The sequence below is a fragment of the Tyto alba genome, unplaced genomic scaffold, assembly GCF_018691265.1.
Source record: "Tyto alba isolate M040663 unplaced genomic scaffold, T.alba_DEE_v4.0 Super-Scaffold_2, whole genome shotgun sequence".
NCBI classification, from domain to species: Eukaryota; Metazoa; Chordata; class Aves; order Strigiformes; family Tytonidae; genus Tyto; species Tyto alba.
The window spans coordinates 19227289-19367986 of NW_024881282.1; the positions used below are offsets into that span (position 1 = coordinate 19227289).

General features: G+C 39.4%; 1 protein-coding gene across 12 annotated transcripts; it reads left to right on the forward strand.

Moving 5' to 3' along the window:
• Positions 1–607: 607 nt before the first annotated feature.
• On the forward strand, positions 608–99647 carry ZMYM2 (zinc finger MYM-type containing 2). 12 transcript variants are annotated; one of them, XM_042792108.1, is made up of 24 exons: positions 608–720; positions 1851–1908; positions 22336–22459; positions 24029–24530; positions 24795–24888; positions 32638–32923; positions 36467–36632; positions 37482–37694; positions 57160–57276; positions 57890–58040; positions 66776–66948; positions 72566–72731; positions 73638–73672; positions 75701–75830; positions 75999–76114; positions 77888–78059; positions 79719–79826; positions 81743–81837; positions 83052–83220; positions 84123–84274; positions 88200–88314; positions 89413–89664; positions 90048–90168; positions 92534–99647. In XM_042792108.1, exons 4-24 carry the CDS (start codon positions 24039–24041, stop codon positions 92724–92726), a joined length of 3516 nt encoding a protein of 1171 aa, XP_042648042.1. In that variant the 5' UTR covers positions 608–720; positions 1851–1908; positions 22336–22459; positions 24029–24038; the 3' UTR covers positions 92727–99647. The 12 variants fall into 12 exon arrangements, with proteins under 12 accessions (XP_042648042.1, XP_042648039.1, XP_042648034.1 ...); XM_042792105.1 differs by having other exon boundaries at positions 608–789; positions 24029–24888; XM_042792100.1 differs by having other exon boundaries at positions 24029–24888.
• The last annotated feature ends 41051 nt before the right edge of the window (positions 99648–140698 follow it).

Consider the following 140698-nt stretch of genomic DNA (forward strand, 5'->3'; position numbering starts at 1 on the left):
GGAGGCGCTGCTCGGCGGGGCAGGCTGCGGGGGCGCGGGCGAGGCGCCCTCCCGGGGATGCGTGCGCTCTCTCCCTTTCCCCTGGGGGAGCGCTTCCATTATCCACGCTCTATCCCTCATGGAAATGGCCCCAGGCTCAAAGCCCAGCCAAGGGGGAAGAGCGGGGTGGGACTTCTCGGAGGGCCACGGGAGAATCCCGCCAGCCCTGCCGCTCAGCGGCGGGGGAAGAGGTGAGCCCGCGACCGGGGCTGTGGGCGCCCACAGGGACGGAGCGCAAGGCTGGGATGGGCAGCGCAACCTCCCCGCCGGCGGAGCGCGGCCGGCCCGGCGGCGGCGGCGCAAACTTCTGCAAGTTGGTGCTGTCAAAGAGCTGCGCGGGCAAAGCGAGCGCAGCCCTCGGACCCGGGCAACGCGCCGGTGGGCAACGATCCGGGTTCCTCAAACCTGATGGATCAAAGTGGGAAGAACCCCGAGCGTGGCCAGGAGGAAGATTGGCAGTTTATAGGGTCAACCGGCTGCGGGCGGCTCTGACGGATGGGCGGCCCACCCACTCCACTAGTCCAGCGCCAGAGCCCGCCCTCTGGAGGAGCCAATGGCGGGGCAGGAAGGAGGATCTCCCCCGAGCTCGTTTGGCCCGGTTCCTCCTCCCCTTCGCTAGCAGCTGCGCTTCGCCCGGGACTGGACCGAGTTAGAGTTGAGACGCCGGAGGAGTAGCGCAGAGTGCGTGCGTTCCCTGCGGCGGGGGGGGGCGGGGGGGGGGGTCCGTGCCTGCGAGCGCTGGGGAGCCGGGTAAGGTGGGGGTGCGGGGTGCTGCGCCCCGGGGGCGGGCTGGCGGGCGGTTGGCGGCGCGGAACTGCCCCCAGGGCGGGGATGGGAGAGCAGCCGCCGTGCCTCCGAGCTACCCGGGGCTAAGTACCCCCCGGTGCCGCCGCCACCTCTCGTGGAGGCGGAGCGGGGCGCGGGCAGCGCTGGCGGCAGCCCCGCGGGTAACCATCGTGGCCCGGAGGTGGGCGGAGGGGGGGTGGTGGTGGTGGTAAACGAGGGGTGCTCGGGGGCAGCCCTAAGGGGGGGGGCAGGGGCATTTGGGGGAAGGGCCGGGTCTGCCTTAGCGCCTCCTATTTTAACTCCCTCCCACCCTTCCCCGCCGGGCCCTCGGCTGTTGTTCTGCCCCGATGCCTCCCCCACCCACCGCCCTCGCTGCCCGCCTCCCCCACCCCCCCCCCCCCACGCCCCCCTCGCGGGTGCCTCCCTCCCCTCTCCTGCCCGGCGCGGCGCTCCGCGGATCCTGCCGCCGTCGCTGCTCCCCTCCCGTATTGTTTGGCTGGGTCTCTCTAATGGCGGACAGGAGGCGGCAGTGCTGCTCGCCGACTGCAGGGGGGCAAACCCGAGGCTGGGGGCAACTGCCACGGGAGCGTGCGGGGGGCCGAGGCGCTTGCCTGACGCGGAGGCGCCGCCGCTGAGAGCCCGGCGACCCCCCGGGGCGCCGGTTCAGGGCTGCTTAGGCAAGTTAGCAGGTAATATTCTGTCCCCGCCGTGGGTGCCGCCGCTGCCTTTTCTCCCCCCGCACTCGCGCGGAGAAGCCCCCGGTGCAGCAGCGCCCGGGGCGGCTCCTTGTCCCCCCCCCTCCTTCAGCGAGGGCAGCCGGCGTGGGTGTGCTTGGGGAGTACCCCGCCGCCCCCGGGGAGGGCAATTTTTATTTATTCATTGATTTAAAGGGTTGGGAGGGCTGGGATCCAGGGGAAGTGGTGGGTGATGCAGGCTGTACCTGGCCTGGCCAGGCAGAGGAAACGCTGCTTGGGGGCGCTGCTTGCTCCTCGCTGCCCCGTGTTAACCCCGTGTCTTTCCCTTAGGCTCCAGCCCAGTTTGGTGCAGCCTTGGCAGAGACCAACAAGGAGAGGGAGCTCCATTGTGAGTGCTATTTATGTATCTATTTCTGCCTCTGCTAGACCTGCTTAGGGAGGGCTTGACACCCCCCCTCCCCCCCCCATTCTCCGGGGGCAGGGGTAGAAGGAGGGGCCTCCAGGGTTGGGTGGGGAAATTCCTGGGTCCAGCAGCTGCTGCCCTGGGGCGAAGCCCCAGTAATGGCTGTGAGGCGGCTCCTCCTCGGGGTGGGCGCTGCTGCTGCAGACATCGCTCCTGCAATACCAACTCCGGCAAGCAGACGACGGGCTGCTGCCGCTGCTCACGTTACCCGACTCAGGAGGGAGGGGGAGGGCATATTTCGGGTGCCCTCTAGAGTTTTAGAGCGTGTATTAAAATCCTTGACGAGACACCCTGAGCCATCTTTAAATTTCTCCCCTCCCTGTTTCTCCAATCCCGTGTTCTGCATATATTGAAGCTAAGAAGAGGAATGAGAGGTTTAAAATAACCCAGCAATTTGCGGCATTTACTCCAGCATCTCTCCTTTGTGCATTCAGACTGTTTCTTCACACCCGTGGATTTGTTTGGGTGATTTTGTTGGGCGCCATTGGCAGCTTGTGCATATTGGTGGGGCTTCCAAGCCATCTGCTTTGCCCCTTCCCCAAAAAGCTGGAGCTCACTGGGGAGACCTGCAGCTACTTAACAGTGATTATTTTTGGTGTTTCATCTGTGGGATTTTCAGAGCAGATTGTGATCTCTGTTGGGTGTTAGGTCAGGTAAGGAGAGGTTGATTACCAATCCCTGTCTGTAGGATTGGGATGTAATTTGATGCTGGTTTGTGCCCCTTTTAATATTTTTTTTTTTTTTTCTTGCACGGGGAGGGGGATTCTGAAATCACAAAGTAGCGCAGCGAAGGAGAAAGTCAGGCGATGTGTGCCTGGGGAGAGGTTCAGGAGCTCTGGAGTTGGGCTGCGGTGGCCACCCGCAGGCTGTCGCCGCTAGAGGCAGCCGGCCCCGGCAGGTCTGTGGGTAACGTGCAGCCGGAGAACAAAACAAAAAGGCAGCGCCTGTCTTGCGCTCTTGGTTCCTCACTTGTGCACAAGAGGGATTCAGGTGTTGTAGTCTTCCCCACCACCTGTATCTTGAAATATATATATATATATATATATATTTTTTTTTTTTTTCTTTCTTTTTCCTCCCTTGCCATTCTACATAGTAGATTTGCCTAGCTTGCAACTTACTTTGTCACTTTTTGGTGGTTTACATATACAAAGAATAAGTGGTTCTCTGCAAAACCTCGTTGCCTAGGAGGAAGGCATCAGATTTGGGTTTATTCTGAGCTTCTGAAATTACCAACTTCGTGAAAGATGCTAAGAGTTTGTATGCCCTGTTATCATTAATAAAGTGATCTGTACTAAACCTTGACTTACTACCGTGTAATTTTAAAATCTTAATTGTGATTTTTTTTTTTTAACTCTTTACTGTGTCATGAATCTAAGGTCACCATCTAATTTTACTTTGATTCATTATACATTCCAGTCTAACAGCTGTTCGCCTTTTTCTGATGCTTCTTCATGTTCAAAAAGTTACTTCTGAGAGTGATCAAGGCAAATAATGCTTCAGAAGGAGGGAGGCTGTTATGCTGGAAGGGAGTGAAAAAGGATGTGTATTGGAGCTGGTTTGAAAAAATTATTGCAGCTTTGTGTGTCTGCCTATGAAAAGATGAGAATACTGCCAAGAACAGCTGTATAGCTAAGATTCAGTAAACCTCAATAAGCAGTTGCCAGCTGGTTTGTGAATTACACTAACATCTTGCACAAAAGCATCCTAGTAGATGGCACATTGTCCTTCTCCAACTGTGGTGGTGGTGATACAGCCTTTTCTCTAGCACATGACTGAGGGTAAAAAGTGTATCCTATGGCATGTGATAGGCCGTGCTGTTGAGTGAGGGCATGTATTTTCGGTGCCTACTGCTGCAGGGTCAGCTCTAGGAACCAATCTCTGAAGCCACAGTTTGTGAAATAAGGGTAATGATGGGACATTATTAGGTAGTTAAACTAAATAACTTTTTTTTAATAAAACACTGTCTTAATTAGAGTATCTAATAAATTTGCCTTGTATTATTGTTGTTAATCCTCTTTGACCACAAATATATGATTGCATTCTACTGTTACTTACCCTGGAATAATATGTTAAGAGGGATTTGCATTAGCAAGAATGTACAAATGCCAGTGAAAAAGCGAAAGCAATTTTCTTTGTCTTCTACAGAGCTTGTTCAAGTATACAGAGGGACATGGGACCAAAACTGGTAGAACCTTTTCCAGATTTTTGCTGGCTTTCTTTCATTTTTTTTTTTTTTTGTCCAGCAATATCATGAATGGTCTTGCATTGTTACAGTACTTTTTCATTTTGCTTTTGAGGGCTAAATACAGAATTACTGAAGTTATGTCCTCTTGTGTCAGAGTTTACAACCAGTTGATATACTCTGCAGCAAAAGTAGAATGAATTCTGTGAAGATTTTATATCAAGTATTATTACCAATGGAAAATCCACTGTTTATGGAGAACTATTTCTTTTTTCCAGAGGACATGTACATCACAAGTAACAGTGAACACAACCTAGCTTTGGAAAGGGATTGAAATTTGAGTTCAGAGGAGTTCAAAAGATTATTAAGATGCCTCTTGTGAGATGTTTGAGGTAATACTTGCCTCATGAGGCTCTTAAAGCCCTGTATGCTACAGGATTTTTGTTGTCTGCTGAAATTGTTGAGTTTAACTCAACAGTTGAAAGCGCTTTTTTTATGACTTCTTTTTAACTTAGTTTCAGTGATTGAATCCTATTAGGTGAATGCTCTAGGATAACTGGGTTTCTGAAAGCCTTAGAGTTAGAGGAAACTTAGTTTTTGTTCCATATTTGTAGGCTACCCTGCGTGCTGCTGGCAAATATGGCTGGCAGTAGATGCTAACTTGGTGTATAAATGATCGTTTCCATTTACCTGCTAGTATTAAAATTCTTCATTTTGAACTAAGATTTGTAAGTTTGTCAGGTAGTGTTTTGTACTTCTAAGAGAAATTTTAGGTAGAAGGGAGCAGCGTGAGACTTTGGGAACACAGTTGTGTGGTATGTCCTCTTCAACTATATTGATTTTTATATCACAGTTTTCCAGCTGCACAGTGGCTTCCAGCCCCTCCTATTTGTTACCCATGCTGTGTGCATTGATGTAGGTACGCTTCAGTTGGGCTATTGATTCTGATGCTTTTTCTGGGGCAGAAGCCCCGATTCCTGTGTGACTCTTCCTAGGTGCATCTGTGGTTTCTAATGCATCAACAAACCTTGGGTCTTTGCTGCTGTATGGATCACCATCCTTTACCCCCACTGAGATGGCTAAGGAACATTTATTGCTGCTCTGGTTGGCTTGGCTGAATATGAGCCAGCGGTGTGCCCAGGTGGCCGAGAAGGCCAATAGCATCCTGGCTTGTATCAGAAATAGTGTGGCCAGCAGGACTAGAGAAGGGATTGTCCCCCTGTACTGGGCACTGATGAGGCCGCACCTCGAATCCTGTGTTTGGTTTTGAGCCCCTCACTACAAGAAAGACATGGAGGTGATGGAGCATGTCCAAAGAAGAGTAATGAAGCTCCTGGAGGGTCTAGAGCACAGGTCCTGTGAGGAGCAACTGAGAGAACTGGGGTTGTTTAGCCTGGAGAAAAGGAGGCTCAGGGGAGACCTTACCTCTCTCTACAGCTACCTGAAAGGAGGCTGTACTGAGGTGGGTGTTGGTCTCTCTTCCCTCGTAACAAGTGACAGGATGAGAGGAAACAGCCTCAAGTTTGTGCCAAGGGAGGTTTAGACTGGGTGTTGGGAAAAATTTTTTCACTGAAAGGGTTGTCAAGCATTGAAACAAGCTTCCCAGGGAAGTGGTTGAGGCACCTTCCCTGGAGGTATTTAAAAGATGTGTAGATGTGATGTTTAGGGACATGTTTTAGTGGTAGTCTTGGCAGTGTTAGGTTTATGGTTGGACTCCATGATCTTAAGGGTCCTTTCCAACCTAAATGATTTTGTGATTTCAACACCACTTATTTATATTTATTTTGGTTGGGCGATTGAAGGCTTTTGTTTTCTGTGGTCTTCCAGAAATTACTAATTTTAAGACAAAACCCATATTTATTCTGTGAAACTGTGTGACACTAGAGTTCAACAGGATTCACACACGAAAAAATGATTATATGTTAATATAGGTGAGAACATCAACAGTTGCAATAGATGAGATCAATGACTGTCCTTTATAGACAGGTTAGATTATAACTGTCCACAGAGGGGTTCTCATGTTTTCACCTGACCTATCTCATGGATTGGACATGTCAATGATGAAAGTTGGTTTTGGTCCAATTTGCTATCAGAACAAAATTATTTGAATTGATGATTATAATACAGGTGACATTCAGATTTTACTAGTCCAACACAGATAAAATTAACAGACATTATTAAAATTAACAGACATTATTCAGTGTTGTGGTCAACTGAGAGTCTCTAGTGACACGATTGCTCCCAGTGTATTTTTCAAATTGCTCTGTGTTCGGAGGGTGTTTATACTTTGTAAGTTTGTCCTAATGCTTAAGCACTCCATCTTTGTGTTGCCCAAGGTTTTTGGAGCTGCTTTCACTATAACTTAATTCTCTGCCCCTTCCACCATCAGCCACGGAGAATAATCTGATGGGAGTGGCAGGTATTCATCGCTGAGGCAGGGGTGCAGAAGCAGATGCTCAGTGCTCCAGAGTAGCTGCCATAATGGTTTGAAATGTACTTGGGCATTACCAGTGCCCTCCCCAACTATGTTGAGTGTCAGTAGCACAAGAGGATTGTGGTGTTTTGTTTGCTTTGTTTGTCTGTGATGAGAATACTTAATCATGCATTGCTGTTGTGCAAAAAGGATGGGTTTAGGTCTCTGAAATACTTAACACTTAATACGTTACTGGTTTACCTAAAATAAATGAAATAGGCACTTTGTACTTAACTGCATATAAAAATTCATAAACTTTTTCCTGAACTCTTCCAGGACTATTATAATCCTTCAGTTTGTATCACTGTAACTTCTAAACACCATAATACCTAAATTTGTGTATGTAGCGTTGTACAAAAGTCTATCAAGGCACAGTCCCTACTTGCTAGTTTTAGTACTTACTGCTACACGCAAGCAAGATGTCCACTTAACCTTTTTCCCTGTTTAATAGATTTTGCAAATTAGCGCTGCACGCTTGGTCACACACTGTTAACTGGTAGGGACAGCTGCTTAGGTACTTGCACCATAGCCCACCAGTCTAACTCTTGGGGTGCCAGCAAAGAAAGCGGATCATTAGGAGGGAGTGGCACTAGGGAAGAGTTCATACTGGTTTCTCCATTCTGTTTCCTCAATTGTTTTGTTGTGAAAGATGGCATTGGAAGAAGATGGTAAAATTGGGCATAACCCATAGTGCACTGTAACAGTAGTTGTTCTGTATGTGCACAGTTTCCTAATTTAGGCTTCCTATGGCTCATAGTCACTCTTAGAAACATGAACCTGTTTGCTTTCCTCCTGCGGACTTTTGTTGGAAGCGTATTGGCATCCTGTGTTTCTTCAGGGTCTTCTGTGTAATATAACTGTACTGAACTTCAAACAAAAATCCACTTGTGATGCAACTATGCTTTTTTCTTTCCTCCCCCATGAAAGTTTAACCTTGGTGAAAACCTTAACTTCTTACTGGAGTTCCTTTTCTTTAGATCCCTGTAAGACCTCTCCAGTTTGGCATTTACCCCTAGTACTACTCAAATTTCTCTAAAAGCTATTTTGTTAATCTCATTCATAAACTCAGCTACCATCTCTGTATGGATGACCTTCAAGTCTCTCGCTCTTCTGGACTTGCTGCCTTCTATAGTAGCTAAATCTCAGTGTGTTTCTGACTTCTCTTTGTGGATGTCTGACCTTTAGCTCAAGCTACTATCACAGAGGCAATCCTTCCTCCCCAAAAGGAAGACTCTGTGCTGTCACTTTTGGACAGCGTTGTCATCAGATCTTTAGTTTAAGCCCATAATCTAGCCCTTGTTTTAGACACAGCACATGCTATTCTAACAGATCACAGATTTCTTCCATATAGTAAGCTGTCTCTTAATAGTTAATTAAGTGTTGGTTATTTACTTGTGTTAGTAAATCACATGACTGAATCTCATACCTTGCCTTTGGTCTCGGTATCTTGTGGTAACAGTTTTTCTTATGGTTGTGGTAAAAATAATCTTGCTCTGTTGGTATGGATTCAGAATCCTGAACAAGAGTGCTTTCCTTCTCTTCTGCTTTGACTGTCTGGTCTTTTTGCATCTCATGTTTTATGGCTGTAAAAGTAACAGGTTACTTGCCTTTAATTTAAGGTTGGGGGTTAGCTGTGAAGGATATTATCCATCTTTGTTGTTAATGAGATTTTAAGTGCTGTTTAGGAAGTGACATCATGGGCAGTTAAACACTTCTGTTCATTCTCCTGTGATGCTCCTCTTGCTTGGAGAAGTTCCCTGTGTGCACTCTTTAAAGCATTTGCAACCTGCCAGTGCAAAATAAGCTAACTTTAGGAAACAGCCTAATAAAAACCAAGCCACCACCTTTCCTGTCACACTGGGACTCAAACACCATCCTTAGAACAAGATCTAATTCTAACCATTGTTTATGGTGGTGCTGTTTGCGTGTATTCTCTTTTTTGTCTCTCTCCATCTGTTGTCCCTTACGTTTAGGTTGTTTGCTCTTTGGATGGTCATTCTTTATGTGTAAAGTGGCTAGCATAATGTAGTCTTTAACTTTGGCTCATAGAAGCCTGTGATAAGAGTTGCAGTAGTGTAGTATCAGTGTCTTTTTTTCTTTTTTCTTTTTTTTTTTTTTTAATGTCTATCTGTGTGTGTGTAAAGAGGAAGAAGACCTAGTGTTCTGTTATACCTGAAATAATTCCATCATTTTGTCTGAGCAAGAATTGACGATTAATATATCAACCTATATGTGATTAAGAATTCTTACTAAGCTGGAAGAATTTACCAGACGTATTTTGAATTAAGAGCTAATATTTCTGTGTGCATGGGTTTTGAGGGGTTTTGTTTATTTTGTTTTGCTTATGGAGGCGGTTGTGTTTATTTTGAAAAATGTTCATTCAGAAGTTGAAGTTTTGTTCTGGTAGATGGTGCCTCATTAAAGAAGCCAGGTAGTATCTAGAAAGGGCAGGCAAGAATTTCTCTATACATATAATTAAAAAAAATTGCAATTTAGAAGTGATAGAAAATGGAGAGTATAACAGTGGTTGGTTGGTTGTTTATCACCAGACACAAATGTAGAATTTATCTGGGAATTGTTGCCACTGTCACTGTATTTGGCCATTATTATGTATACTTCTATCCAAATGATTAGCAAACAGAAATACTGAGATAATTGGACTAATGTTATGTGTAGTACAGCCATTATGATCTGATCTAAGTCCAGCTTTTTTTGATAATTAAAAAGAATTGGAGAGTTTGGAGAAGACCTACAAGAATGACTTAAGGAGTGGAAAACATGCTTTCTATTAACAGACTTTAGAAACTCAGTCTATTTCTCAATTAAAAGAGAATAGATTAGAGTGTGACTTAATCTTGGTCTAGGAGAGACAATGCGCCCAATAACATATTGGATAATAGGGTGCTTCCCTCCCCAATATTAAAGGCTTAATTTCTCTAGTGCTGATTATTGCCTAAGCAATAAAAATTCCGACAGGGAACAGTGTGTAGACTTTCATCAGGTAGGATAACTAAAAGTTGGAATAACTTCTTGACTTTAATCTTTTTAGGCAAAAGTTTAAAGAGGATTTTAAAAGCTCCCCACTAGCAAAATTAAATAGTGGTTTGGTCTTTTTTTGGCTTGGAATACACTTCGCATTCTGCAGGTCTTTATTCCAGCTGCAGATTTGGACTCAAAAGACAAAATACTGTCTTAGAACAATTGCTATATAGTGTATTTTTCATGGGTGTAAATTCTAATAAACATATGTTTGGCTGCATGAGCCTTTAAACCAGCCTAACTTAGCACTGTCATTGTCCTCTCTTCTTTGTACCAACACTGGCCTTTTCTGTTCCTTTTTTTGGGAATCAGTTTAGCTTCATGAATCATCACAATGAACTTTTTTTGGGGATAGCTGTGTAGGTGTTAGATGTTTGCTCTGTTTTTTGTATTTGAGCTTTCTACCACATTAGCTCCCATGGTGGACTGGCTCTTAGGACGTGTAAACAGCTAGGGAGAAAAGAAGAGAGAGGCTGGAGAAAGTGGGAGAGAAGAGTGGGAATTCAAAACCACTGCAGCCCTGTTCTAGACTGGATGTGGTTTATTGTTGTGGAACTGCAGCCTTAGCAGATACAATATGCGTCTTGTTTAAAAAGAAAGCTACCTTTTACTTCTTCTTAAAACTAGTTTGATAAACTGGAGTCTCAATTGCATAATGTAACTTGCAGCCAGCCAGCGAGCACAGCTGTGAAAACCTGTCATACTTGCCTTGCTGACTATATCCATTCTTGCTTTGGATCCCATTTCCTGTCAACCTCACCTCAGCATAGAACTTGAACTATTTTGTGGTTGTTTTTCCTTTTCTTTCCCTTCCTTATACAAGTTTGTTTATGATGTTAAGATTCTTTCCTTTGTTATACTGTAACTTCATTGGCTGTTTACTTGGTCATAGACTACATGAGTTTCCCTCCTATATGTACCATAGTATTCACGTACTCTTTCAAATTTGGTTTTCCTTGTTCTGAATTACTAGATACATTGAATGCTAATTACAGCAGGTAAATTATGTTGATGAAGCTTGTCCACACTGGGCCAAAAATTGGTTGTTAGCTGATACCTGGGTATTTTTCAGGGATGAAAAGTCTGGTTGAGACTACTAGCTGATATTAGTTATTGTTAAAGACAAGGAAGATGGTCTATCTACAAGCGTCTTGTTCATTTGGGAGCTATGGTATGACAGTTCTTTTTGTTTCTAAGCACATGCAAAAGTAGAAAGAAAGGAATTTAAAAGCATTAGTAAAAATTTGTGCAATCAGGCAGTGAGAAACTGGGTGTGCCATTAGACATGGTGGTTGCCAGTTACCCCTGCAGAGTTACTAGTTTCATGGGCTGTATGTATACAAATATAGGCTGTGTGCTAGTTTAAAATAAAAATAATAAAAAAAAAAACCTCAACCAAACAAGAGGAAGAACTAATGAAGAATAACATTAAAAGTCCTTGTTGACAGTTAGTAAAGTGTCTTTTTAATTTCCAAAATGTATGGGAATAGTACAGGCTGAGCACTGATACGGTAGAAAGCATCTTCGGGTAGTCCTGGTGGACAGCAAATTGAACATGAATAATGTACTCTTGCAGGGATGAATGCAAACAGCATAGTGGGCTAAATTAAGCAAGACTGTAGCCAGCAGTTTGAGGGAAGTGATCGTTCCCCACTGTTTGATACTTGGGAGACTACATCTGCATTGTTGAGTCCGGTTTTGGGTAGATCCTGTTACAATAAAGATACTGGGATAATTGAGAGGCCAGTGGAGGGCCACCAGCTTAGAGGGCTGGAGCACATAACAAAGAGGGAAAAACTGAGAGGGAACGGTGTGTTCAATCTAAAGAGAAGGCTGGAGGGACGTATTACTGCTGTTTTCAACCAGTTAATGGGCAAGTATAGAGAAGATGAAGCCAGCCTTTTCTCAGAGATGCTTGTTGCTAGGATGGCAGGTAGCAGGCAGAAGTTGCAGCAGGGGAAGATCTGAATAGCTAAGATAATAAAACACTGGAAGAGTGTGTCCAGAGAGGCTGGGAAATCTGTAGTGTTAGAGATATTCAAAGCTCTGTTGGATATGATGCTAACAACCTGACTTAACTTCAAAGATGGATCTCATTTCTAATTCGTCATTTCTTTGAGCTGGAGTGGGTTTGATAAGGTGATACCCAGAGGTCCCTTCCCATGTCAGCCATTCTATTATACTTGCAGTGTTTAAGTTAAGTCCGCTATCATTTAGTGACCTGGAAGATGCTCTCCATTGATACGCAGTGCTTTGCTGTAAGTTAATTTGAACACTTTCGGCCGCCCCGCCCAATAACACAAAAATAAGAATTTGTGCTGTTTGGGTAAAATTATTAATTCAACATATATGCATGAAGTATTGTTTAAAAATGGCTTCTTAAAATAACCTTAAATATACTGACTTCATTTAAGAATGAAAAAGTGCTTTACAGGTAAGGTTAACAGAATTAGCATTACTGTAGTTAATTGTTCTGTTTCTGAACATGTGGTTCTACAGGATGTGTTAAATCTCGTAGATCTTATCCTCTCACAGTTTATTTCTTTTACTCTTTCATGTCTCTGGTGTTTTTTTCAGATGAGATTGGTTTATATGTGATTGGCAGTACCCCCAATTTCTTGTAACTTTACCAGTTTGAAAGATTGCATGCTACTTGTGTATGTTAGGTGCTTACAGATTAGTATAGTCACTGTAATTACAATATAGTTGTATCAAAAGTATAGTCAGTGCAACTGTACCTCTTATGAAAGAGAAGTAGAATATCTGCTTAGTTATAGAGCCTTTTCTCATTAGTATCTATACATAATTTGTAGCATTTGCTGTAATATATTTGCTAATGGAGTACTTCCAATTATGCTTCCCATAACCTGTGAAAATTAAATGCTTTTTTAAAGGGATTATACATTGAGTGTTGTGTTATCTCAATTTCTTGAATGCTGGCAAAAGCTAGTGACTTCATATATTTGAATTCTCAATGATTCTTCATTGGTCCCTGTATTGAATCTGGCTGAGATGGAGTTTATTTTCCCCATAGCAGGCCTCATAGTTCTGTGCTTTGTATTGGTAGCTAGAAAGGTGTTGATAACACACCAGTGTTTTGGCCACTGCTGAGCCGTGCTGGCTGCCATCAAGGCGTTCTCTCCAGCATTCCCCCCTCACCAGCAGGCCAGGGGTGGGCAAGATCTTGGGAGGGGACACAGCCAGGACAGCTGACCTGAACTGGCCAAATATTCCATACCATGTGATGTATGCACAGCAATAAATGCTGAGAGAAAGGAGAGCATGTGTTTTCTCTGACTTCTGGAGCAAGTCCTACGGAAGCCCTGCTTCCCAGGAAGTGGCCAGACATTGCCTGCTGATGGGAAGTAGAGAACAAAATCTTCTGTTTTGCTTTGCTTTTGTGCGTGGCCTTTGCTTTTGCTTTATTAAACTGTCCTTACCTCAACCGACAACTCATTTGTTATGCTCTCTCTCCCCTGTCCAGTTGAGGAGGGGAGTGATAGAGTGGGGTATCCAGCCAAGGTCAACTCACCACAGTCCCTGTGGAGCAAGAGTGAGACATATTTTTGAAATGTGTGCTGTGACCCATTGACACTTATCAATGACCTGTATTCCATTGCTCAGTCCAGACATCTAAATAATTTTTTTATTCTCAGGTCTGTTTCTGATGTAGCTATTCAGTGTGTATTTTTCTCCTATTAAGGGTTATGTTTTTTAACATTAAGATATGTCAGATGAGAATTTGGCCTATTTCCATGCTGTATCAAGGCTGTTTTCTACTATTTCTTTTTATTTTTTCAGTATTTTACTTGTCCTGTTCCTATTTTCACATATTTAGCATAGTGTTTCTCTGCTGTTACTGTACTGCTCTCTTTTCATTTAGGTCATATTTTAAATCTGTTGCTGTGGTCTAGTGCTACCTACTTCCCTGGAAATAGATATGCATTTGGATATAACTTCTTCTGTGGGTCCTCTGATTCTTTGTCTTGCTTCACCTTTTTATTCCATTTATTATAAAGGATATCCTTAAGCAGCATGTTGCTGCTTGGCTAGTAGAGAGATAAAATTTACTGTCTACCACATTACACATAATGGCTTTTAAGGATAGAAGTAGTGCTGTGTTCTTGCTGATCAGCACCTTTTCATGATTAAACAGCCATGAAATACATTGAAAGTGTGTGTATAAGGGGAAGATACGTCAGTATTGCTGCCCTAAAACTTATACACAGGTAGTCAACATAATTATTTTGATTTGATATTAATTGCTATGGCAAGTGCTGCTTATTCCCCCATGAATAATTTTGAAAATTGTAGGTGCTTGGTGTGGATATGATTGCATTCAAGATTGACCCTGAATAGAACCAAGTTTGAGATTGACCCTGAATTTTGATGCTGTTCATGCATACAGGTGAGTAATTCTTAGCATGGGTTATGTAGGAAAACCCAAGGAAGAGGCTGTGTTAAGTAAAGGTATTCAGATGTTCCTGGAAACATCAGTTGGAAACCAGATGTCGGCATTCACATGTAACACTGGTAGCTGCAGTGCAGTTAAGATGCTTAGGAGATACTGAAGTTTGCATGTTTTCAGTAAGCTTTAATTTGTGTGTAAATAGTTTCTCTTTTGAATAAACCCAAAACTTAGTGACTCAACTGCTTCAAAGTATTTCTTTCACTATGTAGATATTGCCTTCTTACTGTTCTTAGTTACTGACTTTGTGTGTGTATTCTTTTCTCTTAAATTTCCTGAAATCTGAGTGAAACGCATTTTGGGTGTTACAGAATGACTTGTAGTAAGCTAATTTTTTCAATCCATACAAGTTCTTTGAAAATCTAGAGAAAGAATGAAATTTGAAGTGGATCCAAGCCTACTGGAAAATAAATTCTGGAGTAGTGTTTCTAGGCTGAAGTAATAAGATTTCAGGCTTTTGTAATGGTGGTACTTGGACAATGAACAGATTAGATTTGTGGACCTGAACTTAGTATCCAGTTCCTGAAAGCTCTTACCTGTGTTCTGAAAAAACAGCAATATAAATACATTTATGGGTTAGTGTTAAATGTTATTGAGACTCTTGGTTAATACTTAATTTTAACTTCTACAATATTTTAAGACAGACCATTGTTTTACTTTGGTGTTGTGAATACTTGCACTTGAGTTTAGCCTGAAATAGGCAAGTATTTATGTGGAATTTGCTAGCATGATTGCTAGTGTGATGATTACCAGTGTGAAGCTGGTAGACTGATGAAATAGTTGTGTCGTTGTGGCCTTAATTATGTTAAGTTTGCGTAAAGTTTTACGAGTTTCAGATACCTACTGATTGTGACCAGTGGATATAAATGTGGTTTAATATTCAGTCTGTTGCTGCTTGCTTCATTGTCAGTGAGTGGGTGAATTTTGGGGTGTTCTACACACTATTTGTCAGGCTGTGGCTATTGGCTTGTCACTACTGTCCTGTCTGGTAAAGTAATCTCTACGTTGAAGGTCAGAGCTGTGGTATGAACATTGTCATGTTCAGGCACAGCTGTTAGTGTTGTTGCACAGAGATTTTTGTTTAGGGGAACTAACCTGGGTGGAAGGGATTCCAGCAGCAACGTCTCTGTCAGCTGGATCAACTTCTGTCTGGTTATGTGTGTACTTGCCCAAACAGCTGGGCTACATGATAGCATAACAAAGTGAGTCTGTAGACCTGATAACTAAGTGGACCTTCAGAAGTGTTAAAACTTTTGTTAAAAGAGATTTAAAAGTTGACACTAAATCAGAGCCACCAAATATGAGGCATGTCTGAACATAAAATACTACGGTTGATGGCTAGATATCTCTCAGGAAGGATATAAGGAGAAAAAAAAAACCCAAAACAAAAAGAAATAACCCATCAAAAAATGTTCAAGGTTTATAGTAACAATGTTTAACGAATACAGTTTGATTCTGTGGTTGCCTGTGGTAAGTCTTCTATCTGATGACCCAGAAGGGCCCTACAACTCCTTTTTTTTCTAACATGGAGTTCTACTCCATGAAGTAGGTGTCCATACACAGTATATGTTATTCACTATCCAAATTCACAGGACTGCACTAGCAGCATTCAGATTTAGCTTAAAACTGGTTTAAATTGTAGCCCTTTAAAAACATTGGATTACTTGTGCTTGTCTAGCACTTTGTGTGGGTATAGTTGGCCGATTAGCCTCAGCTGCAGTGTGAAAGTGCTATTTAAAGGTTATTTTAATTGGAGTGGTTTGCTTTGCTTTTGGGGTGAACTGTGGCATACATTTAGTCAGCCACTGGGGTTCAGTTGATGTTTCATACCCCAAGAAAGCCATGGTATGTAGGTTGCATCTGTGTTAGCGAGTGAATGTTCCTGAATTTGTAGCAAGATACTGCAGCATACTATTAACCTAGAGAGCTTCTTGATAGCTGCATACAGTCTTTACAATAGACTGAGTATTTGATCATCAGACTTAAAAAAGTCAAGTGATAAAAAGTGACTTTCTGTAATAAGGAAGTATAAAAACTCTACTCTTGGAAGTAGCTGTGAATTAAGGATTTAAATGATGTTATGGCCAAAGAAATGTCAAGGTCAGGAATTGATCATTACAATCATGTAGTCTCACAGAACATCAAGATGCATTCAGATTAGTCTCTTAACTGATTATTTTGCCTAAATGTTGACACCCATCCCCCAGCTGATGTCAACCTGACAGCCATAGGCCAAAATTCAGGTTTTGGGTAAGTGGGTAAAGCTTCCATGAGGCTAGTGACGTTTATTCTGCATGTAAGAATATTATTATTACTCTAATAGATTAGATTAATTGCTGTACTAGGTTAGTAGACAATTCAGTAACCTGTTTGCAAAAGTGATGTCTAGGAATAGAAACTTGGCAGTTATAGCATGAGCTTTCTGCAGGTGTATTCTGGTTTTCAGCGGTTGGCTGGCTAAGAACTTCTCTAGAGTTGCCTTTGGACCACTGTATTTAACAGTCATCAGTGCATTTATTTTCACGTTTGTCCAATCCCTATTTAAACTGATTGCATTTCTGGCCTTTGTAGCCTTCTACAGCAGTGATTTTCACAATGAAAAAGAAAAAATGTTTTCCTGCACAGTAGATTATTAAAGATACTTAATTTGTTTCTGTGTTGTAAGACACTGGGCATGGCTCTGTGTATTTTTTTTTTTATTGTAGATCTATCATCTTCCTTGAGTTGTCTTTCATTTATAATGAGAAGACTTTTCCTTTAATATAAATTGTTTATGTAATTCATCTAGTTTTCCCTTTCTCTGAAAAGGGGGTGACCTGAACATTTTGTGATAAAAAACATAGTTCACCAGCATCTTGCTTATGTAGTGACAAATGTGTTCTGTATTCTTCTTTTATATTGTTTTTCCTCTTTGGTCATTGATGATTGAGTAGCTTTGATCTGAAAGAGTGAGAGAGTTGTAACTTGGATCTTAAACTTCTACTTTAGAGGAATTGCTGTTTATGTAATTACTCTTTTCTCCCTGTTCACTACCTTGCATTTATCACCCAGTGATTTTGCCTACCGTACTGTCTGAGCATTCATAGAATCATAGAATGGTTGGAAGGGACCTTAAAAATCATCTAGTTCCAACCCCCTGCCATGGGCAGGGACACCTTCCACTAGAGCAGGTTGCTCAAAGCCCCATCCAACCTGGCCTTGAACCCTTCCAGGGAGGGGGCAGCCACAGCTGCTCTGGGCAACCTGTGCCAGTGCCTTACCACCCTCACAGGAAAGAATTTCTTCCTTATGTCTAATCTAAATCTACCCTCTTTCAGTTTAAAACAGTTACCCCTCGTCCTATCACAACACTTCCTGATAAGAGTCCCTCCCCATCTTTCCTTTACTCCCCCTTTAAGTACTGAAAGGCCACTATAAGGTCTGTGCAGAGCTTTTTCTTCTCTAGGCTCCAGCTGGCTCAGTCTGTCTTTATAGGGGAGGTGCTCTAGCCCCCCTGATAATCTTTGTGGCTTCCTCTGAACCCACTTGGAACAGGTCCATGTTGTTCTTACATTGGGGGCCCCAGAGCTGGACACAGTACTCCAGCTGGAGTCTCACCAGAGCAGAGGGAGAGAATGACTTGCCTTGACTGGCTGGCCAGACTTCTCTTGATTCAGCACTGTAATATCTTTCTATAGTTCTTTACAACTAGTTTCTGTTTTCAGCTGCTGTGAATAATTTTGTATTATTAGGAGACTGTCACTTTGGTAGTCACTGTCTCTTATGGTTGATTTATGTACGTTGACCTATATAATTTTATTTTGGAACCCCTCTTATAAACTCCTCTTTACTGTGATAACAGCAAACACGTGCTACTTTTCAAGTAATTAGAAATCTCCCAGAGAATGCTTACTCAAATATTTTTTTTTTATAGATTATATCTGCTGCAGTCTTTAGTGAGGAATGTGTTTGAATGCCTTTTGGAAGTCTTAAGTGCTGTATACCAGTTTAATCAGTGTTGGTCAACAAATACGTGAACCCTTCAAAAGATCTCTCCAATAGTCCTGTGAGGCATTACCTTTTCTTTGCAAAATCCATGTTAATTTTTTCCCCATATATTATTTTTTCTTTTGTATATTTCTTCAGCTGTAGTTTCTATCAGTCTGTTTAGTGCTGGAGACAGGACTGTAGTCTGCAATTATTTGGGTAGTTGTTAGCACCTTCTGCATAAGTAATGGGTGACACATACTGAAATATAAAATTGCTGACTGTTTTAAGAGATCTTGAGTGAATGCAATGTGGCCCTAGTGATTTGTTCCAAAATCTTTTTCTGTTAACACTTTGATACAACATTTTTCCTCTGACTTGACCCCTAGAAAGAGAGCTTAGATGTAGTCTTCCCTGATCTTTTCCTTACTGAATATCAATGCAAAGAGTTTATTCAGTGTTTTCTGCTGTGGTTCAGGCTTCTTGGGTACTCCTTTTCTTTAGAAAAAAATTGCTGTTTTTAAAATTGTCAAGAATTGTCACTTTAGATAAACCTTTGCTCTGACATAGCTCAATAGCCTGTTTTGAACCTAGCAAAGGGTAAAGAGTAGAACAAATGTCTATGAAATATCCCCCTAATACAACTCCAGCGTCTTTGTAACTCAGACCTCCAGATAGTAGTTTTAGTGTCTTTTGGGGGTCTTTTTTGGTTGGTTGTATGCTGAATGATGAGTTTTTAAATTGCCTTCATGCTGTTAAGAAGCTTTTTCTCCTAGCTGCTCCATTTTGTTTCCTTTTAACTGGGTTCCTCACACTTATGTTGTTCTTCTTTTTGAAGTCAAATGTTGAAGTAATGAATTTTTATGTATTTATTTATTTTATTCCCCATGGAATCTAAATATGCGTTTCTGGAGTGCTGTCTGGATAATTACATCTTGGTTGCATGGCTGAGAATTAGATGAAGAGTTGGTTTTCCTTCTGTTAGTCTTCTATCTGGTTGCAGTTGTCTGTCTAAGACTGTCTCCATCATTCAGTGGTGGTTTGGGGTTTTTTTTTGTCTTCTTCCCTTAGTCTTCATAACAGTAGTTGAAGTCTTTAGTTATTACTTTGCAGTCTCTCTTGTTCCCCTTATCTCACACATGCTGTCACTGTTAAGTGGGATTAATTGATAGTATACCATTAATATACTGTTTCTGCTAGTTTGGGTATGGACTTCAAATGCAGCACAGTACATGTTGAGGTAAATAATTTAGTTAGGATACTGTACTTACCTAGCAGAAAGTAGTATTCCTTCACTGGGGCAAATCAATCTTATCACTTGTTCCCATGTTCGTACCTTAGTATAATACTGTCTCCTGAATTTTGTTCATCTTTTCACTTCTGAAGATGTCTCAGTTATATATTTTCTCCAAAGCAGTCTTTCAAGTTTTTCTCTTTTATTTTTAGTCTTCTAGCCTTTATATGGAAGCATTTGAACACACTGGTCCTACTCTGGATGTCTGTTTCAAGTGCCTCGTGTTGGTGGAACTGTAGTTTTGGCTGGGTTTCAATGACTCCTTTCTGAGTTTTGTGACATTCTTCCAAGTGTATATAACCACGACTGTGCTCTTCTGTGACCTCCATCCCAGATGTTATTAATGGCACTTAGTAAAGGCTTTTAAATTCCAGTTTCCCCTTTTGTTAAAAGGGAGTTGATTTTTTTTTTTTTTAAGGTAGATGCACACCCCACATCAATGTTTGAAATTCACGATAAATTTAAAACTCTGTTTTATCATTCCACAATGGAGTTCAGACTTTGCCTATGGAGTGTTACCTAGCTGGCTGTCTTAAACGCTGTAGTATTTGCCATCCTTCCAGAGAAGTGTCTGCATTTTGCTTTTTATTTCTTCCAGCTATTAAACCTTGAATGTAGCTATGGGATTGTAATTTATTTCAGGATGAAGACTTTTATAGATGAGTGATGGAACCTAATTTATAAGGAGGACACACAAAGTATGGTTCTGGAAGGGCTGTTGTGTATTGATAGTCCCTCCGTTTCCATTCAGCTGTGATGTTGGTGTGTGTGCGCTACCATAAAGCCTTGAGCTTATTCTGCAACAGTATTGAACATACATTTTCTGCAGACCAGGTATCACCAGTTGTTTTTTTGTTGGGTTTTTTCAAAGTCTCAAAAATTCATCTAGTGGTCAGTATAATCAATCTTGCAGATTTCTAGCAATTGTATTTGTATTATTAAGTGTCTTTTGCTATTACCAGTTATGAGGCACGAGGTTTTTCCTGGTTTCCCATTCTAAACCTATTCTTTTTAGTCTGTAGATCATTCCTGTTTTGGTAGTTTTTAATTTAGAAATACTGACTGTGACATTGCCGATGTAGTTTTTGTGTTTCTCTTGTTTTCTAAAAACGCTAGGAACAAAGCTACCTTATTTTGCAAATTTTAAAGAAAAAAAATTCTGATTTTTTGGGTAGTGTTGTTGCTGAGTCTTGCAGAGGTAGGAGCTAATATTTGTGAGCAAATATATGCAGATTTTACTTAAGTGTGTGCTGACAGTTAAGCACAAACTTTTCTTCCTTTTATGTCATACCTAATAATACAGGTCATTAAAACCTTTTTAAGATCTGTTGTGGGAAAAAAAATGTATTTTGTCAAAAAGATTTGTTATGGATTTTATCTTTGCTACATATTATGTGCATAATACAGCCCAAGTCTGTCTTTTTACTAAGGATCTGTGAAAACAGAAGTACGAAAGGTTTGAGTCAGACCTGAGGTATAGTCTTGGCATAGTCTCATTTCTTCTTTGCTCCCATCTGTTCAGGTATATTTAAAACTTTATTAAAAGCTTTGTGTGCTTGTGATGCTTTTGTCTGCGTAGAGAAAGAAAATATATGGAACAAACTGGGGAAACTTTAAAAATCAGTGAAATTAATTAATTCTTTTCAGCAGAAGCTGAGATGTAGGGAAGTCTAACTTTGAATTATTCCCCCTTTGCCCTGGAGGGAAAAATAAGATAGGTAAAGGAGAGAATATAGGATTAAATTAATCTTCAGTGTAACTGACTGATTTCGAAGGAAATGCAAACCAACTGCTTTGATAGTATGGGTTTGTTGTTTGGTTGTGGGGATTTTTTTGCTAGTTTTTTGTTTTGTTCTGTTTTTTAATGTAAGAAAGCCTCTTTCATTGCAATTCAATGTTACTGTTATTGCAGTTCAAATGCTATTACATAATGGCATTTGGTTATAAGGCTAACATGAAGGAATTAAAAGGTGGTTGCCTCTCTTCTAGGATTAATCTGGTTTACAGCTTTGCTGTTTGGTTGTCATACTGTACCCCCCACTCCCTGCAAGGTAACGGATGAGAGGGCTTGGATAATGTTGTATATGTGTAGAAGAATATTTGAGCTTTATTCCTCTATGCCACTTTACCGTCTGGGGATTTTAAGAGCTGTCCTCAAACAGTAGATAACTACACAAGTTGATACTCTATTTTAAAAATTCTGCCAAGTCTAAGAAACCTAATGACTGTTACAAAACGTGAGGAATAAATACAGGCTTGAACTTTGAACGTTTTCAGTCTCTTGTGAATGATCACATGTGTTACTATAAGCTATAGATGCCTGAACCTGTGCTAAGTATCACTGGAGTGCACACTTAAAATTATTAGCAATGTAAGGTTAATATTGCATTGTATGCCTGATTTATAATGTATGTTCTGTAACTTTCCTTTTGCTGTATCTTAATTTTATCTTGGTATATTCCGCTACAGGCGTCAAGGAGATTGACATGATAAAAAGCAAAGAAATGTAACTGCTAAGGTTTCTTCCCAATAGCTCAGTTAACTTGAACCATTTATTTCTCTAATATTCTATTACATATATACTTCTTAATTCTAGTGTTTGATTACTTAATTGCAGTTACGTCTGTCTGTCTCTTATCAAACATATTTTTTCCATCTACCTATAAAGCATCAAACAAAGGTTTCTGGAAATGTAATGTGACAGAGTGGAAAATCTCAAATGAACAGTATTGTTGCTTCTTTACACACAGCAGTGATTGTATAGACTGACATTCTCTCTCTAAAATTGTAGGATGATAGTGCTGAAAGCCAGATTTGAACTTAAACTGTAAATTTAGAAGGAAGTGAGTTTAATGAATATAGTTGTTAGAAGAGGTTTGAAGTGAAGGATCTGTTTTGGATATCTAATGTTTGTTCTAACCCTGTTTCAGAACACACTGCTTCTGTGGAGGGCAGCAAGTTGATACAAGAGCAGCAGGTTCCCTCCAGGAAAGAAAATAAAAGCTCTTGGATCAACTTATTAAGGTAAACAGATTGCAGTGGATTTCTGGATGGGTAAGTATTGATGAGCAGGATATTTCTGTTTCCTCTATTTACCTTCATTTATAAAGGATTTATAAAACAGCACAGAAGGCTACTTTCTAGACTTTCACCAAAGCTCAGTGATGTCACACATTAGTGTATACTCCAAGACATACCCAAATTATCATGTAATTACATCTGTATTTTCCTTACTGTGTAAATCAAAATCAATTTAACTTACTGATTTTTAGTACAGATGTTTTTTTAGAGAGATCTTAGGTCCTCTAGTGACAATTATATACCAGTTTGAAATTACAGGTACAAAAACTGTAGATCTAGGTTGCCTTCTGTAATTTTTAAAGTTCATGATAGACTTGACAAGTACAAACAACAGATTTCTCAAACTCAACAAATACTGAAAGCAAACAGAAACCCTCAGGCAAAGTAAGCAGTAAGTGTTGTTTTTGTTTTTGTTTTGTTTTGTTTTTTTTAACCAAAAAGAGGGTAGATTTAGATTAGATAATTTAGATTAGATATAAGGTAGAAATTCTTTACAGCGAGGGTGGTGAGACACTGGCCCAGGTTGCCCAGAGCAGCTGTGGCTGCCCCCTCCCTGGAAGGGTTCAAGGCCAGGTTGGACGGGGCTGGGAGCACCCTGGGCTGGGGGAAGGTGTCCCTGCCCATGGCAGGGGGTTGGAACTGGATGATCTTTAAGGTCCCTTCCAACCCAAACTATTCTATGATTCTATTCTATGAAAGTAGCTATTGGGAAGGAGCCTGAAGATTCCTGTTACAAAGAAAAGAGATGAAGTTGTTGAAAACTGCAGTGGAATATGAGGGAGTAAGTCAAGACCTCAAATGAGCTGCCTCTGGTAGTAGCTAGGAATGAGCGGTTGCTGTGTACCTTCCGCTGCTCAATAGTATATCTGTTCTCATTGTGCGCAGCGTCTCTGTATCTGTTTTGCTTACTTCTTTGTTCCAGTTATATTGGGGCTATATAAGCAGCTTTGAAAGTGTGAGATTGGGGGAAAACCAGTCAAGTTTAAAAGTTGTTAATATGCAAAATGATGATGCTTTTTTTTTTTTTTTGCTAGGCACTGGGATATGTACTTCAGTCTTATTGTATAAATGTATTGATACTGAAACATTTCTAATAGGAATTCAATTTAAAAGGAGTTCAGATTTTTATTTCTGCATGTCTAACATTTGATCTTGCTTTGCAGTGTAGCAAAAGCAATTTTACAGGATCATTGTGTGCCTATGTGGGTGGTAAAGGGACTCAGAAATCAGGATCATGTAATAAGTACCATCAAAAATTCCATTTCCTATGTATGTATTGCTAAACATGGTGATGTGTAGCTACTGTGTAGGGAATGTTGGTGATGGCAGTATAGGATTAGAAGGTAAATGAATGTTGAGACATTTAAAGAAGATCATAGAGAAACTTTGTTCTTTACATGATCTCAGGAGGAAAACAAAGTAAAAGCTGGAACTATTAATTCTGTAGTTATTTATTTTTAAGAACTGTTATTGGAAAGTTATATCTTACTCTGAAGTTGGGTGTGGTTTTTTTTTTCTTGCTTTATGTTTTTCTTCAAACAGCAGATCAGGAATGGACACGAGTCCTCTGGGAGGATTAGAACTGTCTGAACATACTCCTGGTCTACTAGGGAATACAACCATGGCAGCAGGTCTTGCAAATGTAGGAAATACATTTGGAGGTCCACCAAGTTCTTTAGTTTCTAGACCTAATAAATTCCAAAACTCACCTATAGAAGATGATGATGATGTAGTTTTTATTGAACCCATACAACCTCCGCAGAATTCTACATCACTGATAGGAGATCAAAGGAACACTGCATTTACATCATCAAAAAACGAAGAACTTCAAGGGAATGATTGCAAAGTCCTTCGTCCTCCAAAAGACTTAAATTCTCAAAAGGGGAGTGTAAGTGAAACTATTATTATTGATGATGAAGAAGACATTGAAACAAATCAAGGACAAGAGAAGAATGCTTCCAGTTTTAATGAACGAAGACTTCCAGAGTGTAAAAATAGAACCAACGATATGGAATTCTCAGCTTCCAGTTTTTCAAGAAGTAAGGTAAATTCAGGAATAGGTAATAGTGGTATAACCACAGAACCAGACTCTGAAATTCAGATTGCTAATGTTACTACATTAGAAACAGGTGCTATGAGCTCTGTGAGTGATGGTCATTTAGAAAATGCTGAAGGGCGTGACATGAACTTAATGATTACACATGTAACATCACTGCAGAATGCCAACTTGGGAGATGTATCTAACGGACTGCAGTCAAGTAATTTTGGTGTTAATATGCAAACATACACCCCATCTTTGACTTCACAGACCAAGACTGGTGTAGGACCTTTCAATCCTGGTAGAATGAACGTGGCTGGAGATGTATTTCAAAATGGAGAATCTGTGACTCACCATAATCCTGGTAAGCTGCAATTCTGAACATTTCCTTAAGAGCTAAAAATAAATAATGTTTGATTAAAATATTTTTGGTGGTGGCACTGCTTAGTTTTTAGCTTAATTCACATGGAAGGTAGTGGTTCCTTTCATCCCCAGCACAACCATATCTGTGACTCCGGGATAAAATATGCTTAACGACATAATGTGTTAGGTAGGTAAACTACCCCAGTTTAGCAGCTAGTGATAACTTCAGATGTTTTGAGACACAAGTATTTGCATGTAAAGCAAGGCTTTCTTTGACTTAAGTGTACACCTTTGATTGACACAAATAGAGGTTAGTGTATCTATGTAAGTTTTGTACCTTTTTGTGGAGTTCTGTGATTAGCATAATGCATCAAAGTTATTTAAGTATTATCTTACTGATATGTTGTCTTGCCATCTGAATATAATTTGACATGCAAAAAACCTGAATTTGAAAGTCTGATCATAAGTTGTAAGTAGCGAGCTGTCATAATTCATTGCATACTGAGCAATTCTTGGTATTGACAGTGTTTAAAACACTGTCCAAGTTACTTGTGGATTTGTATATTCCTGCAGTAAGCTACATACACTTTATAATTGCTATTTAGTCACCTGTGATAATATGTATTTATACCATACAACATTAATTAGTTTGAATTGGCTGGCTTTGTTCTGTGTCTCTCTAAATAGCAGTATATTGTCTCCTGATTGAGAAAATGAACAGGTATTGCTAAAAGCCAGGTGGAGCAGCTATGAATGGTCTTCTGGAATTGCTACTCTACAGAATTTAAGCTTTCAGATAAGCAATTCAAAACCTTCCAGGGTCTAACGTATGCCGGTGCTCTGCTGCTCTGTTAGGCTAGAAGTGGAGGGGGGAAAAACAAATCACAACTTTCGCTACAGGCTTAATTTAAGACTAGCTAGGGTCATTTTAAAAGCAAAATATAAACCAGTTACAATCTAGGTGCAGTAGACCCTTGTTAATGCGTGATTTCTTAATTTACTTATATGCTGATTAAAACACATGGATTTATTTTAATGTGTTTTTCAACGAGTATTTAAATAGCACAGTTCTTCAATTTGGTCCTGTATTACCAAATGTATTTTTGCACAAGTATCAATATCTTTCATATATTATGTATATGGCTGTATGAAGCTAAGCTTTAAGTTGGATGTTAGACTGTGGAGTTTTTGTGTTAATCTTGAAACTGATGTCAAAATTTGACTTTTGAAGTTGAAAGCTGGAAAGTTCTTTTAATAGTCTGAATGTCTCAATGAATAATTCAGGAATGCAGTTCCTAATCTTTTAAAACCAACATTCCCACTACTGCTAGTTGGTCCCTTCGACATGGGATATGATTATTGCATTGTCACAGATGGCCAAGTAGTTGTGGATGAGAAGTTAAGGCATTTGTGACTTTAAAGTAGTGCCTGTGGTTTTTCTTGGGGAAAGTGCATCTTAAGAAAATCAGCATGTGCTGTCACTTAAACTACTGAACTTTTATTTTTGGTGTGATTAATAGAGACACACCCGAATTTTGCTGGTATGAAGTCTGATAGGCTGGAACCATAGCAGTGTTGAAATAGATTGAGTTCAAAGAGGCAGGGCTAGTGGCTGGGAGTCCTGTTAGAGACTTTCAAGACTCACTAAGAAGGGAGTTAAAAATAAGTTTACAAGTAGATATGAGGGCTGTATTTCAAGGTGTACATATATAGCATTTTTTATATAACTGTGGTCTTTTTATATGCAAAATAGTGATAGGTTCAAAAGGAAGGAGGTAGGGCTTCCACAGGTAAAAGAGGAGAAAAATACTAAAGAAGAGAGGAATTAGAAAAATGATGAACATGAGAAGAAGAAACAAGAGGAGGAGAGATGGCTATAGTGAAAATGGCTTTTACACAACAAAAAAGCCTGAAACATGGTAGGTGCGCGTCACTTAGAGGTTACAAGTTTTTGTACTTTACAGAGATGTAAAGGAAACGTTTTCAAGGTACAAGTTTCAATTTTGCTCTTTTCCCCTGGAATTTGCTTCCTTTTATTCTATAATATCTTCCCAGTAGAAGTTAACCCTGCCTGTTAGAAACTTTGATAGTATGACAGGAAGCATTTGATCTTAAATGTTTAATATATTCTACACAATTCAAGTCTAAAATTGCTAAGGATAGATCAGTCTTTTCTCGAATAGTGGTGTTTCATCTGTTCTGATTTCCAGGTTTCTAAAATATTTCCAATGGACATGGAGACTACTGCTTAGTTAATTTAAGCCTGCTGATGATAAAAATGCATTAATTTATGTAGTTTAAAGATCTTGGATTGAAAAACAATGCTTATAGTTCAGAAATAGGATGTAAGAAGTTGCATAGCAAACTAAGATACCACATCTCTCTTTGGGGATTTACCAGTTAGCATTTGTTGAATGTCAAAACTTCGTGTAAGGACTTAATACAGCCATTTACTGAGCAGTTTTGCAAATCCCAGAACTAGTCCCATTACCTAAAGACCTTCTAGCTTGCATGTTGGACAAGACCTATGGACAAGACCTATTATTCATGTTTCCTTCTTATATAGAGGATTTGAAGCCTTGAAGATGCAAACATACATTGTTTCATGATACTTCTTTTTTTTTTCCCTCCCTGTTGACAAAGGAAGTAAGACATGTGACATGTACATGTTGTTAGAAAAATAATAAATCAAAGCTGTTGGTAGTGGGACTCTGGCAAATACATTATCTGTATTTTTATCAGAAATAGCATGGTGACCAGGACTAGGGAAGGGATCGTCCCCCTGTACTTGGCACTGGTGAGGCTGCACCTTGAATACTGTGTTCAGTTTTGGGCCCCTCCCTACAAGAAAGACATTGAGGTGATGGAGCGTGTCCAAAGAAGGGCAGCAAAGCTGGTGAAGGGTCCAGAGAACAAGTCTTATGTGGAGGGGCTGAGAGAACTGGGGTTGTTTAGCCTGGAGAGAAGGAGGCTCAGGGGAGACCTTACCTCTCTCTACAGCTACCTGAAAGGAGGCTGTACTGAGGTGGGTGTTGGTCTCTCTTCCCTCGTAACAAGTGACAGGATGAGAGGAAACAGCCTCAAGTTTGTGCCAAGGGAGGTTTAGACTGGGTGTTGGGAAAAATTTTTTCACTGAAAGGATTGTCAAGCATTGAAACAAGCTTCCCAGGGAAGTGGTTGAGGCACCTTCCCTGGAGGTATTTAAAAGATGTGTAGATGTGATGTTTAGGGACACGTTTTAGTGGTAGACTTGGCAGTGTTAGGTTTATGGTTGGACTCCATGATCTTAAGGGTCTTTTCCAACCTAAATGATTCTATGATTCTATATGTGGTTTAGAAGATCTTTTTCCTGGATCAGTGTTAGTCTATTCCCCTTGGCTAAGTGCCTCTACTGTATTGGAAGCAGTAGGTGCGTAACGGAGAAACTTCTGTCCAACATATTAATTCAGAACCTAATGTCCCCCATAACCATTGGAGTACACTTGATGGAATGGTTTGGGTTGGGAGGGACCTTTAAAGATCACCTGGTCTAACCACCCTGCCATGGGCAGGAACATCTTTCACTGGATCAGGTTGCTCAAAGTCCTGTCCAACATGACCTTGACCACTTCCAGTGATGGGACATCCACAGCTTCTCTAGGCAACCCGTTCCAGTGTCTTGCCACCTTCATTGTAAAAAATTCATTCCTCTTGTCCAATTTAAATCTACCCTCTTTGATTTAAAACCAGTGCCCCTTGTCCTGTCACTACAATTATTGGTAAAAAGTATATCTCCATCTTTCTTGTAAGCCCTCTATATATAGAAAGGGCACAATAAGGTCTATCCAGAGCCTTTTGTTATCCAGGCTGAGCAGCCCTAACTCTTAGCCTTTCTTCATAGGAGAGGTGTTCTAGCCTTCTGTCACTTTTTGTGGATCTCCTCTGGACCTGCTGTAACAGGCCCATGTCTTTCTTGTACTGAGGACCCCAGAGCTGGATACAGTACTCCAGGTGGGGTCTCACCAGAGTAGAGGGATGGAATCACCTCCCTCAACCTGCTGGCCATGCTTCTTTTAATGCAGCCCGGAATATGATTGGCTTTCTGGGCTGCAAGCACACATTGCTGCCTCATGTTCCATTTTTTCATCTACCAGTATCCTCAAGTCCTCTTTAGGGCTGTTCTCAATCCATTCATCCCCCAGTTTGTATTGATTTTGAGGGTTGCCCTGATGCAGGTGGAAGATCTTGCATTTGGCCTTGTTGAGCTTCATGAGGTTCATGTGGGCCCATTCCTCAAGTTTATCAAGGTCCCTCCCTCTGGATGGCATCTTCTCTCTAGCTTATCAGCTACACCACTCAGCTTGGCTTTACCTGCAAACTTGCCAAGGGTGCACTTAATCCTCCAATGTTGTTGAAGATATCAAATAGTATCAGTCCTACTGTGGGCTCTTGAGGGACATAGCTTGTTACTGGTTTCAACTTGAACCTTGAGCCATTAACTAATTCTTTGGATGCAACCATCCAGCCAGTTCCCTATTCATCAAGTCCATATGTCTCCAACTTAGCATCAAGAATATTGTGGGGGACCATATCAAAGGTCTTGGAGAAGTCCAGGTCGAGGAACTGAATTCTATGTAGACAAGTTTCAAGTGCTCTTGGACTGGAACGTAGGTTTTGTTTGTCTGAACGTAATCTAGTTTTTGTGCATCAAAACTGCAAATTGAGGATGTGGTTCAGAATTGCCCTGATCTGAACCATGTCATTAATGCAGATGTAGTTGAATATGTTTCAAGAGCTGCATATCTCTGTAAAACTTCATTACTGTCTTCCTCCCCACCTCTCCCCCAAATTGTGCTGATACAGTTTTTTCAGCTTTTTAAAAGAATGTCACTTCATTGAGCCATTTTTGTAAGATGGCTCCACAAATAAATGGATCGGTGCAAATAAGAGTAAGGAATAATTTTATAGCAGTTTAGAGCAGGAGTGAGTGAGGAAGAATAGGAACACTCTGCACACACATTATAGTAGGAAGAAATTGAACATGAAACTGTACAGTCTCATGAACTTGGCCAGTAAAGGATTGCAGATTGGAACCTGAAGGATGAACACATAAGGGCAGTGAGGTGTGGAAACTCATCAGGAATCAACTAAGGAAGTGTGATGCACCTTCTCAGTTCAAGGACATGAAAAATATTTTACAGATCCTTTGTAGAGAATATAAAGTGCAGGATGTAACGTGGTTAAAAAGTGATATGTGAAGAAAAGTCAGTGTAAAAATTAATGTCTATGAAGGTGTGATGTGGAAGAAGTGAAAGCAAAAATAAGAAAGGTGGGATGATCTTTAGATGTTCTTGTGGTACGTTTGTGGAAAGGGAGATGCAACAAAAGGTCAACTGAGGGAGGCTTAGTTGTTAAGATCCTAGGGAAATACTGAAATAGTCTTAATGGAGTACTGGGAAGTCATGGTAAAAGTTTTAAACCCAGACAAGCCTAGCAAACTCAAGTTTTCATGAGTGGCAGTTGAGTGCTACTGGAATTAAAAGCACATGTAACTTGTAAAGAGATACCCTGGGCTCCCACTTGAAACCTATAAGAAGAGAGGAGAATCTCAAAATATTTTTAGGTGTTAAGGTGCTACCAGAATATAAATATATCTGAGGCAGTAGATGTAGTAGTATAGAAAAGTTTGAAGAGGGCACTTAAGTGAGTTTTAACTTTAAGCACTGTGGTAACATATCTTAGTTTGTCAGTATGGATACTCACACCTTCAGAGGTAAACCTCTTTAATGGTTTAAAGAGGGGAATGTGTTTTGTTCTGCTTCTTTTCCCTCTTCCCTTCACCTCTTTGGTCCAGTTCTTATGTTTTCCCTCAAGCATTACAATGGGTAAATTTCCAGCTTGTCCTATATGCCTGAGAAGTAGGACATCCTTGACAGCTACAGTCACATCCGAAAATTACCTTCTACTTACTAAGGAATGTGTGTTGTCTATTGCTATAACAAAAGCTCTTGGAACTTTGTCCCTAAAATTAATTTTAAAACTATGCAGCAGAATATGTTGTTAGTAAAATTCCCTTGGAGAAAGAGAGGACTTCAAAACATAATGTGAGAAAAGGATGCCTTGTGTTTAATGAATGGTTATGGACCAAGATAATGTCCTGTAAGAATAAAGTATGTGCAATTGCTGAACTCTATGGGTTAAGGCTTTTGTTATCTGAAGTTACAGAATTTAAAATCAACTTTCCTATGTTTGTTAGTACTACTTGTAATAACACTTGAGGAATACACTGAGTTACTGCAGTAAGACATTCAAGGCTTTAGTATTTTTATTTAGTTACAGTAAATGCTGTGTTTACTCTTTACCTAAGTTAGTAGCACAAGTATTACCCAATACAGTGATATTTTGCAGGTATTTACTATTTAGTAAATAACAGTGAAGTACTCTTCTAGATGCTGGGAATAAAAAACTTGAAAGGTAAGTCCCAAGTCCTGTGACGGTATTCGGGATAGCTGACAAACACTCTTGAAAATGTGTATAAATGTTTCTTATAATGGAATTCCTATTCAAGCTTTAATTAATGCTTAAGTAATATATCATTCTTGGCATTCTTCAGAACCTCAACATTATTAATTATTTATGATGATTATTTAAAATGAAAGCTTAAATTCCAGCAAAAAGCCTAGAAATTACATTTTATTGAGCAATTTTTTTTTCCCCCCAAGACTGTGTATTCTGTTTTAAACCAAGATTCTGAGCGTGTAATTTTAACAGAAGTATGTCATCTTTCTAGGTGTATTTCTGTTGGAGAAATAATTTTACTTAAATTCTTGTTATGCAAATTACTCTGGAGCATGTTATGCTACAAAAGATTGGACAAAGTTTACTTAATTCCGTAGTAGTTTATTGTCCAGAAATACAGCTGGAAGACTAGTGGAGTCTGGAACACAGGGATGTGGATTTGTGTACTGCCAGAACTTAATGAAATACTGTTTTCTAGGTTCGTTGATTTCTACTGAGGAAGACTTGGAACTCTCATGACTTTGCCAGTTTGCACATTAAGTGGTATTCATTGCATTGGAAAGGTTACTGAGAAAAAGTGGAACTCTTATAGGCATCAGTGGTGTAGATGCAGATCCCAGATGCGGAGCCACTGTTCTTTGCTCTAACTGCAGTATAGTTCTCTGGCTGCAGGTTGGACTAAGAAACTAATATGGGGAACCTGGATTCTAAGGTTTATCACTGAGGCAGGACACATGATGCTTGTTAAAGCTTTAGAACAAAATAACTAACACAAATCCAAGATTTCATGTTCTCACAAATTTGCAGAGTTTATAGCTCAAACGTTAGTTTAGATTCTCCATGTTCTGTGTTGGTGTCCTTTTTTTTTTTTTTTTTAATTGCAGTTGGTAATTGCAAATTTTGTTTGTTTGAAGATATAATTGCCAGTTGCAAAACCAGTGAAAGTGAATTGAGGTCTGCAAAATGTATCACTAGATGTAGGATGGGACCATCCTGAAGTTTGTTCATGTTCTGAAACTTTGTAACAATGGAGACTGGTACTATCAAACAGCATTTTACTTTAAACCTGAATTTCTGAAATACCATCTTTCTTCTGTTAATTGTCAATTCCAACAGGCAAATGATTTAATGATCACATATCTGTGAATATTATTCTATATATATGTACATGTCTGTTCACTTTTATGTTTTTTTTTGTTTTTCTTCTTCTTTTTTTTTTTTTTTTTTTTTACTTTTTTTATTTGTCTTGAAGATTCTTGGATATCCCAGTCAGCTTCCTTCCCTAGGAATCAGAAGCAACCAGGTGTGGATTCCTTGTCACCTGTAGCATCACTTCCTAAACAGATTTTCCAGCCTTCTGCCCAGCAGCAGCCTTCTAAACAGGTTAAAGTCACATGTGCAAACTGCAAAAAGCCTTTACAAAAGGGACAGACTGCTTATCAGCGAAAAGGATCAGCTCACCTTTTTTGTTCTACTACCTGCCTCTCATCATTTTCACACAAACCCACTCCAAAGAAACTTTGTGTTATGTGCAGAAAGTAAGGGATTTTAAATTTTGTTTCATATTAGCAGCTAAATCCAGTAATACGTGAGATTCTCATGCATGTATGAGAATTGCTCTATTAATGATATAAAATTTGACTATACACGTACTTTATGTAAGGTCACTTTTAATGTTGTTTAGAAATGTTGGATTCACTGTGTCTGCTGTAACAAAATAAGAAGTCTACCAGCTTTAGAATTTGGCTGACAGATTGTTTCTGTGAAAGCCAATACACTAAAAATAACAGATTTTTTTTTTTTTTTTAAGACAAGGTATCCAAGTTATAACATGTCATGTGACAAGATATATTGTTTACATCTAAAGTCCTTTATGAAAAAGAGTGGATCTTATGTTGTATAGAAAGCACTCATTTTCATAAATGACGATATAAAATCAAGATTCTTTTAAAAGAAGGAGAAACTAATACTTGCAAGAAGCTGGAAGAAATTTGGGAGCTCTTACACTGTTGGCAGTGTGAAGAGAGGAGAAGCCTTGGACTTTGACCATAGTTAGGGGCAACTATCACAACTTCTGAAGCTGAAGATACCTTAAGTGTACAGTACAGAGGGAGTGACAAGCATACCTGGAAGTGGCTTATTCTAAATTATTGGTTAGGTTTGACTTGTAATTTTTCATTACTTCTCAAACTTGAAATTGCCAGAGAGAAGTCTTCCATATTGTGCTGTTGTAGTGTTAGGTGTACAAAATAGCTGTACTGTCTTTTTCAGTGTACTGATTACTGAAATATTTGCACTTATGTTTTTTTTTCAGTAAAGCCTCAATCCAGTACACCCTGTAGTGACACTGGTTAAATGATAAAGGCTTGGAAGTAAAGACTGCCTTCATTTAATGTATGTTTTGGAGAGGGTGGTCTTTGCTCAATTGCACATTTAAACTAGTGAAAAACTTCTACTTCAGTATGCAGTGTGGTGGATTAATGGCTTGTATTCAGACATAAGCTACTCATCTGAGTAGATCTGAGTATCTCTCTTACAGTTTTTTTTTTTTTTTTTTTTTTTCCCCTTAGGACTCACGAATAAACTGTAAAAAATATTGATATCCTGTACCTCGGTACACTGAAAACCTAGCAGAATTAACATATTTTAGACTTTTTAAAATACATGTAAAAACTCAAATTCTCTCAACCCTTGCTGGTACAGAGCTAGTTAAAAGCACTCTGTACTCTTTCTGTTGGCTTGTACATGTTTATACACTTTTTTTAGAAGTAATCTGGTGACTACCATATTCAGCTAGCTGTGTTTATATATAAAGATGACGATTAGTCTAATCTTTTTATTTCTGACGGAAGTCTTGAAAACTCATGGCTAAATCTGTGCTCTCTTGCAACTTTGGAGACTTATCTGTGTATCTTAGGAGGCTACATACAAAACTGCCTGAAATGAAAAGGTGCCTTTTTTTTTTTTTTAATGAGGACAATACCTTATTGCTAGGTGTGGGGTTACTTAAAATGGTATGTTTAGTGTATTTGATTTCTAGAGGACCTCTGTGAAGCTACCTTTGACAATTTTTGAGGTGGTGTTGGTCTTTGCTCTTCCACTAGTATGCAGTTCCTTACTCAAGTGGAGTTAATTAGAAGGCAGTATGTGCATTCAGTGGTTCCTCTGTAGCATGGCTTCATTGTGAAGCCTAATCTTAACCTTTGTTGCCAGATTTTTGCTACGTGGAGGCAGCAAACCATGTACTCTTTGCTTTGTACTTGCTTCTGTCTTCCTTTCCTGCTAAAGCAGACATAACATTGTCAGATTGCAGTTCAGTGAAAGTGTAAGGGAACTCTAGCAAAATCCGGGTCTTGAATGTAGGTTGGATAGATGATAATAGCTGATATGTCACAGATCAGACTTCCAGAGGTTATGCTCAGATTTAGCTTTAAATATGTACATTACTTTAAGTGGAAAAAGTGAAACCTACAATAACTTTCAAAAAAAAATTGTATAACCTTATCTGAGAAGTCAGAACCCTTATGTATTTTATTGTAAACCACTTTCCTAGACCTCTTTGGAACCTTTGTAACTACATAAATAGTGTAGGTATTATTATAGGAAGGAAAGTGTAGGAAATATCTGGTATTCTCCTTAGTGTTTGTAATTTTTATTGACTTGTATTATTCTTCTTGACTTTGCACTTGTCTCCTTTGATAAAAATTAATAGTATTTATAAGTCCTGGTGGAATTCAGCCAGAAATGATAAGTTCCTCAGGGCAGGAGCTCTGGCTTTTGCTGTACAGAAGTGATAACATGCCCCAACACAAATCTTAACTAGCTTGCCAAAGGGTAAGCCAAAATCTGCTGACTTTCCTTTGATGGAAGAAGGCAGGCTTGCAAGTGTTAATATCCAAGAGCAGTACAAATTTATTTTCAAGAGAGTCTGTCTGGAGAAGCATACAGCATTTTTCCAATGTTTTCCAGTCATGCCTGTTTTAGGCCTCCTAGGCATGAGTGTCTGGGGCATGTGTTTTCCAACTGGTGATCCATCGTGATGTCAGTAGAGATCCAGACAACTGTTTTATTTATTCTTCCCAATAGTATTTCCTGTATGTCAGTAATAGTTTTTTTCTGCTTAGAAAGCAAAGGGGGAAGCTTTTTTGCTTCTCCTTACTGCATCTAATTTATGCTGTGTGATAGCTTGGAGTTAAGAGTGAAACTACTTTAGAAATGCCCGTAGAAGTTTGGGAGACCTTATTACAAAGGTACACTGAGAAGCACGGTGTTAGCAACTTTGCTAAGTTTGCAGCATGTGCAGGATACAACTGAAGATCAAGGAGATATGGAACTAACTTCAGTAAAAAACAGTGTAAGTCAGTTTGGTTAGACGAAGGTTTGTTCTGTTTCAAATTAACTTTATTGGTGGTTGCTTGTCTGGTTTAATGCATTAAATTGTTGCAGTTTCATAGGCAAATGTTCAGGTGCTTTGGAACTTTAATGATGGAATTAACTTTTTACAAAAAACTTCTAGGCAAGTTTGTGGTAGAGTTTTAAGCTATTTGGGTTGTATTTATGAGAAAAGCACCTTTTCCTCTTATTCTATCCTGAGATGAATACTTTAAAACGTGGAGATACATACAAGTAAAGACCAATTTTTGCCTTTTACTGCAAATGTGAATTTTTCTTGTGAAACTTAAGTATAGTTTGCATGTAAAATTGCAAAAGTGTTAGTTCAAATTCTCTGTGTTATTTTTTTGTATAAGATTAGGTACCAGTTGTGGGAAACTCAATGGTTCATTAATGTTGCTGCTTAGTTCTATAATAATGTAATGGGAAAAAATAACCCTGGTCCAAACAAAAAAGCAGGTTTTTACGCAGGAAAGACATTGTACTTGCAGTACTTAACAGTAATTGTAAAAATATTATTATTAAACTCGGTATTTGATATGTGGCTAACCACTGTACACCCACAAAAATGGTTTGAAATGTAAGCATTAAAAGGAAGAATAAATCTTGTAAGATGTAAAGTGTTCTTGTTTAACTATATATATGTATTTATACACAGGCACACTAGAACTTTTTTTTTTGTCTTTCAGAGATATAACAACAATGAAAGGTACCATTGTTGCTCAAGTTGATTCAAGTGAATCTTTCCAGGAGTTTTGCAGTACATCATGTTTATCCTTCTATGAAGATAAACAGAATCCCTCGAAAGGAGTTTTGAATAAATCAAGATGCACTGTCTGTGGTAAACTAACTGAGGTCCGGTTAACTGTTTTTTCTCTTATCTTGCTCAATAATGACAATATTAATGACTTAGATTCTGAAATCAGAACTGAAGGAAATTTAAAATCTGATTCAGTATTTTCATATGCAGTGAGATATTAAGATAGCAAGCTTAATAATCATAAAGAACAACCTGAAGGGAGAAAATTCAGAGGTTAGTATTTGATTTTTGTTTCAGAAACTTGAAGTGTCTTTTGCTGATATCTTGTAGCTACTGTCAACAATTTTATTAAGCATAGAATCTTGTAATTATAGCTCAGATCTGCCATGTAGAAGATTTGTTGTTGAAAAAAGTCAAGATTTAGTGTATTTGCTTTTTTTACTGGATGCTTTGAAAGACAATGCAGATGTTTTTAGAAATAGGTAGAATATACGTAATTCAAAATTCTCATTAATGTATTAATTTACTCTTGATGCCTTTACTGGGCCCACTATAGTTCAGGTGGCTACTTTACACAGCGTGTGTGTCTGGCCAGTCTTTGTGCCATGTTGTTAGCCAGCAAATTGAATATTTCATAAAATCACATCAATTAACCTTCTATTCTAACAGGCAATTATTACATCATTCCCTGTGATCTTTGCCTGTAGGCTATAAGAGCAAATGAGTCCAAAATTTTTTTTTCTAGAACTTTGGAGACAACAGAAACACCAAATTCTGTTTCTCCATTTCATGCTCATTTCAAGCATCTCCATTCTTAAATAGTGAGCTAATATAATCTGGTTTCAGTTATGGTACTTGAGTGTAGGACTTTTGGCTTGTCTAGTAGTTTCAGGCAGCTCTGTGCTTGTGTGGTGATAGAACACTTTTTTATTTTTATTTTTTAGATTCGTCATGAAGTTAGCTTTAAAAATATGACTCATAAGCTGTGCAGTGACCATTGCTTCAATAGATACAGGATGGCAAATGGTTTAATAATGAATTGCTGTGAGCACTGTGGGGAATATTTGCCCAGTAAAGGAGCTGGAAACAATATTCTTACTATTGATGGGCAGCAGAAAAGATTCTGCTGTCAGAACTGCGTTGGTGAATACAAGCAGGTAATTACTTCTTTACCTATAAATTACAATTAAATAACCATTAATACTTCTTAAATTTATCCTGTTATTCTTAACATGGTTTTACTTCTCATTAGAAGTTTTAGATAACAAAGACTTCTAAAAACGAAATTATTGCCAGTGAGGGCAAACTAGCTGGAACGGACCTTTTACTACTGGCTTTTTTGGGTCTTGCTGCAATAGCAATACCTATTTGTTATTAATGAAAATATAATTGAAATTAAACTTTCTGTTAATTTCTGTCTTTCTAATGGGTGTATCATGAGTATATTAATAACAAGCCTGACACAGAGGCTTACTGATCCTTAAGGGATGTTCCTTTTTTAGATATAAAAGCTTGCTTGTATGCAATCGAAACATTCAAAAATGTGCAGAATTTACAGATTGGACATTGCTGTGAGAATGCTCTAGCTCATTATACATTGGCTGTGTATCTGTACAATGTCTAATCTCCTTCACTGTACAATATAGGATTTAAAAAATTATTGTCACTTTCATCCTTCCATGTGTTAAAGTTTGTGCTTTTATTTTCTTTTTTTTTTTTATTTATTTATTCTTAAGACTGTTAAGATAGTAATAATTGTTGTGGTTAAAAATAAATCCAAATAAAGCAATCTGATGCTGATGTCTTTTATATATTGCAGAGCCAACTTAGCTCTGAACAGTTGCTAATGCTGGCTGGATGGTTTAAATATTAATCACAGTGTTTATGGTATAATAGGATAGCTCTGAAATATTAAAACTTGGGGGGGAGGAGATGCAATTTGGGGATTTTTTGTTTTTCTTGGGTTTTTTTGCTTGATACATTCTTTTGAGTTTATAAGAATAGTGTTATGAAATATGAAAGTACTGTTTTACTAGCAAGACATTTCTCTATCTGATTTTGAAGCCAACACTTGAATATATGAGTGGCCCTAGTGCTGCACATTGCTTTGGGTTCTTTCTTCATCTCTTTCCATTTTTAAGAAACAAATGACCCAAGAGAAAACAGCGTGCAGTGCAGACTTTTTAAAAGTTCTTTCATGTTGCATCATGTATATTTATACTTTCTCTTTGGACATTCAGTTTTGATGCTTTTGGGGATGTCTGTTCTTGTATATATGCAATGTGGAAACACCAAATCTGGAAACGTGCATATGTAAACAGCATAACTGAAAAGGTAACATAAGCGTTATTCTTTTGTCACAGCTATACCAAAAGGGACAGGATAGGTTTCCAAGATACTAAAAACATAGGCATGCCCAGAAGCCATGGAAAGACTTGAAGAAACGTTGAATACTGTCTCTCGAAGAAACAAAAAGGCATGAGATTAACTTTGAACTTGAGACATTCTCACACAACCAGTATAACATGCACTGCACGTGGAATTATGAATGAACGTGGAATTTTGAGAGGTCGAATGATAAATCTGTACTTAACTCTCATTACAGACTGTACTCTTATGTGATCAGATACTGTTGTATTTTGTGTTTAGATTTATGTATTTGAGAATGAGAAGGGTATGGGTAGCAAGTTGTATGTTCTGGTTTGATTTGGGGAAGAGGAGCAGTTTGCAGTACCAGGAATCTTCACAAGTAGTGTCAGGCATTGTGCATTATTGTGAGGATCCTTAAGAGAACCTTTAAAATTGAGACACATTGTTTTGGTGCATTGAGTTCTGACAGCAGACTTTATTCAAGCAAGTTCTTCATTCTTTTGTCGACATATTTGGTACTGGGGAACTGTACTAGGCTGTGAGAAGCTTAATTTGAGTGCTCGTGCATCTGGTTTGGAGTGGTGGTGATTAAGTGTAATTCTTAACTGGTAGTTTTCAAATGTTCCTGGAGTCTGGGAGCTTGGGGGTATTTTGGATATTAAGAGAAACACAAACTATAAAATTAGTTTTTTAGTGTATGTTGTAGGTGTCAAAGTTGCTCAGGACACAATTGTTTGAGAAAATTTAGTTGTCTAGCAGGATGTATTTAGGTTTGAACTTCCATTTGCATTAAGGTTTTTTGAACTGAATGTTTTCAAAGCTGTTTTTAAAAAAGGAATTTAGACTTTAGAAAATGTCATTGGCAACTCAATGGGCCACAATTGGTAAATTCTAGGTTGCTTTGTTCAGTCATAACATTGTTTTTTTGGAAATTTTTTATTAGATCTTGCTTTTAAATTAGGCAAAGGAGAGAATATGGGAGAGTCACTATTACACACTGAAATAAACTCAATGGAATCAATAATATTAGGAAAAGTTGATGTATCATTTGATTACAGCATTGTGTTGTACAACTGATTATTGTGTGTCACAAGTTTTGACAAATGTTTTCTAACAAACAGTTGTAAAATACATAGGTCTTACTGGTATCAGCTTTGTATTAAGCAGTTTATATTGTAAATGTCATACGCCTATCAATATGCTATACATTTGTAGTAGTAATAAATGAAAACTGATTCTTATTACTTGTACCTATCTATATACTTCATCCCTATTTTTTGAATAAATATTACACTGATTTGAACAATTAATTTTCAGTAACTTATCATGGACATCTTTTCTTACTGGAATGAAAAAATTAATATTGTGGGTAATAAAAATTACTGTGGCTCTCAGAAAGGCCACTGGGTGCAACTAATCCATCAGCTACAAAAGGGTTTCTTTCTTCTGCTTTAGACTGTTGGTGGGAGTAAGAAACTGTTATTCCTGGGATGGGGAGTAGGCTTTTTGTGAAGTGTTTTAAGTCACCTGTCAAGGTGATGGATGCACTTAGCTTTCTACGTACCAGTTTCAGAACCCGCTTTAAAACTGACAGACAAATAATCTTGGGTATTGCATCCTGAGTTTTGCTTTTCTGAGAGGTGATGACTGTTCTTTCTTACCTAAAACTGAAGTAATTACAGATCTTAGGTTTATTTTTCAAAGCTTTTTTAATATGAAAGAAATAGATTCATAAATTGTGTGAGAATTAAAAAAAAAAAAAAATAAACAGACATAGCCGAAGTAATGCTCATTGTGGTTATAGGCAAGAGTATGTTAATTTCCTGATGGCACAACAGCCATTCATGAACACAGCTAAGTGCAAGTCAGGCTTTTTTTAAAAAAAGAGAAAACAATGATAAAATCCTTCCTTTAAAAATGAAACTACTGTGGCAATTTAGATAAAATGTCAAAACAAAACCCTTATTGGAAGCGGTTATTTTTTTAAAACCTGAAGATGATGACTACTACTAGATCATAAATTCTTTACCTGTTGCACTGAGGTTCAAACTTCTCACATGTAGAGAGGCAAGATGGACTTGGAGAATGACACTAAACCAAACAAATAAACAGTGCTAAAAGAAAATGAGATCATATCTGACAAGGATGTGGCTAAACTGTGTATGTAATTGTGCAAATGCTGAAATACTTCTTTGAGTAGGTATTTCATAAAATGAGAACTTAACCGTTTAAAAAATTACTTTCATGACTTGTTTAAATATTAATATCTATGCAACAAATAGAAACAGACCTCAAATGTGTCTGTCACAAAGACGTGTTAACCAAAAGCACATACATATGTTGTTTCAATTTCTGATACTATTGCATATTCTCTGTCTACCAAATTAGTTGACTTCTTTTTCAAGGCAATCGTGATATTTGTGTCCTCGTATGCTGGATTTGGGTACAGGCTTGACAGCTTTGTTCTAAGGGACATCTGAGTTCTGTGACTTGGCCTGTGCAACCAACTATACCTTTTCATTTTCAGGTGTTCAACTAAGATAAAGATGAGTCTATGTCTACTTTTAAAAATGCAGCCTTTAACTTGCTTTGCTTATTGGCTTGATCAGTCCATGGTGCTCTTGATTCCGCCAAGAAAGCATTCAATGCCTTGCTAGTTGAAAATGTTCTTTTACATTTTTTTTTTGCTTTGTTTTGGTAACTGAAATTCTTGTTAGAATATGACTTGAATATATGCTTGCTTTGGGTGCTTCTTAAAAGTGATGGTCTTCATGTGCTGTCAAAAAAGAGGGGAGGGAGCTCTAGCTATTTCTTCACAGGCTTCTTAATAGCTCTGGAATGAAGTGAATATCAGGTGAATGCAAGTCCCATGAGTATTTTCCTAGTTGGAGAGGATGTTTGCAGTGTCTTTTCATATAGTGAAAATTTTCCTTCAGTACTGAGTAAAAGTGCATTGGTTTGTCTTGCTTGATTAGATGAAGACTTACTACTGAACATGCTTTAAGACTAATCAGGCTCTGCCATCCCTTTAAGCTATTCACTTACAAGCAATAGAAAAAGCCTAACCTAGGCAGTTGTGCTTCCTTGTTTTGAATTCAGCTCATTGCTAAACAGCAGCTCTTGTGAAATTCTTATTAAAACTAATTTCATCTGCTTTATCTGTGTGCAGGGGTTTAGGAGCCTTCACTGTATACAATAATATGCATATCAGTTCTGCAACTTATGATTCATTGCTTACGTAGAGTTTGTGTTTAAGTCTCACAAAATGCATTGATATTGACTGGTTTAAATCTCACTGAATGCTCTGGTAGAATGTCTTGTCAAATAGTACTTCAGCGGAACTACCGAGGGTTTTCAACTTTGTCTTGTCCCATGCAGTGTCTGTTCTTTTTCTGTGCTTCTTTGCTAGTAAGATCTGTCCTATTTGTTTCGTTAGTACAATTGACTACAGAATCTGCTGCTTCCTGCTGCTGTTACTGCTTTGTAAATTCTCATTTCCAAGTATCTGTTTTGAGAGTAAATACTGTTGACAAAACCAGTAATTGTGAGAGTTCAACAGCCCCTTCGTGTTGAAATGTTAGAAATACTTGTAAATTTTATTTTTTTCAGTTTCTTGTCACTTTTAAAGAGAAGTTCTGTCGTTTCAGCCAGTTCAAACTGTGGTTTAATAGTGGAGTCTCTTCCCCATATGGTAAACCACTTCTGTCTCACTTCAGGTAATACTTAGTTTGGTATTAACCTCTGATAATATGGACATCTGATACTATGGAGATAGATGCTTTTTATCCCATCTACCATGGTTAAATGACAGAAATCTTTATTAACCAACAAATAATCAATTCCCCTTTCTTCCTACTGAGTGGTGTGGGGGTGTTTTTGAGGCCTCTTGGTATTTATGCCTCCAGTTTCTTGTGTCCCTGGTGCAAATCAAGTTCTAGAAACTATCCTGTTGCTCTACCTTTTCTTATACTTTTTCTGTTTTCTGGAACCATTTATTTTGCCATTTCTGCTTCAGATGTCTGTCATCAACTGTAGAATTTGCTGCTCTTCAATAAAAACTATATAATCATCTTCCTTAGGCACCTGAATATCATTCATAGTAAGTGTTCAGGATGTTACTTTGTCAGTTTTTTAGAAGATAAAGTGAGATAGGTGCATCAGACATATTGATACAGCTTTGTAGTTCTGAAGAAAATTACTCATGGCAGTCAAAACTGTGGGGTGTAATCTGTGTGGGAACCCTGGAAGTTCTTAGGAAGAGAAAGCAGCAAGGTGATGTGACTAAGTATCAGAGTTAGGATGGATATAGTAACAGCCATGCACTTTTGTACCTGGAATAATTGGACAGGGTTGAGGGGAAGAGGGAGAAAAGGCAAAACAGAAACAGCTGAAACATTCAGTTAATGTAAAAGTAACTTGCTTTCTGAGATGACGGGATTACAGCTCTGCTCTTTTTGAAAGCATAAAGGGAAGTGTCTTGAGAGCAGGAACAAAACTGGCAATAAGAGGGAACACTGGCAGTTGGAGATGCCAGAGAAATGTTACTTGACAAGTTACTGATTTGGCTGCTTGCATTTTAGCTGATGGAACATAAACACAAATCACTTGGTGTTCAAGGGCCACAAAAGCAATTACTTCAACTTTTTCTCTGAAGACTTGGGCAAATGCTTTTGAAGTGTTACTAATCTTAATCTCTTGTTGGAGCAGGGAAGAGTTTACAGTAGTTATTCTTGGGGGAGAGATAGTTTGGGTGTGGTATTTCCAAAGACTGAATAAATAATACAGTTTCTTCTTTCTTTGCTGTTACAGATTCTGCTGACATCTGGTTCTTTTCTTAGAAGTGCGTGTTGCTTCTGGATCCATCCGGACCATCCTTCTTTCAAATAAATCTGAACTAGTTTAGCTGCTGTTTTCTTGATTGCCTTACTAATTGGATCTATGTTATAGAATTCCATATAGTGAATATCTCTGCTTTTCCACTTATAGAAAATTTCTCTTCTTTCTCCTTTACCTTTCCATTTGAATACAGGTTGACTGTGTTTCTGTCCCAGAATATTCTTTTTCAGAAGCTTTTCCGGTATTTATCTTCTAATCCGAAACTGGTACTATGTAAAACTACCAGAGAGAAGTTTGTGTGGATTGAGAAGTATGTTCTGGTCTGTTTTTACCATGGACCTTGTGAGTGTAGCTGCCAAGCATTTCCTTCAACTGGAAACAAATGTTTGGGCTGCTACAGAGTGTTGTAGCAATCAGCTCCTATTCTGGTGTTGTTGATTGACTGGCCCTTGCATGGGAGAAGTTGTAGCAAGAATGTGCTCTTAGACAGCGGAGGTGTTCTTCATCTTGTGTTCTATCCTTTTGAAGGCAGGTGAAGCAAATCATACTACTTTTTTCAGTCAAGAATAAAAGTCTGTAGCACAGATGCTTAGATTCAAGCCACTGATAGCTTTATTGAAATACTCTTGCAGTCAGAAGGTTCAAGAACAGAGACTTCCATTAGTTTCAGTTGCAGATAGAGGTGAGGCTTGCTTTTAAAATACCATGACATTACAGTATTGGTCTGATACTTACTTTGACGCTTGGATCTTCTTCTTAGAAGGATATACATTCTACATCCTAGAGCAAGAAGAGCTCTAGACTTCAGCTTTCATGATCCCCTTTCAGTTAGATGTAAAGGAAGATCAAGATTCCTTCTAAAATAATTGTTGTTGATAATGTCAAAAATAAAAATTCTTCAGAAATCCTCCACGTGAATTTTCTCTTATTTCCAGGAATTTGGATTTCTGTTGCAACAACACTTGTATTTCTGGAATATATCCCATTCATCTGTTTTGTCTTGCATCTTGATAGCCACTTTTGTAGTTGCCAGTTTGAGTTCAACACTGTCCTAGTGGACAAAATGAAGATTTGAAATATATATAGAACTAATAACTTGTGAGAATTTTTGAATCATGTGAGGTGTTTTATATTGTATCTTTTCTGAGCTATCTATCATGAGACACCTATCATGAAATAGACCGGATTTCTAGAATTAAGTCTGTAATAGGTTATACAAACCCAATGAAACTCATGAATAAGGAGTGGGTTTAGAACCAAGTGTGATAAGAACAGAAGAACGTGCTGGCTTCTTCATTTACCTTAGACTTTATGCTTTGGAAGAGCATGCAGTGGGATCTAGCTCAAATTAGGTCATCTCAGTACAGAATCGAGGTGGAGGAGTGAGGAAGAGGTATAGTCAGACTACTTTGGATCGTTTCCCCTCAGAGGGCACTGGGCAATTATTCTCTAGAAATTTTGCTTCTGGATTAATTTATCTTTTTTTGTACTTATTAATCTAATTGATAACATTTTCTTCACTCATTTGATAACACTGGGTTTACTTAAAAATTTCCTTAAAATTGCAGCCCTTAAACTTGCATATATTTCATTGGACACTAGATTTGAATTTGCTAGAAGTGCCAGGAAGGGAAATGCTTGATATGTTCTCTTGTGGATTGGTTCTGAGTTAATTCCATCTTTGAAGAAAACTTGAAACTGAGACTAGTTTGAATGTGCAGATTTTTGTCTATAATCACTTTTGCCTACCATTGTAATATTATGGGGAGTGCAAAGTGAAGCCAGTAACCCATCTGAAATGGAAGATAACTGCCAAGAAGGCAGCTTTGGAGAAAAAGTCTTGGGTGCCTGGGTAGATGAAGTTGAAGAGTTAGCAGTGTGTCCATGCAGCAAAGATGGCCAACTACATCCTCGTCCTCAGTTAGATCACAGAATGCTTGAGGTTGGAAGGGACCTCTGGAGGTCATCTTTTTCATCCCCTTGCTCAGGCAGCATCACCTGGAGCAAGTTGTTCAGAACCATGTCCATTTGAGTTCTGAGTATCTCCAAGCATGGGGACTCCACAGCCTCTCTGAGCAACCTATTGCTGTTAGCAAGAGTGTAGCCAGCAGGTCAAGGGAAGTGATTTCTGTGCTCTGCCCCTTTTTCCCTCCCCTAATCCTTCTGTGCTTCTGAGACTGCATACGGAGCACTGTGTCCAGTCTTTGATTCCACAGGATGAAAGGTGTTGACATACTGATGCAAGCTCAGTGGAGAGCTACCAAGATGTTTAGAGGGCTGGAGCACGTGATGACAGGACAGGCTTGGGAGAACTTGGTTGGACCTTGAGGAGGCTGAAGGGGGATTAGTTATCTAATGGGAGGGTATAGAGAGGACAAAGTTGGACTCTCCTAAGAAGTGCACAGTGGAAGGATGAAAGAGACACAACTTGAAAACAAGGGGAAACTTGATTTAGATAGAAGGAAAAGCTTTTTTTCTGTGAGGGTGGTGAAATCTTTCAGAGAGATTTTGGAATGCTCATCCTCGGAGATGCTCAGATTTGACTGGACAAGATTCTGAGCAACCAACTCTGGACATGCTTTGAGCAGGAGGTTGCAGTTTACCTCTGGAGATACCCTCCAATCTACATGATTCTATACTTCTGAAACAAAGAATGAAGCAGTGATTTTTGAAATTGGAAGTTTGGGGGTTTGTCTCCTGCTATGGAATACCAACAACGTTGACACCTCTTTACATTTTCCTTCATTTCTTTTCTGAACACCCATTTTTCCTTGAGGGTGGTTAAAATACTCAATTAAAAAGAAAACATTCTGTAGTAAGAACATGAGAACAGATGTTCAGATCAGGGATTGAGACTCCTGCAGTACGTAAGTGGGCATTCAGGGAAAAGTAAGAATGTGGCAGGTACTTAGGATATTGTCCCCTGAACATTCTCTTACCTTCTGACTCTCTAGAGGTCAGAGGATCTCCTGAACCTTAGGCAATATTCTGTATGCAATATTTAGCAAGTCTCTTTAGTAATTGTCCAGTCTCCTTGTGGACACGCATAAGCAGTTTTTCCAACCATGACACTGTTCAGTAAGAAGTTCTGCTTAACTGCTGTTATGTGAAGAGCTGCATCTTGTTTTTTTCTTTTGAAACTTCTGTTGATGTTCATGTGATTTCCCATAGTTGTTAATATTGGGAAAGACAATGAACAGTTCACCTCTAGCGCCTCACGTTCTACCATTTTTGGTTCTGTCATTATCCTCTTAAGTTTTCTTGTTTCCAGGCCAAAAGTCCTTACCTCATAAGAATAATGTCTGACCTGATGTATTACTGTAGTTCTCCTTAGTTTTAGTGAATCTTCTGTTTGGTTATTCCAGCTGGAAGGGTGCTGCTAGGGAAAGGATTTTCAAATGTTACTTCTTCTACAGAATGAAATTAATACTGCACCTTCTTAGAGATGGAAGATAACATGTTGTGACGAATGTGAGAGTAGAAATGTAAGTTACCCAAGAACATTGAGGAGAGAGAGACTCATCTGGAATATTTGACACTTAAAAACAAGAGAAAACTCTGCATTATGGCCGTCTGAAAACATACAGGATAGTACAGTATGAGGTTCTCTGTTGATGTCAGTGGAGGAAGCTTTTGAGTTACACTATTAAAAAAAAGATAACTGTAAAGCTGATTGATGAATACTTTCAGGTATGCTTTAATCTTTTTTTATAATAGTGTTATAGTCTTTGGTTTTTGAATAGTTTGACTATTCAGAGAAGTTTTGGGAGTGCTGGCAAGAGTAATATAAATGCAGGGGAAAGAAGCTCAACTTCACGGAGGTAATGATTACAAGGTTTGGGAGCAATAAACTTAAAACTTCAGGCCTTTTGATTTCCTTTTTTTTCTTCACTTGCGTCCTCTCTTCGTTTGTGTAACAACATGTTTAAATTTCTAATAATGCAGAAATGCACAAACACTCCTTTTAGTTGTTGTGAAAAGAATGAAGTGAGATCTTTGCTCTTATGTTTTTGTTTCTACCCACAGAATCTTCTCCATCCTTGATATGTCTTTTGGAAATTCTTGTTCTTTGTAGTCTTGATAATTTAGATCTAGTTTTGCTAGACTATTACTAGGTATTAATAAAGATTATTGTTGCTTTTAAGTTTGAAATATCTAGGGTGAAATCAGTAAACAACTTCAGTATTATAAGGATGCTTGAAATTCTTAAGTGATGGACGTGCTGCTGCAGTGTACTTGGTGTGAATGATCCTTTCTTGATATCATTTAAATAATGAGATATTTGAGATGCTGATTAGCAGAAGCTGTTTCTACTTTGAGGGGATTTTTGTTGAAACATACACTCTGTTGACACAATGAATATTTTCCAATTATGCTCAGATCAGCTTACTGTAACTTCATTTATTATAACCTGTATTTTCATCTCACTGTCTCTTGAAGTCATCATGGCCTCAGTTTGATTTTTATTTTATTTTTTTTTTTTTTATTTCAAATGTAGAACTTGTGAAGGCTTTGCTTACCTGTGTGTTGTTTTCTGGTTATATTCCTGAATGCTCTTTAAGTTGTTTGTCAGCATATTTGCAATATTGCTTCTAGATTTACATTTTAGTTTATTCTAGAGGTACCAAGGCTATTTGCGCGCGCAGATTTTTTTGATGGTTGATATCCATTAAGCTTGTTCCAAGAACTCAAGTCCTTTGTAAATTGTGAGCTCCTGTATTCTCAGTGGTAATGTAACTTTAAGTATTCTTGGTGCCTTGCTTTTGTATGTTAGCCTGTCAGATGAGATGAATGTATATTGACAGAATAGCTCCAACTCATAGAACAGTATAATTGCTGCAGTTTGGTCTTGGTACTTAGTGTAAGTTTTGTCAATATTGTGGCTGATTAAGAGGACTGTTAGGTGCAGGGCGACATTTTTTAAAGGCAAGTAAGAAAAAAATGAAGATGGGAAGGAAGGGTTCTGGAGTTGTATAAAACGCCCTGCTCTAGGTAGGAATTTGATACTTCGACACCTACTCGTTTTTGGTGGAAATCCACAGTGGAAGTTTCATCAAAGCAGCACGTGGAAATTGTGAAGTTGTGTGGTATTTTGAAATTTTTCTGATCTCTGAAAGGTGATACACCCAGTTTGTGGCAGAGGCATGTGTATTTGTATGTTTTTACATGCATGTTTTTAATGTAGAGAAGATGATGCATGTTATAAAATCATAAGTTTCTTCTCTGGCTGTCTGTAAGACTGGATTTAGCTAGTTCTTGAATGTAGGTAGTTAAAGATATGAAGAGCAATGATATCCACTGAAGTTTCTGTGAAACATATGAAATATGTGCCTTTCCTTCCCCCTTCAGTCCTCAAGAAGAGGGAAAGAGGGAGAGGTAGTGTCAACAGAGTATTTTCTAATACTCAGTAAGGAGAGAGTCTGTCTGATAGGAGACTCGTCACTGTTTAGGTGAGGAATTCGCTATGATCACTGTCAAAACCATGATATTATTTCTGTGGGCAGGGAAGGTGTCTAGACATTTTTTTCTGAAACTTTCTTTATGATGCTTGAGATATGTGCCTAGCACTGAAGTATGTAATCCATGTAGCAGATCAGAATTACTGATTTTGTGTGTTAACTGTGTCATAGATACTTCTGCTTGGTGCGACTTCTCTGCGCTTTTTATACACTTGTTCCCTTCTGTGGAAACCTGTTGACTGACTGACTGCTGTGTTGAGAGATGTCAAAATTGGGTCTGTTAGAAGGTTTATGGAGTCACAGTTCCTCATTGGATCCAATGAGGAGCATAAGAAGTCTGCAGTGTGTTTATTCTGTCTGGAGGACTGGAACTAGAAGAGTTGAGAAGTTAGAGGTTCTACCAACAGTGGTGTTGTCAAGAAGCTGTTACGCCTAGGTCATACTTGAATATTAAGGATGTTATCATGTGGAGAGGAAAAATTTTTGTTTTGGTTTGTTTTTTTTTCCAAAGTTTAGCACCATTATTTATCTTCCATCTTTGCTGTGCCAGACTTCTATTTATTTTCTCACAACCATTGTCCCATCAACAGAAGAGAGGAACAGAGTTGTTTCAAACTCCCCAACTCAGCACAATTTTCTGTATACTCTTACCACAGTTCACAATTTGCAGATGGTGAGGTTTGGGATGGAGATTTTGTTTGCTTGGTTGGACTTTTGGGGGGGGCTGTGTGTTTTGTTTTTTGTCTTTACACAGAAGTTTAGTTTCAGCCAGCATTCCCGCCCTAGGAGTAGAGGCCCAGCCATGGTGCTGAATGCTCTTGAGGAGGTGGTCATGAGAGTTAGTTCATATAGGAAGGTTCTGATGGGAGAGGAAATTGCAGAAATAAATAAATAAGTTTTCCACTGTGTGTGTTATACCATAATTTAAAGCCAAAAGCCAAACATAGTTTTAACTAATGCATTGTTTTGCTTTGTTCTGTGTTTTAGAAATAAGGCAAATTAACATCTTGTACTGGCTGTAGAGCTCAGTGCAGGTTTTTTGACATGACTCAGTGCGTAGGGCCTAATGGATATATGGAGCCATACTGCTCAACTGCATGCATGAACACACACAAATCAAAATATGCAAAATCACAAAGTAAGTGAAGGGTGTGATGGATTTTCATTACTGATAAGAGCAGACTTTTTTTTTTAAGTTTGAACACTGGGGGTGGGTGGTTTTAGAATTAATCTATGCAGGTGTGACCTTACAGGGTTTTTAAACTTACTTTAAAAGAGAAAAAATAAAACCTCATCTTGTGCTCATTGCTAGTAAATGGACCCATGAGAGATCGTTTTCCCCACTGGCCTTTCTACTTGACATCGGAAACAGTTTTCAACTGTCTTAAGTCTTCTTGGGAAAAAATGTTGAGACACAATGTGTTCTGAGTCATCATAATACTGCCCCTGCAAATGATAGGGCAATTTTCATGCATATGAATTAATAATCTCTTGTCTGTGATCCAACTCCACCCCATTTTATCTTCTCAAGCAACAACTGGAGATGGATAGAGGTAGTTATAATGTATAAGGATATTCTCTTAGTAAAATTTTTTTTCTCGGTGAAAGGACCTGGTAGATAACTCAAAACATCTATTCTTCAATATGCAAAGCAGGCATAGATCTCAATTCAGCAAACTCAAAGTTGAAAATGCTCTAGTGAATTTTACAGAAGAATGTGCAATTTCATATTTAATGCCAATCTTCAGTGGAAGAATTCAGTAAAACCTCTGCATTTTTTTTTATGTGACTTGTAGAAGCTGACTGGAAAAAGAGACAGATCTTAGCTTTTTACATTGAAATGTTGGGAAGAGCTGACCTGTAATCCAGGTTAGGTGGTTTTTTTATTGCACTACTATTTTGTGTTTATTTTGTTTGTAAACTACGTTTTTCTTTTAGGTATGGGAATTATTTGCCACTTTTGTAAACGAAACTCTTTACCTCAGTATTAAGCCACAGTGCCTGATGGAAAACTGTACAACTTTTGCAGTTCCACTTGTGTAGCTAAATTTCAGGTTAGCTGTTGTGTTAAGTCTTTTCCTCCCTAAATATTTGTGTACCTGTGTTTGTGTTAAGTATTTGCATATTCAACTAACTTGCTTGTATATACATGTTTGAGTTATAATTAACATAACATGCTTCTGGCTCATAACAGTTTCTTTGATCAAAGGACTGTTTCATAATGATAACACTAGCTGCTATCTTAAACTTATAAAACTGGATAATAACGATCCATTTTTCCTTGATACCATACAAAAATGCAAAACAGTATCACTGCTCATCTTATTTTTACCACCTCAGCCTCTTTATGGAGATGAGCCTTGCTGTTTTGCATTGAAGATCAACAAATTTCATCTCTCTTCTACTAAATACAGTAACAAAATTCTCATGTTGAACTCTGTTCTAACAAACATGTCTCATGGGGAATAGTGACTGTCTCCGAAACAAAAGGTTAGAGCCTAAGCCATTAGAATGTTTGACAAAACTAGCAGTTTAAATTATGTCCAGAAACCATTGTGTTGCAAGCCTAATGATAGGCACACTCGTAGAGGCTGCTATGCTTGTTGAAATTCTCATATTTTTAATATGACTTAAGGTTAAAGCCTGTATAAAATGTGTTGTAGTGATTAAAGAACACTTTTGAAGAAAACATTTCAATTTTTGTGCATAAAAAGTTTTCCCAGATGTGCAGTGTAAAATTGATAATTGCCTTCTCATATGTTGTTGAACAGTTATACCCATATGGGGGTTTCCCATTTGTCATTAAACTTTGCTGTTTTCTGTCAACTGGAAAGCAAATCAGTCTCTTAACTGCTTCCTTAACATACCCTGGGTAGGATTTCCATCATGTAGTCCTGTCCTCTGCTTCCCTTCTAACCAATTTAGTAGATGTCCGTCAGTGGAACTGATTAACAAAATAGGTGCAGATTGTTAGTAGGTAATGACAAATCTATAATACTTGTTGCAAACTCATTTGGCGTCTGTTTTATTCTACATGGGGCTGCAATCAATTTTAAGACCAAGAGCTCTCAGAACAAAACCTTTCTGGTATTTGAGTGAGAAAAATAAAGCTAGTGAATGACAAATGCATCCTGGGCCTTCTTGGATTTGCAGATAAGTCAACATTACGCAACTATTGAATTTAACTGCCAGATCAGTTGATGCTAGTTACGGATTTCTAATCTTGCTGAGACCTTGCTGATGCTTCTGTTGCAGTTCTGGCAGATCTGCAGATCTGCCTCTCTAATGTTGTAGTGGAGTTTATAGCATCCACACAGTCTGTGAGTTGCCAGTAAAGACCAAGAACCGGTATATGGTCGCTTGCAGTTAGTTTGCTCAAACATCTCTGCCGGATTCTAACTTTTTGATATTTTTCATATATTCACTGTCCAGAAGAATAAAATGCATTCAACAGTAGATTAGAGTTGATTGTATGAGAACAGCATATTTTTTCCATTCACTTAGTATTTAGGTGGAAAGGATGGCATACCACAATGTGAGTGTTAGACTGTATGTGTTCCCTTGTGGATTTTTTTATACCTAAGTGACACATAAGAGATTGAACCTAAATTGAGAAAATGGTTTAATCTTCTTGGTCAATTGCAGTGCTTTCTGCAATGATCTTTTGAAATAAATGGCTGATTTACTATGATGCTCTATATTTTTCATTGCTTACTAATGCAGGTAACCCATTTTAATTTTCTGGTATTATATTCTTCCCTTTTTCTTACAGTGCCTATCCTTCCTATACATTTTTCTTTGTTAGGGGTTACCCTTCTCAGAACAGAATAACTGTTGTTTCAGGTCTATGTCTCCCTTCTGCAAAAATCTTAGTCCTTTTGGTTTACAGATGAGTTGGAATATTTAAATTCCCAATTTGTTAACTGTACTTTAGGGTTGATTGTCATTTTATCTCATGAATAACCTTTTGTAACTGTTGTTTTTAACGTATTAAAATATTTGGGAAGTTTAGTTGAGCTGCTTGTTGTGCAACTGATGTCCATATCTATATTCTCTTTTGTGCAGATAGCTTGCAAGAGCATTAATCCTTGTGAGAGAGTAAAAGAAGGAGAATAGCCTGACTGATGAGATTTTTTTGCTTGGTAGTTGGTGGTAGAATAATGTGACTGTATCTTGTCTTCTTTCATGCTCTGTCTTGGAGGTTGTTATTGCAGAATTAAGGACAGAACCTTTCTGAAGTTGTATTGGTTTAAGCCATTTTTGATATTGATACCTATACTGGGTCAGTTGAAGATCCTGGTCTGAACTTGTCTCTTAAGGAAAAATAAACTGCCAGTGTATTTATTGTGAACATGGAGGCTGTAGTACAAGTCTCTTCCCAAAGTTAACAACTGTAGAAGTGTTTTAAAGTACCAGCTATCTTGCAAAACATGAGTCTATGCAAAATTTTCAGAAAATTTGTGCAAAAGCTTTGATATTTTTTTGTTTGTTTGTTTGTTTCTGTTTTGTTTTGGTTTTTTTTTTTTTTTCAATTGATGGATATATCTAGAGAGTTGTAGATCCAGTATGTGTAAGAATTATAAGTACAGTGTCTTTTATCAGGTTACTCTGATTATTCACTAATGTTGTGTTCTCTTTGACCACCATCATGGTGTCTGTAAGTATTCTTTGTTATATAGCTTACATCTCTTGCACACACACGTACATGTTTAAAAAAAGGAGTGTTTTGCAGTGGGAAATGTGGAGGAAGCTCGACATGCTTGACACAGAAATACTTTTCCAAATTTGATCATAATAAAAATAATTGAGGCTTTCATGCTGAGGCTGGAAGGTCCGTGTGTTCATGAGTGTAAGGGGAGTGTTTGATTCCTTCACAATTTACTTCAGTACCCTTGATTTTCCTTGCAGAACAGTCTTAGTGAATGACCTCATGTGAAAGATTCCTCATACGTATAAGCTTCTCTCTCACATTAAGAAAAACTTGATTCTTTCAAAGTTATTTTTATCTTAACTTGAATAAAACTGACCACAGTCTAGCTGCCTACTAGCCCTTTCACTTAGGCATTTATGTACAGAAATGTTGCCACAATTTGATTTTGTGATGCTGTGAGCAAGGATAATCCCTCTATCACTTATGTTCTGGTGGCAGGGGCAGACTAGAAGCTGTGCTACTATGCTGGTCTTCTCAGAAGAATCCCAGGCTGTGTCCGCCTACTGTTCATTAGTAATTTGGCAGCTTAGAGCAGTTTGAGGTGGTTCCACTGAAGGCTGAAAAGCACTTTTACTATGATTTTTTGTTTTGCTTGGCACTTCCTATGCTCTTGTTGTTCAGGGCAGGCTCAAGAAAAGTGAGATTAAACATAGCTGGTTTTGGATTGAATTTAAGATATCCAAAAGAGTGCATATATTTGTATGTGTGTGTGTGTATATATATATATATATATATATATATATATATATATATATATATGATTTCAAATATATCTTTGATAAAGAACAACAACAATAAAACCTTTCAGTTTGAGGTGACCTGTGAAAGATCTCAATGAATTTATAATCTTTTTGCTGCAAATAATTCCTAAAGATACTCTCTTTTCAAAGCATGGAGGCAAAGCAAGACGATGAAAATACTATGTACGGGTCATCTTAACACATTAAAATACTAATACAGAAGCAGTCCTCAATTGTAAGTGGAATAATAGAAACTTTAAGGAGGCATACAAAATTGCATTGTGATTAACTGTTGGTTTTACAACCATCTTCTGCTTGGTGTAGAGCTTTCAGTAATATGAATTCAGTTCTTCACTGATATCTGTGAGAAAATAGTTGACCTTGGGAGTGTTTATGATAAGAAACATTGGTTTTGTTTTAGAAACAGTAACGCTTAAACTGTTTAGATTTTTTAAATCTACAGTTAGATGTAAATATTCTTTAAAACAAGCTTTTATTTTAAACAGTCTCAAACTCCGTTGTTCTCACAGCTCTAGCTTTTGTTATTGTTCAATTGCAAGCCCCCTAGACTATGTAGGGCCTAAATATCTACCACAGCAAACGGTTGGAAAAAGAAATAAAAAAAGCTAACAGTGCCATACATCAGAAAACAACAAAAAAACATATTTTACTTTTAACTTGTAGCCCTCACAATAGGGTGTTTTGGCCCCATATTTAAAGGTAATTACAGACTTAAAAAAATGGTCACTTTTCATGTGATGAGTACTTAAAATATATTTCATTTTCATTCCTCCCTCTGTCTTCAGTGTTTCTGTACAAGTTGTCTCATCTGCTAGTTCTTTGACATTTCCTTAATTTCTGATCTGGAGGTGGTGCGTATACTTGGTTCTTGATTTCTTCTTTTCAACCAGAACTTGTAGGACTTTCATTGTGCTTACATAGCCCACATGACAGCACGTGTTGAGCATGGTGTTTGCTCTGTGAAGAAACATACAACTGCAGAAATGCATAAATTGAACCTTGACCTTAAAATGCCTTTGTGGCTCCCATGTTAGTACAAGTCTTCAGCTGTCTTATTTAGAGCAGCCAAAGTCTAGCAAACCTCTCTCAACCACAGGGATATTTGCTGGGTATAGTGGGGACAAATATGACAGTACTCTATGTGGGCATCAGACTGTGTTAAAGTTGTTATAGGACAATGGACCATTGGGATAAAGGTGGCAGCTTTTCTGCTGTATAGGGCATTTTATTCTCAGGTCCTGTCCATGATTTGGAAATGTGCATAACTTCATGTCTGCAAATTCCTGATTTAGTGCATCTGCATAAAATGATACAGTTTGCACTGCTATCTAGCACTCAGCAGTATTGGTCCACTTATGTGAGGTTTTATATCAGTAATCAGTCTCATCACTTTTTTTTTTTTTTTTTTAGTGTATGTGAACCCTTAGTAATATGAGAGTCCGAAGAAAAGTATCCTGTAACAGAAATGTTTTACATTTCACTGTTACAAGGTGGAAAGGTTGTGACAAATTTGTCTGAAGAGAACGTGCCTTTAAATATGTTTGTCTTGTTGTAAATGATGTCAGAAAGTGTTTTGAGAACAAATGGAAGAAATTTGTCTGTATTCTTCAAGTGACTGTGATCAATACTGATTCAAATTTTGTCTTGAATATTGCATGCATAATATATCAATAGTTGTTGCTTGATCTAAGAGACATGCAAAAGACTGTTCTGTAGGCATATAAGACCTACTGGAAAACTACAGATATGGTAAAATTGAGTTCTCTATCTACTGATTGCATCAGAAATGCATTAAGTGAATTATTCAGTTACAGAATTAAATTCTCATACCTACACATGCAATCCGTTGTATTTTTCTCAGTCTGAAAACCCCTAATTGTTTAGGGGCTGACTGAATGATTACATCATCCTGCCATGGTGATTGAGGCCTCCTAGGACTATTAGCTAGTTTAGTTTATTCTTAACCTGAGTAGATGCAGGGTTTCTCACTGAAGGCCTTTTATCATAGTATTTGTATTTTCAAGTAGCATGCTCAGGTAAGGTGTTTGTAATCTGCCTTGGTGAGGTTTGGATTTGAAATTATTTGGTTGTAGGTCTTTGTTTGAACTTCTGTGACCAAAATAAGGTAAGCTGTGAAATGTATTTAACTGAAAATACATCTTTTGTGATTAGCAGGTGTTCAGTTTGGGGAGACTTTTTTTTTGGCATATTTATAATTACCCTTAAGTACCAGGCATTAGAAGGGTAAGGTAAATGAAACATAATTACAGTGGAAGCAAGGGTAAAGATTCGAGATTGGAAAACCTGAGATGATGGGAGAAGAAGAATTACGAAAAAAGACTGACCTTCTGTGCCTTTACCAGAAATGCTCCTGAGTTTGTTTATAAACTCCCAAATTCTCAAATACTGTAGGCTTAATTGAAAAAACACATTTTAAAAGTAACTTTCTTTTTTAGTTATGTGTATGTATATTTATGTTTTTCAGACTCTCAGTGTGCAGTCTTCAACAAATGGTCAGTTTGTGTCTCCCAGTGATATTCAGTTGAAATGTAATTATTGCAAAAGTTCATTTTGTTCAAAGCCAGAAGTACTGGAATGGGAGGTAAGTGGGTTTTTGGTCTTATTTTTAAAATTATGATGAAGTGCTTAAAAGTTTAAACCTGTAAGTCCAATACAGTTTTTCTAGATAGCTATTTCATAAGGTACCGAAGCTTAAAAAATTAAGTTGATAAAATTCTGGTTCTGTAGAATGTCATTTAACTTCAGTATGGATAAAAGCAGAAGTCTTTGTTCATAAATAACAAATACAAAAAGCATCTGTGGAATTTAAAGAATGTTATTTCTCAAATCAGTTCTAAGTTTGAAATCTGCTTTCATCTTCAGTTATTGTATGTCTGTAGATATAATAGACCATTGTTACACTTCTATGAACTGAGAGAAGTATCTGGAGAGGATAAGCTAAGATTGATTGGCATATTTTCTGCTTAGCATTTTCGTATGAAATTATGAGTATTTGTAGCACACTGTCATCTTGAGTGAGAGTTCTTCACTGTTAGAATTTGAAGTCTCACCCTAATGGTGTGTTTTGCACTTCTGTTTACTTTGCATGTTATAGTTGTGTCCTAATGGCAAAATATTATTTAAAGTTGCACTATGCAGACCATAAGATTTTATCTATTAACCCTATTCATGATGCTTTGCAACTTTGCATTTAGAACAAAGTGTATCAGTTCTGCAGCAGAGCATGTTCTGATGATTATAAGAAACTGCACTGCATAGTTACATACTGTGAATACTGTCAGGAAGAGAAAACGCTGCATGAGACGGTGAATTTCTCTGGCATCAAAAGACCCTTTTGTAGTGAAGGTATGTACATATTTGTTTTTTTTTTTTTTTCCTAAGGTATTGGTCTTTGTAGTTTTACTGCAGTTGACTTACTATATTAATATTTAATGTTAAAATTTAAGATAACAACTCATTCTGCTGTATTTGGGGCTAAACCAGAACTTTATTATTTTTAATGAAGTGCATGTACATGTTATTAGTACATGTACCTGTTAATTTATCTGAGCTGCTTTACTCCAGCTTAAGGAAGAGTGGGCAACACTCTTTAAGTGTGTGTAGAAATACATACACATATATATGCACATGCATATATATATATATATATGTATGCACAAAAAATGATACATAAATTCTTACTTTGAAATTTATGCAGCAGAACCTATACAAAACTAACTGCATCGAGGAATACCAAGCTTTCTTTTTGATTAATATTTTCAAAATTTAATACAACGGTGGAAATTCGGTGTTGCCTTAGAATGGTTATTCAAGCAATAACTTGAATGATGCCTGTTGATGTATGTTGTTTACTGTGATTATAATTTTCCTGACTAATGGTTTGAATTTTCAAAAAGAAAACAAACTAAAAAGGAGGTATATGGGCATAGGATTATTTTAGACTGCATTAAAATATTGCTTTATTAGAAGGAACAAAATAGAGTTGTAACAAGAACCTATTCTTTCCACTTCTGGTGAGTCGTCCTTAGATACTGGTATTTAATCCTCGTTTTGGAAGTTTAACTAGGAGTTTGGATGACTCCTCTGGAGGATATAGTGAATATTATTTTTCTTTAGTTATTGTAATAATACTTTTGCTGTCATTTGATAAACCTTGCTGATTATCTCTGCTTTCACGCAGATTAAACAGATGTACCAATTTACTTGTAGGAAGATCCTGTTAAGCTGGAGAGGGGTAGAGTGTGGGACTGGAGGCAGACTTTCTTCCGTGCCATTCCTTCATAGCGCTGGACTCGTTTCTAACAAATGGAGTGTGGTGGCTTAGGTTTCTTTGCCATCATTACTTTCTTCGTGTGTTCTGGACTGCAGAGTGATAGCTGGAGAGGAAAAAAGGACAAAGCAAAGCCCAGTTTTATAGTGTATCATTGCAGTGCTCTATAACATCTAGCTAGAAATGGTTTCTGTGAATAACACAATTCCACAGAATATATTCAAAGTCAAGAGCAAACTTTTTTTTTGCCTGGAGTTACAGTATGTGCTGGTATTACTGTGAATACTTATGACTCCCTAATATTAAAGCCTGGTGGCTGTCACAACAAAATCAGTAATGTTCATAATGTGAGCTATGCCATATTACTACTTCCACAAATATATTTCTGTACCAGGAGGCTTGAAATAAGTGAGGACTTGTATTTCCTACTGCAAAATTTGAGGAAGGGAAGAAATAAAAACACTCTCCTACATGAATGCAGTTACTAAATGGGGAGAATCCACTCTCTGATGTCTTAGTGTGGGTCCTGAGTTTGCATGTGTTGGACTGCCAACTTGAAAGCAAAGATGATCTTTATGAGGATGAATACACCAAATGTTACCATTAAAACAAAGTTTATCAGCTTACTGTGATCTGAACCACTGAGTAATAGAGAAGAGGTAGCCAAAGCACCATTGTGTAGAATGTAACTTGAATGAATATGGCACACATCTGCTAGCTGTAGCTTAGGTCTCTTTGTGATGTATATGAAAAAAAGCTGTCTGTGTTACTGCAATGAAAATAAACTGCTGACCTCGACAGAAGCTCTATAGAAACAACCTAGACCCCGTATTTTAAAGGAAAACCAATGGTTGTCATTGATTGCTGCAGAAATAGTGGAATCCAGGAGTTAACAGACCTGATGTGGGGAGGAGACGGACAGGTCTTTGGATGGACTGAGTGGAGGTCAACAAATAGAAGTTCCATTATCAGAGGTGATAGATTTCTCTTTCCCATTTTCGAGGCACCCAAACACCACTAGTTTTTCCTTGATGTCATAGCCTTTTTCCAGAAATATGTCCAACCATTCATAAGGTAGAAAAACTAGTAGATGGACCAAATAAACTTCTGGGATATGGAGGCCATGCTGGTTTTGCTATTGCAAAGTGTTTAAGAAACTTCACCAACCTAGAATATTTTGTTGAGCATGCAGTTACTCATCACCAGAAGACAATGTATTACAATTTGAGAAGAAATAACCTAAGGTGCTCAGTCACAAAAGTTACTGGCGTTTTTGGAGGAAAGGGAACTCGCAAGGGAAAATACTGGAAAATTTTCAGGTGTGTGTTTATAGAAGAAGTGAAACAGGTGTTTGAAATTTCTGCAAGAGTGCTTATTTGTTTGTCTTCAAGCAAACTGATGGGAAAGCATATATAAGATAAACCACAAATAGCCCTTGACAGCTTATGCTTGCCTAGCTGTAGTACTGAAGATGTTATTCCTCCACTCACATTCTTCATATCCAAGTTTGTTTTACACATGCACATACATATATACCTGCACACAAACCCTGGCACCCACATTAAAGTCTCTGGGATCAGTATTTCTGTGCAGTTTCATTCCAACTCTGTTTATTTATATATTTCTCCTGAGATATTTAAGAATATGTGCAGTGACCAGCTGAAACTTCCATTGCAATAAAGTGGAAATAGAAATGACCTATCATTTGTGCTAAAGATGGTTACTAATTCTTTTGTGAAGTACAGTATGCTTTTTCTGTTTCTGTTCAAAAATCAGATGCTATGTGGAGGATGAACAACCTGAACAGACCAGTTGAAAGACTTTAATCTGTTCACCTGGTGCTGAGGCTTTGGAAGCTAAACTGTCCTAGTGTTTTGCCACTAGAATGCCTCATTCCAAAACACCACGTATCTAAAGTAAATAAGATAGATATTGTATATGCTAAAGCAAGAGAATCAAAGTTGCTGGTGGATTTTTATGTATGTATAGTGGCATGAGTGACAATTGAGGATAGGCTGTGCAAGTTTTTAATCCTTCAAGTTACTGAGTTTTGGTTTGTGTTTTTTTTTTAATGTTTATCCTTTCTGAGGGTCTAGGAGAGCAAATCAGTCTTTGGCAATCCAGCAGTGGAACTGTTTTTTGATGAGTATCACCATAATTTTTTTTACTTGTGGACTTACGACTTAAATAACACAGACTTTGTAATAATTTTAGAATGTGAATTTTAATAACACTGATTCATATCCAGTAGTCTGCTTCTTGGAAGGAGAAAGGAAGTTGTGGAGTAATTCAATTATCTGATGCTTTGGAGTTCCTTTCAAATGGATAACACAGATAAAATACAGCTGTGAAACTAGCAACTACTATCATCTTGATGGTATGCTAATAAGTTTTTGGGAATTATGGATTCTGCAAATTAAACTCCGTGTAGACAATTCTGATACTTCATCTAAGTAGAGATAACATACTGTAGAGCTGCCAAGTGGAAAAAGAAATTTAAGAAATTGAGTGATTTCAAATCTGAGTACGTTTAGGAAAGATGTAGATTTTAGAGTGGCATTTTTCCAACCACTGCTGCACAGTGGATTGTTCAATGAGGTATACTGTTGTTTAGTTGATTAGATTTATATGAAAGCATTACAGATATTAAGAATAGCCCAAACACGAGTGTGTTGAATTCTATACAGGTGCTTACATATGAATGTTTCAGTTACTAGAAACATGAACAAACTGGTTTCAAAACTGATGTGTGATATGAAATGTTGCTAAGACTTAGTTATAGTTGCTGGGCTTGTCCAGTACGTGGAGACCGGCCCTGAGGAAAGGTTGGTATGTTGGCCCTGCTGCGCCGAGCTGCTGTGTTCACCAAGGTAAAGTGGGTTGCCATCAAGCCTACTTGAATCTCTTATTTCCTGATGATTGATTTTGTTATTGCTAAACGTGAGAGCTACAGAAACTTTTTAAACACAGCTGTTTTTATAGTTTACATTATCAACTATCTATTTTTAGACACTGATACACCTTTTAAAAGTAGAATGTACAGAATTCGGGCTAGTGTACGGAAATTTTTGAAGACAGTGTTGAAGTACCCATTTTTATGAAAAATTTTTTGGCTTAATTACAACTTAGCTGCATGCTACTTTGCAATAGGACCTCATAAAGCTATCAAGGATTGGTAAGTAGTATAGAATGTAGTTAGAGAAAAAAAAATATATTTAGGATATGTGAAATTTCATATCACTGTTAAGTGTTTTGCATAATAAATATCTTCTGTTACAAGCTCTCAGGTTTGTGCTTCACAAAGCTGTTATCTCCTTCTCTGTAGCTCTGACAGTGGCCTACCATATTAAAATAACTGGTGCTTGCTATGATGCCTTTTTCTGCTTTAGTCTACTATGTTGGTGGACAGTTTAGTTTTGCTTCTGACCACCCACTTCCTTTGGCAGTGTCCATCTGAGATAAATGCTAACCTGAAATACGAGCTATGTTGTGGCCTTCTTCTGAAAGTTTATTTGGTGCTGAGTTGGAATATCCTGGTAGAAGGGGATAAATGAAAAGCAAAACATGCCTTAAATACTGCAAAATGTATTATTCATAAAAATGCCTTTTCACAATTGTAAGAGTCATGTTGTTACTGAGGGAAGGTACTTCTTTCCTACAAATCATATTAGTGGAAAAGTGAAAGTCAACTTTGGAAGGATTTTGAGGTGCTTGAGTTATTATTAAAATAATAGAAGGTTCTTAAGCAGAAAACAAGAAAGGAAGTGGGATACACAACCTCTCTGTTACACAAAGAGGATGGGGTCTATTATAATGGTAATCCAAGCAGGACCCGAAATTGAATGCATTGCGTCTGTTTTCCTAAGGATAGTGATGTTTATTGTGAAGCCAGAGACAGCGGATGGATGAATGTGGGTATGGAAGAGGTGGCTGTTGTATTCGAATCAGTACAGAGGGAGGCAGCAGAAAGATGTGAATGGAACATAACTCCAGAAATCTTCAAGACCCAGCTTGTGATGCTACAGGCTTCTTGATCCTACAGGCTTGCAGTATGTCAGGCCTGTTGTTCTTCTCTAGATGAAGTTGTTAAAGGTTAACAGTTGAAGTTATTACAAGATGAGAGAACAGCAAATCTTGTATGTAGCTTGAAGGAGGAGAAAGATAGTCCAGTAAGTACAGACTTTCGGAGGTAAAAAACGAATTGCTTTTAGGGTGGAACAATTACTTTGTATAAAAGGTGTTTTCGCTGTGGTAAAAGGACACTGGTGTTGAGAACTCAGGAGTTGTTTCTCGTTCAGCAATTCCTTTTTTCACAGCTGCTTGATGTGTAAATGGATTGAACTAACTGTAATTCAGGTAGGTGCTGCTGGTAGAAGAGGATCAGGTTTTTGCTGGCTTGTTTGCCCTGAGTGTGAAGACAGTCAAGTGAAGCATGTTTCTTACCATGGGTAGCTCTGCGGAGCTGGACCTAGCAGTTCTTGGGTCTCTCAAGAGAAAGGAAGCTCTCTTGACCTGGAACATACCTGAAATAAAGGTTTGGAGGAACTGCTTACATGTTGTCTTATCAGTAAGCCTCTGTTGCATGTGTTCAGATCCATATTCTTTCTCTACAGTTTATGTGGAGAACCAAAGTTCAGGGCTGTTAGAAGGGATAGGCTTTTTGTTGGATTTTCCTTGAAAGCCATAATTCTAATAGCATAATTAAGGATACGTTCATTTAGCAGGTACTTTTTTTTTGTTTGGTTCAGATTTTGAGTTGGATATACTTCATCTGAAAATGGTCCTTATTGGTCTTTCTGAGACAGTTGACTTGCAGGGTGGTCTTCTCTTAGCGCATTGCTAAAGAACATTATTGATTACCTCTGTAGCTTGATCCAAATGACCTGCACTTCTGTTTTTCTTGGAAATTAATAGCTGTTTTCTCTTAGAGTTACTTTAAAGCACTAGAGATTTCCATCTGGTCCCACTGTAACTTCGTGTCTGATGTTATAACAGAAATCCCGAGGAACGTAGGATTTTACTTGTATCTTCTTGTTCAGAACATTGGGGTGGACAGCTGTTTGCCTTAGGCATTGCTATACTCATGAACCCCAAGTCCCCAGGTGAGTTAGACTATCTAAACCCTCAGGATTTTAGTGTTGATACTGGAAAGGTCAGACAACCAGGGGTTTTTGTATTGCTCGTCCACAATGTACTGTTAGTCAAAGCCCACTTCTTGGTTGCATCTACAAAGCCAGCATGGATGCTACTGCTCTGTTGATTCAGGATTTACATTGTGCACCTTAAAGACCAAGTTGTTTGAGCTCAGAATCTGTTTTGCCAAAGCCATACTTCAAAGGAAGTCTTACTATTCCAATCAAAACCGTATCATTATAATACAAATTTATATCCTAGGTATGAACAGAGTACCAAGGACTTAATTAAAATACATCCTATAAAAAGCAAGACATTTTGTTTTCCCTTTGTCTGAAGTGACAAGGTCTTGAAGCAACCAAATATTCCCTGGTCAGGTGGATTAAGTTACCTATTACAAAGACATTAAAATGTATCAGGCGAATCAGAAGAATTTTGCTCATGATGTTGCAAAAGAAAAGCCTGTATTTCCATTTTATTCTTTCAAAAGTCTTCAGGGTTGTAACAGTTTTCTGCCAACATCTGAAATTTTATAAAGATGGATTTTCTGTCTTCTTTAGAGGCCTCCTTCAGCAAGAAGCTGTGTAGTCAATGATCTATAAAAAAACCCCATGCTTTTCAGGCACTTAGTCTTAAGGGCTGGAATTTTGGACTTTTTGTTTCCCCTTACTTGATGTTCACTGTTCATTATTTTCCATGAGTCAGATGCAGGAGATGTTTGACTGTAGAATAGAAAATTTCTTGCCTGATAACTTTTTGTGGACTAGTTAGCCAGGTACACATAGCTTACCTGATTGTAGATTAGAAGTACTCCTCTATTACCAGTCTTGGAAGTTCGATGCAACGTTGATGGCTCTTCAAAGGCAGAGCTGAAGTGAAGGATATATTTGTGGTGCTGGACTACCTTGAATTGTAGAGAAATGGCAAGAATCTGATGCCCCATACAATAATGCGAGATACGACCAGCAGGTGAAATACCGGCAAGAAATTTTCAGTGCTTTAGTGGGCACTTTTAACTAGTAACTTGCATTCACTCGTATCTTCAGGATTATTATTTCTTTAAGAGCAGTGTATTTAGCATCCAACTTAGTTGCACTGTAAGGATGATTGCTTGATTTGGCACTTCCCATCTGCATTGCCTGTTTTTGTGTGTTAGTAATTTTCTTTATTCTGTTGTTAAAGAATCAGATATATAACGAAAAAAAAAAAGAAAGCCAGTTTAAAACACACATTATCTACAATGTGTTATTTGCCTGGTATTCTGTAATTGTCTTGTTTTGACATTGCTAGCAAATACAATTCGTTAGCAAATCTTGTAGCATTGCAAGTGAAAATTCTTCAATAACCTTTTGTTTTTGAAAGATGCTGTTTGCTGCATCTTCCACTTGGTGTTCTTGTGTTTTTAGTGATTTTAAAATAATATCTCGGTTTCACATATATGAAATTTTACCCTAATAGACAACAGCACAAATCACTTGATTGAAATTACTGAATATATTCTAATTATAGTATTTTTATATTCTGCATGCCAGAAGAAGTGCAGCATGTATGTTACATGGTTTACAAGAAGCACAGAAGTCTGCATGTGTTAGACTATATGCTGTAGCAGAGTGGGCACTTGAAAGACTTGAGTTTGGGTCTTGTTGGTACTGTGACATTTGGGACATCATGAAAACAGATGCAGTACCTTACGTTAAGGTGTAGGTGTTATCTCATCCCTCCAGTGTTTAATATAGACAGTTACTTCATCTTCTCATACTCTTCTGTAAAATTAGCACATTTATGGAGACACATGGTATGTGGTTTAGGCATCAGCTGAATAGATACTAGATTCGAGGTAGTTTAAATACGTTATATTCTCAAAATAGCCTACCTAATAGCTACAGTATTCATTTTTTAATGCATTTAATATGTTAACATGTCTTTTCTAATTTGCTTGAGGGAGGATCAGATTATTGGAGAATGTAGCTTTCATTCTGGCAACCTTGAAATTATGACCGCATAGCGAATGCAAAAAGAAAAAACCCACCTGATGTGAAAATTAGAAAATAAAAGACTCAAACTCCTATCATTGTATAATTATTTTCAGTACTGATCATTGCTTACGTTATAGTTACAATTTTTTTTAAGAAACTCCTCAGTTATTAGGTCATCTTGTCCCTATTAGTGTTCTTAAAAATTGATGAGTTGTCTTTAAGTGGTTTGTTGTATTAATATGAATGGAAGTATTAATAGAAATAAGTTGATCCTTGAAGATAAGTATTGTTTTAGTGGATAGTGTTGTCTGCCTTAACATTTCTGCTCATCGTTGTCTGGTTATCTAGCATTCTGAGGATGTGTAACTGAGCAATGTAATTCCAAGTCAGTGCTTTCGCATGGGTCTATATGAAAAGAAAATTACGTATTTTTTTCTGACTGTTTATTCAGGGATTTGATAAGCACAGATTCAAGCCTAATGTTTTGGAAAAGATGCAGACATCACATGAAACCATAGAGTTGTGCAGGAAAGGTATTCAGGTAAAAATGTCTTGAAATATAGTCTATTATGCAACCTGAATTTGTCTGAAGCCCCAATTGTTAGCTTTTGTTGTATTCATTTAATTTTCAATATGTAACTCAACTGTGATATCTCTCTGTAAAAATTACTTTGTTCCTAATGTTTAAAATCTGTTTCCAGGCTGCAAGCTGCTATATAAACAAGACTTTGCAAGACGGTTAGGACTGAGATGTGTTACTTGTAATTACTGCTCACAGCTGTGCAAAAAGGGAGCAACTAAGGAACTTGATGGTGTAGTGAGAGATTTCTGCAGTGAAGAGTGCTGTAAAAAATTTCAGGACTGGTACTACAAGGCAAGTAACTCAGAATTTTTGATGAGAGCTCCACAGTTAAAAAAACCAAAAATGCACATGTGAGGATATCTCAAGGACTGTGCAGCAAATATGGCTTACTTCAGCAAAGCATTTGCTACACAATAAGCAAATGTATTAATTTCATCATTTGAGTTTTCTTAGATCTTAGAGCAGCATTTCTACCATCTGATTTTATTTTGGCCAGAAAATCTTGAGTTACAGAAAAACAAGAAACTACTATGTATATTTGTTAGTTTACAATTCCAATTTTGTCTCCTCAATTGATACCGTATTTTTCTTGTCAGAACTTCTTAAATGTGTATTCAGAATGTTGAAAACACTGTTAACAGCGGCTGGATGATACCTTGAGTTGACTGACGATAAACTAGGTTAGCAGAGTTTTTCTTGTTCCTGTTTTTGCCTCCTTTTTTGCCTTTTCCCTTCTCCCACAGTTTGAACTGCAGAGGCTTTGATTGTTCAGTATTTCCCAGTGGAAGGGATGCCAAAGGGAAAAGCAAGACCAAATGGATTTCTAATAAAAGTTTAAATCAAACAGATGGCATCTATTTCTAAATCTCTGGAAGCTTAACTACCTTATGAAGCACAACCATCAAAGAGTTCACGTTAAGAGGTTTTTTGTTTTCATTTTTTGAAAGAAATAAAGGTGAAATTGGACTGGGTTTAACCTGCGATTAGTACCATGGATTAAATATTTGATCTCTGGTGTGAACATCCTGGAAAGCTGCACTGGTAATACCTAAACAAGAACTACACTTGTGGATGCAATTGCAAAAAAGACAGTACAAAACTCATCACCTTACCAAAACTCTGTACACAGCCTGGAAGGCAATAAAAAGCGTGAAATATTAGAGGGCTAGATACAAGTCCTGTAATTCAAGATGATCCACCTACCATAAAAGAACTGAATCTGAAGACATATCTGATATTTTGGAATGGCTGGTTCCAGAAGTGTTACAGCCAAACATTGTAAAGTCTTTATTTTGAATAATGTGTGTAGGGTCCTGTTAGACATTCCTGAAAGAAAACTACTGAAGTCCAAAATGTGTTTCTTCTGTCTCATGTGAAAATAGGGTGATGAAGCTTGGCTGCAAAGTTCTTAAACTTACTGAAATGTTAACTTCATACAATAATAGTTAATTTCTATGCCTTAAAACTTGGGGTATGGGGTGAAACTTCTCCCTGCATAGAAAGTGCCTTCTGATAGAGAACTTAATAAAGCTTTGGTGTGCTTAAGAAATCTCTTGGTGATTCAGCAGAGTAGAGTCTGGGAGTGTGCATACCAAACTAGTTTAATGTACATAAACTTCAATGGAAGCTTGTACTGTTAATTCAGGTTTGAGAACCACTTCAAAACTCGAACTCAGGTTATCCTTCTGAACTGTGGGATAAGGCAATAACTTAATTGGCCCATAAAGTCTGCTTAAGAAATGCTGTTGGTACTGTGGTACAGGAAAGTTAGGCATGATGCCATGAAAAGGCATTTTAATCTAAACAGACTTGCTGGTAACTAGTGACTTTTGATAATACTGAAGTGTTAGATATTTTTACTTTTGAATCTTACACTTGCTAGTGGAACTAGTGATACATGATGTCGAATTGTTGGTTGTCATTTTTTTCAGACACTTCTTAAAGCCTTTTCCTAATTCAGTTCTGTTTATAAAAGTTTGGGATTTATTACATGGGGAAGACATGTAATAGCTTTTGGGAAATTATGTGTTTTGCTAAAATTGTCTTTCTTTTTTTTTACTTTACATCCTTGCTGGTACTTCTCCTTCTTTTATAACTCCCTCCGGATACCTTAGATTTGGTAGTGCATTGTTAGCTGATGTTCTTACCTAGCCATAAGTAGATAATGATCAAAATACAGGAAGACAGAATAGATATGGACCCCTCCCTGAATTTGTACTTCATTTGCTGTTTTGTCTGTTAGCTTCTTAAAAGAATAGTTACATATGTATGAGCTTTGTCTCATTTATGCAATGTCCAGTGTTATTTTGGAGTTTCAATGAATGTATACGTTAAGAGAAATAAGTAGTAATAACCTAGTAATGTTTTAATGCCAGCATTGTGTTCATTAAACAAGTGTTTGTCTCCATCTTCTTTGTCTACTTTTTTTTATGGACACATCTTTCTTATGTAGTATTATCTGGAAAACATCTTAACTTTTAAAAATAATTAAGTATTATGGGAGAACTTCCCTGAATGCCAAAATTACCTTCTCAGAAAGTCAGAAGTTAGTGGTAGGAGCACAACAGACTGTTATCTGAAAGTATTAGAAGCACATCAGACTTCTCTAGAAGCGTTCTTCAAACCTAGTGTGAGGGATTGAAATGTAAAAGAATAGTTCAGTCCTAATCATCTGTTGGGTGACAGCTACAGTTACCAGCTGGTGCCAAGTTCTGAGGAAATTTCTACTGTGTGGTATCCATGCACCTCCAAGACAAGAGGTAAAATTTTTGGTGTCTTGAGGTTAGCTTCCTAAGTTATTGGAGCTCCTCCTGTAAATTTCAATTGCATGCTGTGGTTTGGACGTTAATCTGAAAAATGCATGGGAAATTTAAGTATAAATATTTTAGTAGCCTGGTGTTTGACAGTTTCAATCGTGATGTTACTAATACAAGAGCATTGAAAGTATCTTGAAAAAGAGTATACTGTTCTGAGAACAGCACAGAAATCTGTTTCTTTAAATATACATTGTGAAACAGTGCTGAAGTGTGCTTACAGTTATTCAAGGCTACAGTGGAGTATTGACTGGACTGAGCATGTATGGTGATGACTGTGTATTCAGGTGTCTTCCATAAAGACTAAGTAGGAGGTGGGGAACTACAGTCTGAGGCATAGAAAAATGATTGTGGCTGGTGAGCTCAGATTCAGCCATTGTATCATTAGGCATCTCAATTTCAAGTAGGTACTGTTTCAGAACAGTTGATCTCTTCTCAAAATCACGCACTCTCTGGAAACATCTCTTGCTTCCTATTTATTGTGGATTAAACTCAGAATAGACAGCTAAGATTATGTCAAATTAATACCAGTCTAAACTATTGGATAACATTTAGGACTGGGTCATTGAAGGACTAAAAATGTAAATAAAAGCCTCACATGTGAAAACTTTGTTTTTAAACCAAGTTTGTGGCAAACTTTAGTGATTTATACTAATTACCATGCCCATTTGAACATGTTGAAGTTGGACCTAGGAAAAGAATTGGACCAAAAAGCAGTCATGAGTGGCAAAGGAGATGTGTGCAATTGGAGCATAGAGAGTGTAGATGGATTTTTTAGAAACACAGAGCAGACTTGAAGGCAGATATGAAGATTCAATTAACCTCTAATGCCTGACCCCAAATGAAAATAAACAGAAAGGAGAAGGAAGGAGAAAGCAGAATATCATGAATTCACATTCTAAGTTGACTTCATGTTCAGGTGATCAGGGAGAACAACCAGGTAGTCGGAAACTTAAGTGCGTGGATGGGTGTATGGTATTGACTGCAAGAATGATTATGGAAATGGTAGAATTACAGTGTAGCAAATGTAGGGATGAGAAATTAAGCATCCTTATAAAGGAATCTTGGGCTTGCTAAGGAATAGTAATTTCCATGTGGAAGCAAACCAAAATTTTTTCACCTAAATAACTTAGCAGCCCAAGAGTAACAATAATACAGTTACTCAAAGGCCTAAATGAAAGAGAAGAACCAGGACAGGGAAAAAACAGTTGCAGGAAGGCTGTAATTGCTGCGTTTGACAAGATTTGTCACCTTCTTTCTTTGAAGGAGTGAGAAAATTGAGCAGAAAGTGGTGCTTTGATAGTCGAGCGGTGTGCAGCAGGTCAGAATAGGTGGACTTTCCTGTACGTGGGTCAGCTGTCAGTCAGTACTAGGTGGGCTTGAGATTTAAAATTGGAGTGACTTATATGTACTTTTTTTTCTACTGGTGTTTCAGCCTTTTGGTGGCTTTGGAGGATGCATTTGCATTAAAGGTGTGAATTCACAGTTTCCCTCAGCTGATGAATCTAGGCTATTTTGGCAACACTCCACACTTCATCTTCCCTACTCGTTTCCAGGAATACAACTTACTTGCTCTTTTGTCCCCCTGAGAACATCTCTGTTGCAAAATGAACTGTGGATCAGCATCATCAGAAAGTCAAACTGACAAATGTAACAAAAATAGATGGAGGATGGGGGTAATGCAGTCCTGTAAGGTCCTTCACTTTGTGTACCCTGCAGATGCATAAGCACTACTGCTGACACCTGCACAGAGGAGGGGGAAGAGAAGTACCTGCCCTTCCAGGGGCACCTGGCACTTGGTGATCCTGAAGCCACACTACAGCTTTAATTGCTCCCAGTCTAAAGCTGGTTATATGGTTAGAATCGAGTCTTTCTATATATCATCTCAAATATTTGAAAATTACAACTGAGAGCTGAACTTCCTATATTGCCAGAGGATAGTGCTAGACTGTGCAAGTGCAGAAAAGGAACTCAACATTTAATTACTTAAAAATTTGAACTAATTGGCCTGTTTATACTTTTTTGGAGTTGCAAGAACTAGTTGTTTAGGTTTTTTTCTTTTTTATTTTTTTGGCCATCAGAGCCTTATGCAATCTTGTGTATGGTTTTACGTATTAGTGTTTTATGTTACATATTATCACAACTTCCCTCTTCTGGCTATATTACTAGGGTAATTTATTTTGGATTCCTGAACATCCATAAAGCTTTTTTCTTTAAGGACTGCTTTAGGAGGTTGCAAGCAGTATCAAAGGGCGCAGTAATGAAACCAATTCTTTGCTTACTCGAAGATCTAAAACGGATTACCACTGTTCAGATAATATATATCATGACTGATTAAATTCAGTGGAATCTATTTTGGAGAAAAACAATGTCTGTCTTAGTGATGCTTCATGAAATTATCATGTAAGCTGGTGAAAGATACATTACCCAAATGTTTAGGATACAGAAGAACAGAGTTTTGAGTTTCAAGTTACATGCTAACTAGATTTTGTGGAAACCTCTTTAGTTTGAGAGCTGTTGTTGTTTATAAATCATACAGAAACTTTGAACTAAGTAATTGGAATCTAAAATTGTTGTTGAACTACCAAAATAGTGAAAATACAGAAATTACTTACACTAAAGGGCTCTGATTTGTTAATTGGAGAAGTGTTTATGTTTGTGCCTTAAAACAAAAAACACTAAATTTTTTGAGGAAAAAAAAACAACTCTACTTGTCCTCAGAGTGTCAGTAAGGACTCTCAATCACTTTCTGCTCTAGTTTTGCGGAATGCTTCAGTGGATTTCATTGGACTTGATGCATAAAATTAATTTTTTTGCTGACTGTTTGGAAGTGAGCAATTTTTAAAAACTTAGTGAAACAAAGCAGATTCATTCTGGGTGTTAAACCCTAGCAAAGAATTGAAAATAAAGTGCCAGATGTGCTTGTATACACAGGTTAGAAAGTAGTGTAACTATCATAGAGCCTACATGAGAAAGACTTAACTATGTAGCTGTAATGATTCTTCAGTACTCTTAAAAACATAACCTTTTAAAATGTAGCAATAATTTTTTTCTGTGGCTTGTTTAAAAATGTTGAAATCTTCCTTTGCATTAAGGCTGCACGATGTGACTGTTGTAAGTCTCAAGGAACTCTCAAAGAGAAAGTGCAGTGGCGTGGCGAAATGAAACACTTTTGTGATCAGCACTGTTTGCTCCGTTTCTACTGTCAACAAAATGAACCAAATCTGGCAACCCAAAAAGGACCTGAGAACTTACAGTATGGTACGTGCTGCTTTATGGCTGTTAAATGGCAAAGAAGATGCTTCTTTTAAATGAAAAATTTAAAGCTGCATGCATTATTTATTTGCTGTAATAAACTCTGTTATAGACTACCTTTTTTTATCATCAGAGGCATCATTGAGCTGCTTGCTATTTTTTATCTTTTCAAGAGCTGAAACAATGTCAGGTAATCAAACAGTTTTGTGATCAGTTTTTAAACAATTTTAGGTTAAGTATAATTGCAGTGTTGTATCATCATGGGGACAGAAAATGTTTTCTTTCATTGTACTTCAGTTTGTCATTACTTGCTCTGTGGAAATACTTCTTTTCAAAGTGTGTTTGGGTTACAAAGAACAGATAAATGCACTAGGAATAAAAAAAAATAAATTTAATTAAATAGAAACTAAAAGAGAATGGAATGAAAGTATCTAGATAAGAGAAATACATTCTTTTTTTTTTTTTTTTTTTTTTTTCCATTCTGTTGGCAATAGGTACCATGTAAATTTGCTGATGGGGTCTGATTGCATGTTTATGTGGTTTAAATGGCAAGTCAGGCAAAGTTCAAATAAATCCACTTTTTAATTAGTGTTAATTATAGCAACACAACTTCTCTGTATGGCCATTCTCATATTTTAACATTTTAGTATTTACTTTTCTGAAAGAGGCTATATTCACATCTGGATGGAGCATTGATGTAGTGTTTGCCTTTGTGTAAGGTTCAGTGCCAGAGTAGTAAGGTGCATATGAGTAATAAGTCTTGCATGCAGTTCTTACCTGTGATACAGTACTAATCAGTGCTGTTAATTTAATGTTATCCTGATGGTAGACATTGTCCAAGCTGCTTACTGAAATTTGCTTTGATGCTGAAAAAGGGAAAAAAATTCTAAAAATCTCTTCTTACATTTTTAGATCAGGGCTGTCAAACCCCCCGAACAAAATTAACAGTAAGTACATATGTTTAACATATATAGAACATAATTAGAGGTATTTGAAATGTGAGATCCTGGTGGCTTAAAGAGATGCTATTAAAAAACAAAAAAATAGTATTTTTGAATGATACTAAGCTAAATTTATGGGGTTTTTTTTTTTAGTCTTTTTCACATCAGTAGTTGAAATTAAACTTTTAAATGTTCATATTTTGTCTTTTCAGTGTCTTCTGGGAAACCAAATCATCATCCATGTATTTTACACACTTACAGTGCATGAAAGTGTTGCTTAAAAATTAATCCACTAACTGTATCTTATTCACGTTTAGACTGATGAGGTGTATTTATTGAGGATATAAAGGGAAGATAATTTCACTGATCAATTAGAATATTAGGGTTGTATCTCAGCATTGAAAGGCTGAAAATAAAGCTTCAGATCATAAATGATAATTCCTAAGAGTAGAAGAATTGGTGCTCAAGGTCAGATTGACTTTGCTGCAGGTGACAGAGTAGGGAAGTGTCACCTTTTGCAGGATCCCTGTCTGGGAGGGTTGGGATCATGAGTGGAGCAGCAAGACTTCATTCTGAGTTTCAGTTTTTGTCAGCTTGTCAAAAGTGTTACTACTAATAATTTTTTTCATTTAGCTTAGTGTGTTTTGTTTTGATTCATTTGTCTCATGGAAAATCTCAGAAGCATCTATTTTTCCATGAAAAAATTGACTCAACTTTGTAGTTCAAATAGGTTCCTGTAAGTTAAATCTTAGATTTAAGTGCAAGTATTTTGATGGCATTATAAAATATATTAGTGAAAATCACCCAAAGTAAGTTTGCTTAGGTAACCAGAGACATCAAACAAGCTAAATGGTCAGGTTAAAAACCTCTAGTATTTTATGTTTAATAGCTTCCAGTGATATTAATTCTGTCCATAAATTAAAAAAAAAACATATAAAAGCTATTTGTTGTACAGTGTTTTTTATATTTTAGAAAGCGTATGCCTGTTAAATAGTCTACTGCTGTTCTTACGACTAGGGTAGATTTAGATTGGATTAGATTAGATGTAAGGAAGAAATTCTTTACGGCGAGGGTGGTGAGACACTGGAACAAGTAGCCCAGAGAAGCTGTGGCTGCCCCCTCCCTGGAAGGGTTCAAGGCCAGGCTGGACGGGGCTTTGAGCAACCTGCTCTAGTAGAAGGTGTCCCTGCCCATGGTGGGGGGTTGGAACTAGACGATCTTTAAGATGATCTTCCAACCCAAAGTGTATGATTCCGTGACTTTCTTTCCATATTTAAAAGGATATGTGGGGCTAGTTCTACTACACATGGCCAAATAAAAGTGACAGACTGTTTCATAAATGAGGTGCTAAAACAGATCCTATGGGACAACACCCATGTCTATAACGAGAGTGTTTTTACCTGTTGACATGTAAGGATGCAGTTTGAGCATTATGTGATGTTCCATAGTATTTGTTGTCACTATTGTAGAGCCAGCAGGGGGAGCTCGAAGTTCATACTTTAGGTATTAAAAAATTGTTTAGAAGCAAAATTTGGAAATATATTTTTCAAAAAATGTGATCTTTGGATTATTAACATAGTTCAAAAAGTTTAGGCCTTGAGCCAAAAGTTTACTATGTTACTTACAGTGAATTCTGTTTACAGCTAAGATTATTTTTTTAGGTTATAAAATAGCTTAAATTGCACTTCCATTTAAACAAGAATGTAAAAAAAAAAAAATCTTGAGTATCTTAAATTTTAAGGAAGAAAAAAAAAAAAAGGAAAAACAAAAATAAGCCGGAAGTTGTTAATCAAGTGCTAGCACTGACTGAGCAAAATGCAACTATGTTGCATTCCTGGCAGTGGCAGCTCATTACTAGAAATTTAGACTAGCTTTCAATTAAAGAATAATAGTTGGTGCTATTGTGTTGTACTGTCCTGGGCTTCCTCTTCAGTATCTCGTACATGAAAAATATCAACTGATATATTAAATCAAGAACTTGGTGTTGAAATCAGTGTGGTGCAACAGCACATTCTCTTATTTTCTTGTCTGTAGGGCTCAGCACCACCACCTTCTCCAACACCTAACAGAGAAATGAAGAACAAGGCAGTTCTTTGCAAGCCTTTGACAATGACGAAAGCCACATACTGTAAACCTCATATGCAAACAAAATCTTGTCAGACAGGTAACTCTTGAACTGTACTGGTACTACTCATTTCTTCACTACAGATTTTTTTAACTGTTATTGTCTTGGAACATACTGCAAATATTATGATTTTTTTCCCTAAACTGTAAGTGTAAAATATATTTAAGTGCCTGGCAGTGTTTACCTTTTTCTTTTTTCTTTTAATAGAAGATGATTGGAAAAAAGAGTATGTCCCAGTGCCTATTCCTGTACCTGTCTATGTTCCGGTGCCTATGAACATGTATAGTCAAAATGTTCCTGTTCCTACAGCGGTTCCTGTTCCTGTAAGTGAGACTTCAGCTTCATTTTTAAATTGGCATCCATTCACATGTATGTGTGGGACCACTTTGTATTGTTGACTGTTCTCATTCTGGTCTATGTAAAGGATTGCAGGATGCTGCAGCACTGTCTATTGAAAAAGCATTAGCATCTGACAGCATGTTGTGGTCTGAGCTCAGAAGGCAACTGAGCACCACACAGCCACTCACTTCCCCTTCCTCCCCCAGCGCTGAGAAGGGGAAAAGCCAGGCTTGGGATTTGAGATAGAATAGGAAGGGGTGAATCACCCATTATGATCACGAGCAAAAGGCAGACTCATTAGGGGAAATGAAAAAAAGAACATAATTTATTACAGACACTAACAACACTTAACAGAGTAGGACAGTGAGAAGCATTGCCACATCTTGAGAACACCTTCCCCCCAACTCCCCCCTTCTTCCCGGGCTCAGCTCTGCTCCCAATATCTCTACTTTCTCCCCCAGTGGCGCAGGGACAGGGAATGGGGGGTGCAGTCAGTGCTGCTGCTTCTTCCATCTTCACTGGGGGGAACTTCCGGAACTTCTCCCCCTGCTTCATCCTGGTCCCCCTCTCACAGGAGACAGTCCTCCACAAACCCCCCCAACATGAGTCCCTCCCATGGGCTGCAGCATTTCCCTACACTGCTCCAGCGTGGGACACCCCCACATGCTGCAATCCTCCCAGCGCTGAACCACAACAGAGGGGCTACCTTTTCCCACAAGACCCCGGCCTTCATCGAGCACAGCACCTTGTTCAACCAGGTGAAAAACACAGGCCATAAATCAGTGTCTGCTCCACTATAGATCTTCATGGGTGGCAGGGGGGGCCACCCTGCTGTCTCACCACAGGATACAGGGGGGCCTCTGCTCCGGCACACCTCCCCCCTCCTTTCTTCCTCCGTTCCTCCACTGACCTTGGTGTTCACGCAGCTGCAGCAACTCCTCCTCACCAGTCCCACTGCCCGTCACCACATCCCTTAAATAAGTTATCACAGAGGCACAGCTGGTTGGCTCAGTTTTGGTGCAGAGGTGGAGCTGACTTGGAGCTGTGGGAGCTTCGAGAAGCTTCTCACAGGAGGCCGCCCCTATAGCCCCCCCTGCTACCAAAAAACCCCACCACTCAAACCCAGGACACAGTCCTGAATGTTTCCTGAATTTTCCGTATAATCTATCAACATGCTTTCAATGTGAATATCTTGTGCTGTTGAACTTAAGAACAATTCTGAGTGATACTTTTGAGTTTGCTCAATATGTATTAAACAGCAAGATTTGTTTTGGTAATGGGAAAACTGAAAGATTGTATTGGCAGGGACGGCAGAGTGGGATATACAGCAGGAAGAAAAGCAAAATAAATGAACCTTGTGCCAGCAAAAGAAAATAAGTTAAATTTGTTAGCCCTTATGTACCAAATCTCATCCAAATGTTAGAAAAAACCCACCTGAATTCCTAAAATTCTGTTTCACAGGCAAGCCACTAAAACAGGATGCTGATTTGTCCAAACTGTTAGTCTAAAGTTAGTCAGAGAGGTTTGAAGCTCCAAAGTTGCTTCTGTTCTTACTTTAACCTGCTATATTTTGTCATGTTTAATTTTCTAACCTGTCAACATTTTTTTCTTAGCCTAGACTGAAGTGGTATGCTTCTAATCTGTGTTAATTTTGTATTTGAGAAGAGGGGTGTAGAGTTCGTTAGCGTTGATTGCTGTTGATGCTGCTTTGCAGCATTTTTTCTTTTCTAATTATCTCTTCCTCCCTGCCTACAAAGGTGCCAGTTCCAGTTTTCTTGCCCACTACTCTGGAGAGCAGTGAGAAAATCCTTGCAGCAATAGAAGAGCTGAGGGGCAAAGTGCCCTCAAATCCTCTGGAAACTGAGCTACTGAACTTGACAGGGATGGTACCTGAACATGATGGAAAAACTGAAGCTTCTGATGTGGCCAGTGAGTTTCCTGCCAAATTTTTGACTCTTTGGAGTGCTGGGGTGTATGTGTGGTATTGTGTGACTCAAGAGAAGGGTTGTTTTTTTTTTTTTATTTTAGGGAAAGATTCTTTGACTACAACAGTACTATTATTGAGTACTTAAGTTGAAATCTTAAGTATTTAAACATTTTTAAAGGTCACTTTAGAACATTTGAAATACAGAAAACTTTCTAAAGCCTGTTGTGTGACTTCATTGTGCTGTACCAGACCTTTGTCTTTAAAAACACAGGCATGCCTTTTGCTTGCACCAGCTGCTTGGCTGATGGCAAGCAGCCATCTAAGATTGCAGGCACGAGTTTTCTTCTCAATCAAGCCAAAACCAATCAGTTTTTCCTCCCAGAAAAACTCAAGTCAGAAGTTCAGGGAAAGCAATCTCTGTAGCTATGTCTTACAGGTGTGAACACAGCTTTCTCTGAGCAAGGTGGGATGTAACAGGGGTCTGATCTCTTTGTGGTAACACATTAGTAAGCACGCTTTACTTTGGGTGTGGGAAAGCGGGCACTGTTAAAACTAATAGAAACATAGTTTAGCAAGTGGAACTGTGGTTAACAATGCCAGGTGACCTAATGATGCTTTTGCTCTTGATTGATCCTGACCTGCAAGTACCATCTCTTTGAAGATGATAATGTATCAGCTGATAGATCATTGGGGTTGTAATGCTGAAATGGCTTGTCATCCCACCAATTCATGTTAAAAGAGAATTGTCTGGGACAACTTTACAGCTGAAGATCAAAAAAATCCCACATGTCCTGGAATGATATTTTCGCAGTGCTCTTTCACCCTTTTTTCTGGCTTTGCCTGCTGAAATCCTCAAGTCTCTTCTGTATCTTCCTAGGAGAATTTGCCTTCTCTTCCAAAAGATAGATTTTAAGGTTTTTTCATGACTCAGGTAAAATTCTGGGGTTTTTTTCAAGCTCTTTCAACAGATGTCTCAAAGAATGTTGGTAAATCACATGAATTTATGCCTTGGGCCTGGTATATAGGAAGCCAGGAGGCTTATTGTTTTCCAGACTGCTGCTATTCCTTCCCCCACTAAAGCTGGACATTTCTGGTAGTGCTGCAAGATTGTAATTTGCAGATCCTTGCTGTCTTTTGCTAAGTACAGCTAGCTAAATGAGTAGATGTATGGGATCAGAGCCGACTCATTTGTGAAGAACTGAATTTGGAGAAATCTGTCTTTCCCAAAAGTTGGAAAGAGGTCAAGCTTTTGTTTCTTTCTTCCTGCCAGCTTGGGTTGCTATTGTAGGATCTCTTTCAGATGCTTGAATGTCTGTTCTGTTGCAGGCATAATCATGTAGAAAAATAGATAGGTTTATCAAGCTTGTTTGAGTTCTGTGATTGGTTGATATGATCCAGATTTGCCAATATTTGATTTTCTATACATGTGCTGTGCTGGTTCATCTTAATGAAGAAGGACAGGTGGGCTAGTAAGTATCTTTTGTGTTTGAAGGAAATCAGATTGGAGAAGTAAATCTGAGATCCCAAGAACAACAAGACATAAGATGGTGATGAGCAGAAAAAGCAGCTTTAGAATCATGCAGCTTCTGATATTCTACATCTGCCCTGTTTTGTTTAAGCCATGTGTTGGTTAAAGTAATGAGACATTTTATTTTTAACAGGTGTGATAGTTGAGTCAAATCTACTAAACTCAGAAGCAGAGGCACGGACGAGCTTGCCTGATGTTCCGTATGAACCAGACCTTGATATTGAAATAGACTTTCCAAGAGGTATTTTTTTTGTCATTTTAATAAATGTTGTGAAATAGGCATTATAGGCAACCGTTGTACTTCATTGCATCATCCTTTCAGAGAAGCTTTATTTGATTGCAAGATCTACTTGACTGACTGTTAGGTAGAACTTTGCCATGCCTTTGCAAGACTGGAGGCTTCTGAATTAGTTCTCCCATCTTTCTAAATACAGTATTTGAAAGAGAATGCAAAGAAAAGGGAGAATTAACCTTTCACAAACAAACTTGACTGCATCACTTGGTTTTGGACATGGATTTAGGAAAGCTATGTTGAAGGGTCAAAGTCTCAGATGGCACGCATCATGGAAAACAATAATGAATGCATTCTTCAATCACCAGGTATTTCCATGGGAAATTAAGGTTTAGAACAGAAATGACAAAAGAGCAAATTTCCCGCTCAAGTTAGTTAGATAATTGTAAGCTGGTATGCTACACATCACTTCTGTTACCTTTTAGTGTCTTGTTAATGTCCATACCTGTATTTGAAAAAGCTAGCGTTACTTGAATTAGCAGGTAAATCACTACTTTGAGGCTTTTCTTGAAAGAAGGTCTTGGGTTTATGTATTACAATTTCTACCACTGTACAGAATGCAGGCAACAGTGTCTGTTTTCTTATACCATGTCCTAATCAATCCAAGATCCAAGAAAGCTCTTAGCTGTAGCTAGCGTCCCCCTTGACATAGCTTCTCTTGGACATATAACTTAGACCTCCCCTGGATAGCTTCTATATCTAATATTGAAAGTCTCCTTTTGCCTTGTGCCATAGATACCTGCACTAGATGCCCAGCCTGGGTTTCTCAGTTTGCTGTATGTCTAATTTAAAGATCAAGTCTAGGGATTAGTCTGATTTCCTTAGTCTTAGGAAGTTTATTAGCCAGATGCATACTAGATTTTTAGCCCTCTTTTATAAGCAAGGCTTGGTACATGAGAAAGAAAAAACATGAAAGAAAAAAAAACGTGGAATAGTAAAAGCAGTTGGTAATAGATACTGGTTATATTGAAGTGCTCCTGAGGTAAGATTCTTTTGATAGCAAGAGAATGACTGGTGTTTAGTCTGGGGCAGAGTTCTTAAATCTTTGTGTGAGTGCTGTGTCATCTGAACCAGTTTGAATGGTGTCTTGAGTAGTAAGGTGGTGAAATCAGACTAATTATCAGAAGAGCATTGGGTTTTGAATGAAGACATTGTTTGATGGTTAAATGAGAAATGAACCATCTTGGGCAAAGTAAGTAAAGGTGGAACTTGGTACAGTAAATCTGTTCAAACGTTTCTTTTATTCTACCCATGAAATGTTAAGTAAATAGCATTGTGACATATTACCGTATATATGTTTACTGAAATTACTGTATATATCCATAATGAGCTAGACTTCCACTATTGGTATAAACATAGACTAAAATAAGTTTCTCTGAAAGAGTTTACATTCTAATTCCTAGTGTTTTTAACCAAGTGCAATGTGGTATATAAAATATAGCACATGGCTAGAAATGATGGAAATACATAAACAAAAGTGTATGTAGTAAGTTAATTTGTATTTTTTCCACTCACAGCCTCTCATTCTCACCATAACTTAAACTTCTTAATACAAAGACTACCGAAGCAGGAAAAATAGTATAAGGGTCCATAGTAAAAAATGCCTTAGTGGCTTGTGATAGTGCTTGAAAATGTTGAGCATTGTGTCATTCACAATTTATTTAGAAACCTTTTTATAGCTTTGCCTCACTCTCAAATAAGAATAGGTTTGTTTCCTCTCAGTGAAATCCAGTCTTCCGTAATGTTTACATGTGTGCTTTTGTGGGCAATATATGTTAATGCACAATGATACAGTTTGTTGGTTTTTTCAAACCAATATTATTCAAAAGATGTTTAGAAATAAGTTTCTGTTAATTTATTTTCAGCAACTGAGGAACTTGATACAGAAAATGAGTTTTTGTTACCTCCTGTTTTTGGGGAAGAATATGAGGAACAGCCAAGGCCTCGGTCCAAAAAAAAGGTAATTTTGTCATGCTGTTAAAAAAAAATCGGAAAAGCACAAAATTTAAGTGGGAAAAAATATGCCAGTTTTTTTTTTTCCCAGTTCTCATACTGCTCTAAAACATGTTCCTGCCTATTCATACCTAATATTCATTCTTTGTTATGTAAATTTATATATTTCAAATATTAAAATTATTTCAGTCCTATGTCTGTTGCAGTTAACTTAGATTTAATAGGAATTTTATTTCTAAATTCTGATCCCAATTTTACTTCACACTGGTAGAAGTGTTAGTGTAATGTGCTAGTGTGTATGTACTTACTGTACTCTCGTTAATGCTTTTCTACCTTCTACTTTGAACAAAGCTATCTTGGTTTAATTTGATAGTAAAATGGAAGAATATGGGCATTACCATGGCTTATAATGGGAGCTATAGCATCTTCTACATAAAATAGTTTAAAAAAACATTTCTATTTGCTTGTAATTTTTCCAGATTCTATTTTCTATCAAAAAAAAAAAATCTTAGTTTAGACAATGCAAATAAATTAGCCATAATCTTTTATTTAGAAGGGAACTAGCAGGACATAGCATTACTGGTGCCTGGTACAAAGCTGAAATATTTTTGTTGCAATAACTGCAGTAGCTATCACAGCTATAAAAAAAGCAGCCAACTTCTAATAAAACTTTCTAAGAATAAATGTGTCTTTCTAGTCTTAAATTTGAAGTCTAAACTGTCAGTATTATCTGCTGAACATTATCCACGTATCCACTGCTGGACATGCTTTAATTTGGGACCAATGCTTGCTTTGCCGTTAAGTTCAGTTGAGCCTAAAAGTTGACCTTCTGACATAGATTTATAGCATTTTAAATTCCTGCACAATAACACAATGAAACAAACACATTGAAATCAACACAATGAAATATATACACCAAATTATTTGGTGCATCATGTGCTTGTTGCTTAATATGATACAACCAACACAGCAACACCATTACCAAAAATTACTCTCTCTGTGTTAGGAACCAGTTTAAAAGACGAATTAGGAACGTCTATCAGGTTAAGTAAATACTGTCCTTAGAAGTATGTTCAACACAGAAACTACCTATTGAATGAAGCATGTGTTTCTTTACACTGAACATTGTAATCTGGCCTGCAGCTTGCTTATTCTGCCCAGCTTTTGTGTTATTGCTGTTAGCAGCTCTCAGCAGTGTTAACCAATATGTTTCAATGGCAGGGGGTGAAGAGGAAAGCGGTGTCAGGATACCAGTCTCACGATGACAGCTCTGAAAACTCAGAGTGTAGTTTCCCATTTAAATACACGTATGGTGTAAATGCATGGAAGCACTGGGTAAAGTCTCGGTATTTAGATGAAGAGCTTCCAGAATTAGAGGAACTGAAATCAAGTAAGTATTTCCAAAAATCTGGCATCCAGATTCTTAGTTGGTAGGGAGAATTACTGTACTTGTCTGATTTTCAGCTGGAATTTTTAGTACAAGTTTTCACACATCTCTAATGTTACCACAATGACTGGGATTATTTTACCACAGAGTTGCCAAACTCATTTTCCTAGTTTTTCCTACTTGGTTCAAAATGCTGGGTTTCACACTTCTTATGCAAGCCAGGACAGCACCTTCCTGTCTCTTCTGACTTTCCATGACCATTTTGATTTTTTGTTTGCATCCTGTTTTCCTCGTATGCTAACTTGCCTTGGAGTTCACACCTTTTCTGGACTTCCACATTACAAGGGTGGGGCATCCTACTCTTTGTCCTGGAAAGAGATCTTCATGTGAGGCTGGCATTACCTGGCTGTGGAGCTCTGACACGAGGTGGCCTTTGCTGCTGTGGAGCCTCGTTGCTCTTTCTGCAACACTCCTCTTTGTGTACTTTTGTACTTTGAGGAAGAAGGGGGATTGCTGCTACTCCTGCTCTTCTTCAGCTCCCACGTGCATCTTAGCACTCTTCCGTTATGCTGTTGGGTCTCTGAAAACTGCTGTTTCCCCTGAAGGTCTCCCTCTACAGCACTGTCTTTACTTCAGCATCTTAGGCCACTTCTTTGTCATCCTCAGCTGCGCATATTCATCAGTGAGTGATACTGCGTTTGGTTAACTAGACTTTACTCTGGTAGACTTGTTTATTTTAATACAGACCTAAGACTTGAACTGCTTAGTACTTTTAGACTTGTTCATTGATTAGTGGAGAGGACATCAAGTCAGTTTCCCGCTTTCCAGTTCCGAAAATACCCCATCCTACCCTCACCATGTCATAATTCTGTTGTATAATGTAGCATTTTTTCTCTATTTTACAGCAAAGTCTGTGAAATTAAAGGAAGATCTATTATCACATACTTCAGCTGAGTTAAACTATGGGTTGACACATTTTGTCAATGAAATTCGAAGGCCAAATGGAGAGAACTATGCACCTGACAGCATCTATTATCTGTGTCTTGGGATTCAGGAGGTTAGTAGAGGCTGTAGAGGTGGGAAGTGGAGCTGCTGATTTGACTGTGATCCATTTCAGTGGAAGAATGGAGATAATGTGGATTTATTGGCTAGCAGCTATTCTTAATATAATGGCAATGATCTGGAATGCAGAAAGGCTGCTGTGTAAATCACATTGCAGAAAGCTGTCTGTATAGGAAATGAGTTTGCAGACTCATCCAGAAACTCAAATGCAGACTGGTATATTGCAATAATTTTAAGCTTCTTGCTGGGTTAAAGCAAGTAATTTGCAGTCTAAAATAACACTGTTTTTCCAAATGCTGTGCTTCATTTTGTTTGCTAAAGATGCCTTAATGTAAAAACAGAATGAAGCAAGGCATGATCTGTAAATATTTTACTAATTCGGTTACTTAGCATATAGTGGAAACAAGCTATTTGAAGTTTCTTTTTGGGAGAGTTTAACTTACTGACTATTGCAGCCTGTGGGCAGTCAGGCTTTTTTGCAGAGTGCAGGAAACTTATTGACTGTCTTAAACACCCTACCCCCCAAATTGTAATTACATTGTATTTTAAAGATAAAGGGAGTCGGTTTAGATGTATGTGAAAGCAATAACATATCACTAGATAATTAGAAAAGCTCTTCCACAGCCTATCTTTTAAGCAGAGGATGTCTTAATTTTTGGTACCTAAGGCAAATCATAGATAAAATAAGCAGTGTTCAGATCTGAGAAAACAGAAAATCTAATTCAAGTTAAAAGGCAATAAAAAAAATGGGTATGTGGAAACCAGGCTGTTCACAGGCTTTGCAATCCTGCTTCAACTGTTTCATACTTGAGAGAGGACTTGAATCAAATAAAATTTTGATCAAAATCTTTTTAAAATAAATAGTACCTCCACTGATTTTTCTGTATTGAAAATATGCAAAATTAAGGAGTTAGTTGCTCTCTTCATGGTTGAAATTTGAGAAGCAAGCATTCATTGTTTCTCATTTTAGTTAATATTCCTACAAGGCATGTTTCAAATTCAGCTAGCTTTCTGCTTCTGCACTTGCATGATACACTGTCTCTCTGTATCTTTCTGTTGAATTGAAAATACTCAAGCTGATAAACGATAACACAGAATGAGGTATGTGTTTATAAAATGGAACTCAACTAATATTTTTTCTTTTTTTCACTTTTTGTGCTTTTGTCTATTTTGCCTACTGTGAAAGCTAGTTATGTATAAAACTTCTTTAGTTCATCAGAACCAAAGTTTGTGTGACTCAACACAATTATCATGACCTTAATACACATACAAAATGCTGAAAGATTAGAGGAACAACTTGTGGTCACTTTGCTGTAATTATTGCTTATACTTAGTGTCCAATATTTAAATCAGGTGATGTTAACAGCCCCATTTCACTTGTCCAGTTGTGCCACTGCTATTCAGACTGGTAGGAAGATGTGCCCTGTTCTGAGGAGTTTGCATTTCACAAAGGCAGACAGCAAGTGAGGGACAGAAACATGTAAACATGCAAGCTGCCAAGGGTTGCAACCAACATCTGCATGCTAGTGGGGAATTGTATGTATATGGGTATGTGTTGCCCTTATGAAGAAGCAGGTTTAAACAACTTAATTCTCTCAACATGTAACAAAACTCAGTTGCCTTCTAGTATTTTCTTAGTCCTTTCTGACAACCCTGATGTGGGTACTTCTGAAAGAATAATTTGTCTGCTACTGCATAAAAGACATTGGCTCTTTTTAACTCAGAAGGAGCTCAGAAGAGACTAAATGGTGCCACATAAGGATGAAGTTGTGCCAAAAATCATCATTATTTTGCTAACTTAGAGTAAGTTTCTTTTCAAAGGAAGAGAATGTGGAAGCCATAGGTTAGAAAAAGAGCACTTTCCCCCTCCACAAGAATTACTGCATTCACTGTAGCTAAGTATTGGTTCAGGTTGGGACTTTTCTTCATGGGTGTAATATGGTTTGAGCACAGGGGAAGTACTCAGGAGTCTTTAAGTCTTAAGTTATATTTTTGACTTGGTAAAATAACTGTTCTTTCTTAAAGAAAGAACTTGGGAAAATCTGTTCCATCAAAGTGGTCCCTGAGTCAAATGGTATATTTTCTCAGTTCGAATTCATTTGCAGCTGAAATTGTTCTCCTTCCAGCCAGAAACGGTTCAATAATGGTTTTGATAACTCTGAAGTACTGATCCTGAAAAATATCACACTTCAAAGTAAAGATTGTTGCATGGTCAGACAGGCATTTAGTGAAGAGAGTTCATCTAGAAGAAGGTGTTAGCTTGCCTCGTGGCCTTCATTCTGTGTCCCTCTACTGACTGGGAGATTTGGCGTTGTTTTTTTTATTTGTTCGTTTTTTTGCACATGTAATAATGGGGTTGTTTGGGCAAAATTCAGGCTGATGGAGCTTGGCAGATATTTGAAAGTGCTGTGGGCAGTGATTTGGCCTGTTCATCACTGTGGGACTCGAAGGCATGTCCATTTCCTTCATGTTCACTGCGATTTTTGGAAGAGTTCCTGTTAGGTGGAAGCTGCTTATGCTAATCGTGCTCCTGCCAGAGTTTGTAGACTAGTAGAGCACAGCGTTCTGGTGAGGAAATGAAGGTTTGCGGATGCGTGTTGGGTATTGTGTAGCAGGGGAGACTGCAACACAACATCGTTCTTCTGTAGATTCCATGGTGCTAATTGTCCGGGGTGCTTCACAGATTGCTGCTGGGAATGTTGAGGTTTAGCCAAACACTTATTCTGGACCAGGAAACAGAAATATTTTTAGTTGAGCTCTCACAGGCTTGTGTGGGAAATGGTTTTGAAGCAGTTTTCAGTCTTACTTCAGTTTCACTGCCATCATTCAGTGTATGTAATGCAAACCAGAGAAAAAGAAAATTTGTAGAAGGGCAAACCATGAAGCTTATAGTAAGCAGTATTGTCTGGTTTGGAATTGCTGTAGAATCTGATGTATGTAAAAATAAGCATATTTTGGGGAATAATGTACTCTGAAGAATTAGTTAAATGTATCGTATAAAATAGTTACCTAAATTAAGATGTTGTGTTGGGAGACTTCTAGGAAGTGTATTCATTCATTTTTCCTTATTATAAAACTAAGTGCAAAGATAAGGAAGTCAAGATATGCTGAACTGCCTCTTATAAATGAGTGCTGTGTTTAATGTTATTTCAAGTATGTGTACAGAAATAGATGCTATTTCCAGAAGTGAGTACACTTTTTTTGTGTCTGTCACTTTTATTGTATTCACTAACAACAGGCTTGTTCATGCAAAGATAACACTGAAATGGAAAATTTAAGAACCCAATCCTCCATTTCTTAGAAATGTTTCCACAGAGGATAATGTCAAATACTGTATAGCCCTCAGCCATTAATTCTTGGTAAAGGTTCAAAAGAGTTTCTGTCTGTAAGGTTAAGAGGGTTAAGGTAATTAGATTGCAGAACAGGCAGGCGCCTTGCATCATCCTGTAATTTTTCTTGCACTGCTGCATATCATTACCACAAATATACGGGTCTTTTTTTTTGCTCCCACTTCTGTGTTGAAGATGCTTTTATCAATGTCCAGAGTTCACATTTAAAATGGCAGATTCTTGCTAAATGTATTTTTTTTCTTTGAAGACCTAGATGAAGGAAAAGATAAATTACTTAGGGTTTTTTTTTTTAAATGACTTCCCATTCACTGATACAATGTTGCACACAGGAAATTTTAGAGAAAAATTTCAGAGTTGTAATTAATCTATGATTCATACCCAGTTAGAAATTTACAACATACATTATATTGGAGGTAACTTTTAATTGCTAAATATTGGAAAAGTGTCATTGCTTTATTTTTAGATACTGTTTTTTTTATAAAAGTGTAAGCATTGTACTGAAAAAGAACCTTTTAGCATAGGATTTGTTCTAATCTGGAATTGTACATATTGTCTGTCTCTCTTCTGCAGTATTTATATGGAAGTAACCGAAAAGACAACATATTTATTGATCCTATCTACCAGACATTTGAACAGGAACTAAATAAAATCCTTAGAAGTTGGCAACCAAGCATACTTCCAGATGGTAATTTTCTTTTTGGTCATGTATGTTTTTCATCTCTTAATAGTTCTGTATTCTTAAGCATGTAGATATATACAAACCTTTCATGTATTGCAGTAGAAATTGATCAAAAATCATAAAGATATCATCTAAGAGTTCAATCAAGACTGTAACTGTTCTTATTGTCTTGTTTTTTGGTAATCCATGCTGCAAGACTTGATTTTGACACTGCCTGTTAATCTTAAATTGATTATCCATTTTTAGGAGAAAAAGTTAGAATAAACAACTGCTCTTCAACCTGTAATTTTTACCTGAGCTGAATATATTTTTTGCCTATTTTTTTCCCAGATGGGAAGCTGGCAGGTAGGCACTGGGCTTTGTGTCGTTAGGACTAATGAGCTATGTATTTAAGTCTTTCTCAGCTGAGTTGGGAGGACTTTCTGCTGGTGGGCCTTCTGCTCAAGAGGATTGTCAGTTCATGGAGAAAACAGGAATTTTCCCTGGCAGATCAATGTTGGTGCTGAACTGCAGAATCCACTGTTCTTCCATCTTTCTCAGAATCCTCTCTTGAATGAGTGTTTGTCCTTACCAGCCTTTTTGCTCTTCCCTCTTGATATTGGCTTTTCTCTGCATAGCTCTGGAAAGCCTCTGTATAAGGCCCTCCATATACCCTGCTATGATCCAGGAGTGCTTTCCAAGTGAGATATCCATCAGTAATAAGAAAGAAGGAGGTATAGTTATTTGGAAGCCTTGTCTGAGCAGAATAAAATGAACTAGAAAATGCGCTTTTTATGTGTAGGGTTTAAGATTAGCCCATTGAATGTTTTTATGTAATAACATGAGGGAGCTGCATGTAAGCAATGTTGTTGTAATTACAGAAATGTGTTCTGTGTGAAATTGCCTATACTGATATTTCCCACTGACTGTCTCTTCCTGAGGCAGTGAGTGTCTGTGTCCCTAAGACATGGTTTTGAGAATGTGGATATATAATTGAATATGCTTATTAGAGACTTCTGTCATGAGCATTTTATTAAATTTTACAGTAAACATAAACTTGATTCTTTTGCACCTGGACAGTTTATGGGCTAATCCACTATTTTTTCTAATATTCTATTTTCAAAGGATCAATATTCTCTCGAGTTGAAGAAGATTACCTTTGGAGGATTAAACAGCTAGGATCACATTCACCAGTTGCTCTTCTGAATACTCTGTTCTACTTTAACACTAAGTATTTTGGCCTGAAAACAGTGGAGCAGCACTTAAGACTTTCTTTTGGCACTGTTTTTAGGCAGTGGAAAAAAAATCCTCTAACATTGGAAAGCAAAGCTTGTCTTCGATATCAAGTGTCTTCCCTGTGCAGAGCTGATAGTGAAGGTACTGTGGCAGTTCCAAAATAACTATTGCAGCAGCATCCACATTGTGCTCCTCTGTGGAACATCTGGGCACCTTGCCAGGAGCCAGAGGTCGGCCTTTGCATAAAATTTAGCAGCTCTCGGCTCCCAGATCTTTAATTGAAGTGTATGGTCCATGGAGACTACAGGGTCTCTGCATTAAACGATCCCTTTGAGCCCACTAGTCTCCATGCTGAATGTTGTGACTTTGTTGTGGCTGCAAGTTGCATTTTCAGTTTGGAGATATGCAATAGTTGTGGCAACTGCATGGCAGTACTTGGTGGGCTGCCCACTCTGGGAAGTTTACTGAAAAATGTAAAATAATTTCAAGTTATAGCTTAGTTGTTGTTGATTTTCTTCTTAAAGATAAAATTACTACTGGAAAAAGGAAACACGAAGATGATGAACCAGTATTTGAACAAATCGAAAACACGTCTGATCCAGCTAGATGCCCTGTGAAAATATTTGAGTGCTATCTGTCTAAAAGGTAAGCATGATACAGGTTAATACAGAAGTGGTCTAGAGTAAACCAGGTACAAAAGGGAAATGTTTTGATGCAACATGAAATATGCTCAAGCAAAGGAAGTGGACTGAGATCTTCTGAAAAATAGCTAAATGAAAACATTGAAATCTCCAGTTCTGTGTCTTGTATGACAAGATGTGCAGAAAGCGTGGGAGCAGCAGAGTACTTCAGTGTTAATTGCCAAGGATTCCATCTGGGAATGACAGTATGATTCAATTTTCTTACCTAGAAACACCAACTATCTCAGCAGAGACTTACCGGCAAGGGATATGGTAGGTTTTGCTACTGAGGTCTCTGTCTCTTCAGTAAGAGCTGGATTGAGACAATAAATTTATTTCATGTTAAGTCATCAGGTATCTGAAATGTATATGCTTTTGAGATACCTCATTTGAAGGCATGCTTAAAATATTTTGTAGCAGAAAAAATAATACTGACAGTAACCCAGCATTTAGAAATAGTTTCCTTCCGATCCATACAGAAACTAATACATTAAAAATAAAAGCTTAGGCAACTCTTTAAAACATTTTAATTTACCAGCTGAGTGTTTTGGAAGTGTTTGAAAACATGATTTCATGGTAAATACTTTTCTTTAATTGGAACAGCCATTCAAGCAACTGATTTTAATGTAGATTTTATGTAACTCTGTTACATAGGCAAGTGATACCAAAGAAGTAAAATAACATTGTATATACAACATAATAAATTAAATGGAGTATGAGACCAAACCTGTTAGGAAACAGCATCTTACTCTTAAACTTGAAGAAAGAGCTTGTGCACAATGTAGGAATGTAGGTGACAGTGCAAGTATGTGATGTTATAGAGAGAAACAAGTGAAGAGTAATGGGGTCTATTAATGCAAGCACCTGTTTTCATCAGCTCAGTTAATTCTGATTGTTGCAGAGTTGGGGTTTTTTGCCTTCACACTACCTACTGTCATGGTTTGTAGAAGGTATATCATTAAAAAGTTCAAGCTGGATTTTTGAACTGAGTTACGCAGCCAGTAACAGGGAGAGAACAAATAATTTCTTTTTTCTTTAGAAACTTCTCAACTTTGGGGAAAAGAATGCATTTAACACCATAAACGATGCTCCAAATGGGTTTGTTTCAAGTCCTACTGTCTTGCAGATACTGATCACCATTGCTAACTAGACCAGCAGACTGCTTCTCCTGGTTCCACTTCTAATAACATATAACTCATGTCTTTGATGAAATAATTTTAATAAAATATTTAACACTTTACATTAAATTTTACATTAGCTTTTAATGACAGCTGTTAGAAATACACTTAGCAATCAGTGAACAGTTGCAGCTGCAATTTCAGGATCCTCTCATTCACAGCTATGAACACTGTATCGTTGTTTGTTCCTATAAAAATGCTGGCTTGTCAAAAAAGTAGGAAGGAGTTTAAAGTATTTAAATTATTAGAATATTTTAAGCAATCGTATTTTGCTTATCTGACTCTTAATCTGATTTATGTGAGATCAGAACAAGCCAACATTTACCCCAGCAGGTGAAGAGCAACAACTGAAATCTTATCAGCCATTTTGGGAAGATGAGCTTGTAAAAATTCTTATTTTTGCCAAGGAATATAGTTGACTCCTGAAGTCTGCAGTATTTATGAAGGAGGGAGCATGACTGAGTTCTTGCACATGCAGAATTGAAAATTATTTTCTGGGACTTACCTAAGTGGAGAAAATACTAGAATTTCCTTAAATAGGTCTTCTCTAGTGGCTTAGAGGGTGTGTCTGAGCTGGATCAAATTCCGAAGTATAGTGGGTCAGGAATTAAGGTATTATAAGACTTGTAATGACCAACCCTTTAAGTAAAAGAGGAGGAGAGATTTTAGCTTGTTGTTGTATTTCTGTGCATCTCTCAGAACTACTGTCCTTGATTTTCAAGGAAACCCCAGGCTCTACATTCAGAGATGGCTTGCACCACTGGCTGACGGTGCTATTACTTATGTCAGTGTTGGGCCTCTCTGCAAATCTGTCGATCAGGGCTTCCTAAATAGATAGAAGGTACTTTGTGGTTTAGCAAGTCTTGGATCTGCAAATTTCTGAAAGCTGGAAGGGTCTGTGGTCTCCTGTATGCTTGCTAAGTCCCAGGTGTCTGTTTTTGGCTGCTCTGAGGACGCAGGACTGGCTGGACTTGGGCCAGACCTGACACAGTTCCTTCTATGAACAAGACGGCATTTCTCCACATAAATCTTTATTTTGTAATCTGCCTGGGTACAGTTAGAGTTTCATTTATGCAGGATGTTGGAACTGCTAAGGTACTGTTTTGTCCTGTGAGGCTGTTTTTCTAACCTCCTCGTGTTTTCCACTTGTAGCCCACAGAATCTGAATCAGAGGACGGATATGTTCTATCTGCAACCAGAGTGCTCTGTCTCTGCGGAGAGTCCCATCTGGTACACTGCCACTTCACTGGACCGCAACACTTTAGAAAATATGCTCGTACGGGTTCTTTTAGTAAAAGATATTTATGATAAAGACAATTATGAACTGGATGAAGACATAGATTAAAACAAACTTCCAAAAACCATCAAGAAAACAAACAGCATTAGTTATAGTCATGCTGCTAGACCTTTACTATGGAAAACATTTCAAGTTTACCCTTTGTTTTATGAGTTTTGTAGCAACGTGTACCCTCACCTGGGTATTACCATGTAAATAGTCTGTGAGTGAAAGTTTCCATTATTCTTCATAGTGGTTTTAGGATACATAACAAACACATTTCAGATTATTTTTTTTTTAATTATTTATTTGATTAGGTATGTTTGTAACTTTTTACATTGCAAAATATGAATGAGAATGTGCCATGTGTAATTTTTTTTTTTTCCCTTATAGTAAGAAACATCCATATTGCACAACTCTGCTGTTGGAAGCTCCCTTGAAAGGAGGCTCTTTTAATGGGTTCTTAAACCAGATGGTTGTGTATGGGTAGCACTACTAAAGTTTAGAACTTGCTGTGTCTTTCAGAATTTTTAAATAAATTGTAAACTAATAGGTTTTTTACTTTTTAGTTACTGAAGCCTTATAAGGTTATGTAGAGAGATTCCATCTTATGTACCAAAAATAGACGAAAGAGAATGCTGTCAATATTGGTGTACTGTAATGTGAATCTATTCTGGTGAAAACATTTTTTTGTTGCCCTTATTAAAACCTTAGTGTCCTTTCCTTATTTGTGACTCTCTCTCAATTGCCCCTACAAATAAAATATATATATATATATATATTAAAAAAAAAAATAAATGAATATAAGCTTAAAGCATGTGGTCATCAAGACACGTATTTTGTAAAAAAAGAAAACCAAAAACCTCTCAAAAAGAAACAAAAGGAAAAGAGAAAAGAAACGTCTGATGACAATGCTATATAATTCTTTTCCATCTTTACTTTTCTGACCATAAATACTGGTACCTCATATTACTGTAAATCTGTCCTTCGTAGCCTTAGAAAAAAGGATTTTATGCTGTACTACATAAAGTAATATGGTATGCTAAATTTTTAACTTTTGTTTGTCCTTGCATTGCTGTATTTAATTACAGTCAATATTTGACTATGGGTGGGAAAATTCTTTTAACTAATGCCTCCATTCAAAAGCCATATGAGATGTGAAGTTGCAGAAAGTTGAAAGATATTTTTTTTTAAGAAAAGTCCTTTCATTTGCTCTATATCCTTTCATTGTGCTTACTTTGCATAAGGAGTCTGATTTCCAGATTATAGGTTTAGCTGCTTAAGTTTTGTTACTTGCTCTTGTTTAACTGATGTGAGCAATATGGTGGTTCATGGAATGGTTTTGCTATTGTACTGAAAAAAATGTAGTAGAATATTCTACTATAAAGTAGTCATGAGTCTGGCTCTCCTAAATGACATTGAACATCTGTTGGGAGCAATCATCTACTAAAGGGGAAACTTTCTATGTATATATACTACCACCTGAGGATTGATTTCTTGCAAGGGCTGCATGGCTTTTTCATTTTCCTTAGCTTAAAAGAATGCACATAGGGATACAACTTTCTATATAGAGAAATAAAGCTGCAGTTGCTTCATTTTGTTAAGCAAAGTTTATTTAAATTTCCACTATTCTTGTGTGTCCGTGAGTATGTATTAACTTTAGATATGTCACTGCTTTAAAACTAGATGGAGATGTACATGTTTAATATTCCATTTTTTTCTGGTGGCTCTACCCTTCCTGTGAAATCAAGAAATACTACACAGCACCAGTGAGTAGGTCACTAACAGCTTTGATGCTCTTTTCCCTTTGGAGTGAATACAAAAGAACTTAGTTAATTAACAGTTGTTTTTTAAAAGCAACAGCCTTAGAATATGCCCATGATACATAAAAGTGATGAAATCAGGAATTGTAATCATGGTTTTGTTCTGGTATCTTCAGCTGAACACCTGACTTGACCATAAGTTAAATTTTACTTATAGGAGTCGTCGTTACTAATTACCTGCCTAAAATGCATCATGTGCTTAACTTGAAATACTTCATTGAAACATACATTTAAGTGTTTTGATAAATAGCAGTAAGAAATCACTTGCAGCCCCTTCTCTATAGTTCAGACTTCAAGTACTTCAGCAGGGGCTTCAATCACTCTCTGATTACAACAGTGTTTAACCACAAACACACTTTTGTAAAACTACAGACTTTCAACTTGAAGCTTAAAGTACCCTAAATCGGGACTAAAGTTAAGTATGTGTTGAGTGCTTTGCCTTAAACAGACTTTAAATTCTTGTTCTCAAAATCACATTGCAGCTATTACTTAAATAATCGGGTCAGTTTTTCATATGGCATGTTGAAAAATGGACATGTGTTTTCAATGTCATTAGAAAATAATTAATACTTCCTAAAGTTTATCAGAAATCACACTGTTATCCTTAATTCCTCCCATTTTCCACCCAAGACCCACCTTCCATCAGTAAAAATACTCGTTAGGTTTTGAAATAGTTTTTACATATAGATCCATATTAGAAATATAAAGATGGTTGTCAAGAAAATAACTTTTATTCCAGAAGATGGAGCTATTCCATCATCAGCAATAATGGTTTTCATGCAGTTCGTGTGTCTAGATCAGACATTGTAAACTGCTCAGATATTGCAGTCAAGAATGCATCGTGGTTCAGTGTATGCATTTTATTCCTGAATTTGAATGGTGATGCAAAATGCAATAAAAGGCCTTAGTTCTGAAAAAATAAAGACATGCAATTTTATAATAAATAGGAGTTCAGGGCAAATAAATTTTATTTTTCTCTGTTAGAAATGTCAGCAGCTGGACTAGAATCAGATTGGTGTCAAGGAGTTACCTGCAGGTTGCTGTGTGGGAAAGTATATAATGCCCTGTTCTTCAGAGAGCTTCCAGGTTAATGATACATATCAGGAGCCTGCCCTCACTTCCCACCTTAAGAGGGTGTGAAGTGGCAACCTGGCTGTTCTGGCCTTCCCTGTGAGCTCTGGCAGAACTCACTTGAGAAATGCAGCGTGGGGACTCTGGTGCTCTGTTCTCATGGAGCCCTGCCGATGGCGCTGGCAATGCAGTCCAGGCCAGGCAGGATTTTCCAAACTTCTCAAATCATGCCAGCGTGTGCTCTGCCTCTCCTCAGTTTGAGATCTAGTTTTGAACAATTCACAGTAACCTTATTGGAAATTAGACAGCAGCAGGAGGCAAATTACATAGAAAATACAGTTCAGTATGAGAAGTGGTGAAAAATTCATGCAATTTTCAGAAATTTGCTGTTATCTTTTTTTTTTTTCTACCAATAATTGTGTGCAGTCACTGAGGAGAATGCAGCTTTTTGTAATTACTGAACTAAGCATAAATTATGACAGTTAATTTTTATTGAACAAAAAGTTGTGATTATGGAGTAATTTCAACATGTACAATATTAATTATCTTTAAAACGCTTATAGAGTGGCTCTATAATGCAGCAGAATTTCTTTTCTTTGTATCTATGATTCTGTCCTGTGAGAGGCTGTATGAATAGGTGGGGAGAATAGGAGAGGTGGCCCATAAACCTTGCAGTCTCAAAAGGGGGAGATATGTGGGGTAGAAAAGTCATCAGTGGTGGTAGGCACTCACCCCATTTCCATTTTCACTGACCTTTTTTATTATATAGAAGTGTTTTTTCTGTTGCACTTTCCTGTTGTTTGTTACTGTTAGGAATGGCAGTTAAATATTTTAATTTTTGTAAACATTCACTTTTCAGCTCATTACACTCATGCTGTGCCTTATGTGACACGTGTTATGTGTAGGACTGAGTATGATACAAAGTGGAGAGGGAGCTTTTCAATTCCTCTTGCACTGAGGACCGCAAGGACGCAATGAAACTGAAATTCAAAGCATTTAAGGCCAAGAATTTATCAAGATTTAAGAGGGTGTTCAGTCATCATATGTGAAACGAGTCTCTGAGTTATGGCAGCAAATGCTAACGATGTTTTGGAAGCACTGAAGTTTGAGGTACCCTTCGGTTAGAGTTAGAGCGAAGCCATAGGGTTTGTGTATGTCTTGTGAGGGGTGTGACTGCGGCCATAGCGTGGGACATGCTGTCCCCAGGGGCTTGGTTAAGCGTGACAATTTCCAGTTTCTCAAGTGAGAAATAAACCTTTCCCCTGGCAGCTTTTTAATTTGAAATGTTGAAACCCAAAAGCCTCAGCACATGAGCCACGGCACAGATACTTGAAGCCAGCGTGTAACGGGGCACGTGCTTCAAAACTTAGGCTGGTGTTAGTGTCTGTAACACTAATCGGCCACCTCTTCCACCGCCCCGGAGCCCAGCAGGCATCTCGCAGGCACACAAAGATGATGTGGGGATTGGTGCCCGCTCGGTGTGCTACTGGGGTCGGAGCGGGCCGCTTCTGGCAAGCGGCTCTGCCTTGGCAGGGCCCCAGCTGGCCGCAGGCGCCGGCGGGCAGCGCTCCCCTTCTGCCCGCAGGCAGGGCCGGGCCTGCGCCGCCCGTCGGGGTGTCTCCCCTCATTTTTCCTTTGCTATCAGGGAGCTCCTGGCCACTTCAGTTTCTTGCTGTTGGTCTATGACCAAAAATGCGTGACTGCAAAATGAGCCAAGTTCATGATTGGGTATGAAATAAGTCCTGGGCAGGGAAGGAGCTGAAATGATAATTTCACCTCTTCCTTATCCCTTAATAAGGCATAATTGCACCTTAATGTTACCTTTATAAAAGCCTCCCCTTTCCCCAGCCCAGTTCTCCCGGGCGAAATACCAGAAAGGATTTGAGACAGACTCTAGTGTGGTAAAGAGATTCAAGGAGAGAGATAGATGTATGTGATGGTGACTAGATAAGGTGATATTTGGTGGGCCAGGGGAGTGAGCAAATGCACAAGGAGAAGGGACAGAAGAGATTGATTGTATTTGCTTTGAACAACTAACGAGATTTAGGAATGCAGATTTAATTCATACTCCCTGATGATTTCTTCTGAGCTTCTGTCACCTGTTCCAACTTCCCGCATAGTCTGGCTCAAAGGATTTCACCCAGCAACTTCAGTATGCTGTCAGTGGCCATGGAAATGAGGTTTATATTTATAAGGGCTTAGTCTGGCTAGTTCTGTTTTCAGGATATCGGTGTGTTGGTGTTTCCAAATATACGTAGCTGGGAAATACTTTTATTTTCTCACCCAAGAACTAGTTGTCTTTATGGAGTAAAGCCAATAATAAAGCAGTCATGGCACATTTGCAGGTGCATAATTTGAGTAGGGAAGGAAGCAGTTAAATCGCTGTATTGTGTTCCAGGTACTGGTAGCAGTGAGGCATCACAGCACTTCAACTAATTGTTTAATCAAATGTTTTTCTACCTCAAGTGTCCTTTGTTTTGTTTTCTTTTTTGTGAAATTAAAGGAGAAAGCTGAGGATAGCAGAGTCCTTGGAAGAATCCTTCAGGGACACAGGCAATAATTTCCTATGTTGCTGGCAAAAGGATGTGAGAGTTGGCTACGGGTGAGGAACCACAGGGTAGCCCTCGTGTTTGTCACAGCTGGCAAAAGCTGCCCTGACTCGGTTGTTCCCCTTATGAATCGTGGCTTTACCCAGGAAAACCAGTGCTGGTGGCAGTTCTGGAAACACTTATGAGCAGAACAATTAGAGAAAATGAGAAGATCAAGTTCAAATTTGATTTCTCATTCAAGTTATTTTTCCAACTCCAAGAATGTGACTATGAGCAGGACTTGAACATGATCTGAGTTTTGCTTTCTCTGAGATGTGGCATTTCTCAGAGAAGTGGTGAGGGCCATTTCTGTCTGCCACCCTATCATGGAGCAGGGGACAGTGTCAGGGCAGCAGCAAAACTGTCTTTCCTCCTGACATGAGTGCTGAAAGGCTCCCAGAATTGTTCCCCAAGTTTACATCTTTATTGTGCTGGTTTTACCTGCCTTGATCCAAAATGGTGAGAATTTGGCAGAAGGACAAATAATTAAAATGTGTGTCCTTCTGTCGCCTGATGCTTACAGCTGTGCAGGAGGAAAAAGCTCTGGATAGCAAGGCCTGCTGGTGCTGAGCAGGGAATCCAGCAGTTTGGACTTGAGAGGTCTGGAAAGAACAAAACCTAGCATTAATCCAGCTCCTTCTTTGAGCTGTGGCTGTTCTTGAGTTTGAATTTGTACACTTAAAAAAAAAAAAAAAAAAAAAAAATGCTTTTGTGGGTGGTTCTTCCCAAACACAAGCAGGCTGTTCTGGTTTGTATCAGAAGAACTCCTCAACGATGGGTTTTCTCCCTAGTACAAGGAGAGTTAGGTTTATTAATATAATCTTCCTTTATGTATCTATGTATTTATTTATTTATTTAAATAATCATTACTGGTTCACAGTCATAGGGGAGGGAAGTTTTCAAAGCATTAGTGGATTGTGTTGTATAATGTGCCTAGATATTTGTAATCCTTTTATTTATTTTTTACACTAAAATTCTGGTTCATGAAACCTCTGTGTCCTTTCTGGGAAACGAACAGGAATATCCATGTAATTTGTATAATTTAAACTGCTGACATTTCATTTGTGCCAATCGCCTAAATGTGCTTTACTGATTTAAAATAGGAAATACTATTTTATATCTTATTATGTTTGCTGAATAAGCAGTATGCTTCCTCCAGTCACGAAGATGATTTCTGCTTTCAGCAGGCGTTATGCAAGGCAATATAAGCGTAGTATTTGCATTTCTGGTCTTTAATTAGTATTTTTTTAAAATACCCTACTTGCAAGTGAAGAAGAAGCTTTTTAGCTCAGGATAAAGCTGTGTCACTAAGGCAAAGGAAGGGGCCCACTATCATTGTAAAATCATCAGCCTTGGTACCTCTGGAAAAAAAATAATCCCAAAAGTCTCCCCTCATTACATCTAAAAACATTTTCTGTTTGTCTTTCCTCTAGCCCTAGATGTGACATCCACACTAGTATGTAATAACTGTGGTGGTAATCAAAGGAATAAATATTGAAAGATTTACAGTCTGATTTCCACTAACTTAAGAAATAAAGTTGGGGTTTTTATTGTTTTGTTTTGTTTTGTTTTTTCCCCCCTCTGGTGAGTTCTGGCTGTATCAGTGACCTTATAAGGATTAAAGGTGAAAGTTTTAATAAATAAAAAAAGACAAGTTTTGAAAGAGAACATTAAGCCTTTGATGGGCTTAATGTGAGCTGAGAGGACTGAAAAGGAAATAATTTGAATTCTCTACCAGCATCTCCATTCAATTCAGGTTGGTTGGAGGATAGGAGCCCAAGTGTCTTTTGCAATGTACAGTCTTGTTCATATACATGTTCCTGTATCTTGGAGAGCTCCTATAGCCATTGTACTTGAAGTGATATACTTCTCTGAAGTATCTATAGATTGTAGTATGTATTTATATATGTATGACTGTTCATCCAGAGAGATGACCACATTACACTGAAGCAGTTATCTCTGCTGACCTTCAGGCAAAAGGTATTTCGTATAATAAAATCCCACCTCATCCCCAGAGGAGATGTCCAATGTGTTTTTTCACGTGGTAAAAAAAAAAAAAGTGTGCTCACCCTGAAGGGAGGACATTCTTATCTGTGTGATTGGTGTCTCATATATATATGATTTGATATATATATATATATATATCAAATAATAATGTGATTTTTCCTCCAGCTTCAACTGGGGAATGTCACAAAGGAAGAGGAGGAAGTGCAGAGCAGCAAGTAGCTCCTCACATCAACTAAATCTCCAGAACCACAGGCAGTAGCTTAGGTGAGTTAAGTTTCAGTACAATGCCAGAATAACAGAGAATCCTATAAAATTCTTTGGTAGCTCTGCAGTCAGTTTAACAAGGGACCAGCCTTTCTGCTGCAGTTATTGAACTTTCTAAGGATCAGAGCCTAGCAAAGGTGTGAAAAGGATTTTTTGGGAGACTGAACGGCTTGGACTGTTTAAGCTCAGTAGGGAGGAGATGAATAACAAGGGATGTTACTACGAACTGCCAAGCAAAAGAATTCAAAATTAACAAGAGCAGAGCAATGCCCCTTCACAGTGTATTTTGTTGCTGTGCAGAAACCTACTGGGATATGATCTCGGGAGCAGTGCTAAGTCTTCTAGGTAAGGGTTGGATGTGGTTTTGCATCAGGAGAGCAATCACAGAAACAATGTATAGTCTTTTTTTTTTTAACGCAAGAAAGGGAAACCTCTTTCCTGTACTTCTCAAGCAAGTGTTCCAGCTCCTGCTACTCCTCTAGCACCACCTGGGGACCGATTTCTGTAGTGTGGGGGAAACAGGTGAGTAAAAGGCCTTCAGAGAAAGAAGGCCATCTGTGAGTTTTGTGCTCTGCCTTCCCAAAGGCACAGCCATTCCCAGCACAGGGAAGGAGGTTTCTCAGTGAAGGGGGAGTTGTCTTGTGCTGCTGTCATCTTCCAAGGTGAGAGTTACAAGGAGGAAAAAGATTTCTTGGTGCCGCTGGCATCCTCACTGCTACCACGGCCTAGAGGTGCACCAACAGGGGCTGCATTTGGTCTGGTGGAGGGTGGGAGCTGAGGCACAGTGCTGCTGGTGGTGGTGGAGGTGCCTGTCCTGGGAGATGTCTCTCCAGCCCACTCTGGTGTTTGCTCTTGTCACTGGCTGCTCCTGTCCATTAGTTCCTTCTCACTAATGGAGTTCTGCTGGAAAAGGTCCCCACTGGCAAGGGGCGAAGAAGTGGCAGCTCGGCCCTGGTGCTGCAGGGTTCCTGTGGTGGGAGCAACCACCAGGAGATGCATCTCATTGCGGGTCTTGGAGGGCTTCTGGTGGGAATCTCTCCTGGGTTTGAGTGGTGGGGTTTTTTGGTAGCAGAGGAGGGGGCTATAGGGGCGGCCTCCTGTGAGAAGCTTCTCGAAGCTCCCCCAGCTCCAAGTCAGCTCCACCTCTGCACCAAAACTGAGCCAACCAGCTGCACCTCTGCGATAACGTATTTAAGAAGGGACGTGGTGACGGGCAGTGGGACTGGTGAGGAGGAGTTGCTGCAGCTGCATGAACACAAAGGTCAGTGGAGGAACGGAGGAAGAAAGGAGGGGGGAGGTGTGCTGGAGCAGAGACCCCCCTGTATCCTGTGGTGAGACGGCAGGGCGGCCCCCCCTGCCACCCATGAAGATCTGTAGTGGAGCAGGCATTGATTTATGGCCTGTGTTTTTCACCTGGTTGATCAAGGTGCTGTGCCTGAAGAAGGCCAGGTCCTTGTGGGAAAAGGTAGCTCCGCTGTCGTAGTTGAGCACTGGGAGGATTGCAGCATGCAGGGGTGTCCCACACCGGAGCAGCTCGGGAAGGGCTGCAGCCGTGGGAGGGAATCCAGTTGGAGAAAGTTAGTGACCCACACCGGAGCAGTGTGGGGAATGCTGTGGCCCATGGGAGGGACTCACATCAACGAAAGTTTGTGGAGGACTGTCTCCTGTGAGAGGGGGACCACGATGGAGCAGGGGGAGAAGTTCCGGAAGCTCCCCCCACTGAAGATGGAAGAAGCAGCAGCACTGACTGCACCCCCCATTCCCTGCCCCTGCGCCACTGGGGGAGGAGGTAGAGATATCGGGGGCAGAGCTGAGCCCGGGAAGAAGGGAGGGGTGGGGGGAAGGTGTTCTCAAGATGTGGCAATGCTTCTCACTGTCCTACTCTGTTAAGTGTTGTTAGTGTCTGTAATAAATTATGTTCTTTTTTTCTTCCTCTAACAAGTCTGCCTTTTGCCTGTGACCATAATGGGTGACTCACCCCTCCCTGTTCTATCTCAAATCCCAAGCCTAGCTTATTTGTCTCTTTTCATCGCTGGAAGAAAAGGGAGGAGTGAGCAGCTGCGTGGCATTTGGCTGCCAACCAGGCTCAGACCACTACAGAAATCACATGAGACCTTCTTCCATAAGCCCTGGGGGTACATGTGGGAACTAGTTCAGATTCACATCAAGATACCTCAGATGTTAATGGATCAGTCAGGTTGGGAGATGAAGACAGGCAGGTTATAGTGTAGATGTGTTGCGCTCTCATGTGTATTGATTGCAGGTGATGACTTGCTTTAACTTTGCAGTCCTGGGGCATATTGGCCCTGACAGGGTTTGATGTTTTATGACAGCAAAGCCTGGAGTTATATCCGTCTAGAACCTGCTGTGATTTCTCACTCACATCGTGGTGCATGTTAGAGTTGTATCCTAAAGTTGAAAGAGCAGAATAATAGAAGCAGAATGTCAGAATGTTTTTATGAATGTCTCCTGCAGTGGGTAGCCACATGCACCAGCCATGCCTGAGAACTTCTGGTCTTTACATCTCCAACAGAAGCCTGCCAGCTCCCCTAACCATGGTGTTCCTGGCAGAGCCTGGGAGTGCATGTGAGGAATAGGGAATTTGACATAAGCTGGCTCATTTGAATGCAGCTCTGGAAGCTCTGCTACAACCTATTTTTGTGTGTTCCTCAACTTTTGGGGGAAATCAGCGTTCAGCTTCCCAAACTGTATCTTACAGAATATGCAGGTATCGAGGAGAGTGGTAGGAATCCTGTAAGGGCCTGGGCTGCTTTTTCTTTGAAAAGATTTTGAAGATGAGCATTTATAGCTTCTAGTTCATGACAATCACTTTGCTGAACTGTTACAAGAGGAATCAATAGATCCAAGCTTCTTGTTTCAGGAAGGTAACTAAAACAGTAGCAAAGGCCTTTGAAACAGCTTTACTGGCTCTGCAAATTAAGAACATGACTATAACAAGTCATGGTTTGGGCTCTATAAAAGGTCTGTTTCTCTGTGGTTAGGAAAGGCAATACAAATATTGCTGTGGTCAAAAGGGAGGGCCTATCCCAGGATGCCTGGCAAGGTACCACACTAATTAGGTCCAATTCAAGGAAATCCAATGTCATCAGCACAACATTTCAACTTCTGAGAAGAACATTTCTTTGGTACAGGAAGGGAGATCAAGCACAGGAAACTAATCTTTTCATGAATCATTTTCAGCCTGTGAGCAGCTGGATTTGGTTATATAGAGACCCTGAGTGAAAGCTGATTTCCTACAGATGTAGCAGGTGATAAATATCATTGTGAGGGCATGTCTCGCCCAAGGACAGACACACAGGCATGCACATTCGCTATGAGTCTTGCTAAGATTGATATCCTCGGAAGGAAACTTCTGTGGTCAGAGCAAAGAAAATGTGACAGAAGGCCACATCAGCAATGGTTATGGCTCTTGGCATTTTTCTGGCCAGCACACAGTAGATCTTTCAGGTGGAGAGCTTGGGCTGTTTTGTTTGCCTCAAGGGTCAAAGCTTGTTGAACATAGTCATGATTGCTATTTTGCCCCCTGCACACTCCTGGCGATGCTCAACTTCCCACCTGGCCACCTAAACTCCCCACCTCCTCCTCTTCAATAGAAACACCAAAGGTGCTGCTGGCTTGCAGCAATTTATCTTAAAATATACCTCTAGGAGATTTCTTTAGCTCATATGACACACTGATTAAAAAATAATCATGTTTGTTATGTTTTTAGAAGGCAGCCCTTTAGGTTCCTCCTAAACTGAGGTATGTCTTATGTGAATGGGACAAAGTCTGGCTAAGGAATGCTGATCTTGAAAGAGAAACTTTTTTTTTTTTTTTTTCCCCCTGCAGATGATTTGCAACATCGTAGAAAAAAGAAAATCTTCTGTCAGCTGCTTGATGTTTGATACATGAGGCTCAGAGGGAAGTGCAAATGCATCCTTCATCAAGTGAGGAATCTCATTTTAGTTGTTTCCAGGGTAGTTTAAGCCTGTATGTGTGCATCACTCCCTGGAACTATGTTGGTCAGAAATAGCCTCTGTGAGAAGGCACCTGCGTGACTTTTCAGTGGTGTGAACCCAGTAGCCAACAAACCAGCAAAGTACCTAAACTTTTCTAAATTGTTAAATAACTGACTTAAGGCTTATGGGATTTGTATGCAAAACCATTACTGAATATAACACATAAGTGGTGGCCATGATAGGGAAGAAAGCACAGGTTTTCCCTCCTTCATGTTAGTACTTTGACCTGCAGTTGTGCTCATTTTACACTTTCTCTGTGGGTCCCAGAGACTCTTTGCCTGTTCTATGCCAAGACACTACTGCTTTGGCACATTTCAGGTGGAGCCCAATCTGCTGGAGAAGGTCCATCCTTGCAGCAGCCCCATGTGGCCTGAAAGCAGATAACCTGGCCGCTGACTACCACCCGAACTGAGGTGCGCTTTAGGACTAGACCAGTTGCTGACTGGTGCTTCAGGGATACTTGCCACCAACTATACTGTATGGCATAGCCCTGGGTGCCCAAAGTGGAAAGGAAGTAGGACAGAAACCCTCAGCACCTTTTCCAGGTTTCTGCCACAGAGCAGGGACATGAACATGTTTTTTCAACTCCAAGATTTCACCCTGAGCTCATGGAGAAAAGGGGTCTATGAAGTGGTTGCTAGTCAAAACTATTTGGGAAAATAGTCTCCCCTTTTGTGACTGCCTGACAGTTTGCAAGGCTGCTCTGGTTTCTTTGCATGGGTTCTTCCAGGCATCTGAAATTCCTCTAACCCTGCCCAAACTGACCCATCAGACTCATCCGTTAAACCACAAGCCTTTCTGCACCAAGTCAGTGATTTTGGGAGTTGCCATGTTACTTGCAATGTGTTGCTATGAGCATAGGCCACAACCAGCTTCTCCTGGGGGCCAAACCCCACATCACCCACCTACTACCTTCATCACTGTGGGCTTGTGAGGGTTAATCCTCACCTCTGCTAGTGGGAATATTGGAAGAGACAACCCTCCTTTGGCCCTGATCATAAGACCTATGAACACTGGGGATATAAAACAGGTACCTCCCATCTGCTAGTTACCAAATGCGTGATACAAGCACTGAAAGCCTGGCAAAAGAAAGCATTTAACAAGGGAGAAGCAGGGAGATTTTACTTCAACTGCAGTGCAAATTCCTCAAATTGCCTTTGCTTCTTTGTGTTCAACCCCAGCCAGCAACTAAGCACCACACAGCTGCTCGCTCACTCCCCCCATGCAGGGATGGGGAAGAGAATTAGAAGGATAAAAGTGAAAAAATTCATGGGTTGAGGTAAAGACAGTTTAATGGGTAAAACAAAAGCCACACACACAAGCAAAGCAATATAAGAAATTAATTCAGTATTTTCCAGTGGCAGGCAGGTGTTCAGCCATCTCCAGGAAAGCAGGGCTCCATCATGTGTAACGGCTACTTGGGAAGACAAATGCCATAACTCTGAACATGCACCCATTCCTTCTTCTTTCCCCAGCTTTATATGCTGATCATGATGTCCTACGGTATGGATATCCCTTTGGTCAGTTGGGGTCAGCTGTCCTGGATGTGCCCCCTCCCAACTTCTTGTGCACCCCCAGCCCACTCACTGGTGGGGTGGGGTGAGAAGCAGGAAAGACCTTGACTCTGTGTAAGCACTGCTCAGCAGTAACAAAAACATCTCTGCATTACCAACACTGTTTTCAGAACAAATCCAAAACATAACCACATAGTAGCTACTGTGAAGAAAATTAACTCATTCCAAGTTAAAACCAGCACACTGGCAAGCTGATCTAGTTGAAGATGTCCCTGCTTATTGCAGGGGTGTTGGACTAGATGACCTTTAATGGTTACTTCCAACCCAAACTATTCTATGATTCTAAGCAGTTTTTCCGACTGGGATCATGTTCATTAGCGATCTCTGAGCACATATAAAAAACTTGAGTCAAATAACATTTTCCTCTTAACAGAAAATGTTCTTTCAGTACTAAGCATTCAGCATAATAATTATATTTTTTCCCCAGTATCAAACAGTATTTCTTTAATACAAAAATGCTACGTGTCATTTAACCGTTGTATGAATCTCATCTCATAGGAGCTGTATCACCTCCTGCTGGGAGGTCCTGATCCAGTGGTGGCTGCAGGAAAGGAAAGCAGTGACATTGGTTTCCATGAGCTTTGGATGTAGCTCTATGGACTTATTATGGTGAGTATGTTTCTCAGTTACAGTAAGACTTAGATTTTTTTTCTGTAAATGGGAACATTGCCTCTGTTAACTATATATTGATGCAGTCTCCACCAGATTTGACTTCTGTATGACTTGAGTCAGAAGTTCAACAGTCATTTTCACAGAAGAAACTATATGTGCCAGCAGGCAAGTACCTTACATATACTACATAATATACTCTATAATTTGTACTCCTTTTCAACTAGTTTTCAGCTGTTCAGTCTTCCAAGTGTTGTAAAATATATTCTGGCTCAACAGGTGTCTTCCTGGCAGTGCCAGACAAAATAGCTGGTGATATATGAGAGAAGGCAGACCACAGTGCAGCCATTGCATGTTTCTCAGTGAGGCAAAAAAACATGATCAAGAACAGGTCGGGAAAAATTCAGAATTACAACATCCATGGCAATTGGTGATAAATTTACTTTAAAGTAAGTATTTAAGCAATCAAAATCAGTTCCTTAAATAATATGTGATGCTGTCAGCACCCAAATGAATATTGTATTAATTGCATTAAAAGATAAATAGTACATCAGAGCTATCTACTAAGATATACGCTATTATGCTCTTGTAAGAGAAACAATTGTTTGAAATCTTTTTCTTTCTTTTTTTGACAAATTTGGTGTTGCTGACAAGACGAGAGCCTTTTTATGCTATTATGTGAGGTGTCTGAGACGATCACGTGGGCGCACACACAGCCGGTGCCTGACAAAGCCTGCAGCGCATAACTGACACCACATACAATGAAAGCTTGATGTAACCACATTTTTGTTAACTCTGTGAAAACTCAGGAACACAAACAATGCAAGTCTCAGAGAGTTTCATATTAAAGTGAAATGAAATACATTATTTACATAGTACTGTTAACAAGCAAAAGATTTTCAAAAAATCAATTTTATTTAAGAATGAGGGGGAAAACAGTAATATAATTTCAGCTCTCTTCTTTTCCTGAACTTCTGTTTCCATGCTGCTGGATTCCAGGCATACAGATGTGCTACAATAAAGCAGGACACGACAGAGTCAGTGTTGACCAGACCAATTCAAACAAAAATATACAATTAAAAAGCAGCTGGGGGGAAGTGGGGGGTGTGGGGGAATTTTACACTGCACATTTTTCTTTCCAATTTGACAGACCAGAGAGAAATGAAGCAAGGCAGCAGAGCCCTGCAGGAGACCCGTAGCCACCCCCAGCCATGAGGGGTGAGGGTCCCTGGGCTGGAGGAGGACTGACCCGGGTGGAGGTGATTTGACAGCTGACTCCCTCAGCATGGAAGGAGAGGTATTGGGAGACAGCAGTGGGTCCTGGTGGCCTGGGAGAGGAGGCTGGGTCTGAGATGGGAAATGTTGTGTCCTACGGGGAGTGTTCTGCCACCTCGTGTGAAAGTTACTGCAGTTTTCCTGACACCTCCTTCATGAGCGGCTGCACGGCGGGTCGAGCTCTCTTCATGTGCAGAGACACAGGAGCACCACGCTGAGGGCCATGTGCCATGTATACAGGAGCACCATTCCGAGGACTGTGCACCACAGGTACAGGAGCAACAAGCACACAGGAGCATGTATGGGAGCACCAAGCTGTGGACATGTTTGGATGGTGATTGCAGTTTTCGTTTATGACAGTTTGGAGAAATGTTCAGAGGTGAGTTAAGATGACCCGTATACAGCATCACCACATCCTCCCTCGCATGCAAAGTGATTGTACTCTTGCAAAGAGAAATTGTTTACCTAAACTGGCCATGGCCACAGACCTGGAGCCCAGGGCAGGTAAAGTCTGCAGGCCAGAGGAAGCCATAGCCACGTTTCCCTCTATGTTTTATGGAGAACATGTCTTGACTGGGAATGCTTTTCATCACGAAAGAAGAGCTTTATCACAATAAAAAGAAGGTCCATGCTGCTGGATCACTTCTGGAGCTGTGTGGTGTTTGTGGCCTTCAATTATCTCTGCTCGATCCCCACAGACACCCATCACAACTCAGGAATAGGGCTTTCAGGCAAAAGGGTATGGGAAGATGTTATGATGGAATTTCTAACTCCAAATTAGATGCCTTGAGCAACCATGGCAGCAGCAGCAAGGGACGGTGTAGTCTGGGGCCACCCAAACCACTGACTGTGGAAAAAGGATGTGGGGCAGGCTGGGGAGGGAGCGGAGTCTCCAGCTGGATCCAGGACTGGGGTGTCTAACCAGTGCTCATGGCACTGGCAACTATACCATCAAAAGCTGAAGAATCAAATCTAGAGAAAATCATTCCAAAGGAATGAAAGGAAGAAATTACTCTAAAAGCTGGTGTTCTGCTGCCTGCTGGCAGTCACCTCATCTGCTCCAGACTTCCTGCAGGCTCAGATGGGGGATACTTGAGTAACTGATAACTTTCATGTCTTGATACACAGGAAAACCATTGCAGCTTTTCAGACCAGAACATAACACTGTGGTGGCTCTTTGAGTGAGAGAGATTGAGCATCACTCAGTGTTTTAAATCACCAGCACATCCGTAGCTTCTCAATTAACAGAGGAGTGATTAAAGGCTGTGAGGAGGGAAGTCCCCTCCTGCAATGCGGGGGTCTCCATCACAGCTCACCCACAGCTCCCTCCAAATTCAATAAGAGAACAGGCAGTTCTGGGGCACAGCTCTCTGTTGTGCAAATCCCGGTGAGGATATATGAAACAAATCAGATAAATCACACTGTAGAAGTGCCTGTCTCTCACAATGGACTCTAAAGGAACCCAAATTTACTCCTATCTAAACTTACGTGAGTTGAATCCCATCCCAGACATGTTTAAATGACCCAAATAACTCTCAATCTCTATTTCTTTTATCTCACCTACCTCTTTTTCTAGTTGTAATAGTTGTAAACATGTAATATCCCGTTCTGTCACAGTCAGTAAGCTATCATGGAGGGGTGTTAGAGGAATATATCGATGTTAATAGCCATATCACATCTGGATATTTTCATAGCCCATGTGAACTTGGGTGTCCTGAGCTAGTTGCACTATGGCTTTTCTGTATGGCTGTGGGCAGACTAAAAAAAGACCTGGAAAATCAAAACAACAAAATTTCCCTTTCTTGTCTCGGTGCTACAGAGTATGAGGACCTTGGATGATACAGTAACTGCTACCAGGTAAGTACTTAGATACTGCCTGAAATGATTATTTAACTATTACTTTTGCTAAAAAAAATGATGATTTAATGGTAAAATAACACCAGCAAGATAGGGATTCTGTAAGAAATGGAAGATCTCTGTGGTATCTGGCAAAAGGATCTGGTTTTGATGGGCAGGAGATGAGAAAGGGCTCCCTTCCCATGGGGAGGGAGCCTCTAACAGCTGTGGGAATGGTCACACCAATTCCCACATCACACTCTATTCATGTGTTAGAGCTCTGTGGCGTAAGTGCAAGGAAAAAGGTGGCTGACTGATGCTCGTGGGACTGTATCCAGGTAGGAGAGCCAAGACACAACAAGACTGTGAAAGTTATGGAAAGGCAGAATGTCATCAGCCACACTGAAAGAATAAAAGAGATCCACTGTAAGGCAGCCCTGAAACCTGAACTTTAGAAGATATAATGAAAAATGTGTTAAACAATGTGAAAAAGTCCCAGCCGGGATAACCAACCTCTTCAAAATGAGCAGGGAAGATTTTATTTAATTTTGAAAACCTAAGGAAAGTCCCCCAGGGGAGATGTAAAACACTTTGGACTGTGGGATGTCTCATGTGGTTCTTCTGTGCATAGGAGTTTCTACACATCATTTTTTGAGGGCTATGAGAGATTTGGGGAAGATTTTGCCAAGAAAATAAGAGGCCACTGGAACAGACTGTCCTTTCATCCCAGAAGAAAATGTGAGCAGTTGAGAGAGCAGCAATAAGCACTGTGGAGTAAGGTTTTAAAATGAGGAAACTGAGGTGGTGTGATTCAGATCAATTGCCATCTTTTTCCTCAGGAAAGGGAACTGCTGTTGGGTGGACACCGGCCATCACTGAGCACCTAGATTTCAGCAAAGCTGGAGAAGATTTGATTCAGAAGATGAGTTAAATTGGCCCAGCCAGAGATGTAGCTCAGAAACATGCAGGTGGCCACAGATGGGGCTCAGGAGCAGGATTACAAGGACAGAAGGACATTCACTGCCTCACCCCAAACACACCATGCACCCACACAACAGCTTTCATTCAGACATGCTACTCTCTAAGACTATTCTAAAACTACTAAATAAAAGCAAGTTCAGACCAAATCCCAGACCCAAAGCACCAGGAAGCCTGTGCCCTCAGTGCTGTGAGCCAGCCCTGCCTCAAGCAGGTTTGCCATGGAGAGGTTGGTAGCAGAGCCCGTAATAAGGCAGTGTGGACGTCAGGCACCCAGTGCTTGCACTCACGGTCTACCTCTTCAATTTTGTGGGCAGGTGACCCCATCAGACAAGCCACAAGGGGAAAAACAAGCAAAAACTATGACAATGTAGAAAGGGAAATGCAGGCTTCTAGAGAGACTAATTTCAGTGAGTAGAAGAGGGAAACAGTGAAGAAAACTGATGGGTGCAAACATGAAGACTGGTTAGGAGTTAAATGAACATTGATGAATGATGATAACTAAGCCTAAGTATCAGAAAAACAGAATTGTCCAGGATAAACCCCAGGCTGGAGACTCTTTTGAGCTTGGGATTCCTCACCATATTTCCACCTGGATGCTCTTGGGGCAAAACACAAGACAAACAGGCCGTGGCAACAAGTGTGGAGTGCCGGAACCCTGCGGGCTGGGGGTGAAGCCTTCCTTCCCTCACCCGCTGCAGGGCTGTCTGCCCTCCTCCTGTCCCCCAAAACTCCAACACTGGCAGCAGCCTTCCTGCCCCTCCACCAGCCCCGAGAGCCTGTGGCACAAACCTGCCAGCAGTTCAGCTCTATCAAAACTTGGTTTTGCCCAGCGCCAGACAACACTTTGCTGTCTTTTATTTTCACGTTGTTTTGATATGCAGATCCCTTAAAAGAGCAAGTGGAAAAAAGAAAAAGCTAAAACAAGAAAGAGCTGGTCTGGTTGTTTGTGTCACACAACAGAGACATGAAAAGTATTTTCATGATGTTATAAGCATACTGTGTGTAACGAAGTCAAACCGTGAAGGTGCACTTTTGCTTTATTATCGCTTGATTTCTTTCCTAAGCAATATGTCAATGCTGCATTACCTATTGCAAGCTGAGGCAGAAAGATCAGATTAGTAGCCTTCAACCTTTTGATATTTATCCTCATCATATATTACCAGCATGCCAAGAAAGAAAATAACCACTAAACAGTGACAGTGCATAAAGCACGAAGCTGATACCATATTAAATCAAGTTGTCTTGAGTGGTGTCCTATATTTCTGTGAAAGAAGGTTCTTGCTCACTGGTTTAGTTGTTCAGTTTATTTTAAACACATCAGGACATTTTTTTTGGAAGATGGAGATTTCTATCGAGCGGTGTTGGCCAGACTCCAGATTTCTTCTATTCATCTAGAGCTATAACAGTACTGAACACATAGCTGTGAGTGTGAAAGCAATGTTCACCCCTGCATTTTTGTTTCTGTTCAGTCCTCTTGTCCTTTTAGACAGCATAATAGAAGTGCTGCAGTAAGCAGGGTCAAGTAGGATATGCCAGTGAGAAATGTTAAAATGAGACTATAGGCTGTGATTATGGGCTCTAATGTGTGATGAATCCTTTTTAATCACATGATATGAACTAATGTCACCATTTATTATAAAACAACAAAGTGTTCAGCTACAGGAGGAATAGAATGGATGACAACTGCATTTTTAAATGTTTTGTTTAAGCAAGTACAGTGTGATCCTTTTAGATAACTAGGGAAAACTGAAGTTAAAATAAGTGCAAGTATTTCCAGTTGGTTTTGGTTAGAACAAGTCCCTTTTCAGGGCACGAGGATTCATTCCATGAAAAGGGGATGTGCAATCAGTATCCACTTCCATCTCTGAGTTCAAGTGAAAACTAAACTTGGTTATTACGCTAAAAAAGTTTGCAAAAATTTAAATAGTGAATTCAAGATATGTTGTTAAATATGTAAATATAAAAAGTACAATTCTTTTCTAAAATTATTTATAGAGGTTATTTGATTACAGTTTTCTTAAGCTATAGACTTTGTTTTATGCCAAAATGTAGGACGAAAAGTCTGAAAATTTTGACACATCTTCAACATCCTGTCCAATCTTCTAGTTTCATATATCACAAAATATTTCTAGTGTTCAAGACAGTCAAAAAGTATTGGAACTGAAGGGAAGGTATGTGATTAGACATTCTAGTGCCATATCATCATTCAGAAATCGTGATTACAACACTGTCATCAGTGTGGGGGCCAGTCTGCCCCGCCAACCCTGTTGCTCCAAGTCTGACTTGCTGAATATATCTGCCTTACATGACTACTTTAGTTCATTTCTTATCTAGTTTAAGTCACAGGACTAGGAAAGGGCAGTAATACCTGACAGGGGGTAGTGAGAATATCAGTGGGAAGAACTAACTCAAGTTGCCAGCAGCCAGGTAAACTACTTTGATAATAAAATTGGGGACATAATCTCTCTGGGTGGCCTTTTAAACTGCCTGAAATTCTTGGTTGGAAGCACAAAGGAATTGCCATGATTTCCACTGCCTTCTGCCACTCTAAGCCAGACTGTCATGCTTCCCCCCCAAACTGCACAACAGCCTTGATTCCTCAACTTTCTGGAGCAGGAAGCTGCACTACTCGTCTTGTCACCCTGCTCCCCAGTCATCAAATTTTAACTGAACATTGCTATAAACCTGTATGTCACTGCTGTCCTGGAGACCAGCTGTAAACCACTCCCCATGGCCCTGTGTATCATTGGAATCTCAGCAAATGGACATTATTGGTTTTCAAGGGTTTGAAATGCATTGATTTAGACAAAAAGTGTCAAAAAATCTTCGTGACTAGGGTTGTAAAACAGTTTTCTAAGAAATATTTTAGAAAGTGTGCAAACTGAGAAATGTAAATTTGGAAGAAGTATACAGTGGCAGAATGTCTTATGGGGAACAACACTGCAGTGACAGTGTAAAAGTTTCTTCCATTTCCAGAACTGCAGGGTCATGACTAAGAGCACATCAACATTCCTGAACAGGCTCTTTCTTAGCATGTGACCACATTTTTAGTTTTTGAAGGAAAGCTCTACCTACAGTTGTCTGGCTTTGTTGTCATGGGATTTTTGCTGATAGATGATATAAACGTTGCCAGAGTTTGTTCTGTCTCTTAGTCTTTCATAGAGCCACAGATGGGTTGAGGTTGGAAGCGACCTCCAGAGGTCACCTGGATCAATCCCCCTGCTCAAGCAGGGCCACCTAGAGCCAGCTGCCCAAAACCATGTCCAGATTACTTTTGAATACCTCCAGTGGTGGTGACCTCATAAGCTCTTTGGGCAACCTGTGTCAGTGCTCAGTTACTCTCACAGTAAAAAAGTGTTTCCTGATGTTCAGAGGGAACCTCCTGTGTTTCAGTTTGCACCTGTTGCCTCTCACCCTGTCCCTGGGCACCGCTGGGAAGACTCTGGCTCCATCCCCTCTGCACCTTCCCTTCAGGCATCTTTATACATTGATAAAATTCCCCTGAGCCTTCTCTTCTCCAGGATGAACAGTCCCAACTGTCTCAGCCTTTCCTCATAGAAGAGATGCTCCCCCCTCTTCATCACCTTTGTGGCCTTTTGTTGGACTCTCTCCAGTTACTCCATGTCTCTCTTGTACTGAGGAGGCCAGCACTGGACACAACACTCCAGGTGTAGCCTCATCAGTGCTGAGTAGAGTGGAAGGATTACCTCCCTTGACTTGCTGGTAGTGCTCTGCATAACGCAGCCCGGGATGCCATCAGCCTTCTTTGCTGCAAGAGCACATTGCTGTCTTGTGTTCAACTTGGTGTCTACCAGGTCCTTTTCTGCCAAGCTGCTTTTGCTTCCTAGCTGATTGGCCCCCAGCACGTACTGGTGCCTGTGGCTGCTCCTCCCCAGGTGTAGAACTTTGCACTGCTCCTTGATGAACTTTGTGAAGTTCCTGTTGGCCCATTTCTCCAGCCTGTTGAGGTCCCTCTGGATGGCAGCACAATCATGTGGTGTATCAGCCATTTCTCCCTGTTTGGTGTCATCTGCAAATTTACTGGAGGTACACTCTGGCCCGTCATCCAGATCATTAATAAAGATGTTAAGCAGGACAGGCCCCACTATTGACCTCTGGATCACACCACTACTTACTGGCCTCCAACTAGATTTTGTCCCACTGATCACCACCCTCTGGGTCCAGCCATTCAGCAAGTTTTCAATACACCTCAGTGTCTGCTCATCCAGCTCATGCTTAAGGGAGACATTATCAGAAACTTCACTAAAGTCTAGGTAGACAATATCCAACTGCTCCATGCCCCCTTTTAGCAAGCCACTCATTTTATCATAGAAGTTTGTCCAGTTGGTCAAACATGACTTCCCCTTGAAGCTAAGATTTTTTTCTTGCAGCAAACAAGGTGGGCTGACATCCTCAGAAAAAGATCTCTTTTTTCTTACTTACATATTGCTGCTGACTCTTGCTATTCCAGGCCTACTGAACAGCTATAAATAAATCAGATTAAATCAGTGTATAACTGGGTATTCTGCAGCACTGATTTCCTTGTCAAGTGATGCATAAGAGTGATAAAGTAATTATGAGTAATATAGCTTCACCTCAGTGTCCAGTTATATTCAAGCTTTACAAATACACAATAAGAGAATTGTAAAGTCGGAGTTTTTCTAATCTGAGAAATCGGGACAAAACAGGAGAGTGAGAAAGAAAGAAGGAAAGAAAGAAAAAAGCATTCATTCTGTATGTTTACAAACAATAAGCAGTGAAAGGGAGTGAATGACTCAGCCCAGGTCAGACAGAAAGTCTGCAGCAAAGCTGGAGCCTAAACCTGTGTCTTAGTCTTTCTCTAGTTCCTCAACTAAAAAATCATTCTTATGCTCTTTATATATAGAAAATATTCCCTAAGTTCTTGAGGCAGGATGTCTCTTATGCTGACTACAATCAGATTCTTTTAAATGTACATTTACAAAGTTTATACCTCATTAACATTCACATATGTGCCAAAATTCACACGGGAAATCATTACATCAGGTTAGTACATGAAATCTTTGAAATCCAAAGCAAATACGCTCTTCACTAGAGACAGGGAAGTGCTGCTGTCCGTGGGGAAACAGGAGTTACTGGAGAAGATGGACATGGACCTGGCTGCACAGCAGAAAATAATTTTCTCCAGCCCTGAGATTCAGGTGACTGCAGCCAGGAAATATGATTCACATGTCAGTTATGTACCACTTGCCTTTTTCATACAGTTTTTTTCTTAATGTGATCCCCTTTCTACTATTATTTCAGTCTCTAAATACCTAGCAAGAGCATGACAGTCTTCTGCATTTGAGGGACAAGTCTGCAAAAAGTGTAGGTGAGATGAAGAAAGTGGCTGCTGATTGTTGTGCCCACAGTACTTTCTCTGCTTGATTGATTTCTGTCTCACTTATAGTGACGACAGCAACAGGAGTTCAAAGTGTGGCGTTTGGAGCAGAAACTTTTTCACACAGCTCTGCTAGAAGGAAAGGGAAATTAAAGTCGACAAAAAAGGAATACTACTGTGTGTTATCAGAAATCACGTCCATGGTTTCCCATATCCTGGAGCTGCATGATTTACTGCTGAGCTAAACACAATACTGCTGGAACTCTGCAATACAGTGCCCCATCTAAATGATCAACATGGAAAATTTTCATGTTTGAAAATACAAAGTTGAAGAAAAGCATGCTGGAAACACTTCAGGCTGGGATTGCAGCACAGCATTAGAAGGACCAGTCGTCAGCAATACAAAAAAATCCCTAAGCAACTTGAAGTCCATTCAGAGTACAACAGTTTGGTCTCCATTGGGTAATCAACATATCACATTGTCTTCCTTCAGAGCTCCCAAGTGAATTAATGGTCAAGGCAAGGTGTTGCTCTCTGGAGCTGGAGGAAGAGAAATGTCAGAGGACACCTGGCTATTTATCCTTGTTACTTCCTCAAGAGAAAGAATTATGTTTTTCATGTGAGTAGAAGTTTAAAAACCCAGATAATCCCTAGGAAACCAGAAAGGCCTGGCTTGATTATTCAGCATTGGCACCTTCTCACATGTTCTTCTCAGAGAAAAACCTCTCATTGCTCTGCAGATAACTTCACAAGTATGTCCACACAGTGACCATGGCGTCCACATCCAGCTGGTTTGCTCTTGGCAGCTGTATTCTGCTGACACTGGGTGTGGACATTATGGGATACCAGTGTCTTTTCAACTTCTGACCTTCATAAAACAACAATTAACAAAAGCAGTAAGAACAGCTTAAATGGCAGGAAGGATGCCTGTAAAGCCTCATAACTAAAGAAAAGCACTAAAACTGTGGTCTCTGTATGACAATAAGCAAACAAGCACATCGGAAAATTGAATTATTTATTAGACAAATATGCCCTTAGAAAAGGACTGCTCAGAAAAGTGTTTTAGTTCTCCTAATAGACACTGAGGTCCCATACTCTTATGGTGGGAGCCTAGAGGGTTTCCTGCTCATGGCTCACCAGCCCTGGGGCATCCCTGACACCTCTGCCCTGCTTTAGGAAGGCACTTGCCAGAGGAAAACATGGGAGAAATAAAGAGACTGTGGTGCACTGGAGGATCAGAGGACTGAGGGGCAAATTGCTGTCTGGAAATACCACTGTCTCCCCATTGCCTACTGGATGAGCTGTTTGAATGGGACGGGGATGGATCAGCTGTGCAGCACTTGGGCAACTGGTGCTGGATGAGATGTGTTCTGCTCTTTCACATGGGAAAATGGTGTGCAGGAGTAAGAGATGTGACTTGAGAACTAACCTTTTATATGTTTGTGCTCTAAGATAGGCTTATCTATTGTAGCTGGGTCTTTAGAAAGCAAATTGCCATTACCCAGTCCGGGCATCCTCTGCTTTTGATGAACTGCTCTGGGCTTTACTGTCAAGTGTCCTTGGACTTCTGACTGAACCCTTCAGAAGTCATAGCAGCGGTTATCAGCTTTGTAGGGAGAGAAGAGCAAAGCTTCCAGGAAAGGAGCTATTGTTCCTTGCCATTTTCTGAGAAGAGAACTCTATGCAGCCCATGTGGGACTACAGGCATACAGAACCTTACATATCAGGTAGATTCATGACTATATTTCTGAGGCATGAAAAGATGAACAACACAGACTTCTGGTTTCTGGACAAAGAAAAGTCAGGTAGGATCAAAACTAGACACAATTAACTACTTTTCCCATAAAAGGAAAGCTTGTTCAGATCTCCAGCAGGTAGATCCTTCTGAAATTCAGAATAATTCTTTATTTTATTGACAATATGAACAAATATAAAGCATCAGAATAGAGATAACAGAAGTAAAATTCAGAGTGTGGAAATATATCATTTGGCTGTATTTTAAAAGCAGTTTTATTTTTTTAGGATATAATCTTTCAGTTTGGTCCCAAGACTAGAAATGTGAGGAAGCCTTCAAGACTTCTGAATCAAACCCATAAACTGGAAAGTTATTTTCCATTTTAAAGTTAATTCACCAATGTCTGCCAACCCCGCTGTTCAACATGCACTTCTGGGACAGTGTTCACCATATATGCCTTCCTCATGGTTATATCCCATTTTGAAACTTCCCATAAGGGAGCATCCTATTGTGGGAATATCATTTTAGAAAGATCTTGCAGACACCTGGATTTTCAAACACACAGTTCTTATGCAGACAGTTTATGAAAGGAGGCTCAAGAGCAGGAATTTTTCATCACATCGGGGTTTGCCATGTTGAATCTCTGTTAGTTCTGTAAAATATTAGGGCATTTATACAAATTAAATTTCTAGCAAATTTAATACAAGAGCAAATACTAGCAAATGACCTTTTTTCTCTAGTTTTTCTATTCCTGACAAAGCAGATTTAGTGGTATCTACTATATGATCTCGGAGAGGATGGATCAGTAAAACTGCAAAAGTTATGGAGATGATTAAATTGAAAACGTTGAGCATGGCAGGGCTGGAGGTGTAGTTGCTTCATTTCTGACCACAGGGGTCATCATTTTCTGAACGGGCACTGCTGAAGTGACTAACATGCTTCCATCCAGGCTGGTGTGGGATAGAGACACAAAACCCCTACAATAGCTGTGTATGGCCTCATATGTTTTTTCAAGCAAAAGGAATTTAGGAGTTTGTTTGGGGACTGTCATTATAGAATGTATTTAAAAAAGAAAAAAAAAAAAACAAAAAACCCAAAAAACAACAAACTACTGAGAAATTGAAAAATACCAACAGTTTAGGAAAAGTTAACCAGGTTTATTTTATCAAAAACTATAAGGGATTGTGGTTTTCTTTTGTTTGTATTTATTGTGTGTGTCTAAGACAGCAATAACTTGTTCCATCTTAGAGTATCTTCCTGGAAGCAAATACCCTGTGTAAGGTCTATGAACAAAAAAGATGGTGGCATTGATGTTCAGGTAAATCAGATCAAAGTGCCAGGGCAGCCTGAGCTAATTGCCCTAATGATATTGTCTGCTTTGCCTCTACCAGTTTTAGACATTTATTTTGCTACCTGCTTGAGGCCAATGTCAGTAAACACAATAACGTTAAATGAAATTAAAGTATGTAAATGATAAAATGATACAGCATCCTACTTTTTATCTCAAGTAATTTTTCATTTTCTCTCAAAATAAAGCTGAAAGCAACAGCTGCTTTTCTGGGCAGTAGCCACCACATAACCTCCAAACCTCATGTGCTGACATCCAACTTGTCAGTGGTTTTGTCTTTACATCTCTCATCATTGTATCTCTCAGTATCTTTGCATCTCTCAGTCTTTGCATCATCCATCCTTGCATCTCTCAGCATCTCCTTGTATTCTAGTATTTTACCTTTAACATTGGCCTGTAGCTGCAGCACACCAATGTCATATCTGTGCAGCATCTACTGATAGTTTATTTTGGAAGAACTAATCTCCAATCCCCTCTGTGTGGCACAGCATCAAAGGAAATGTGATGTTTTACCATCTGAATCCAACGTCAATTTAATTTCCTAGCAAGATGCTGAAAGCATTTCAGCTTTCTCTGTGTGTTAATCATTTTCCCTCAAGTTTTCTGTCAAAGCTGAAAGTCTATGGAGAACAGCAATTTGATGATGCTGAAGTCCTCTTCTTCAAAAGCACCCTCTTCCATCCACACTAGTCCAGAGTACATCCAGCTGGGATCTCAAGTGCTGGCATAACAGAGGAGAACGAGTGAAGGACTGAGTGCTGGTGCACTTTCAGTGCTTGACCTCATCACTGGCACTGTCAGCAAGTTGTCTCTTGTGACAGTGGCTTTCAGTGTGTCAACGTCTGCACAGGAGTGGGGAGACGAACAGCTGGGCACCGTTTCTGTTGCTGCAAGCTGGATGGAGTCACATCCAAATCCCAGAGGCTCCTCCCAGCCCTGCCAGTCCCAGTGCCATCTTGTTCAAGGTCTAGTTCGTGTCCAACCCTACTTCAAAAAACTTGATCTCCACTTCTGAGATCCTCCAAAGAACAGACTGCCATCTGTAATTGCCTTCTGAAACCAACCATAGGTAAATGTTTTCCATTGAAAGATTCTGGGGCAGAAGAATTAGTAGCACCTAAAAGACAACCCAGGAATACAGAATCAATAAAATGGCATGTCGTGGTTTAGGCCTGATTGACAGCCAACCACAAGGCAGCACCTCTCTCTCCCTTCCCCTCCGGCAATGAGAAGGGACAGAGAGCCAGGCTTGGGGTTCAAGATAGGACTGGGATGGGGGAAAATCCCCCTTTTATGATCATGAGCAAAAGGCAGACTCGTTAGGGGAAGAAAAAAAGAACATACATTTATTACAGACACTAACAACACATAACAGAGTAGGACAGTGAGAAGCATTGCCACATCTTGAGAACACCTTCCCCCCACCCCTCCCTTCTTCCCGGGCTCAGCTCTGCTCCCGATATCTCTACCTCCTCCCCCAGTGGCGCAGGGGCAGGGAATGGGGGGTGCAGGCAGTGCTGCTTCTTCCTTCATCTTCGGTGAGGGGAGTGTCCAAAACTTGTTACCCCCTGATCCATCGTGGTCCCCCTCTCACAGGAGACAGTCCTCCACAAACTTTCTCTGACTTGAATTCCTCCCACGGGCCGCAGCGTTCCCCACACTGCTCCGTCATGGGTCACTAACTTCCTCTGACTGGATTCTCTCCCACGGCTGCAGCCCTTCCCGAGCTGCTCCGGCGTGGGACTCCCCCGCATGCTGCAATCCTCCCAGCACTGAATTACAGCATTGGGGCTACCTTTTTCCATGAGACCCCGGCCTTCTTCGGGCACAGAACCTTGATCATCCGAGCAGGAACAACAGGCTGTAAATCAATGTCTGCTCCACTGTAGATCTTCATGGGTGGCAGGAGGGGCCGCCCTGCCGTCTCCCCACAGGATACAGGGGGGTCTCTGCTCCAGCACACCTCCCCCCTCCTTTCTTCCTCCGTTCCTCCACTGACCTTGGTGTTCATGCAGCTGCAGCAACTCCTCCTCACAAGTCCCACTGCCCGTCACCACGTCCCTTCTTAAATACGTTATCGCAGAGGCGCAGCCGATTGGCTCAATTTCCCAAACAGAAGTGGAGCTGACGTGGAGCTGGGGGAGCTTCGAGAAGCTTCTCACAGGGGGCCGCCCCGATAGCCCCCTCCCCTGCCACCAAAAAACTCCACCACTCACTCAACCCAGGACATGGCATTATAAAAATCCTTGTCTTGATTCCACAATATACTTTCAGCAGTAGCTTCCCAAGACACGACCATAAGCTCCTTTTGCCTCCATTAGTTGTCCCAGTTTCATGAAGACATTGCCCTTGGTTTTAAGCACAGGCATGGGGCTTCCTTGAAAATAAAATCTCACTGATTGGTGGATCCCATAATATGTAATGTTTCAAAATGTAGGAATTTTCTTATTGTTTTCCAGCGCATGAAAAATCAGTTAACACAAATAACCAGTTGCCTTCTCATGGTGGACAAAAAGAGGCTGGAGATGTACACAGTTTGCCTCTTTCAGCTCATTTCCCCACGTGACACTGTTTACATCCCCATCAGCCATGTGTCCATGCCTTCCATGTTACACTGAACATCCATTGCTCATGGCAGGTCTTCCAATTCTTCCTCAGTTTTGGGCTTCCCTCTAAAATTACTGTGGCTTGTATTTTAGGGACTTGTTGGCACATAATTCAGATGAAAGATGACTATGGTAATTGTCACGGAACTATATGGGAGACTTTGAAATGTCCTTAGCTAGTTAGCGAAGCTATTGAAACATGGCAGGGATTTTTAGAGCTGAAGTAAGGGATGAAGTGATATACCAAATCAATGGTGCTATGATTAGAAATAAATAATTTGCATAGGTTGTTTTCTGCAAGACTTGTATTTTGCCCATCATATACAATTTTCTAAATCACACTTGCTGAATTTTAAATATTACTGTATATTTGCATATAAACAAAAGCTTATACAAATTACCACAGTCTGTTCTTAAAAATTTGCCTCCTTTATAGTGGCTGAAAGTATCTCTGTACAACATAAAGCTTCTCATCTGCAGATATGAAAGCACTGCCAAAAGCAGATCGAAGTCATGGCCCCCTTTTGCAGATGGGGAAAGGGAGGTATTGGGCAGTGACAGAACTTTCTCAAGGTTAAGGCAAAGGCATTGCTAAGCGAAGTGAGGCTTCATAGCTGTTGGATTAACACTGAGCATAAAGAGAATGCACTGAAATACTGAGGGATTATTTTGGAGAAGAGTCAGTATAAAAGTAAGCTACTACACTTAGTTCTTAAGAAGGACAGTGAGTGCCAAAGCTTGCCTACTGTGTGAATCCAGTCTTGGCAGGAGGTCATGTTTAGAAAAGGTTACACCAGCCAGTTAGCCCTTCTCAGAAATACCAGGCTGACATACACAGACGGTTCACAATTCCTCACCTTTCTGATATGAACTCAGAGATACAGAAAAATGCTCACTGAAGTCAACAGATCAGTTGGATTTTTGATACTCAGAACATGCTTTTCTGGCTTGGTGTCCTGTACTTTGCAGTTATTCTTCTAAACAGACCAGCCAAGCTTGCAGGAGTAAGGGACATGAAGCTGATTACGCTTCCCAGCCCCACTTCACTGTGTCATTCATGCCTATCTCTGAGCAGCACAATGATAACACAGCATTGTATACAGAAGGGAAAATAGTTGCTTGGTGACTACTCTACCTTTTAGGTTTAACTCTTTAGCTCTCCTCTTCAGAGTTATCCACGTTTGGTGCATATGTAAGGACAGTCAACTAATTGCAGCTTTGACAGATAGACAGAATTTTATCTTAGTTTATTACATGCAAAAGTTAGGCATCTTAGCCTGAAAAGCAGAGCTTGAAAAATTCAGTTGACCATTGCTAGCCAAAAGACTAGCTAACTAGCCAAGTGCTGGTGATGATGCGCAACAAAGGACTCCGCAACGTCAAAGAGGAACAGTCCTGGTGAGGAGCCCGGCTGGGACTCTCTGCAGCCAAAAGTTCTTGGCCAGTAGCTGGAAACAGTTAAACTAAACATAAGCAACACAGATAGTCGTTTGTTATTTTTCTAGAACAAAATATTTAGAAGTCAAGCATGGATGTATTCTGCAAGCCTGCCCTTTTTGGTCCAGGGAGGCAGTAAGATACTCACTGACCTGCTCCATAATCGGCATCTCTGGAGGGAAAATGCAGAAAGATCCACCATACAGTTAGCAGAAAATCTGTCCAGAAAAACTGTTGCACAGGGTCTCAGTGCAACTGGGCTCCTGCTGCAGGCAGATAAGCATCCTGAAGTGAGCAGATTCCAGTGTGTGGGGATGTGTCAACACTGTTGGCTGCAGCAGAGTGCAGAGATGCCTGAGAGCATTAAATGAAATAACTTGGGGACCAGAACCACAACAAGAGTCAACTCAAGGACTCAGTGCTTGATTGAACATTTCATTCAGGCAAATAATATTTCTGAGCCACAAAGAAGGCAAAATACACTTTCAGACTGACGTGTATGGGTGATACTAGCCAACCTATCAGGAAAAACTATATTATTTTCACAGGCAGAGCTCTCTGTCCTTGGAAGCTATCCCAGAACCAAGCAGATTTATACATCTGGATCTCTTTATGATGTGTATTTATCTGTGAGATATTTAATATGCATGTGCCTGCTTCATTTTTCCATGACTGACCTTGTAGAGTGCAACACAAGCACCTTTCAAGTTTGCATCTTCTAAGACTGTTTTAAGCTCTTTAAAGATACATTTTAAGTGTATCTCAAGAAAACACCTATGAAACTCTGCTTATAATTAGGCTAAGGAAGGTTCACAGTAGCGTTAAGCTAAATCAATATGTAAACACATTTACACAAGGGCTACTTTTAGTGAAAGGCTGAGTAGCATCTGGTTCTAAGTGAAACTGGTCTCTCAATTTTGTAAGTAACTCATATTTAGGTGTCAATGAGCAGATTTAAAAGCAGGGATTTAAAGAAGCTGGAGATGATTCAGAGCCAGAAATTAACGCTGACTTTCACTAGAACCCGGAAAGCCTCATTATCCTAAAATCCCCTTGCTGGGCCTTCACAGTCTAATTTTTGGCAACTCGGTCATCAGAAGTTGTTTCTTAACCTTTGTTACAGGGCTGATACTGATAACAGTATTCCTGCATGTCAGGTAGCTATGATGATTATAATGTATAGGCACCAACACCTGGCATAGGTAGAGATACCTCCAGAGTCCTTTTTGAAGCGTAGGTATGTCCCACCGAGGGCCCCCAAGGTCTTGAGAAGACCAGCTCTGGTAAGATACTCCTGTGATTTGGTTCCCTCCTCCCCAGGTGGTTAGTTTGCTCCATGTGCTGTCTGACAGTGACTGGGGAGGTGCCCAGGACTTCAGAGGACGTGGACGGGCTGATGCCAGGACATGACATGGCTCAACGATGGAAGCTGCAGAAAGCCAAGCTCAAGCAGACTCTGAGCACAGGGGTAGCACCAGTAACAATATCCTGCAAGCTGGCACAGGAAGCTTAGGGGATCACCGCTAACACAATGCCACTCCACACAGGTCATATATTAGAAAAAATCTCTTGCAAGACCCTTACCAGTCCTTACATTACCCACAGCATAGGCAGGGCCCATGGTGTAGGCAGGGCCCAGCTGTAAGTATGTATAGAAAAGTTTCTATAGAAAATGACACCTAGATAACGCCCGTAAGTGACCAACTGGATGATAGCGTTTAGTATTTTTAAATGTTTGGAAGTGATGGTCATAGACTGTCTTTTGGATATGCTAGCTGGAACTGATGTTCATCTTCAAAATTATGTATCTGACAGACTGAGGATTTAGGTTGGAAATTCCTCTGGGAATATGTGATAGCCTCAAGGAGATGATAGTTTAGTTTGTAAGAAGTTCCCCCAAAACCCATGATCTGTGAAAAGAAGAGTGGGACACTAAGAAAATGGGGACCCATGAAGCTCCTACAGAGTTGCAAGAGAAATTGGTTGACTCCTTGAAAGGACACATAGAAGGCTGATTAGCGAGGTAAGCAGAGGATAAGGAGAAGACAAAAGAACTTCAGAAAGAAGGAAAGAAAGACAAAATTTCAAGAGCATGGCTCCTGAGGACCTGAAGAGTGTAACTGTGAAGCACCAACTCTGAGCTTTGGCCAGGCAGAAGGCATTAAAAGCAGTTTGGTGTGTGTGGTGAGTTAGCAGCAGGGAGGGAAGACAGAGTGGAGGGAGGAAAGACTAGAAATAGAAAAAAAAGGAATTACGGGCACAAATCCTGAACTATGGTGATTGAACTTCAAGATACAGGAAAGTGGGTGACAGACATCCAGCTGGAGACCCAAAGATTTTCTTTTTTCTTATAGGCTGGAATGTACTGAAGCCTGTTCTGTGGGGGAATGCTGGAGGATAGGCAGAGTAAGAAAGAAGAATGGGCTGAGATGGAGTGGGTGTGAGGAAGAAAAGGAAATTGAGTAAGAGAGGATAGAGGACCATTTGGGCAAATGGAGTTACTAGAAGGAGAGAGCAGAAGATATACTATATCTCTGGCAGCCATTGAGTAGTAGGGGAAGGAGGAATGTGAGCTGGGGAATGGGGGAAGTTCAGCTATATTCTGCAGGGATCGGTAAGACCCTTTGTGAAAAAAAGAAGTCTGATGAAAGGATAGTTTGAGAAGTGAGCCAAAAGACTCATGGAAAGATGAGGTGTTTATCTGGAAGAATGAGGACTTGCAAAGAGCAGCACAGGGGAATGTTGCAGCTGGCAGTGACATTTTTAGAGATGAAATGGGTGTTCCAGAGGCAGCAGGAGAAGGGAGGGAAGAGACGGACACATCACAAAAATAGTGAAGGTGAGCATCAGATGGAAAGGACAGAAACAGGGGAACAGCTATGGTGGTTGCCACCATAAATAGAGGATGGGGATCTAGGACTGGTTCTGTGCTGTTAAAGTGAAGGTAGAAAAGCAGAAGGTGAGGAAGGAATTGTAAAAGGATGGGACTGTAAGAGCACGTGTGGACAGGAAAGGGAGGAGAAAGAAGCCCAGAGTTACAACAAGAGTCCAAGAAAATAGCCTAGATAAGGTTTCTAAATAACTCTGTCAGTGTGACATTTTCAGCTGTTCTCAGGCAGCCAGGAGGCAATGACCTCTGCCGCTGGAGGGTCTGAGTGGGCTGGGAACATCCTCCAATGTGATCCTCCAAGGGCTCCCCAGCAGCTTCACCCAGAATCTCAGTCCAGCTCCAGTACTGGTTGCTTCTCTTAGAGCCTTATTTTTAATCTCTTAACACATGACACAATGTCAAGTTTTAGGAAAAACAAAACAGTAAGGTCCCCTCTGCACTGCAGCAAGCAATACTGCCATTAAAAAGTTCTTGTGCCAATATGAAAATGAGGATCACCTGTATGGCACGTGGTCTGGTTAAATTTAGAATTGATTAATTTAGAGGCCAAGACTGAGAAATAAGCTCCCTTTTTCTGAACATTACCTTTAATAATGAATTCTTAAGCACTTATATAGGTCCCACATCTATATCAATATAGCTCCCACTGTCAGTGCTCCAGGCACTACCTACAAATTCCCTAATTGGGGATGAGGTACTTTTCAGCAACACACTGGACTCCAGTCCTTCTGGAAGTTGGTTTCAGCCAACATTTGATATCCTCCCTCTCCTCCTTAGGTGAGTTTTCCTCCCTAATACTCATCATGGTGGTTCAAATATCACCTCTTTGCACTCCACGTCAGGCTTTTCACAAAGAACTATAGAGCAGAAAGGCACTGTGCAGACACCAGTGCCAACAAAATGCTGACCTCCAGAATTTGGTTTCCAGGACACCTCCAGAAGCACAGTATCAATAGAAACCAATACAGTGCCAAACACAGGATCAGGAGGAGGCCATCACTCTTTGGCCATGCTGTTCAAAACACGTGTCCTGATCACTGCCACCAGATTGTACACTCTCCGCAATAGAGCCTCCCTACTTCTGCTGGCATCTACCTGAGACCTGTCATGGAGATAGTCCCTGCTATCTCCTGGCCTGCCCTCAGCATGAGAGGTAAGAGGTCCCTCAGCCACAGTGCTGACAGGAGCTGCTTGTGATGGGGACAGGGTTTTACATCTCACTCCAGGTTGCCAAGGAGTAAAGACATTAAGGGAAAAAGGATTGGCAGTGCTCTGCCATGCCAGTCACAGTGCCTGTCACCCCAGGATCTCTCATTCTCCTTACACATCGAGGACACTGTGCTTGCCCAGTGGCCTCAATGCCTGGACTGTCAATGCCTGCACCTGAGCCAGCACCAATGCTAAAAAGAGTCCATAAACCCAGTCTCCAGGAGGCTCTGACATTTCCTTAGGTGAACAACCAACTAACCCTGACTCCCATGTCTGGCAATACCAGAGCTTCCCAGGATCTCTGGGCAGCAAGAGATCTCCTGGCTGGACTCCTTAATGGATTTCTACCTGACTAGAAACTGCAGTCACTAAGAGAAGTCCCCCAAGCTCTATGGCACATTGTCTCTGTCCCTGACAGTGGGATTCTTTCCACTGAAGAGAGTATTCCCAAAGTACCAACCCTCTTTAGCGAACCCTGGCCACTGACCAGCCAGGCTCCAAATGTATGGGAGAATATTGCTGAGAACTCCCAGGAATCATTATCACTTTGATTCCTGCCTAAACTGCAGGCTGTCACAGCAGCTGTACAGGGGGAAGTCTGCCAAGCCACAGACGTGTCAGAGGCTGGATGCAGCTCAGTTCAAACGTGTCAGTTCAGTGAGGCCATTAACCTCGCTGCAAGCAGGATTGAAAATTGCAAGACAATATTGCCTGACATTGCAAAGATGAGACTGCCCCTTGGGCAAGGTTGTCTCAGGGTGCTGAAAAGGACCTGAACGTTGTTTTTTATTTTTTTTTTAAAAAAAAAGGTGCGAGAGCAAGTTGACTGGACAGCTCTGCTGAACCACAGACACTGTGACTGGAGCTCTAATCATAGGAAAAACATCACAAGCAGTAGCTTTATAAACTCTGAGAAAGGCTAAACTTCCTTTCTCTCTGTTATTGAAAGCTGCCCTGAGCTCTCTAGTTATTTATAAAACACGTTGATGTAGGAAACCCTATAAATATCCAAAGCACTAAGCATTCCTTTTCTCTTCCTAGAGTGGCCAACTAAGAAAAAGTGGAAATCACCCTTAGCCTGCTGAAACCTCCTCAGCTACCTCCTCTGTTCCCACCCCATCAAGCCAAAAGTAGAATCGCTGGGTCTGGACTTGACCTCACATCACCATAGTCAGCTCTTCGTCCAAATCTGAATCTCTGTATCTGATGAGATAACAACTGGGTATTTGACCACCACACACAGTCAATAAACCCAAGAGGAGATACAGGATATTTTATAGACAACTCAAGAAAGTAGACAGTGCACAGCATAGAAGATTGAATTCTTTGAAGTGCAAATATTCTTAGTAGGAATAGCCCATATAGGTTCAAATTTGGCTCTAGCTGTGATACTAATACATCTATAAAAATTAACTTGGTCTTGCACAGGAGTATTTGTTGCCTGGTTCTTCCAGCATATACTTTGTAATGCTTTCAGTTTACTCTCTTCTGGGTTCACTTGTGTTTGATCTCTTCTTGCTGTTAAAGTTTTTTTAAAGCGCTACTGCAAATCTACCTGCGAATGAGAAATCTCACTCCTATCCCATCAGAGAGTTAACTGCCTATCTCTCTGAATGCTCACTGTCACACTGTGGCTGTCCTGGGAATCATCTTCTTAAGGAGGAAAAGGAGAGAAACTTGCTTGATTTTACTCAGCACCAACAAGGCCACACCTGGAGTACTGTGTCCAGTTTCATGATGGTCCTCAAGATGGTCAGTCAAGATGGTCAGGGGCCTGGAGCCCCAAAGAGAGACTATGGGAGATGGGATTATTTAGTCTGGTGAAGAAAAGGCTAAGGGTGGATGCAGTAGGAGCCTAAAACTATTTGTAAGGGAGATAAAAACACAATAAAGCCAAACTCTTCTTGGTCACGGCAGATGATACTGTAAAAACTGGCAACAGCCAGAGGCTGTGGCTTGGGACGTTCCGAGTGGACATTAAGGAAACTACACAGGACAGTGCTTGTGGGATCACCATCCTTGGAGGTATTCAAGACTTGTCTAGGCAGAGACCTGGCTGACTAGATCTAGTTTTGGGCATAGTCCCACTTTGAGCAGGAAGTTGGATTAGAGATCTGCAGAGGCATCCTTCAGCCAGCATTTCTGTGATTCTATGATACGTTTTACCTCCTCTCCTTACACAAAAACATGAAGAAGCAAAATGCATTTATGCCACTCTGACAGCCTAAAACATGCAGCCCATGTGTTCCTCTGGTGGAGTGTGAACAGACAATGCTCTCCAAAAGAACCACACTCACTGTAGGCTGAAGGACTCATCAGGTGTAGCAATGGCTGGTATCATTTATAACATTTTTACCCCAAAACTATACAGAAATCAAGCCTGAAACCAGTGAAAATTAATGTTACATTAATTTATCTAAAGCTGAGTTAATTCTTTCTGGATCTGAATTGGTTTAGTCTTTACACTATTTGACTCCTATTAATTATGAGGTCTATTTTGTAAGAGTATTTCAAACCCTTTTGAATTAAAAGCGTAACTCTGTCAAGATCAAACATTTCAGAATTAGTGAAACAAGTCTGTGAAACTATTTCTCAATGTTTGGTTACAGTTTTATTTTGAAGTGCACAAAAGAGTTAAGGCATACACATCCTAGAATAAAAATGGTGTAGGACAGCTATAATGTCACTTTGTATCTAGAGGGAACATTTCTGCTGTCGCTAAAATACCGTGGATGTAGCCAATTGAACAAAAATGGTACTGTCTAAACAAACTCAACACACAATGGCTATTTCCTAGCTTCAGAGGTTTAGCAGACCAACTGTGCTCCAGACAATGCTGAGTTTGTTTAAAGTGTAATACATTTAGTTGTGCATGCTTATATATGAGTTATTGTAAAGTTGCTTCGGGCTAAATTCATTCCTGCTGCAACACCACTGAAATCAATGTACTTACAGAGGAGATTAATTTGGCCCATTATGTACTAAACTTGCAGATCTTTCTTTAAAAAAGAACTATTCTTTCTGCAATTAATCTTGTCCACTGCAGTCATTTAAACACAAAGAAAGTCTTATCTGTGTTACACCAGTGTGATGGAGTTATACCGGATTTACGTTGTTGCAACTGAGAGAATTCTTTCAGCTGAAAATAAAGACGGCTGTCCAAATTACATGCAGATCATTGCACTTCTCCTATACACCAAAAAACTTGTAATGCACATTTTAGTGGCATGCATGACTTGCTATAGCAGCTGTAGGGAAAAGGAATTTAGAGCAATACACAAAACTTTGTTAGAAAGTTAGGTCACAGCTTTAGCTGCAACATATTTCAACATCTAAGCAAATACATTTAAGCTTTTCCATTACACATGGGTGGCAAGCACTCCATACTCTTTCCATTTTATGGGGCAGCAATAGGATTATTTTCCCATCTGGATCAGATACAGAGATGTCGCTTTGGCATTCTGGGTATGAAAGCTTTGAAAGCGAGGATGAAGGAATAGGATTCAAAATAACAACTAGGTGTCTAAAACACAACTATACATGGAATTTAGGTGCCTAAAGTGAGGAGCTCAGAATCCACCTCATCATCACCACCTCCACTTTGTTTGGCTTGATGCTGCATGATACACAGCTATCCTTCACATGTTTCAAGATAATTTTAAAATACTATCAAATAGAAGAATAACTAAATTTCAGAATGACCTTTGCTTCCAAAATTATCATCTGGGTGTTTCTCTAATGTAAAATATTTTAGAGGAAATATCTTAGGCTTGGTTTCATTAAGAATATGTGAATATGTATTGCATTCTGATTTGAAATCTCAGGATCCCTTGGTAAATAGAAATTCTGAATGTCAGCTGACCTTAGTTGCAGCTATCATTTTGCGGTGATGAATTCTTATTTCACAAATCAGGCTAACAGAAGCAGGGACAGTCCCCTGCCTGAAAGCATTTTTCTAAGGCCTATAAACTTTCTGTGAGAGAGAGAAGCTTTTAAAAAGTAACGGGTGGCAGAACAAAGCCAGCTGAGGGAAACTGACTGTCAGCAACAAGCCTACGGGTCATTCCGTTCCTCACTAACAATTCACTCCCTGTTGAGGACAGTGGTGAAAATTCAACTATTAGCGATCTTTTTACATTTAGGCTTTTCTTTTAAATGCAAAAGAGAAAATTTAAAAATGGTCATAGCTCTAATATCTAGTTCTGTAGCCCTAAAATATGAATGGAGTTTGCCTCCAGTTGTCTTCTCACAACTGGTTTTGTCTCGAGCTTGCCTCCGTTCACATCATCCAGAAACTTCAGCTCCAAATGAAAGAAAACTCACTGAGTTGTGCAGTGTACAAAGGTTTCTCACAGTTCAAAATGCACTTGTTCGAACAAACTACTATTTCTACAGGAATAGACATATTGGTACATGTTTTTTTACAGGCTTGGAAAGATCTGCTTGCTCTTTTAGTTGTTCTATAAACCCATTAATGACAAACAGGGACTCTTTTTGATCCTATTTGATAAAAACAGCATGATGAGTGGGCAGCAATCTTGCTTGTTATTTTTCAACCCTAGAGGATCAAAACTCTATGAAATCTCTAGTGGTGTTGGGACTGATCAGATATTTTTCCTTTGAAGAAATTCTGGGTATGCTGTGGCCAGAAGCTGCGGTTGCAGCACACTGCAGAGGACTGTGCTAACTGGGACCTCTGGACATTTGGGTTTCTATAGCTGGGAAATGACAGAAAATGTAAGAATCACTGAAGCACATTTTATGATTTTATCTTACACAGAAAGACAATAATTTCTTCCTAGTCTTAAGTAAGTTCTGAGCCTTAATTAAGCCACATAAGTTGAATGAATCAGGAGCAGCCTGTGCCACTGAGCTGCACTGAAGGACTGACTTTGGTTGCTGCAAGGAGAATGGCATGGAGGTGGCCAACAGGTCGGCACTCACAACATTACCTACAGCCACAGATAGGCTGAGAAAGAAGTCCACTTGTGTAAACAGTGAAGGCCAGAGCTTTTAAAAATACATCCCAAAAGTTAGACTTGTAATTCTAATGCAGGCCACCACAAAAAGCTGGTGCAGACTGCATCCTTCTCCAGTGCTGCAAAATCCCAGACCACTGCAGTCACAAGTACAGCTGCATTCGCAGGCAAATGTAAATGTGGGCATTATTTTGTAGACTCTTGGCCAAGAATTTCACTCTCAGAACATTGGGCTTTACTGCTTTAACTGGGCAGAGTTTAAAAAACTCCAGGATGCTGAAAAGCCAGAGTCAGCCATGTATGTTTCTGTTTCTGGTACCCCAGCCAGGCTGGCTTTGCTGCAGGTTTTTCTCAGTTCTGTCTAGGTCATGACAACGGTGACTGTCTTCTCAAGAAAATAGTTGGTGTGGTTTACAAAAGATTAATGTTTAGTTTGAGCAAACTGTATGTGAGCCCTTCTGTTACATGTGACAGTGACAGGTAGAACTTCATGGTCATAAATAAATTAGGAGAAATCACATTCAGCATATATGACAGCTATATATGACAGTCATCCTTAAATGTGGTTAATATATAAGTTTAACTGATGCTGTCAGTCCTGACTGCTCATTCAGTTGTCTGATTTTGTTGATTTTACTGTATTCAAATTTCAGCCACAGGACTATTTAGAGACATGGACCAGGACCTAAAGGGTGTACTGGCAGTCTAAAACACAGAAGCCACAATAAAGAGTTAAATCCCTCTTAGAGAGCAGAGACAGAAAGGAGGAATGGTGCATGAGGGTATGAAAGCTACCTCTGTTTAAGCCACCTGATGTAATTCATCACTGAATACCTCAACAGAGAACTGAAATGTACCTACTCTTAACATAATGACTCTGAGTTTCCTTGTCTTCCACTGTTCGTAATGAAGAAGGTACTTTCCCCTCAGAGTATCCATAATCAAAACATGAATGAGTTTGCTTAAGCAAGCCATCCTCAACTGCTTACTGCTGCATTTTGTGCAGAATTTACATAGCAAACCCCGCTACATAAGCCGTGCAAAGCAAACAGTAAGTTCCTCCACGGGGCTGGATAGTTCAACCATAATTATCCCTTAGTCTCTGCTCAGAAAACCACAGCATTCCTTAAAGCCAAAATCTTTAGAAAGTTTAATCTTCTCGAACTGGGAAGTGAGATAAATGATAGCTGATAGCTGTTTGCTCTTCCCTTTAAGTTTTCATTTAATTGAGGATTGACCGATATTCTCATGTGCAAGGTAAGGTTTTATTTCACTTTACTCCATCTGTTCACTGACTTTGGTGGATCTTGTGCAAACACATGAAAAATGTATCACACAGAGAAGTGTATTGTCTTTCTGAGAGTTTGAACTTGTTAAGCTCTTTGTATTTTCAAAATTAATCTCTAGATAGCACAGGAATGCTTTATGTTTCACACTATTTAGAAACGCAAAGGTCTGGCCATTTTAGTATATTTTATCATGCTTTCATGGGACAAGTAAATAATGAGGATGAAGAACTGCAAATAGTCATTTGTTTGGTTTTTTTCTCAGGAAACAACCTCTAAAATGCCAGAGATCTGGCTGACAAAAGGCACCTACTACACATAGGGGAGTGTTGGCAATGTTAGTGATGCAGACAAGCACAGTGAGTCCCGGCAGCTCTTCCTGACCTTGGTATTAGTCTGCTCAGCCTCGCTCTCTGCAGCACCAGGCACCTTAACCATATCTGTAGACACTCATAAGTGCTGAGGGTCACCCTTAAAACAAGGTATGGTGAAAGCCCACACATAAAGATCCTCTTCTAGATACTAAAAATAGTTCTGATAGACCCTGTAGTACTGCTAGTGACGCAAAGATACACGGATCACCTATTGTAAGAAAAAGAAAATGAGGTAATTACCCACGAAGGACAACATTTATTGTTATGTACCACTGATTTCTTTCTAAAAATGAAAAAAACTTATACAATGAAGAACAACTGGTGCAATCCAACTGTTCTATTAATGCAGTAACATTACTTCAAGTTACCTGTAATCCTGGCATAGTATCACATACCTGTAAGTGCTAAAATGTGTATTTCCTCAAACACCCTGTTTTCCTGGACTACGACACTCCAAGAATAACACATTCTTCCTAGGCCATCTGTATGAGAAGGCTCTCTCTTCAGTTTTGTGATTTTGGCTAAGCATCTGCTTACTCTATTGTCAGCTGAAAATAGACACAAAGACGGTTAGACCTGATGCACATCCAGTTGCCAAAAATGATCAAAATGTCAGCCCTATTAAGACCTGACTACCTGACATCTGTCTCCTTGGGAGACAATGTATTGCCTTCATTCCTATTCCTGCTACAGAGTGGGAAAGCACGGATGAGGTTAGTTAAATCCCATTCTTTGTGCAGTTGCAGCAAAAATGCTTGCTAAAGCCCAGCTGATTGTTCCTGTGCCAGTGACCTGGGGACAACAGCAGCAGAACAGGGGTGTGTGGGATGCTCCTCATTTGGCTTTCAGCACGACAGGACAGAGATTTACTGGAGTAGGTCAGAGAGCTCCCCCCCAGCACACCTCTTCCCATTACCATCAGGATCTTCGCTGTGCCCTGACACAGCTGTGGAGGAGTGGGGCACACCTCTCACCTTTCCTCCAGAAGCTCACAGTAAGCTGCCTTGCTCAATGTGACAGCAAAAAGTACCCACACCATCACACAGGCCTTCAGAGATCACAAGCAGCAACATCTGTACTTCATACTCCAGCCAGAAATTCTTCAGGAGGCAGTGGACACAAGGTGACGGCAGCGTGGCTGCACCCCGAGGGAGGGAGAGCCCAGCACACAGCTGCACCTGCACCACTGATGCTCTCAGCTCTCTTGGGAGTCTCTTGACTGTCCATTCTTCAAGTGACAAAATTGTGGAAAAGCGTGATGAAACATGCATCTAAACAGAAAGTACCCAACATATTCCGCCCGCATATATTTGTAGCAAAAAGTCCTCTTGGTCAGAGGCAAGTGAGTTATCCTTAGCAATACAGCTGGTATTACCCTCTCACTTTATTAGTTTTCTTCCTTAGCTTATTACTGCTAAGCATCATCTTAGTGCTATCCAGTTCAAGCTAAAGATTATACTCCTGTCACCTTGCTTTACCCTTGCCCAGTCTTCAAAGATAGTGAATAATCTAGTTTACCATGTGGATACATCATGTAAAGCAGAAACACCATTGCCTGAGCACAGGAGGCACCAAAAAAATACACTCAACTGTACTAACACAAGAGACAAACACTCGGTACTACAGGATGGAAACTATCCTGCCCTGCCAGGTCCGCATATGAAAGAAAAGTTTTACAAAACCTTCATATTTATTTTAATACTTCTGCAAGACTCACTTAGTCTTGCCCACATTGCTGCTTTTCACAAGTTAAACTTCTTGGAAACCTGGACTTGGCCTCTTCACAGGACTATGCAATACTTAGACCAACTTGCCTTTAGCACATTGTACATTTTCAGTACAAAACTGGGTTACACCTCTATGTGCTGAACTGTGAACTTTGCCTGCAAGGGGCAAATCAGCAAATTTCAAACGCAGTGGGTACTGCGCGTTATCCCCAATAAGGACACATTTTCCCTGCGCTAAAATCCTTCACACGTTTCCAGGTAGCAGTCTCCTAAGACACATCAGCTGGATGGATAGATCAAAGCTAGTGAGCCAACAGTGGGGGAAAAGATGAGAGTCACTATTAACACCACACAGCACAGCATGAGATGAACAGTGACTCGGGTGTCAAAAGAAAAGCCAAGGGCGACACCCGGATTTGGCGGAAGGCAAAGGGGAAGGCATTCTACCCCTTGCACCTGCTAGAGTGGTTCTTGATCACACGTGTCTTCTGGGTCGTGAACTTCCTTTGAAAGCCACTGGGAGTTCTGCATGGAGACGGGCTTCAACCTTCAACATCCAGTTTTCCAACAGATGCAATTCAGTGAGCACCTTCAGGTGAGGAAGGGAAGCAGCAGCGTCAGTGAATAACGGGAGAGAGCTAACTGATTAACTGGTCCATCACGTATTTTAAAAGACCGCCTACACAACCCTGAAAATTTAATCTAAAAGAGACAATGCCGTGGTACAAAAAGTTTATTTAGTCACAATTTTGTAAACATATGAGGTAAATTAACATTTACATCAACTTCTTTCTTACAGAATTTAATACACAAGGCACTTCTTTGAAGACAGTAGTTTTAACTGTTTGCTGTTTTTATTGTTACTACAAGTTCCTGAGGGACCAGAAAACTTGTTGTGTTTGTTGTCAGATTCTGTCATGTGAAAGACAAACATCCAGTAAGCAACAAGAAAACTCTGAGTAAGCTTTCTTATGCTTTACAACCGTTTAACTGTGAGAAATGGTGTCAATGGGAATAGGAATATATTCTCCACCTTAAAATATGTTCATGTATCTTGCATAACTCTTCAAGGACTGGAACTTTTGGATTTTGATAGGCATCTTACAACAAACTTAAAATGCAAATCTACAATTTCTTTTCCACATCAGTGTTTTTTGCTTATGCAAATAGCTCCATTACCTTTAATGGTTTTATTTGCCAGAGTAAAAATAACTTGAACAAAATTGTATTTGCAGGCTCAGTACCCTATTTTTTGCTAGAAAGCAAAACATGTATCTTTTGTAAGATCTTCTACAGTGTAACAGTGCAGTGTTTCTCCACAAGTATTTTGCTTGGAATTTTAAACCAGGCTGTAAATTTAGCTCTAAAAGGACGTATGTCACAGCTAGTTTTTGTCATTGAACCTCTAAACACACAAGAAGGCATATCAATAATAACGAACCTTAGTTTATTTAGTAATAATTGAGCTCATGATGAAAAGTATCTTTTTTCATAGTGTGCTCCCTATATACCCAGCTCCCGTATTTTACTTATACAGAGAAAACTGATACTATAGATCAGTAATCAGTTAAATTGTCTTTAATGGTACTGCCTTATGTCTGAAGAGTTCCTGTGTCAGAGTAAGACATTTCTCTTAGTTTTAACATGTTGGCAGAGTCATTCTTTTACTTCTTATACAACTATAAACTTAGAAAACAGTTTATTTCATCCAAATGTGCAATCTGAAATCAAAACCCGAATGTAAACTTCAGAAAATCAAAATAACAAGAGCACACTTTTCACAAGAAAAATCAAAGTAAATGAAACAAAAACATCTGGAATTAAAAAAAAAAAAAACACAACAGCCTGTTCAAATCCATGGTGTTAGTGTCTGTATTAAACAAAAAGACCTGGGGGCTCAACGCTCTGCTTCTGCAGACTGTTGTCACCCACGTGAACTCAGTGGAATCCAACAGTTTGTAGCAGCTGAGGAGGTGGTCCCATGACTAACCAAAGAGTGACCTAAGTACTGATCTGATTTTTAAAGCTTGCCTTAATTATTTTACTGATCCTACACTCACGTATTCATACCAGAAAATAATCTCAAGAGCTGCAAAATGTCAGACATTTAATTAGCTCTAAGTGCCTTGATGAATGACAAATATACTGAGCCAAATCAATCCCTGGTACCACTTTGCACACAACTGGCTTCCAAATTTCCCCAGAAAAGAACACAGTTCATCTGCTTTTTCAGTGCATGCTACTTATTTTCAGGAAGCAATGATTTTTTCAAAGCCAGCACGGACCAACAAATTCAAGGAGCATTTTTTTATCCATGAAAAAACAAAGTTTGATTTTCACAGATAAAATATTCCACTTTAATAAAGGGAAGGTTCTAGCAGGCTGTCTTCATTTAATTAAAATACAAAGGGAAGAAATGTGGGATTTTAAATTGTCTATACTTCATTTTCTTTCTTATTAACTGACAGCTGCACAAATTTAAAAAGCCCAGTGATAGAAAACAGATCAACTGTGTCCATGGCCAAGAAACTATGTATTTATGTGCAATGCAGATATACTTTTACTGTATCTTTGTAAAGCTATTGTGAAAAATACACTAATGAAATCAGTGATTTGGAAAATACATTTCATATAATCACTGGTTGGAAGGGACTTCTGGAAGTCATCTAGCCCAACCCCCTATGCTCCAAGCAGGGTCAGCTAGTACCAGTGAGTTGACTTACTGCAAAAAGAGTAGCACATCATACACCTGGTAACTTGTTCAGAGAGTAGCTTTTTTTCAGCTTTCTCCTTTTCTTTTCCATAGCTTACCTTCGCATTTTTTTTAACTTCAGGTAAGAGACAAAACAATTTTCTCACAATCATTGTACTCAAAGAGCAAAAATGAGTGCTTTTTTTTTCAGTTTGCTTAATATCAGGCATGACTCTGTTCTGACTTCTGCTTTTGTAATAACTTATCTATTGGTTTCATGTTAGGCGTGTGTATAAGATCTTTCAGGATTGTAGCTTGAACAGCCACAAGACCAGGCTAAATCAAAGTATCATTTGCTACCAGTTCCCTCTTTGGAATTAATTGATGTGAAAGGGTAAGCAACTTGGAAATTAGCAGATTGTTTTTGCCAACAGACTCTGTTCTGCAAGTTAGTTGGCATTTGTACATATTTTCTAGAACTATGGAAGTCTGCATAGTTATGCTTTATGCACAGCATGTTGAATTCAGTGATCATTCATAAGTAAAGATTAAAGTACTCAAAACTGGCCACACCAATAAGATTTTTTTCTAACAAATTTGATTCCAGATGTGATGCAGCAACTAAAAGCAGTTGTAAGCACTAAGGGGCGGCTCTGCCAAAAGAGATACCTGGGTTTAAATGAAGAAATAATTACTGGACTCCAAATGAAACTGTGGGTAACCAAGAAGCCTGACGCTATATAGTTACGTGATGGAATCTAAGCTGATCTTAAAAGCACAACCTGTGAGTTGTAGCTTTGCTTTCTCAGACCAGTACTGCATGGATGCAGAGGCTGTTCTGTCAGATTTCTCTTAGGGGTTGCAACAGAGTTACATTTTTCCCCCCGAGCTTCACCTAACAGGAAAAAGTATCTTTTACAGCTTTACAGTAGTTACTCTGCCTGAAAATACCATATATTCCACAAAAGCACTTGACATCTCTGTGGGTCTAAATACACACATCAACTTGAAAAGGGCAGACTAGGTATCGGTTGATCCTAAGTTAAACCTACCTCTGGTTTTATTTTCTATATACAATATGGATGTAATCCTGAAGGACACACTCTGTGAGGGTTGTACTAAAGACTGCAAGATTCGGAGCTCCATCAAACAACAAGTCAGTTTTGCTCTCAGGCATTAATATAAAAAAAGCACATATTCCAGGTGGTCTGGTTTATATAAATACACTCCAGAAAGACTTTGACTTCATTCTTCCAAAGCATGAAGGAAAGGACAATATAGCCCATGAATTTTGATGCACTAAAATACAGAGATGCATATTGCATTATTTCAGCAATATAAATACTTGACATTTAGCAAAACTTACAAAATAGATGCTAGTAAATCTAAAAATTTTGAGTGTTAAACTCTGCTTTTGTTTACATCTAGGCAACTTCATCAACTTTAGTCTAAGTTCAGCATAGTTGCATGGATACAACAGAAAGCAGAATTTAGCTTTTGGCTTTCTTGCAGAAAGGGTTTTTATGGCTTATAACATAGAAAATTTACAAGAGCATACCTGAAGCTGAACATCTAATAGCAAGTATATTTATTGTACTCCTGTACATTGACTTTTAATGAAGTGTCTGCTCCCAAGATCAGTGGCAGCAGAAAGACTCCTCCTCTTCACCACAAGCAGGTCAAAGAAGTCATGAGACAACATGCCCAAGGGTTGCAGAACAGTGCTTCTGATCATGAGAAACTCTCTGTGTCTACTCAGAAAGCAGTAAAAATAAAGGTTTAAACTTGAGTGGTGGGAATATATTTTAACTGTTGAATAAAATAAACACATTCAGGAAAACATTTAACAGCAGAGATAACTGGCAATTGTAACTACTTGCTACAGGGTGACCCTGCTTTGCCTGAGAAAGGACTGCACTGCCAGGCCAAATACTTTGAAGATGTTAAGGGCTATCCCAGTGTGTCTGACTGCTCTTCTCTCATTACAGTACCTTCAATTTATAGCAGCAATAGGACTGACTCCAAGCTTCACCTCTTTTGGCCTCTGCTTAGAACAGAAGTTGGGCCTAATCCTGCATTCCTTTTGTACCCAAAATCTCCTGAGCCTTATCAGGCATTCAAAATTCTGACTAATGTCTGTGAGAGTACTTGTTACAAAGGAATAAAGGACAGAGCCAGTTGTAAGGAAAGCTGCACCTTAGAAAAAAATACCCAGTAGTTTCCGCCACCCATTTTTAAGGGAAACAGAATTTTCAAAAGCAGGATTTTAATGTCTTTATTTAAGGCCCCAAATCTACATTCCTTCTGGCTCCCAAAACTCCATGTGAATGTTAGTTTTGCTTGAATAAGGCC

Bases quoted from the DNA above. Each gene is read 5' to 3' on its own strand.
- ZMYM2 (XM_042792105.1), top strand. From the start codon at position 24,039: ATGGACACGAGTCCTCTGGGAGGATTAGAACTGTCTGAACATACTCCT. The intron at 76,115-77,887 runs GTAAGTGAGACT...CTGCCTACAAAG, and splicing joins CTACAGCGGTTCCTGTTCCT to GTGCCAGTTCCAGTTTTCTT. The intron at 83,221-84,122 runs GTAAGTATTTCC...TCTATTTTACAG, and splicing joins ATTAGAGGAACTGAAATCAA to CAAAGTCTGTGAAATTAAAG.